This window comes from Nicotiana sylvestris, chromosome 6, assembly GCF_000393655.2.
Source record: "Nicotiana sylvestris chromosome 6, ASM39365v2, whole genome shotgun sequence".
NCBI lineage: Eukaryota > Viridiplantae > Streptophyta > Magnoliopsida > Solanales > Solanaceae > Nicotiana > Nicotiana sylvestris.
Window position 1 is genome coordinate 22,550,857 of NC_091062.1, and position 144,179 is coordinate 22,695,035.

Sequence of the window (144,179 nt, forward strand, 5' to 3'; positions counted from 1 at the left end):
ACCTCCAACCCCGCTATCATGTTGCCAAGAGGGTCATTTGCATTAAGAGCCATTTGTACCTGATTGAACAACTCAAACAAAATTAGTAAACAAGAAGGAAACAGAAGCAAAACACAAAACTAAATAAACAGATAGTCAACACCATAAGCTCCCCGGCAACGGCGCCAAAAAGTGATCACGACCAACTCGACGCTACACTAAGGTAGGTAAAGCGGGTCGCAATGGCTTTTACCCGATATGAGGGTCAGGATCGAATTCCTCAGGGAGCTAGTAGTGGAGTTGGATTGTCTGTCTATCCTAGAGATGTGTTTGTACTCCTAATGTCACTTCAAACATTTTTGGGTTTTCAAATTATAACTATTTTTGTAAAACTATTGATTAACACTATATTATGCTACGAGAATATTTCTAAGTTGTATCGAATAGGAAGACGGGCACTAGGGTCGTGACACTACCTAGGTGGTTAATTGATGGGTAGATGTTACTAAGGTTCGATTAAAGTTATTGGGGCGTATGCTACAACCGTTGCACAATTTTACCCACTCTCACACCTCTCGGTAGAGAGAGTGATTTTGCCCAATTGACTCTCTCGAGACCAAATGGGTAGGCAAATTAGACCAAGCAACTTGGGTTCAAGTAGGGTAATTACTCTCTCGAGGTTTAACCCGTTAATTGGGACTATCATTTCTCATGAGTCCATCCCAATTCCTTGTTGGGTCAATTATTGGGGTCATAGGCTCTCTTTCTCAAGAAGAGTTAAACCCACAAAGCTTGAATCAGTGTTTGCAACCACCAATTCTAGATTAAAACATAAAATCAACCCAAATAGCAAACACCCATAGTCAATCTAATACTAGATGGAAAAACCCATAAATTACCCACACTAGGGTTGAGCCACAACCCTAGCTAATGGGTTTAGCTACTCATGGTAGATAAAGAAATTGAAGAAATAGATGAAGAACTAAGCATATTAATTAATTGCTAAAATTAAATTACAAGAATCTATCGTAAATGTAAAGCAAAAGTGCCAAAAATGGCTACAAAATACGTTCTCACGAGCGCAGCTCTCCTTTGATGTATCTGATAACCTAAAAAATGGTATAATGTTCTATTTATACTAGGCTAAAAAAATTGGACAAAAATACCCCTGCGGGGTCAGTGTGGGCTGCATTAAATAGACCGCGGCCGCACTAGGTTCACTTCTGCTCCTCTGAACTTGGACTCTGCGGACCGCGTAGAACGGACCGCGGCCGCGAAGGGAGCTGGCGCGGTCAGCGCAACCACGACCGTGGACCGGATGGTACTGGCTTTGCAAACTTCATCTCTCTGAATCTCATGACCGTGGACCGCACAAAAGAGTAGTGCGGCCACGGACCGCGAGATGTGTACCGCAGTCGCGCTTCTTCTAGCCTGATTCACCAACTCTCTGAACCACCTAGTACGGCCGCATTCCACTTTGCGCGATCTGCTCTAGGCCTTCTCTTCTTATATTTCTTGGTCTTTGATAATTGAGCAGGTTTCACTCCTTTTTGAGCCGATCTTTGATATTTCGTCACTTTGTCGATCAAACCTTCGATCAAGCACAACTTGTGAGCCTTTTAGGACTATTTTGTAACAATAAATGATCAAAGCATAGGCAAGTAGGAGCATAAAACATGTTAAAATCCTAACTTATCACGGCCTATATTTTTTCAAACATCCTATTCGGTCAATATCAGTCATTATTTCTTTACCCGACAACTCTTTCATCCTTTTTGGGTAAATGGGGTAGTTTTTGATAACAAATTTTTTCCTCATATATTTTAAAATGCATATATACTTTCAAAATAGTGCATGAGCATCAAACAGTATTTTTCCATAATTTTCTGTAATCTTAAAAGGATTTTAATTAATTTATTCCAGCATTTTTATTATCCAAATTATTACTAATTGCATCACAAATAATTTTATAATAATTTATTATTGATTTTTATCATTTATATTCATATTAAGATTTAATCATTTTATGCATAATTATATTTGTATCTTTAGGCTATAATTGCAATAACTTTGCAATAATTGCCCATATATATGCATAATTACATTATTTACATGGAAAATGGATTTTTATATTTTTATAATATTAAATAATTATTTTAAATCATTTTTATGTACAACTGACATTTTATCATTTTTAAATTATTTTATAAAATTATTTTATTAAATTATTTTATTAAATTAAATGGGTATTTAAAACATAGCCCTTTTTAAATTAATTTTTCGGACCTCCCAGCCCAATACTAGCCAGCCCAATTACCTAACCCAATTTCCCTACCCATCTAATTACCCGCCCCAGCATAGACAAGATTAACGGTCCAGTATCCACCTTCCTTTTTTAATATATCAAAACCGCCCAAACCCTATCTCATTTCTCCCAACCCGCCACCTCTGGATCCCTTCTCTCGTCTCCTCTCTCTCTCAACCCCCCTAACCCTAGCCCGTCGTCACCGATATCCCCTTGATTTATGGGGTTTGCCTTCGATTTTATGCCTTATCTGGCCTCACCTCTCTACTGGTTATACGATTTCTATGTTGCTTGATGTGAATCTCAAGAGACTCGAACCAAATCTTGTTCAAAGTCTCTCATTTCTCGATTAATTCGTCTATGTTCACTCTAATACCTGTGAGTACGAGTATCTTCGTATTTTTTGGGTTTTCAAATCTCTGGTTCAAACCAGATTTGATTCGCTTCTGTCTATTTTTATGAACCTAGCTATTTTCTGGTTGAATCTGTTTAGATCTGAAACGATTTTGTGTTCATTTGGTATTTCTCCCTTAAGATTTCCGGTTCTTACTATTATTATTATTAACCGATTTCATTTACCCTAAAAGCTAGGGTTTTGATTTCTGATGGATTTCTACAAAGAGGTTTTAGCGTTTAAATGTTTTCATCTCTGATTTTTTTTATTTACTTTTCGACTGATTTTTATTTGATTTAATCAAGCTCCATATACATGTCTTTGTATTTCTTAGGGTTTCGATTATTTGACTATTTATTCTACTATCTTTTGCCAGTTTACGTTTAATTCTGTCAATTAAGTGTTAACTGATTTGCTTACCCAAATTAGGGTTTGAATTTAGCACCTGCATTTTCTTATTAAGAATTTACCTGTTTTTATCTTATTTATATGATTAGTTATCCGTGCTACTGGCCTGATTTTGTGTTCTGACTCCTAATTGATTTTGGAATTTGTTCTTACCTTATTTAACCTTATTCTTAATTACTGATTGATGTTGTGTGAGATTTTCCTTAAATTAAGTGATACTTACTCGATTTTGTCTTGTTAATTGATTCATGGTTACCTTAATTGATTGTTAACTGTTTTTCATACCTTATTTATATGTGATTGGTTCTATTGTATGCTATAAAAGCCCTTCCCTTGTCCTGATCTCACACACACATACACAGACATACTGAGACACTCACACACTTTACAACTTAAAACAATCAAACTCTCTGCTCTCAAAAACATGAGCTTTCTCTTTCGATTGTTTTGATTTCTGCACTATTTGGCCAGCTGAAAGCCAAGGCCAGATTCTCTGGATTCTAACTGCTATTGCATTCCTGTTTGCTTTCTTCTCAACTGGTATGCCTTAACTCTTATTATTCTATTTTGTTTTGTATGCTTAATTCGATTAATCTACCTAAATTTTTAGCATGCTTCTGCCTTCTATATGACTATCTAGTTTGTATGATCCTTATTCTGACTATTGTTAGATACTGTAAGCATGTAATGTGTGGCTAATTTTGTATGTTAGTTCAAATGTCTTTACTTTTGTGATTACTTTAAATGCTGGTATGAGTATCTAGTCTAAACAAATCTCAACTTAGTTGAATTATATGCTAAACATGAGTTTTGTTTGTTCTCTGGTGCAGTTCAATTACTATTCTGTATGTGCTGATTTCTGAACGCGTTCCCCCTTTACCCTCTATATACTGGTTTTCAAACTTCTACTTTTAGTTATTTAGGTTCCTACCACCCCAGTATGAGCACTGCATAGGGTCCATGAGACTCCTTTGAACTATGACACATTGGGGTTGGTTTTCTATTCTTTTACGAATTCTGTGTTGAATGTGTGGTTCTAGTGTGAGCATTGCCCGGACACCATGAGGCTCTTTGAGAACTTTGACGCATTGGAAGCCTGGTTTAAGGTGTTGTGAATGGATCACTACTATTATTTCAGATCTGTTGTGTTTGAAGGCCTGGTTCCTAGGTTCATATTGGACCTGCTAAGGCTCTATATAGTGTAATAGCTACTGTTATGTAATTTATTCATTCTGGGCTGTAATAATCTCTGTAATAAATAGATCTAGGGTTTATTAGTAAAAGCTGGGGGGATTTTTCATATCTTTGTTTGAAACTCAGGTAGAAATCTTACCTATAGGTTTATTGGTGATTATGTGAATGTTACTACTTATTTAGAGATCATCCCTATAGGACTTTCTGATTGCTTTGTTCTGTATTTCACTCGTATGCTAGAAGTCATGTTTATAAGCCCCTTGCATTAGAAATCATGTACATAGGATCCATGCAAAAATTTTAACTTACACGCATTAGTGACCATGTCCATAGGATTCTATCTATTTGAATAATAACCTTTCCTGGCAATGTGCTTAATATTCTGCCCACACGTGACTAATCAGTTTGTAAACTTAGAAATCCTGCATATAGAGGTTTAAAGTAATTAGAAAGCATGCCTATAAGATCTAAAAGGGATAAAACCTGTCTTTATGAGTTAAAATCAGTAATTCGCTTAGAAATCATGTTATAGGTCTTTAATCAACCTTTAGATATCATGCCTATAGGATTATATTTTGGTTATCAGTAGGCAAACCTGTAGGTTTATTAAGAATCCTGGGCCAAAAACTGTGATCTCATGCTGCTTGAAACACGTCCAGATTTAGAACTTAATCAAATCAGTAGGCAAGCCCGTAAGTTCCAATGCTCGTTTTAATAACCTGCTTTCTTATATTCTTTTCTGCTCATCTAGATATCCTGCATGTAGGATCCTAAATCAATAAATTTGTATGTTTAATTGCGTTCTTTTTGTGTCTATTTGCGGAGGTTAACATGAGCCCTTATTTGTGCCCTATATGATTTTAGCCTGTCGCCTAGCTTTTTCCCATTTTAAGCAACATAGGTAAGTTTAGAACTATCCAAAATATAGGTCCTAAATACCTCCAAGACCATAAGTAAGGGGCGGGTAGTGCACGCATAAGGTACGCATTAGAAGCTACTAGAACGCTTAGGCAACAACTGAAAGATAGTAATTGGGTAGTAAAGAAAATGCTGACCCGTGCGCTAATACTTATGTGTGACTCTCCAACTTGGGGAAAGTTGCCAAGTGTTTCACGGAAATGATCCTATAGGGTAAAAAACCTAGGACCTCTTTGATTTATGTTTTAAAGTAATATCTACTTGTCTAATTTGTTTTATTTTCCCATAAGAATAATTCACTTAATTTAACTTCGGCTGGGACCCACCATTGTGGACCTCGAGGGGTGCCCTAACACACCTTAATCTGTTTGGTGGCGACTCTTCAAATCCCTTACCACATCCCAAAAGGAAAGGAGTTGTCCCGAAAATATCAAAACTCGATTTCACGAGAAAAAGGGGGTGCGACACAGGATCAATGTCAGTCTCGGATTCATAATCGTCAACCATGACACCCTTCCCACTCTCATTGGCCGAAGAGGTGGCATGGTTCGGCCGCGATGTTGAAGGGCCGCCCGAAACAGCAACAACTGCCTCGGAACTCTGTCTCTCCGCCATATCAACCCCTTGAACGCTCACAACGGGCGTCATCTCAATGGCTGGATTGGCACCACCTCTGACTTCGGTCACCGCCGGGGCAAGGACACCCCTCAAAGAAGTTTCGGCCAGGGAAACCTCTTCCAACACTACCCTCCGTCTCTTCGATGGGGCCTCCCCACTACTAGTGTGGAAAGATTCACCCGTGGAACAGACTGTGGGAGTCGGAATCTCTGGCTGAGTAACCTCCGAGCGCACAGCTTCGGCCGTAGGTGCTGTCCGTACAGTAGTTCTTGGTGTTGGTCGTGCAGCAGCCCTAGGCACAGGACGAGTAGAGGGCGCCGATTGACAGAATGTAAGCGGAAGAGCCCTCGTCCTCCTCACTCCTCCCCAACCTATCAATAGGAGGGATTAGATCGTACAATGACAAAGTTTAAAAAAAACTATAAAGCAGGGAACAAATTAAAACTACAACAAGCCACCTTATCAGTAAGAGGCTTGCACCCAAACTTCTCATGGAAGGGCACCCACTCATGAATTCCCACCGTGTGGGGAAGAATTGGGCTCACCCAATTTCGGATATCGGCAACTAGCGGGAGAGGTAATCTCTTAGCTGCAAAAGCAAAAAAATTACTCACTGATGTCTCCTAGAGGAAGGCGATCGACGACCGTCTTAATAAAAATTACAAAGTAAACAAAGGAAAACTCACGAGCGGATTTCCACGTGTCTGGAAACCCTGCCGAGTTCTCCACAAGGTGATTTGTCCGCACATAGAAGTAGCTTTCCCAAAATTGTCGATTGACCTTATCGTCCATCTTCACCACCAAACACTTGGTTCCTCGATGGCACATATGGATTATTGTACCCCGAAGAAAATGAGGGGCAAATATGTGGAGCATGTGCCCTAAGGAAATTCTTCGGCCAGCCAGCTCTGTGTACTTGATGAGCATTAGAAAGAGCTTGTACGCATATGGAGACAGTTGAGCTGGGAACAATTCATAGAAGTGGAAGAATTCCACCACCAAAGAAGGAAGGGAAAGCGTGTACCCGATAACAAAGGGGTACGTGTAAAACGCGTATTACCCCGGGCGGTGCAAATGCACAATATCCTTCCCCGCCGGCACCATTTCGATATGAGCAGGGATTCCCCACTTATCTTTGAGCGTCGTGATCACCAATTTATCCATAGTGGAAGGAACGGGTTCCAGCTCACTCCTTGATGGGTTGTAAAAATTAGTCCTCGCCTTCCCTAGACGAGGAACTATCTCATCCACAGTTGGAAATCCCTCATCTTCCACCACCTCCACTCCCTCTTCAAATAGGGATACGTCACTTTCTGGCACCGGAACACCAACAACTCTATCGGATTGGAAAGAAGTACTAGCCATTTGTCTTTCTTGATCGAAATGAACAAGAACTACGAAGGAAAAGGGATAATGGTCATGTCGAATTCTATCGAAAGCAGAAGTATGAAAGACAAGAGGAGGAGGAAGTTTGCAAAGTTCTTTCTCAAATAAATTGAAAAGCACAACAATCAAATAAGGGATTCCCTCTATTTATAGGGACATAAATGTCTAGAGCGGGAAACCCAAGAGCCGCCAATCAAAAAAACTAAAAGGGCACGAGAAACGATACGCTGCCTGGGAAACGTGTGCCATAATGACGCATAATAGGTATTCATGGTACCCTGAATCGATGTGACGATCCAACTCTGAAATAACATAATGGTCCAATGAAATCCTTGAAGCGTTACATCGCCACCTCGCCATAAGGACCTCGTTCCTCTCACAATGTTCAGATTTCTCCTAACTTTTGAATCAACAGAATCCGCCCATCGAGCTCGTCAAAAGGTGACCCCAACGGACGGAGGGACTAACTGTATGAGTCAAAATCTAACCACAAGATGATTATCATTAAAAGGAATAGTAAGGGTCAACTAAGCCATAGTCATGCCCACGAGGCGTAATAACAACGAGTATCTCGACCACTGCCGAGATCGAGCCATCAGAAAGCTTACACAACAGAACATATGTCATAATAGCTGGGCGAGTAAGGAAGTGTACAGTCATGAGAGGGTACGCTGGTTAAAGACAGTTGGATAAAGAGGAAAACTGGTAATATATATGTGAGGGAAGAAAGAAATAAGGGGGAGTCCGATGAGAGATTTCACAATTCTCAGATTTTGGTTCTCAACAGGAGGAGACCTCCAACAACAAACCAAAAGCCAGATATTTGTTACAACCCTTTGTAATCATAATTTTGAATCAATAAAGATAGATTTCATAGTTATCAACAACTTTTCCTCTTTTTCTTCTTTGCTCTTACAAGTACGGAACGATACCTCGAAGATGTAAGCTTATCATTTACACATTTGATGTCTGTTAATCATCCTAAGGAATGTTATATAAGCTCACTCTCTTTCACTACTAGAAATCCGGTAAAAAGCGACCACAAAAAGCGACCAAAGTTGGTCGCTTATAGGCCTAAAAGCAACCAAAAAGCGACCAAACATGCCTGGTCACAATATTGCTGGTCCCTTTATTTTAGGGACCAAAGTTGGTCGCTAATTAATATTCTGATTTTGACTTTAGTGACCAACTTTGGTCGCTATATTAATTTAATAATATAAATTTGGCGACCAAAGTTGGTCTCTACATATGAAATACGTTGTTTTTAATTTATCATTAATCATTAGAAAGCGACCAACTTTGGTCTCTAATCCAAATATTATATTTTAAAATCTGGACAATAGAGACCAAAGTTGGTCGCTAAATTCAAGAATTTAATTTTTTTTAAAGATAAGCGACCAACATTGGTCGCTATATTTCCAGAAATTATATTTTTTTTAATAGAAATCTGGGCAGGTAGCGACCAAGGTTGGTCGCTATTGCCCAGAAAATTATTTTTTTATAGTGAAATGCAACCAAATAGAGACCAAAGTTGGTCGCTTTTCTTGGTATATTTTTGGCCGAAATTGCCTGTTTTGGCAGCTACACCACCTGCCAGCTTACCAAACATCCTAAACAGGCATTTTATGCCAGCAACAACAACAACAACAATTAAAAGCAACAATCAATAGAACTAACACATTAAGCTAACAAAACTAAGTTAACGCTTATTACAAGCCCATTCGAACTAAAAAGAACTAACACAATAGAACTAAATTTTTTTGTCTAGTTCAAAGTATATAAAGTACTCAAGGAGTGTTCTTTCAGCATCCTCGTCCGAAAGTTGGATTGCCTCGCCCGATTCATTAGGTGGTTGACTGCGTATGAATTCCCCCACGTCAGCTGCATGTGAAGCGAACCTATATGAAAAATTATATATATTGAATTAGTATTTCAAAATTTATATAAAAGTAAATCAAAATACTTAATGAAAAGTAAAAAACTTACATGTATATAGTCGAGGCTCGACCCTCCTTTCTGAATCAGTCTCTTTCTTCTTCTTTACAATACGAGTTTCATTGAATAGCTCATCTTGCTTCATTGGCATCATAAAGCTGTCTGGTGGCTTTGGTGATTATCCTCGTGGTACTATTACTCGGGATGAACTTGGATACAGAGAATAACTTGGATACAGTACCTGACAGGGTGTGTCTTTGATCAATTGTTGATCTCTATAGCTACAATGATAATGAGAAGGCAACGACATGTGTTTCAAAATAGTGATGGTATAGGTAGGATTTAACATTTCCTAAGTAGATAAACGAGGTTATAGAGGAATTCTCTACTTCACTTTCCAAGAGGAAAAGAAGTTTGATTGATAGTGACAACGTTGATGAAGACGGAATGTTTTCCGTTGGTTATGGAAGTTTCCATAAAGCGGGGATCATAAGACTCTATGATGACAAAGATTATAGGAAGTTTTGTTCTAAACTTTCTTCCAAGTCTGATCCATACAAGCTTAATATGATATTGGTGATATTTCTTCGGATTCAGACAATGATTTAACCGACAAAAGTATGGAAATGCTCTTAAAAAGAATTGAAGGTAAAATATTTTTCTTGGTAGAGAAGGATGCTGACAAGATTTTACCTTTAATTCTTTTTAAGAGCATTTCTATACTTTTGTCGGTCAAATAATTGTCTGAATCCGAAGAAATATCACCAATATCACATTAAGCTTGTACAGATCAGACTCGAAAGAAAATTTAGAACAAAACTTCCTATAATCTCTGTCATCATAGAGTCTTATGATCCCCATTCTATGGGAACTGTCATGACCAACGGAACACATTCCGTCTTCATCAACCTTGTCACTCTCAATTAAACTTCTTTTCCTCATGGAAAATGAAGTACAGAATTACTCTATAAGCTCTTCTTTTATCTACTTAGAAAATACTAAATTCCTACCTACACCATCACTATTTGAAACACATGTCATTGCCTTCTCATCATCATTGTCGCTAATGAGAAGAACAATTAAAGACACACTTTGCCAGATACTGTGTCTTAGTTATTCTGGGCGAAAGTTCTATTGCATGTCTAATAACGTCATCAACCTCTTCTAATAATCCTCCGGCAATCTAAAATTCCAAAACATAAACTAAAAGTTCAATTCATATCCTAAACCTTCAATTCATATCCACAAAAGTTCAAGTCATATCCTAAAGGTTCAACTCATATCGTAAAAAGTTCAAGTCATATCGTAAAATTTCAATTTATATCGTACAAGTTCAATTCACAAGAACAAAACCTAAAAACTAAAAGTTCATCAATTCTTATCCTACGAGTTTAAACATAAACTAAAAGTTCAATTTATATCCTAAAGGTTCAATTCATATCCACAAAAGTTCAAGTCATATCCTAAAAGTTTCAATTCATATCCTAAAAAGTTCAAGTCATACATAAAAGCTTCAATTTATATCCTACAAGTTCAATTCACAAGAACAAAACCTAAAAACTAAAAGTTATATTCATATCTTACGAGTTTAAACATAAACTAAAACTTCAAGTCATATCCTAAAGGTTCAATACATATCCTAAAGGTTCAATTTATTTCCTAAAAGTTCAACTCATATCCTAAAAGTTTCAATTCATATCCTAAAAAGTTCAAGTCATACATAAAAGCTTCAATTTATATCCTACAAGTTCAATTCACAAGAACAAAACCTAAAAACTAAAAGTTATATTCATATCTTACGAGTTTAAACATAAACTAAAACTTCAAGTCATATCCTAAAGGTTCAATACATATCCTAAAGGTTCAATTTATTTCCTAAAAGTTCAACTCATATCCTAAAAGTTTCAACTCATATCGTAAAAAGTTCAAGTCATACATAAAAGCTTCAATTTATATCGTACAAGTTCAATTCACAAGAACAAAACCTAAAAACTAAAAGTTCATCAATTCTTATCCTACGAGTTTAAACATAAACTAAAAGTTCAATTTATATCCTAAAGGTTCAATTCATATCCACAAAAGTTCAAGTCATATCCTAAAATTTCTATTTATATCCTAAAAATTCAACTCATATCCTAAAAGTTTCAATTCATATCCTAAAAATTCAATTCACAAGAACAAAACCTAAAAACTAAAAGTTATATTCATATCCTACGAGTTTAAACATAAACTAAAAGTTCAAGTCATATCCTAAAGGTTCAATACATATGCTAAAGGTTCAATTTATTTCCTAAAAGTTCAACTCATATCCTAAAAGTTTCAATTCATATCCTAAAAAGTTCAAGTCATACATAAAAGCTTCAATTTATATCCTACAAGTTCAATTCACAAGAACAAAACCTAAAAACTAAAAGTTATATTCATATCTTAAGAGCTTAAACATAAACTAAAACTTCAAGTCATATCCTAAAGGTTCAATTTATTTCCTAAAAGTTCAACTAATATCCTAAAAGTTTCAATTCATATCCTAAAAAGTTCAAGTCATACATAAAAGCTTCAATTTATATCGTACAAGTTCAATTCACAAGAACAAAACCTAAAAACTAAAAGTTCATCAATTCTTATCCTACGAGTTTAAACATAAACTAAAAGTTCAATTTATATCCTAAAGGTTCAATTCATATCCACAAAAGTTCAAGTCATATCCTAAAATTTCTATTTATATCCTAAAAATTCAACTCATATCCTAAAAGTTTCAATTTATATCCTACAAGTTCAATTCACAAGAACAAAACCTAAAAACTAAAAGTTATATTCATATCCTACGAGTTTAAACATAAACTAAAAGTTCATGTCATATCCTAAAGGTTCAATACATATGCTAAAGGTTCAATTTATTTCTTAAAAGTTCAACTCATATCCTAAAAGTTTCAATTCATATCCTAAAAAGTTCAAGTCATACATAAAAGCTTCAATTTATATCCTACAAGTTCAATTCACAAGAACAAAACCTAAAAACTAAAAGTTATATTCATATCTTACGAGTTTAAACATAAACTAAAACTTCAAGTCATATCCTAAAGGTTCAATACATATCCTAAAGGTTCAATTTATTTCCTAAAAGTTCAACTCATATCCTAAAAGTTTCAACTCATATCGTAAAAAGTTCAAGTCATACATAAAAACTTCAATTTATATCGTACAAGTTCAATTCACAAGAACAAAACCTAAAAACTAAAAGTTCATCAATTCTTATCCTACGAGTTTAAACATAAACTAAAAGTTCAATTTATATCCTAAAGGTTCAATTCATATCCACAAAAGTTCAAGTCATATCCTAAAATTTCTATTTATATCCTAAAAATTCAACTCATATCCTAAAAGTTTCAATTCATATCCTAAAAATTCAACTCATATCCTAAAAGTTTCAATTTATATCCTAGATTTCTATAAACCCTAGATTTTTATAAAATGTTAAATAATGATAAATACAACCTAAACCCTAGGTTTCTATAAAATACAATGTTAAATAATCAATTGAAACACTAGTCATTTGAAACTAATTCATAGCTAATAAACAAAACATTATAAGCTTACACAAAAGATATAAATTGTAATTATAACCTAGAATTTTTAGGAGGTGGAGAAGGAGAGAGACGCAGCAGCGGCAGAGGCGACGGCGACGGGGCGGCGACAGTTGGGCGGTGGTCGTTGGTGGCGTGGGTGGGGCCTCTGGTGATGGGAGTTAGAAAGGGGGGGGGGTTGACTGTGAGAGAGAAAAGAGAGATTTTGGGAAATTTTTAGAAAGAATGGGAGGGGATCCCGATTTTGACACTCTGGAATTAAAAATAGCGACCACAGTTGGTCGCTATTTTGTTAGGTAAATCAGTTTTGAATTTTTAGAAATAGCGACCAAAGTTGGTCGCTATTTCTAAAAAAATTATATTACTCTTAATTCAATTTAAAATTATATATATATGTAGTATAAATTTATGATTTTTATTCAATTTAAGTTATATATATATATATATAATACAATTTAAAATTATGTACATATGTAGTATAAATTTAGGATTTTAATTCAATTTAAGCTATATATATATATATATATATATATATATATATATATATATATATATATATATAAGCTATATTGGATATAATACTACCTAATACACTTATACTTAGTGCATAGTATAACGTAAGTATATATATATATATATAAGCTATATTCGATACAGTATTACCTAATACACTTATACTTAGTGCATAGTATAGAGTAAGTGTATATATAAGCTATATTCTATACAGTATGACCTAATATAGTTATACTCAGTGCATAGTATAGCGTAAGTATATATATATTATATATATAAGCTATATTCGATACAGTATTACCTAATACACTTATACGCAGTGCATAGTATAGCGTAAGTATATATATATTATATATATAAGCTATATTCGATACAGTATTACCTAATACACTTATACCTTAGTGCATAGTATAGCGTAAGTATATATATTATATATATATATAAGCTATATTCGATACAGTATTACCTAATACACTTATACTTAGTGCATAGTATAGCGTAAGTATATATATATATATATATATATATATATAAGCTATATTCGATACAGTATTACCTAATACACTTATACCTAGTGCATAGTATAGCGTAAGTATATATATATTATATATGTAAGCTATATTCGATATAATATTACCTAACAGACTTATACTCAGTGCATAAACTTTGGTCGCTTTTTCCCACAGACCAATTTTGGTCGCTAAATTTTGGTCGTTTTTTTCCGGATTTCTAGTAGTGTTTCGATTCTCATATTCGATATGCTTAGATCTGGAGTTAATTATGTTTGACCAAGATTTACCCTCTATTTCTTCATTAATTAGTTTAACGAAAAGGTTTAACACTTTTTTGATCAAACAGTGGCCAAAAAGCTAACGATTATCAGATGATGCTAGATAAATCCACCGTAAAGGGAGGGTATTATACTCAGCTTCATTCCACATTGTTTGCCAATATTTCTTATTAATTTGTTTTAAAAAATGATATATTTTTATATATTTTTTTAATGAGAAGCTTTTATTACTATATATAAATATTGTGATATATTTAAGACCATAAGTTTTAAAATTATTATAATTACACAGCTGTTACAGTATGAAGGGAAGCCTTGGAGCAATGATAAATTAAAAGTTGATTCTGTTTGAGCCGTGAAAGCAGTCACTAATACTTGCATTAGAGTAGACTGTCTACGTCATACTTATCTTGAGGCGTGGCCTTTCCCAAACGTGGCTATCGAACCACTTTTTTTTTTTTTTTGTAAATTCAATCTGGTCATGAATCGATCTTCTTTTTATCTGTTAAATATGGCAATTGATTAACAGAATTGAGACAGCCCGTATATGTAAGAAATGTGTCTGTACCCATGTTGGGGCCCTCAACTTAATTACATTTATCATTGACCGTTGACGGACATATGTTCGACATGCCAATTAAGTTTCTTCTTTCATTTACATTATTATTGACAGCCTAGTTGAATACTCCCTCCGTCTCATATCGTGGTTATTAAAAGTAGTTATTTTAAATTATTTATTATTTTAAAAGTTCAAGATAAAAATTAATTATATTTTTCCGTTTTCACCTTTAATAATCAATTGCGTTCACATTTAGTAAAAATATGGATAATGTTATTGATAGGGATGACACATAAATTAAAAAAATATTTAATAAGAGTAAAGTAGTCAAAAACTATTCTTTCATAAGGGGCGTGCACTAGAGAATCACGACACATATTATGAGACGGATGAAGTATTAATCTGTTCCAATTTATATGAAATTACTTTCTTTCTAGTTTATTCTAAAAAGATCTGTTATTCAGAAATAATTTAGTTTCAAATTTTTTATTTTATCCTTAATTAATGACTTTGGCCATAACGCTACAAATGTCATGAGATATTCCAAAAGCTATATAATCGCACAAACATCAAAGGATATTTAAGATTACAAATACGAAATACTTTTTTTTTAACCTCCATGTCTAATCAAACACATTCAAAAGGAATAGAATATTTCCTTCGAAAGTGCCACAACTTCTTCTATTGAATCTCCAATAATAAAAATGGTACTTTAAGCATATTCAATTAATGTCGCTATAGGGCAAAAAGTCTCGATATTGAGTAATGAAAGTTATTGACATATGCCGTGATAACATCGTAGGAGGTACTTTTCAAGGCAAAATTTCAAATTTATGTACGTAGTATTGTAGAAAACATTGATTACAATATAGAAGCAATGGAAGTGAAATGTGAACAGCTAAGCATGACAATTACTAAACATAATGACAAAGACAAATACAGTGGTACTATATGAATTTGAAGCGACAGGACAGAGGAGTTTGCAAGTTCAATGTTTTATATGTTCATTAAATACTCAAATCACACAAAAAATCTATTCATGATCCACGAGGACGAATATGACCACCAAGAATTCAAAGCTTCAAAACTCTATAATGGTTGTCAATGGAGATTTTTAACATATGTCATTTTCTGTAATAATTTAAAATTTATTTATATACTCCTTAAATTAGGGGTGCTTATCGGACGAATATTTACGCTTAACGGTTCGGCTTATCGGTTATCGGTTTATAAAGGTAGTAATCCGTTAGCCAACCAATAAGATATTGAGCGAATTGGTATATGATTATCGAATCGGACAGTTTATCGGCTAAAGCAAATAGACAATAAAAAAATAATAGAGAACTGGAGATAAGAAAAAAATTTAGGTCTAGATTTAGTTATATAATATTTTCCAATATATGTGAGATACAATATCTAGTACAAGGGAGAATAAATAAGTATGTGGTATAGATTAAACAAATTGACAACTTAATTGAAAGAATTTTTTTTTTTACGAGGAAAACAAGTTAGCTATCTAATGCACAGACAAATGTCATTTTTACCTCATAGAAAAGTCCATGTGACATGCAACTCATGTCTCACCAAATTCATGTTAGAACTTTGAAGAGCTGGCTACTGAGGGGATGATTGCTGCGAGTGTTGAATTGAGAAATTAGGGATTTAAGGTTTCTAAGTAGTACTTATATATATATGGGTAAAAGTGTAAATATAAAAAAATTTAACGGGTTAACGGTTTATCCGAAAATTGAGTAATCCACCCCCAAATCGTTAAGCTGTTAATTACAAAATTTTAATCCGTTCACCAACTATTACCCTGATAACCCAATACCAATAAGTCAATAAACCATTTTTGTGGTTCAGTTAATGGTTACGGTTCGATTTTTAATAATCCTACCTTAAATTTTGAGATTTAGGAAATAATTTCATTGTAGCTATTGAGTGGGATATTAAGTTTGTGGAAGAATATTTAATAGCTATATAATATAGTATACTATATAAATGATTAGTGAGCTTAATTTATAAATTACACATGCTAGTGAGGGGAATTTGCATATATACTTAATTTTTGTGCCATTTTATAACTTATACTCGCTTTACAAAAAAAACTACAAGCGTATCCACTTTTTGCGTAACTTTAGACATATGAGCCTGAAGTAGCAAAGACAATAACGCAAACTTCAGTTCATAATGCAGTGACAAACTTCAGTTCAATAAAACTAAAGCATGTTTTGGCTGAAGTTTTTGTTTTATAATTTCTGAAGCATTCTAGGAGCTGAAGTTTGTTTTGTAATTGCTGAACTTTAGCATTCTATGAGCTGAAGTTTGTTTTGTATTTGCTGAACTATAGCATTCTAGGAGCTGAAGTTTGTTTTGTAATTGCTGAACTTTAGCATTCTATGAGCTGAAGTTTGTTTTGTATTTGCTGAACTATAGCATTCTAGGAGCTGAAGTTTGTTTTGTATGTGCTAAACTTCAGCATTGTAGGAGCTGAAGTTTTTGTTTATATTTGTTGAACTTCAGTATTATAGGAGCTGAAGTTCGTTTTGTATTTGCTAAACTTCAGCATTCTAGGAGCTGAAGTTTTTGTTTATATTTGCTGAACTTCAGCATTCATAGGAGCTCTTACAAAATTAAATTGCAGCAACGAAGGAGAAGAAGACAAAAAATCTTAGGATTATTGTCATTAGACTCCCTTATGGATTGTGGGTTGACATAATCTTGAAGGAATATAAGAAATGTTATCAGAAGTCTAACATACATAAATTATGAGATATCTGGCTTAGTTTTAGGATTGAGTTCTATTGTGGAAGCCGTGCAAAATATTGAAACTTCTATTACAGCACCTCTGTCGAAGAAGGAGAAGAAGAAAATGGAGGAGAAGGAGGAGTAGAAAGAGGCCTGAAGTTGTTTAGAAACTGATTACAAATTAAATTTTTTTTAGAAAGTGGGTATAGGTTATATGGGGGCAACCAAATAGGACGCCCCGTGTAATTTTTACTGCTAGTGACTAGTGACCATGGTAGTAATTATGGATAATAATTGAGATAAAAGAACTGGGCCTGAAGCCCACATCCTATGTACTACACGTTTCAAGACTTAGAAAGGTAAATAGGGGAATATTACTTCCTCGGTTCATTAGGAGATAACAATATATAGTGGAGAAGAACAAGGAAACTATGGCGGCATTGTGGAGAATAGCAGGGATTGACTAATCTTTATTTTGGATACTTTTCAGTGGAATTGTGGAATAAAAGAACTATATAATCAAGTATTTTTATAAAATTTAGCACAAAGGTACACATGATATTGAACTTTGCAGAGAGAAGTTGTATATGTACCCATATAATGATATGCCAATGATTACAATAATTTTCCAATCTTACTTTTTAATGTCTCCACTAAAACGTAGGAATAGCCATTTTCCTTGATTGATCAGCATTAATTTGATGATAGTGTTGGAAGAGGAATTGTGCTATCCACGGTTAAGTAGTGCCAAAAAATAAAGTAGCATTTTCCTGGAGCCAAATCATTTAACTAGGAATATTATTGATTGGCTGAGCATATTTTATTTCAAGTAAGTGAAATATAGTAGATTTGTGTAGTTTTCCTTTTCAGCGTTTTATGTCCCCATTTGATTTAATAGATTAATAGCCGTCTTTAGGAGGAAGTAAATAACCGACTAATATTGAACTTGATGTAGCGACAAAAAGGGACTAATTTGGAGGCAAAGTTATTAGCTGGTTATCCCTGATATTTTATTCTTTTTGGAGATAATATATCGAATGTATTTAATAGCGAATTGGATAGTAATATTGAGAAAAGTCAGGTAAAATTTTGAAAGTTAGGGAGATTGAGATTCGACCCCGACTAGCATAATTGATATTGTTAATTAATATTTTGCGTAGATTGAGGTTATTTGGTTGGTGTTCTAGATGTTGCAAAGTTGGATAACTTCCTGTTAGTGAGGTAAGTAAGACTTTTAAGCTTTGATACTTGCTTCTCCAAAATCCGTTTTGAAAATGTATTTCGTCTGCCTGGTCCATATGTTGGGACAAGCGTGCACACGACAGAATCGGTTATCTTTGACTAGCTGTGAATATGTTATTTTATGAAAAAGACTAAAATTATTTTACAAGTTGTTTGATAGTGTGATACAGCTGTGAGCCATGATGTTGGGTTTGATAGTTTGATATGGTTGTGAACCATGATGTTGGAGCATTGTGTATGCTTTTGTACATCACCAGAGCATTGTGTATGCTTAGTGATATATTTGGAGCGTTGTGTATGCTTAAGTGAGCATTGTGCATGCTCCGTTATATATTTGAGGTGTTGTAGTGCCGTCGTGGACTTGTCGGAGTGTTGGTTAGTTTTCTTCACTACCGTTTATGACAAGTCCGTAGTGTTAATGGTATTGAGATATAATTTTTTTCCTATTAAATATTGGTTTAAAATTTATTGAGTACTATATTGTGAAATAATTATGTGCATATTATTTTTGTGCTCATTGTGTGATTGTATTTTCTAACACTTGTTCCAATAGTATTTAAAGTGGCCCGTAGAGGATCTTGCTGGGTTATATTTACGTATAACTCACTATTTACTTGTGTGTCCATGCAGAAACTATTGGTGAAGACAGAGTTGGTACCTGATGAGTTATAACGACCTGACCAATCGTTTTGAGAATTAGCGTCACGTTTGGTGGCTTAAGATCTCGAGCAGCTTCGTATTATGTATTATGACTTGCGTGTGTGGTCGAGTTCGAATTTCGAATAATTCGAGATTGATTTGGAAGAAGGATTCTTGATTTAGAAGTTTAAGTGGTAAGAGTTGATCGGAGCTTGACTTTTATGTAGATGACTCCATAATGGTGTCTTGATGATTCTAGTTGCTTCGTATAGTGATTTTAGACTCAGACGTATGTGCGGATTTGGATTTGGAGGTCCATAGGTTAATTTGATGCATTTTGGCGAAAATTGAAAAGTTGAAGGTTTGGAAGATTGAAAGGCTTGACCGGGAGTTGACTTTGTAGATATCGGGCTCGAATTGTGATTCTAAGAGTTGGAATAGCTCCGTTATGTCATATGAGACTTGGGGACCCCGAGTGTGTTTCGGATGGGCCACAGACCTTTTTCTCATGTTCTGAAATGCTGGTTCTGTTATCTGGTTTTTCTTCATCGCATTCGCGTCAATGGCATCGTATTCGCGTAGTGTAATTTGGAGGCAAGTAATGCTTTTCCTTGTGTTTGTCAAACACCTTGCATGGCTTGCTTTGTTGTTTCGATGGGCTATTCAATGTCTTTGATATTACTTGTTGACTTGGGTTATAGTAGTACACAGGCACAAGCATACACCATAACATGCCACTTATACTAGCTCATGAGTATGAAACTTGACATTTATTGATCATGCCCATGTGTTCTTGTATTATCTGTTTCCACGTTAATATTGAGCTTGTGACTATGCTAGGCGGATTACGATTGGGAGCCTGTGATCATACCGGGCAGATTGTGATTGGGAGCCTGTAACTATGCCGGGCGAAATTGTGAGCCTGTGATCATACTGGCCGTCTTGTGATTCTGAGCCTGTGACCATGCCAGGCGGATTGAAATTTTGGCAAGTGAGTTGTCTGTACAGTTGTGATACGAGATGTGGGCATGAGGTACCGTGAGTATATGATGGTGGGTTGAGACTCGTGACTTGTGACTATGAGATGAAGTACCACTGACTGAATTTGTTGTGAAACATGTGTTCAAACGATTTAGTTAATTGATTGTCCTTGTGTTTTCTTATTTGGGTTTAATGAAACTTCGCGGTGTTCTTATTGCTTTACTGTTTATATCAATTGTTGGTTCTTGTTGCCATTTACAGAGTTTCGCTTTCCGTTATTATTTTTATACTCCTATACTGCACAGGTTATTTTGTCTAGTGAGAGACTTGACTTGTACCTCATCACTACTCCACCGAGGTTAGTCTTGATACTTACTGGGTATCGACCATGGTGTACTCATACTACACTTCTGTACATTTTTGTGCAGATCCAGGTACTACGGAGTCTGTTGATTATTAGATAGCGGATCAAATATTGTTGCGGAGACTTCAAGGTATACCTGCCGTCGTGTTTGCAGGCCTCGGAGTCACCTTTGGAAGTTATTTTTGTATAGTTTATTTCTAATCCGAAACAGCTGTACTTAGAGATTTTCTAGTGAACTCATCAGAGCTTATGACTTGTACTACCGGTTTTGGGATTATTGGCTTGTATAGAAGTTTCTGTTTCATATTTAATAATTGTTGCTTGAATTTTGTCATTTATTTCAGTAAGCATTAGGCTTACCCAGTCTTAAAGACTAGGTGCCATCACGACATACTACGGAGGGAAACTGGGGTCGTGACATGAGTTCGCTAGAGTTGATCCAGTTATTTAGGCGAGCCACTGCATTGTTAGTGGAGGCTACTAAAACAGTCTTTATCATTTATTCATATGATATTTTTTGTAATCCTCTTAGATGCTCCATGATATTAGTGTGAGATTTAGGCTAGAGTATTGTTCCTTCATTTTGGTTACTATGATTTATAAATATTTATGGAACAATTTAGATCAGTAATCATTTGCATGAAATTATCGAAATATTAGAACTTGCATTTATTTCAGTTGAGTTTTAAAAAAATGCTAAGTGTATAATATAAGTTGGTTTACCTAGCGGGTAATGTTAGTTAGGTGCCAGTCATGCCTAGGGTTATTTTGAGATGCGACAAAGTTCTTACCAGAGCTTATGCTTTAAGTCCCGGTCATGGAGCAGTGTTTGGTAGATTCTTGTTCATGGGTATGTAAACGTCCATACTTATGACCTTGAGGCTACTGAACATTTAGGATGTTTTCCCTTCTTTCATTCCTTATTCGTGTGTTAAGTTGCATCGAGTATAAACTTGGGATGTTTTTTTTCGCTGATGGCTAGGACATGCATATCCTCCTTCTAAGAATGACACAATTAACTTAAAACTTTTGAATAAAATATATGAGATTGAGAGTGGCATTAAGTACATTGGTCGTTGTGTGCATTGGTTCTATTTGAGAATCGACTAGTTATAAATTTTGAGATAACATAAGTTACAATGGAACACCTGCAAAAAATTTAAGTAGATAGTTAGTCAAATGTTTGAACGTCAAGATTCTATGTGAATGGTAAAGTGATCTAGGATATGATTTTTGCCTAAAAATGAATTATTCACCATTTGAGTTTGTGGATATAATCCTCCATTATGAGTTTGGGAAGGAGTGAAAAAGATTAGCTGTAACATAAGAGGTGTAATAAATTAGCCACGTCTAGGTTGTCGGACTTGATTGTGAAATATATTTGAGGAAAGTGCTTATATAGTCCTCAACCTAATGCCTCTTTAAGAGATTTGTTTGTATTAATGGTATCCTAAGAGTGATGTTATATGCATGACTGTGGCGTAAGAATGAATAATTCAAATGCATTAAGTATAATTTTGTTACTGGCACTGCGTATGCAAAACCTGTTAATGGTGAGAGTCCGTGCATGAATGATAACTTGTAAGAGAAATAAGACATTAGTATATGTGATGTTTTATACTTCAGTACACACAAAAAGGAGTGATTTGTATGGTGTCCAATTTTTACGTGCACTAGATTATCGAAGGACCTAGTACTTCTATGTGTTTCTTACACTACCATTACAGAATAAATAATGCATAAAGTAAAGAACACAAAGATTTTCATGTGGAAAACACTCTACTCAAAATGTGAAAAAACTACGACCTAATAACTAGTAGGATTTTTCCCAAACACTTCACTACAACTCTGAGCCAACAACAAAGCTTATAAACTCTTGCAAACCTAAGGATTAACTCTAACCCTTGTAGCAACCAGACAGAGGCTATTGTGATTAATTCAAATTAACTCTAACTTGAAAGATACAATTCGAGTTTACAACCTCTTGCAAACCTAAGGATTAACTCTAACCCTTGTAGCAACGCGCCACAGACTGTTGCGACTAATTCAATTTAACTCTAACTTGAATGATACAACTCAGGTACCTAGTACAATTTTCTTCTAAGAAAGCTGAAAGGTAAAACTCAAAACACCTACTATACTTTGAACTTGAAATAAAGAAAGACACATAAAACTCTTTATGGAACTGGTTTTTCAATCTGGTTCGTGTAGCTTCAGGGTCACTCTCTTGAATCTCATAGGAATTGCTCAAAAAATACCTTGCTATTTTTCTCTCAATTCGTATTTTCACTTATGTATGTGTGTATCACTTGTAAAAGACAACCAAACTGATATTTATAGAGTTAATAAAATAAGGATTAACTAGAGTTCTAATGCTTTACTCTTCCTTGGTGTAAGAGTTCTAGTTAACTTCAAACTCTAAATCTTTCCTTATCTAAGATAGAATTCTCTTCAAGTAAGGAGTCCTGCTCCTTATCAACTATGCAACCTTTTCGTTCAGGGAATATCAAATATAACCACTTATGTTTATCCCCTTCACGTGCATACCTTGTGCTTGAATCTGCCCGTGCTATATGTATACTGTCCATGGACCTGGTTCATTGATAAGTATGGATTTTAATAACTTGTTAGTACCTTTTTACTTTTGTTTTAGTCCGAAAGTATTGATTTATACTCCCAAAACTAACGAAACTTACAAATTGCAGGAATGTTGGAGATTAGCTAAAATGAAGAAATCCAACTCAAAAATGAATGTTTCAGGTCACAAGGCAAGAAGGGGTGCAACAGACCAAAAGTACGATGTGCAGAAGTATTTCTGCAACCGTAGAATTCTCCTTACGGCCGCAGATCTGTTGCTGAAGCTCAGAGATCGAATGAAGAGAAGTGCGGACCGCACATAATTTATGCATCCGCATAACATGGTCGGCACTAAAAAGAATTCAAAAAGTTCAGAGAATGTGCAAAATGACCAAGACTGAAGCCTTTCCTGAAGTGCGGACCACACATGAATTATGCGGTCGCAAACGCTGAATTACATCCACATACCAAATTGTGTGGTTGTAGAACCCATTCCCCTGCAAACTCAAGCAATATGCGGATCACATATGGAATTGTGCAGATACAGAATCTCCCAATGGGCATTTTTGTCAGCTAATTTTGGGCCACTACAAATAGACAAGAATCACATTTTTAAGTCGAGTTTTGAAGTTTTATTAGGTGTAGCTGTTGTAGTTTACTATTTTAGAAAATATTTGATCCTTCTAGGACAAAAATATCATAGTTTATTATTTTAATTTTCTGTTATGGGTTTAATTAGTTTTTCTTCTTTATTTTCTACTGAGTAGCTAAATATTTACCAGGGTTGTTACCCAACCATAATGTATAAACATTACGGGTATATTGATACCTAATTTTTCCATAAAATATTTTTTTTCAAATGCATTTATGCCTTCAAATCTATGCATTAGCATCAATTGATATTTTCCATAATTTTTACATTTTAGGGATTTTTAATTAATTTATCCCAATATTTTATTTATATAAATAAGTACAAATTGCATCACGAAGAACTTTATAACAATTTCATGGCTTAATATTGCTATTTACATTTCACATTTTACATTTCTGGGTTACAATTGCAATAACTTTGAAATTATAGCCCATGCATGCATTATTACATTATTTACTGGAAAATAGCTCATTATATTTTTAAAATACTGAGTAATTATTTTAAAGCATTTCTATGCGTTGAATTTATTTTTTGTAAGTTATTAATTATTTTTAAAATTAGTTTTATCAATTAAACGAGTATTTAACAAATGACTCTTTTTATTTCGGACCTAGCCTAATTAAATGGCCCAATTTCAATCCTAAATCCCTAACCCACTAAGACCAGGCCCAAATCTAATTAAAACCCAGCCCCAAACCTTTCAATCCTGTCCGTTGATCACAGAGATCAATGACCATCGTTCACTCTTACCATTTTTAACATGAATGGACCCCTAACCTAATTCATTCTTACCAAACAACTACCCTAGAATCTCTAATGCTCTACGTCTCTTTGAGACCAAATCCTAACCCTAGCCGCCGCCAACCAAAACCAGCCCTAATCCCTTCGATCGCTAATGCTCGTTTTTGCAATCTCATGGAAAGGTCTCGAAGAAATCTAGTCCAGATCTTGTCCAAGACTCTCTGAGAGTTTGCCTGTGGTCTCTGAGTGCTTTTCTATAGATGTTCTACGGTGCGAATCTCTGGTTCAAGTCCAGATTCTCTTTACCCTTTCCTTTTTCTTCGAAACCCTAACGTTTAAACTTGAATCTGTCCAGATCTTAGTAGATCTGGAACGATTATAAGTTCATCATTACCTTTTTCTTCAAGACTTTCTTATTTCTCTACTGTTAACCAATTTTTAGCACTGTGTTACAAAAGGGGTTTTTGGATCTATGCATATTTGAAGTGTTTCAAGTTTCCATGGCTATTTTCTTTAAGGGTCCTCTGATTTTTCCACTGCTAATAAACTCCAGGAATTTTTCAAATTAGGGTTTTGGCTTCGCAAAAGGTTTTCTGAGATCCCTATGTTTTGTTTAATTTCTCGCATGATTATGTTTCTAGTTTAATTGTTTGACTATGCCTTGTTTGATTTCAAACACTTGTCCGTTATTGTTTGAATGATTGAATGGTTAGCCTAATTATCTAAGGTTTCATTTGTTTACTAAACTAATTTACTGATCTCGGGTTGTTTTCCTTAATCCTGACTTCTTAAATGACATCTCCTCTCTATCTATGGGTTGATTGGCCCTTTGATTGGTCTCTGATTACTCGTGTTACCTTATTTGTGAAACGGATTACTTGATTTAAGGGTTCTAACCCTAATTGACTGTTAAACCTACTTCTTGTTTATTTGAAATTCAATCGGAGTTATTTATGGTATAATTCCTGCTTTCTTGTCTATTGTTTTATTTCTGTTGAATCCATGACCTTTCTGTATTTCAATTAGCATGACTACTTTTGCCTTCCTATTTATGGGATTCAACTAGTATGGCTACTTATGTGATTGAATATTTGTGTTTCTTCTTGTATTCTTCAGCATGATTGCCTCTGTATACAGACTTGTGTATCACTGTATCTAGCCTAACATGTTTACTGTAGTGTTTATGTTTGTGTGTTCTTAATAGCATGCTCAAGTATGATTGTGATTTAAACGTTAAATCAGTATTTCTGCCTGCCCTATTTCTTTATTAACCAACATGACTGCCTTTACCCATCTTTTCATGTACTCCTATTTCAAGTACCTTGTATTCCCAAACCCTGCTCCCTTTTATGTAACTGTTTGTACCTCTAGAACTGATTGACAAAGTGAAATAGAAATTGGGCAAATGTGATGCTTTATATCTATGTTGTTGTTTGCTGAACCTTCCTTTCCCTCCAATGGTTTTCAACATATTTCTCACTCTTAATATGTTTCTCCAAACTATTGCTGCTCCTAAAGTATTTTCACTCCTAAGAAATTACTTATATACTATTTTTTTTAAAACTATGTCAAGCACTCTCACTTCTACTCCTAGATTACTTAAGTTCTGCCCCTCCAGTGTGTGTACTGCCTAGGAATCCATGAGATTCCTCCGAACTCTGGTACACTAGGGCTGGCCATTACACACTGCACATCACTACTCTTCTATTTAAAAGGATCTTGGTGTGACCATTGCCTGAGGTCCCTGAGGCCCTTTGGAAACTTTGACACACCAGGATACCTTTATTGGACATCGTGAGATTATGGCATCTGGGACTATTTGAAGGCCTGATATTTCCAGGATCCACTTTGGGCCTATTTCAGGCTCCCTATAGTATAGCTTTATTCATTATGTAAATTCATTTATGGCATGTAATAATAATCCTTGTAAATAGATATTGGAGAAATTAGTAAAAGGGAAGGAGATTCTTATATGATTTTTGTGAGGGAAATCGTGTAGAAATTACACCCTTAGGATCACTATGCTTACTTGCATTAGAAATCATGCCGTAGGTTTATTATATTTACTTGCTTTAGAAACCATATTTTTAGGATTGTTTGGCATACTAGAAAACATGTTATAGACTCATCACGTCATTTGTTACAAAATTCTGCTTCTACATAATCATGATCACCTAGAAATTCTGTTATTAGACTACTACTATAATCATGCTTAACAAAACGTCGATTCATCATATGCATTAGAGATCCTGCTCTTGGACTGTTATAGTATTCGCTTTAAAACTATGTCTACATCGTATAAATCAATAACTATCCTATTTAAAAAAGCAATCTCAACACCTAGATATCACGTCCTAGGATTTAATGTATGTAAATCAGCTCTATAATGTTCATCACCTAGACCAACATGCTTATAGGACTAAATAAGTTCCAAAACTATTTTGTTTTAAATTGATCCGGATTACATTTAGATAGTATGTTTATAAGGTATCTCCGCCTAGGCTTATAGGTAATTAAAATCTTATAAAAACTGGAAACTATGTTGTGCTTATTTGTGAATTGCCTAGATTCAACAGATCCTAAAATCAGTAGGCAAACTGATTAGGTCTTTAATACTTTTGCATTAACTCAAATTTGCATACTCTCTCTACTTGTCATGCTCGCCTAGATATCCTGTTCTAGGGCCTTTCTTAACTGTCTGAAATCTGTTGTTTGAGACATGCGCTTACTTGCTCTATTTATGGAGGTAAAATGTGAGCCTTTTAATTGCTCTATCTTTGGTCCAGTCCTATATGTTTTGTTGTCTCCTAGAATTTTCTCTTTTTAATTATTGTAGAAGAGTCTAGATCCACCTTAACTAGAAGTCCTAAATACCTACGGGACTACATAAGTAAAGGGACATGTAGTGCTCGCATATGATACTACTTAAGGTTGCTAGAACGCTTTAGACTATGACCAAGGGGAGGAAAATCGGGTAGTAAAAGGATATGATGACCTGTGCGCCAATGCCACGTGTAACCCCTCTAGTTGAGGAAGACTTACTGGGTATTGTACAGATGTGATCCTATAGGCTGACAAACCTAGGACCTCCCTCATCTTATTTACATATGCGTGCTTAGACTGCTTATCTGTGTGTTTAGACTATCTATTTGTTAAACGAATAATTCACATAAATCAAGTTCGACAGGGACCCACCGTTGTGGACCACGAAGGGTGCCTAACACCTTTCCCTCGAGGTTATTTTGAGCCCTTACCCTAACCTCTGGTAATGCAAACCGGTTTTCATGAGTTATTTGTTCTAGGGGCCCTAATGCACCTTAAATATGTTAGGTGGCTACGCTTCAAATCCAAATACCCAATTCCCAAAAGGAAATGAGTTTTTTCCCCATGAATGTTGAAACCAAGACTCCGCGAGGAAAAAAGGGGCGCAACAGCATGACGACTCTGCTGGGGATATTTTAGGTTGTTGCCATAACAAACTTATTTTTGTGAATTAGTCTTAAGCATGCTTTATTCTGATAATACATGTGCACCCTTTCCCTTTCCCCTTTTACTTGGATTTAATTGCTTATTTCTCAAGCATTTATGATTATTTCCTGAAATTGACTTATCTCCTTATTTTCTTTTGTAACTGTCTTTTAATTATTTAAATACTGCATTTATCATTTTTAAACGCGAAAATACTTGACAACATTCTATTTATTGTGACATAAATCATGCTCAACATCATATTCAACTCGTGCGTAATTAATTCTATAGCAACGCTTGAGAGTGTTTGCGCTCTTCCTATATATCACCCTTTTAAATTCGAAAAGGTGTATTTGTAGTAAAACTAGTCGATCAATGGTGCGTTCGACGGTTCCGTGCCTTTCCCCCTCAAGTTATCCGCTTGAGGGTCCTAGTCTAGACATCTATAGCAACCTTACTCTAATTAATTGTACGTGCTTCATGGTCAAACCTAGCCGGGCTAATATGTGTCTACATAATAACCCTTTAAGACTAGCCTCACCCAAAAGTCCCTCGGGTTTTCCACAATCCCAATGATGCAATCATGACTGTGTGCATTAGTTTGGAGAAATAAGTGCCAATATACTAATCATTGTTGTATAAATAGACGAATCTGGAGGGGAAAAAGGCCTAACCACCTTTTGTTTTACAGAAAATGTGGCACGAAGTCCCCAGATTCGGCATGGTCGGAAGCATACCTTCACTGTTGCTAGATTGGTCGAGGGACCTTCCCTCAAGTGACCGAAATTATGTTAAACGAGTCTTAGTAAATTTTCCTTCTCTATTGGATCTTCAGCCAAACAAAATATTGATTGAGGCTGCCACCATGTTTTGGGACAAGGAAAGGGCTGTGTTCTGCTTTGAGGACACAGAAATGACCCCTTTTCTGGAAGAAATAGGGGGATTTGCTAGCTTGCCTTGGGATAGCCCTGGTTTATTAGCGCCTGAAAATCTCACCACTAGAGGATTCCTTAAGATGATGGGGCTGAAGCAAAATGATGACTTGGAGTGCCTGAAAAACTCCTACATACTTTTTGACTTCCTCTATAAACGATATTGTCACAGTAGCGCTTACCATATTTTTGATGATGAGTTCTCAATCACCTTTTGGGATGGGTTCATCGTAGGGTCTTCGTGCTCATTGTGTGTTTCTTGGGTATGCTAGTATTCCCGGTCCAAGGGGATAGAATTCATACCAGGCTGGCCATGGTGGCCAAAATTTTAATGGACGGGATCAAGGGACAAACATATAACATTGTCCCTATAATTATTACAGATATGTACCGAGCCTTGGAGCGCTATCAGAAGGGGCACAAATTCTTCGAAGGTTGCAATTTGCTACTGCATGTTTAGTTGTTAGAGCATCTCCAAAAGGGTCAATATCGTCAGGAGTTTCCACGAAGGCCGTGGAATGATCACATAGCCTTCTATCATCCCAAAAGAATGACTTATATTGTGGACATGTTTGCTCAACCTAAGGATGCTATAGGATTGGTGCAGTTTTTCAACAAGTTAACTGAGGACCAGGTTTAGTGGATGTTCTAGAGGTTCCCCACCGACGAGTTCATCATCAGATCTAGGGATGTTCCACACTTGGTGTTGATTGGGTTAAGGGGAATATACCCTTATGCTCCCTTTAGGGTTATGAGACAGGTAGGAAGGAGACAGGTCATACTACGAGTCGCTAAAATGAGTCACTTCATAGCTGATTTTTAGGGTGACGCCATCCCATATAAGAATGAAGCGCAACATATGTGAACTTTGAAGATTATCGTGGAAAAGGATACCATCGAGCCGGACTGATATCATATGGGTCACTCATACTTTTACCCCTCATGGTTGGATGATAACATAGCAGGGATCTTCGAGCCAAGGGTTGGTCTAGGAAACAGAGTCATAGATGAAGTTGTAGAAGCAGAGGTGAAGTATAACAAGCTATGCAAAAGAATTTGTGAGTATGAATTTGAGCATATGGAGCAGCATAAAGCCGACATGGAAATGATCAATTAGTGGAAATAGAGCTCTGTTAAATCTAGCGAAAGGCTGGAATATCTGGAGTACAGTTTGATGGAATTGGAAGGAAAAATGAGAAAGAGAGTCACTAATTGTCAGAATGCTGAAGGAAATGAAGGAGGACATTTGGCAAGGGCATTCTTACTGCTGAACCTACGAGAACTGGGGGAATTGATCGACAATAGTATCCAGGCTGGAGAGGGTCCTTCTAGGACCAAGTAGATTAGGTTTACTTGCTTTTCTTTTAAATTTAATAAGGCCAAGTGCCATTAGTTATATTATCTTATTTAGTGTCGTTTGGGGTCATCTATTTATAACATTAATAAAATGAGGCAATTATTGACACTGATTTTTCCAAATCTATTTGTCGCTAGGCCTACCTTGGACATGACGAGACTCCCAAATTAGGACACAAATTTACATTCCCGCAATATGTGTTTAAATACTACAAATGTTTCAGAACCCTTACTGACTTGTTTACTTTTTGTTTTTCTTTATTCCTTATTATTCTCATCCCCTAAGGTTGGTTCAGATATACTGGCATCATTAGCATATCACACTAGACCTAGAGGCCTCCACCTCCTCCTCCTCCAAGTAATACAAAGAGCCGAGGGAAAGCTAAAATGGATGACTTAAGTGGTATTCGAAAGAAAAATGCGGAGAATGCGGAAAGTTCATACGGTCGGAGTACTCCGACACCAAATGATTTGGTTTTACAGTTGGAACAAAAGATACTAGAGTTACAGGGAGAACTTGAGCAGGTCTGCAACTTAGAAAACCTATCCCTCACACTGAACGTCCTCGATATCAACCAACAAAATACCAAAAACCCAGCACCTCCCCAATATACACCAAACCAACATCTACAAAACCCTCCCGTAACACATCAATATGCAACTCCACCTCAAAATCCCAATCTCTTACCGATACCAACTCCACCACAAACAACATCATCAACCAATCCAGTACCCACCAACTTCTACTTATCACACTCCCCAGAACATACCACAACCTATTTATGATCCTCAAAACTCAACCAATGACCACCACTACACCCAAGTCCATAGCACTCACCAAAATAACCCTATATATGTGGAAACCGTACCTTACTCTACTCAACCAATGTCCTATACACCAGAATCCACTGAGAAGGACCTGCTCATCAAGAACATTGCTGAGGAATTCATGAAATTGACAAGTTGAGTTCAGGGTGTTGAAGTAGGCAAAGGGATAAAAGGTTTGAATTATGAAGACCTATGCATACAACCGGATGTAGAACTGCCAGAGGGTTACAAACCTCCCAAGTTCGAGGTGTTTGACGGTACAGGTGATCCCAGGGTTCATCTAAGGACCTATTATGCCAAACTTGTTGGGGTCAGAAAGGATGAAAAGATCCGAATGAAGCTTTTCATGAGGAGTCTTACGGGAGATGCTTTGTCCTGGTACATTAGCCAAGATCCGAAGAAATGGTCCAACTAGGTGAGTATGGCATCTGATTCCATAGACCAATTCGGGTTTAACACAAAAAATGCACCAGATGTTTTCTACATTCAGAACCTTAAGAAGAAGCCCACCGAGACATTTTGCGAGTATGCTACTCGTTGGATGTTAGAAGCAGCCAAAGTCAGGCCAGCTTTGGACGAGGAACAGATGAATAAATTTTTCGTCAGAGCACAGGATCCAAAAAACTATAAAAGGTTGATGGTTATTGAAAACCATAAGTTCTCTAATATCATCAAACTTGGTGAAAGGATAGAAGAAGGCATCAAGAGCGCGATGGTAACAAACTTTGAGGCACTACATGCCACGAATAAAGTATTACAATCAGGCGGCGTATCAAAGAAGAAAGACATCGGGGCAGTAATGGTGGCTTAAGGCCCAAAAATATCTCCACTCACATACCAAACATCTCCACTCACATACCAAACACCTCCACACATATACAAAACACCTCAACCCACATACCAACCCTCATCTCCCATATATTCCCAACCAGCCACTGCCTATCACACCTATAATTCCCAACAATCTTATTTTTAGTCACTTCCGACTCACCAATACTACCAAAGAACCCGACCTAACTTTGATTGCAAACCACCCAGACAATACACCACTATTGTTGAACCTATCGGCCAGCTGTCCGAAAGGCTGAAAGACACTGGTTATGTCACTCATATTCCCGATGTGGCAGTGGAGAATTCATCTCAATAGGTCAACCCAAACAAAACCTGTGCATACCATTCCGGTATGAAGGGGCACACCATTAACTAGTGCCAAACATTGAAAGATAAAATCCAAACATTGATTGACAACAAGGTCATACAGGCAAAATAAGATGCACCCAACGTCCGCAACAATCCTCTCCTAGATCATAGGGGTAGTGGGATACATGTGATAGAGATGGATGAAGAATGGGATCCTGAGGGGTCAATCGGGCTTATTCGAGAGGGCGAGGACTTTAAACCTGCAGTCACACTCACTCCTATTGTAGTATAGACGCAGTCGCTAGTTGTGGTTGAGGCAGCAACATCGATTTCATTTGAGGTAGAGGTAGTTCCACCAGCAGCTACACATGTTCCATTTGAGGTAGAAGTGGCCACACCTTTCATAGTGACAATATCAACCACTCCTCATTTCGATTCCTAAGCCATACCCTGGGATTATGTTGCCGAAGCTAGGCGAAAAGGAAAGCCAAAGATGGAAGAATCTGATGCTGCACAAGGATTGACCAGAACTGGAAGGGTCTATACACCTGAACACTTGGGAGGATCGAGTAAGGAGGCCACTACCAAGCATCCTGTCATTGAAACAGGGCCAGGTGATCTTTGGAGGAAAGTACAGGCGAGAGAATACTCCGTCATTGATCATTTGAACAAAACCCTCGCTCAAATATCCATCCTATCACTATTGTAGAATTCATAGGCGCATAAGAATGCTTTGATGAAGGTTTTAAATGAAGCTTACGTACCGAACAACATCACCTGCGGAGAAATGGCCAACATGGTAGGGCAGGTGTTGGAAATTCATAAGATAACCTTCCACGATGATGAATTATCGTCCGAAGGGTTGAACCATAACTGAGCAATGCATATCACAATACAATTTGAAGAAAAATTCATTGCCAAAGTCTTGATCAATGGAGGTTCAAACCTCAACATTTGTCCGTTAGATACTCTGAAAAGATTGGGCAAACATTTCCATGAAATATGGGCAGGAAGTATGAACGAGAAAGCCTTTGATGTGTCTCAAAGGGCTACGATTGGGCAAATTAGCCTTTTCCTGCAGATAGGGCCAACTTGGTTCAACGTTGAATTCCAAGTACTTGACATATCAGCTACATACAATCTTCTGTTGGGTCGACCTTGGATACATACCATTGGGGCTGTAGCTTCCACACTACACCAGGCCGTGAAGTTCGAATACAACCATCAGGAGGTGATCATTCACGGAGATGGAAGTAATCCTATCTACACCAGTCAAACCATCCTAGTTATCAAAACCAGAAGAAGGCTAGGATGGGAATTTTATCACCACATCGAACATGTCAATGCCATTGAGAAAGACAAATGGTGGAGTAACAAAATAGAAAAACATACTGGCATGGTCTGGGTATGAACCCGGTAAAGGGCTTGGGAAAAATCTCCACGGCATTACCAAGCCAATACAGCTGAAACATCATGGTACTACCTTCGGAATCGGATACTAGTATACATAGCAAGAGTATGATGATTGGTTGCCTCCATGCGTGGACCTTACTATCCTCTCAAGCAACCAGTGCCACATCTGGGTCAAACGTTTCACTAAGCTGATACAATATGGGAAATAGAAGAGGAAGAAGTGTTAGCTGGGCTGAGTAATTTGTTCCTAGAGGACGAGGATATAGATTGCAGTGCAATAATTGAGGAGGATGAGGAAGAAGGCCTCATCATTCAGATTGTAGAAAAGGGATCCGTTCTTAGGAATTGGACCACCACACCATCCCGGGCCCACCGACTCCCTAGGTAGCTTGGCATTTAGCATAATTTACTTCTATATACATGTTAGGCATTTCAGATGTTTCAGTAATTTTATTTTATAGACGCATTTTGTTTCAAAATAATTGCTCGATTCATTGAGCCATATTTATTTTGGATATTTTCGAATTTAATCAATGTATCACTATTTATTATTCATTATTATCTTTCACATTTTCTTTCTACAACATTATTATTACCTTTCCGAATGAATCAGTGACTATGACATGTAATGAGATAATGCAACATAAGGATAGTGACTCAGAAGAAGAGGATGAAATATCTGAGAAAGTTGTTAAAGAGGTTGAGAACTTTAAGAATAAACCTAAGTCCGACCTGGATGAAACCGAAGCAGTAAATTTGGGAGATGTTGAAACCGTCAAGGAGACTCGCATAAGCATTCACTTATCACCGACAGAGAAGGAGAAGTACATTTGTTTCTTGAAGGAGTATGAAGATATTTTTGCATGGTCATATGATTACATGATCGGTTTGAGCACATCCATAGTAGCTCACAAGTTGCCTACCAATCCAATGTGTCCACCAGTGAAGCAAAAACTTAGAAAATTCAAACTAGACATGAGCCTGAAAATAAAGGAAGAAGTTACTAAGCAGATCAAAGCCAAAGTCCTCAGGGTAGTTGAGTACCCAACCTGACTAGCCAACATTGTACCGGTTCCGAAGAAAGATGGGAAATTCAGAGTATGTGTTGACTATCGAGACTTAAACAAAGCAAGTCCCAAAGACGACTTCCCACTGACAAATATACACATCCTGGTCGACAATTGCGCCAAGCATGATCTCCAATCCTTTGTAGATTGCTTCGCGGGTTATCAACAGATTTGGATGGATGAATAAGACGTAGAGAAAACAATTTTTATTACATCATGGGAGGGTGGACTGCTACAAGATGATGCCATTTGGTCTAAAGAATGCTGGGGACACTAACATGAGAGCCATGACAACTATCTTCCATGATATGATACATAAAGAAATAGAGGTGTATGTTGACGACGTCATTAATCTAAGAGGGTCATAGATCACATAGCAGATTTTAGAAAGTTCTTTGACAGGCTAAGGAGGTACAACCTAAAACTGAACCCCGGAAAGTGTGCATTGTTAGCCATCGGAAATCGAGTTGGACCCATCCAAAGTTAAGGCTATTCAAGAGATACCACCAATAAAAATCAAGATGGACGTGATGAGCTTCCTGGGAGGTCTCAACTATATCAGTCACTTCATAGCAAAGTCCTCAATCATATGTGAACCCATCTTCAAGATGTTAAGGAATGATTCTGAAACAAGTTGGAGCGAAGATTGTCAGAAGGCTTTCGATAAAATTAAGGAGTACATGTCCATACCGCCAGTCCTGGTCCCGCCGGAACCTATGCGACCTTTACTACTCTATCTATCTGTATTAGATGGAGCTTTTAGATGTGTTTTAGGACAACATGACGAGATAGGGAGAAAGGAGCAATCCATATACTACTTGAGTAAGAAGTTCACACCTTACGAAGCATGATATTCTCTATTGGAACACACTTGCTGTGCTTTGACTTGGACGGCTAAGAAATTGAGGCATTACTTCTGTGCCTATACCAAATGCATCATATCCAGGATGGACCTTCTAAAGTACATCTTTAAGAAGCCCATGCCGACAGGAAATTAGCCAAGTGTCAAATACTGTTACGTGAGTTTGACATCGTCTATGTAACTCAGAAGACGGTCAAAGGATAAGCATTGGCAGACCATCTTGCTGAAAATCCTGTGGGAGGAGAATACTGTTGATACCCAATTTTTTCATATGTATTTTTATACTCAAAATACTTTCAAAATAGCATATGTATGCATATATAAGCACGCCCAAAGGCTTTGGTATTTTCCCAAATTTTTAAAGATTTTTAAAAACAAATTTATGGCCTATTTTGCACTATAAAAACCAATAATTATTCCCAAAACTTGTCATTTTGGCAAATAATTTATTTTATTCTTTCATGTACACAAAATATAATTTACATGATTTTTTCATAATTTTACAAGTCCATTTGTTATTTTTAAACTAAAATTGCATAAAATTGCAATTTTAGCCTATTTCTATATTTAATAACATTTGTAATCACAAAATCATTTCTAATATTTTTAAATTAGTACTTATGCATTGCTTATTAACTCAGTATTTTTAATTTGATTTTTAAACATCATTTACTATTTTATAAAATTCAAAATGAGGAAAATTGGCTATTTAAATTGTAGCCCTTGTTATTTCAATTTTAGCCCTAATTCCAACCCCCAATTACACTACCCAATTTTCTAAATAACCCGACCCAAACCCTATTAATCTACCCGCCCAGATCCCCATTTTTAAATCAGGACCGTTGATTATTTTAATCAACGGTCCACGTCTCCCTTCCCTTAATTAAACCAAAGACACCCCTAACCCTAATCATTCTAACCAAACCAGCCGCCCCTGTAACCCTTTCGTTCCCAAATGCTCTCAACCACCCTTGAAACCCTAGTCCTTCTCCGACCATTTTCCGACCTTGTTTCACCGGAAACCATGGCCCCCCAGACTTCGTGCAAACTATACTCACCCCCACTCCCTTCTATGCCCCTTTTGTTCAAAGATCGAAGTCCGATTTTGAAGACCACCGACTCAGAAGTCCTCCAGCTTGAGTTCTACGGCCATGTCCGGTCTCTCTTCGGCAAGTCTTAGCGTTGTGAGTCTGTTTTCGACTCAAAATCAGTCCGTTCCAGGCTTTCTCGTTCTCTAGGGTTTTCTCGGAAACCCTAAGTCTCCAAGGTTTTCTTCTTTGTTTCTCTTTAAGATCTACTTCAGATCTACGTTATTTTCTAAGATTTCAAAGTGTTTTCCACATTTTTTACCGATTTAGTTTTCGAACTGTTCCTCTTCTTGAAACTTAGGGTTTCTCCGATTTTGTGTTTTATTTTGCTCTATTGTGATCTCTTTTACTTTTGCTATAATTCCTAAGTATTTTCTACTATGGTTCCTATGTGTTTTCTCTACCATGTTGTTTCTAGGGTTTCTGAGTAACTCCTTCACTGTGTCCTTTGCTTGCCTTATGCTTTTCGTGAATGTTTGTGTTCTTTCTGAGTTTATTTTCACCTATGCTTTCTTCTTTACACTCGAGATGTGATGAAAACCCTAGATTTTGGGGGTTTTCTGAGTTTTGTGTGTGATTGTTTGCTTCATGTTTAATTTCATAACCCTAATTGTTAAACTCGCCTCATGCTTCTGATTCTTGCTAAGCATTGCAAGAACTTCTAATTTCATTTCATGCCTATGTTTTTCTGCTCGCTGATTACATGACTATTTTGCTAATGTCAGCCTCGCATGTTTGAATTTGTGCATCTCTTTATAGTCAGACTTCCCCTTTTGAAATAACCCTAATTTTGGGGGGTTGATTTCCTATGAGCCTATTTCGATTCTCCCTTTGACTGATTTGGACCCACTTTCTGACTAAATTCAATACCAATTCGAATCCCTGTTTCCTTAATTTACTATGTGATTGGTGATTCTTCTTGCCTTATTTGCTTAAAATCGTGTATCTTTCAAAACTCTATATGTATTTACTCTTTATTTTGCAACTTATTCTTGATTTTCTTTCCATAAATGGAACTCTGTTTATTTACCTTAAGTCCGACTCCTTAATTAAAGGGAGTCCTTCCCCTAATTGATTGTGATTTGATACTAAGGTTATTTTCCTGCCTTATTTACTACTTACTTTCAAACTATAAAAAACCCCACCCCTTTTATTTCTAACACGAACAATCTCAGTTCAACACACACACACTAAGCTCTCTCTTCTCTTTTCTGCTACTTGTGCTGCTGCTTGTGCTTAGCCGGCTGAAAGCCAAGGCTAAAGTATAGAATTCTATTTGCTTGTTTTGCTGTTTGACACTTGCAACTGGTAGGCCTCCACCATTTAAATATTGTTCTCTAAAACTATGTGTTCACTTCTCCTCTCTACGTGATCCCCCTCAACTACATGTTTTCTGGTACTAAATGACCATACACTAGTTTGTTATACCTTTCTGCATGCTGCTGCTGTTATGTTTTCTTATCTCTCCTTGATGTTTGCTTTCATCTGATTCCCTTTCCCTTTAACCCCTTTGTGTGTGAGTATCGTTTAAGACTAGGGTGGCACTCTATTGCCACCCCTAGTTTAGAACCAGGTTGCTCTAAACCTATACTCAAATCAATCCCTTTCCCTTAACCCCTATTATGTGTTGAGCTTGACTCAGGTCTGGTGGTGTCCTAATCACCATACAGGCCTAAGTATGACTTTCTCAAGTCTGCTCTTATTTGTTCAAGCCATGTAAAGGGTCAGGGGTGTGCCAGTCCCATCCATGGCAAGGTATGACCACCCTTTGCTTTGGTCTCCTCTAATCCCCTCACTTTTACACTTATTCTTAGTTTTTTAAGTCCTACCCCCCCTATGGTAAGCCATGCTTAGGGACCCTAGAGTTCTCTCTGAACTTGGATGCCTAAAGGCTGGTAATTCCACACATTGCACTATTCTACTCAATCTTTAGGGTGTAAGCATTGCCTGGGTTTCCTGAAGGCCCTTGAAACTTTGAAACACTCTAAGAGAAGGCCTTGGAATCTGGAGCCCGGATTTGGTAAAATACATGTGTTGGACATTAAGGTTGCTTTGGGCTTCCTCGGGTCCGTTTTAGTTTTGATGTATTTTTTTTAGTCTTTCCCTTCCACTTTTTGTAATAACTTTGTAAAAAGACTTGGGGAATATTAGTAAAAGGGTGTGGGAGGGGTTTATGCTGTTTGCATCAGTCAATGGGTAGAAATCATGCCATAGGACTTCAATATTGCATACCATTCAGAAATCATGCCTATAGGATTTTGGTATTGCAAGCATGATAGAAATCATGTCTATAGGAACTGCATATGCGTTAGGCAAACTGTAGGATAATTACGTTCATCTTTTATCAATGCTTTAACAACCGCCTTTGAAAATCGAAACATAGATGTCATGCCTATAGGATTAATTTCAACTCGCCTGATCCGTTTAAGTAACAACAGTCTGTCAATTGGTTCTTAACGTTTTTAAGTAATGTTTTCAACAAATCTTTTGGTAAACCATGTGTGCTTTCAAACTCTACAAATCTGCATTCTTTTCCATGAACAGTCTTTTAAAATAGTTCTGCCTAAGCATTTTAATCAGTCTCTGAAACTGCCTTTAAAACAATACTACAACCAACTCTTTTCTCAAAATACTCCTGCCTTCGAAACTCTTGCATAACTCTTCTGCATTTTCACTCAAACAGTCTGATGCTTTCAAAAATCTATTTATGAACTTACTACAATCTATACTTTCCTTTAAAGCTCTTCTGCGTCTGACTACCTTTTCTGAAATCAGTATTTTCTAAATCATTCGCCTAAAATACTTTGATTTCTAACAAACCGAACCCGAGGGGCTCAAAGTAGACTTATTATCGAACTCTATGTGTTAAACTAATTTGTCCACTGTCAGTTTTAATCTTAAGACCAAATCAATAATTGCAAGTCATGCTAAACTAATTGCTGTATGGCTTAAGGGGTTTTATGTGCAGCCTTTGTATGTTTGTTTTACCCCCCTTATGTGCTATTTGTTTTTGATTGACGCCTTAGCATTTTTACCTTTAAACTCCATATATGCCCTCACCCCCCTTTCTCCCCTTTTAGGATTAGAAGTCCAAATACTCCGGGACGGGTACTAGCATGCAATAAGCAAAACGAGACTAATTGCGTTTAGTACCTTGACATGTGGGAAGGGTAGAATATGGAGATGATGACGGTGTGCTAATATCTCGTGCGAGAATGATTGCTGGGTATTGTACCAAATTGATTCATATTATATTTAAACCTAGGACCCCTTTTCTCCTTCTTTAGTTATCAATGTTTTCCTAAATTAATGTTTTCTTCAACTAAGCTTTCTCCTTTAAAAATCACTTGTGTCTTTCTTCTTTCAAAAATTTTCAACTTGTTATGTGCAAACTTTGCTTGTTTATTCCTACTCTTCTTAAAGTCATAATTAAGCACGGTCGGGAACCACACTAGTGGATCTTGAGGGGTGCCTAACACCTTCCCCTCGAGATAATCTCAAGCCCTTACCCGAACTCTGGTTTATCTTTCAAAAATCTTATCTTCTTTAAAAGTGTCCTAATGCACTATAATCATTAGCTGGCGACTCTTCAAATTCCATAACCCGATTCCTCGAAAGGGAATAAGAGTTGTTTTGTCCATAATGTCGTAAACCCGATTTCACCTTCTTTTAGGAGGGAAAAAGGGGGGCGTCGACAGCATGGCGACTCTGCTGGGGAGATGCTTTAAGGCTTTTACCATTACGTTCTTTTTATGACTTTATTGCTTCCTTTGTTACCTTTATTTCCTGCTTTTAATCATTTCTCCATGAATACTAACTTGACTCTTCGTGTTTTCTTTTCCTTTAATTGCTTTCCTCTTTACTGCTTTACCATTATCTCAATTCCGTTTTCATTTCCGAGCATTTATTGTAATCTTTACTTTATGAACGTGAAAATACATGTAATTTGTTTCATTATTGTAATTGCATCTCTCAACATCATATCCCACTCATGTCAAAACAAATTCGATAGCAACGCTTATAATGAGTGGTTGCGCCCTTCCGATATCATAACCCCTAAATGTGGCAAAGGCATATTTGCGGTAAAACCAGTCGATCAATGGTGTAGTCGACGGTTCCGCGCCTTTCCCTCTTGAGTTGTCCGCTCAAGGGTACCTTGTCTAGCACTTCAAAGTAGAAACCTTACTCTATTAAAGTGTTCATGCATCATGGTCAAGCCTAGCCGAGTCAGTTATGTTGTCCGCATTATGACTCATTAAGACAGCCTAAACCAAAGTCCATCGGGTTTCCTAAAACCCAAACGGACACCTTCACGCTATGTGCATTTATTTGGAGAACTAAACGCCTTATGCTAATTATTGGTATTAAATAGTCGAGTCCGGTGGGGGTGAGGTCTTAACCCTTTGTTTTGCAGGAAATGAATGACAAAGTTCCCGACTTCGGTATGGTAAACATACCCTCAATCTTGCTGACCTGGTGGAGGAACCTCCCATCAAGTAACCAAATCAACGAATGGAAAGAGAGAGTCACCAAGTCTAGTGAGAAGCTAGAATAACTGGAGTACAACTTGCTGGAATTGGAAGGGAACGTGAGGAAAAGAGTCACCGACTGTCAAAACATTGAGGGAAGCGAAGGAGAACGCCTGGCAAAGGCATTTTTACTGGAAAATCTGTGCGAGCTGGAGGATCTGATCAACGAGAACATTCAACCTGAGGAAGGTCCTTCGGGGACCAAGTAGTTAGGATTTTTACTCTTCTGTTTCATAATGTAATAAGGCCGCTGGCCATTAGTGACATCTTTTATTATTCAGTTGTTTTTGACTTGTCTTATTTTTATCAATAAAATGAGGCATTTAGCATTATAAGTTCTCCAAATTTAATTTGTCGCTAGGCTTACCTCGGGCACAACGAGGCACCCAAATTAGGAAACGATTTATATTCCAGCACAATGTCTTTAAATATTGCAATATTATTTATCAGAATCCGCGCTAACTTTTTACCTTTTTGTTTTTTTTTTATTTATTTTTTGTTTTTTTATTTTTATTCCCCTCCCCAAAGGTTAGTTCGTGCATTCTGGCACCATCAGCATACTCAACAAGATCCAAGGGTCCTCCACCTCCTCCTCCTCCAAGTCCTACCAGAAATAGGAACAAAGGCAAAATGGGAGATACAAGTGCTAGAAAGGAAATCGAGGAAACCTCTCAGAATGCTTCAATCACTAAGGAAACTGCTGCTCATCTTGAGCAAACTTTGCTGAGATTTCGAGAAGAATTGGAACAAGTTCGAAACCTGGCAAGTCTGTCAATCACTCTTGCCACTGTTGATACCAACAACCAGAACCATACTACACCACCAGCACAACCCACTCATGCCCAAGCCTGCAACACCTGCAACAACACTCCACTACACGTTCCTGAAACACAAAATACCACAAAAAACCATAACACTCCAATCTTTGTGGACACCATGCCACATTACAGTCAGCCAATCGCCAGTGCAATCGAGACAGATGACAAGAGCTCCCTCATTCAGAATTTGGCCGCTGAGATCAAGAAGTTGACTAGCCGGGTCCAAGATTTCGAAGGTAACAAAAGTGTTAAAGGGTTAAATTACGAAGATCTTTGTGTTCAGCCAGATATTGAGCTCCCGGAAGGCTACAAACCTCCCAAGTTTGAACTATTCGACGGTACAGGTGATCCAAGGGTCCACCTCAGAATGTATTGTGATAAGCTGGTAGGAGTCGGAAGGGACGAGAAGATTCGCATGAAGCTGTTCATGAGGAGTTTGAAGGGTGATGCTTTATCATGGTATATTAGCCAGGATGCAAAGAAATGGACTAGTTGGGTGAACATGGCGTCTGACTTTATGGATCGGTTTAGGTTCAACACTGAGAACGCACCAGATGTGTTCTATATCCAGAATCTCAAGAAGAAGCCCACAGAGACCTTTCGCGAGTATGATACTCGTTGGAGGTCAGAAGCTACTAAGGTCAGACCGGCCTTGGAGGAAGAACAAATGAACAGGTTCTTCGTCCGTGCTCAGGATCCTCAATACTACGAGAGGCTGATGCTAATAGAGGGCCAAAAGTTCTCCGACATCATCAAGTTGGGAGAAATAATCTAAGAAGGCATCAAAAATGGTATGGTCACTAACCTCGAGGCATTGCAAGCTACCAACAAGGCTTTACAGTCTGGTGGCTCATCAAAGAAAAAGGATGTGAATTCTGTGATGGCTGCGCAAAGGAACAACTCCCCTATGAAGTATAAAACCTATCCCTCAGCTCCACTCACAAATCAACCTACCCTAAATTACCAAGCACCATCACCCACCTACCAAATTGCATCGCCTGCTCCACCACCTACGTATGAACCCGCTTCACACAGATATTCCCAACCCGCACCTATATACCAAGCATATAACTCCCAACCTTCTCACTACCCATCACCTCCTACCCGTCAAAACTTCCCTCGACCTAGACCAAACTTCGACCGCAAACCTCCCAGACAATATACCGCCATAGCCGAGCCAATTGACCAATTATATCAAAAACTCAAGGCAGCTGGTTACGTTACCCCTATCCTAGCCATAACTCCAGAAAATCCTTCCCAGTGGATCAACCCAAACAAGACTTGCGCATACCATTCCGGGATGAAGGGCCATACCATCGACGAGTGTCGCTCGTTGAAAGACAAGATTCAGAACCTGATTGACAACAAGATCATTATAGCAAAGGAGCCTGCTCCTAATGTCCGCAACAACCCTCTGGCTGACCACGAGGGTAGAGGCATCCACATGATCGAGATCTAAGATGATTGGGACCCCAAGGGGTCAATCGGGTTGATAGCTGAAGGAGACGAGCCTAAGAAGCCAATAGTTACTCTCAATCCCATTGTTGTCCAGATTCAGCCCTCTGAGGGCGATGTGGTAAATGTGTCCATACCACTCGAGTTTGAAGCACCACCTTCAAAGGCGCCGAAACCAATTGAGGTTGAGTTCAGAGTTCCACGGGTGCCTACTCCGTTTGAAGTTACTGTGTTACCTCCTAAGGCACCAATTCCAGTCTCCATGACAAATGTAACCCCGTTCAAGACAAATGCTATACCTTGGGATTACACCGCTGAGGTTAGAAGGAAGGGAAAGACATATACTGGGGAAGCGATTTTCGCACAGGGCATGACCAGGACAGGCAGGGTATACACCCCGGAACACTTGGCTGAGTCCAGCAAGCAGGCCTCCGGGCGGGCTGTTGAAACTGGACCCGATGACCTTTGGAGGAAGGTACAGGCCAAAGAGTACTCGGTCGTCGAGCAATTGAACAAAACGCCAGCACAGATTTCTATTCTGGCTCTTCTACAAAGCTCAGAGGCACATAAAAATGCCTTAATAAAAGTACTGAGTGAAGCTTATGTTCCCAGCAACATAACAGGAGGTGAAATAGCAAACATGGTGGGGCAGGTACTGGAAAGACATAAGATCACCTTCCACGAAGATGAATTACCGCCAGAAGGGCCTGGTCATAACAAAGTGTTGCACATCACTGCGCAATGCGAGGATCACTTTGTCACCAGGATTCTAGTCGACGGGGGATCCAGCCTTAACATTTGTCCGTTGGTAACTCTCAGGACATTGGGCAAGGGATTGCACAAGATCAAAGACGGGGCTATCAGTGTCAAAGCTTTTGATGGATCTCATAGGACCACTATTAGAGAAATTAGCCTATTCCTGTAGATGGGACCCACCTGGTTCGATGTCGAGTTCCAAGTCATTGACGTACCAACGTCCTACAATTTGTTGCTAGGACGACCCTGGATCTACGCCGCTGGGGCGGTGGCATCAACTTTGAATCAGGCTATAAAATTTGAATGGAATCATCAGAAGTAATCATTCATGGCAACGGTAGCAACCCTATATATAGTCACCAGGCTATCCCGATGATCGGAGGTAGAAGGAAAATCGGCGGAGAAACATACCTTCACATCGAGCGAGTCAACGCCATAGACAAAGACAAGTGGTGGGATAACAAAATTGAGAGCATCCTGAATTGGAGCGGGTATGAACCCAGAAAAGGACTTGGCAAGAACCTGCAGGGTATCACCAAATCTATTAAGCTGAAGAAGCACGGTACCACTTTTGGCCTAGGGTATGAGTACACTTGGGAGGAGTTCAACCACTGGTCACCCCCATGGCGCGGACCATACCATCCGCTGGAGGACCCTATACCTCAGTTGGAGCAGATTTTTCAGCCAGCCGATACTTCGTACGGATCAGAGGAAGACGAGGCACTAGCAGCAATAAAGAACCTGTTTCTGGAAGATGATATGGATTGTTGTGTTATCTTCGAGGAGGAAGTGGAGGAAGGTCCTTCCATTCAAGCTATGAACTAAGGAGAGCACCTCGCCAATTGGTCAATCAGGACCACCAGTGCTTGGAGAGCCTCGGGGTAGCAAGGCTAAACGACGCATATGCATCACACTTTACTTTAGTTGATTTTACTTCTCCGCATTGTCTTTACTTTTGAAAAGAGCTTCGATGTTTTAAACGATTATGAAAAAGCATTTTCCAAGTTTATCTTTATGTTTTCCTCTCATTTATTTTCTCTACCACTTACTTTATTTTACACAACATTACTATTACATATCTTGATGATGAACCAACGACTGTGACTTGCAATGAGACAGTGCGACAAACGAATATAGACTCAGAAGAGGATGAGATACCAGAAGAGGTTGTCAGGGAGGTCAAGAATTTCGAGAACAGGCCCAAGTCTAACTTAGACGAAACTGAGGTCATCAATTTGGGGAATGCAGAAAATGTCAAGGAAACACGTATCAGCGTACACTTGTCACCATCAGAAAAGGAAGAATACACAGAGTTTTTGAAAGAATATGAGGATATATTCGCTTGGTTGTATGATGATATGACCGTTCTCAGCACATCCATCGTGGCTCACAAGCTGCCGACGGATCCGGCATGCCTACCAGTCAAACAGAAACTCAGAAAGTTCAAGCCAGACATGAGTTTGAAAATCAAAGAAGAGGTCACCAAGCAAGTCAAAGCCAGGGTTCTCAGAGTAGTGGAGTATCCAACATGGTTAGCCAACGTTGTGCCGGTACCGTAGAAGGATGGGAAGGTTAGAGTCTGTATCGATTGCCGGGATCTCAACCGGGCCAGTCCCAAGGACAATTTCGCTTTACCAAATATACACATACTGATTGATAACTGTGCCAAACATGAGCTCCAGTCATTCGTCGATTGTTTTGCTGGATACCACTAGATATGGATGGATGAAGAAGATGCGGAGAGAACGGCATTCATCACGCCGTGGGGAATGTACTGTTACAGAATAATGCCATTCGGTTTACAGAATGCTGGTGCTACCTACATGAGAGCCATGACCACAATCTTTCATGATATGATACATAAAGAGATCGAGGTGTATGTGGACGACGTCATCATTAAATCTAGGAAAGCTGCAGATCACATGGGAGATTTGAGAAAATTCTTCAACAGACTGAGGAGATACAACTTAAAACTGAATCCCGCCAAGTGTGCCTTCGGGGTCCCAGCCGGAAAGTTATTGAGTTTCATTGTGAGTTGCCGGAGAATAGAATTGGACCCGTCAAAGGTCAAAGCCATTCAAGAGTTGCCACCGCCAAAGAATAAGAAAAATGTAATGAGTTTTCTGGGAAGGCTCAACTATATCAGCCGATTCACAGCTCAGTCCACTATCATTTGTGAACCCATCTTCAAGATGCTAAAGAAGGATTCCACCACTAAATGGACTGATGATTGTCAAAAGGCCTTCGACAGAATCAAGGAATACTTGTCGACACTGCCAGTCTTGGTTCCACCCGAGCCAGGGAGACCCTATTGCTTTATCTTGCAGTGTTGGATGGGGCATTTGGTTATGTTTTGGGACAACATGACAAGATGGGAAGAAAGGAGCAAGCCATCTATTAGCTCAGCAAGAAGTTTACCCCGTACGAGGCTCGGTATTCCTTATTAGAGCGCACTTGTTGCACCCTAACCTGGGTGGCTCAGAAATTGAGACACTATTTCTGTGCTTACACCACTTATCTCATATCCAGGATGGATCCATTGAAGTATATCTTTCAGAAGCCCATGCCTACCGGTAAGCTCGCCAAGTGGCAGATACTGTTAAGTGAATTTGACATCGTTTATGTTACCCAGAAGATAGTCAAAGGACAAGCCTTGGCGGATCACCTCACCGAGAATCCTGTAGGAGGAGAATACGAACCTCTAAAGACGTATTTTCCTGATGAGGAGATAGCCTTCATAGGAGAAGACATTGCAGAATCCTATGACGGCTTGAGGATAATTTTTTGACGGAGCCGCAAATTTCAAAGGAGTTGGCATAGGAGCAGTGTTGGTATCAAAAACCGGTCAGCATTACCTGGTATCCGCCAAGCTCAGGTTCCCGTACACCAACAACATGGTCGAATATGAAGCCTGCATTCTAGGGATTAAACTGGCCATTGATATGAACGTTTAGGAGTTACTAGTAATCGGAGACTCGAACCTACTCATACGTCAGGTTCGAGAAGACTGGGCAACCAAGAATCCCAAGATACTCCCTTATCTGCATCATATACAGGAATTGAGAAAGAGGTTTAGAAAGACGGAATTCCAGCATATTCCCAGGGTATAGAATGAGTTCGCCGATGCACTGGCCCCTTTGTCATCTATGATTCAGCATCCAAATACAAACTTTATTGACCCCATCCAGGTCAAGATTCACGACTAACCAGCTTATTGTGCTCACGTCAAAGAAGAAGCCGACGGGAAACCTTGGTTCCACGATATCAGAAAATACCTGACAACAGGAGAGTACCCAAAACTTGCCAATGCTACTCAGAAACGGACACTTCGGAGATTATCCAACAACTTCTTTCACAGTGGGGGAATCCTGTATAGGAGGACTCCCGATATGCGATTATTAAGATGTGTCGAGGCAAGAGAAGCAACTAAACTATTGGAGGAAGTGCACGCAGGGACCTGTGGACCACATATGAATGGTTTCGTCTTGGCAAAGAAGATACTCCGAGCAGGATATTTTTGGATGACTATGGAAGCAGACTGCATCCAGTACGTCCGAAGATGCCACCGTTGTCAAATACATGCAGATATGATAAAGGTACCTCCAAACGAGCTTACTACAACAAGTTCACCATGGCCGTTCGCCGCTTGGGGAATGGATGTCATTGGACCAATTGAACCAGCCGCGTCAAATGGGCACAGGTTCATCATAGTGGCAATTGATTACTTTACTTAATAGGTTGAAGCAGCATCATACAAGGCAGTCACCAAGAAAGTAGTAGCAGATTTCGTCCGAGATCGTATGGTTTGTTGGTTTGGGGTTCCGGAATCAATCATCACCGACAACGGTTCTAATCTTAACAGCAACCTGATGAAGGCAATGTGCGAAACATTCAAGATTAAACACAAGAACTCTACGGCTTACAGACCTCAAATGAATGGAGCTGTAGAAGCAGCCAATAAGAACATCAAGAAGATACTAAGGAAGATTATCGAAAAGCACAAACAGTGGCATGAGAAGTTGTCATTCGCCTTACTGGGTTATCGTACCACGGTCCGCACATCAACTGGGGCCACTCCCTATATGCTGGTTTATGGTACAGAGGCGGTCATCCCCGCCGAGGTAGAAATTCCTTCCTTAAGGGTCATACAAGAGGTAGAATTAGATGATGCAGAATGGGTCAAGAGTCGCTACGAGTAGTTAGCCCTCATAGATGAAAAAAGAATGAACGCTATTTGTCACGGTCAATTATATCAGAACAGAATGTCCAGAGCCTTCAACAAGATAGTCAAGCCAAGGAAGTTTACACCAGGACAACTGGTGTTGAAGAAGATATTTCCATATCAAGATGAAGCCAAAAGGAAATTCTCTCCTAATTGGCAGGGTCCGTATATGGTGCATCGGGTTCTAACCGGAGGAGCCCTTATTCTCGCGGAAATGGACGGAGAAGTCTGGCCAAAGCCTATCAACGCAGACGTAGTGAAGCGATACTACATTTGATCATATGCTTTTCTTTCATAATGTATATTGAACTACGCCTGACCTGATTCTCGTTTAAGAGGGGATACGTAGGCATCCCTATGGGTTCGGTCACATTTTAATAAAAATTCCATCTTTCCCCTCGCTATTGGAACTGGTGTAGAATTTTGAGGAGGACCCTCAAAATTCCGAAGTCAGTCGTCAGTTTTCTCATCAGCACCAACCCAGTAAACTGGGGCAGAATTTTGAGGAGGGCCCTCAAAATTCTGGGATTGTTCCGCGTTCAGTCATCCAACACAGCCGTCAGTAGCACCAGCCCAGTAAACTGGGGCAGAATTTTGAAGAGGACCCTCAAAATTCCGGAGCAAGCAAGGTTGCCATGTCTTAAACCACGTTGCAGTTGTTGGTTCATCCCGAAATAATCAAGGAATTCTTTTTACCTATATATACATGCACTTGCCTTATATTCACTAGGTCATGCCCAAATATCATTTGGATCGCATCGTTTAGCAACGCTACCCTAATGATACGCAACAACAAGAGTCGGAGGATTCGAACTAACCTCCCCCTATAAAACTCACAATTTTTCTTTGGATGTAGGAATTCAGGCAACAAATCAAAGTATATTTGCTCTTCAGAATCAAAAACCCTCTAGAGGGTCACTATCCGCACTCGACACTCCCCAGCAGTCTTAATAGCGCAAACCGCCCACCAGAATTCAGGCCGCAAAAGCAAAATGCACCCACTCTTTAGAGTCGAAACTCTCAAAGCAATCACTCATTTCGCAAAAGTCTACTATCTGCACCCAACATTTCCCAGCAGTCATGATAGCGCAATCATCTATCAGCTAAGAGAACTTACTACTATTCGTTTCTTTACATTTTTGAATTGCATAAGGCTACTTGCTGCCTTTCGAGACTAAGCTCTGTCTCCATTTGCATTTCTGCATAAGGCTACTCTCTCCCTTCCGATGTTAAGCTCTACCTCCATATTACATAAGGCTACTTGCTGCCTTTCGAGACTAAGCTCTGTCTCCATCTGCATTTTGCATAAGGCTACTCTCTGCATTCCGAGGTTAAGCTCTACCTCTATATTGCATAAGGCTATCTATCTGCCTTTAAGCTCTGTCTCCATTTGCATTTCTACATAAGGCTACTCTCTGCCTTCCGAGGTTAAGGTCTACCTCCATATTGCATAAGGCTATCTATCTGCCTTCCGAGACTAAGCTCTGTCTCCATCTGCATTTTGCATAAGGCTACTCTCTACCTTTCGAGGTTAAGCTCTACCTCCATATTGCATAAGGCTAGCTATCTGCCTTCCGAGACTAAGCTCTGTCTCCATCCACATTTTGCATAAGGCTACTCTCTGCCTTCCGAGGTTAAGCTCTACCTCCATATTGCATAAGGCTATCTATCTGCCTTTCGAGACTAAGCTCTGTATCCATCCTGCATGGCTGAAATATCGCCACTTTATTTAAATTCTCGCTTCGGCTGAAATATCGCCACTTGCATTCAAATTCACGCCTTGGCTGAAAAATCACCACTCTTTGCATTCATTCGGCTGAAAGATTGCCACCTTCTCATGGGCTGAAAGATCGCCAACTTATTCAAAGGCGTCATAGTTCGGAGGCACCATCTGCATAGCCCGAGAACATCATTTTATGGCCTGCGAATCTTTATTTTATGCGCTTCATGGCCCAGGACATCATAGACTGAGGACGTAATCCTAACCGTCCAAAGACATCATTCATAGTCCAATGGGAACTTGCATCACGTTTAAATTATGCAAATATATACGCACATCACGCACTTGCAGGTACTCCGGCTGGCTCACGGCTGTCTCAGCAATCCCGCTCCAGTTCTTCGCAGCCTGTCCGATTCCAAGCACCCTCTCAAACCTGACCGTCGCGACCGTTCGTTTAAATTTCCATCGTCATATTCCGCCAATGGTTCCTGAACTACATATGGCCTGATTCCTGTAAAACCAGGGATATGTAGGCAGCTCAGAAACCAGAGAACGGTCAAAATTCTTTTACAATCGCCGTTTCCGGTCAAAATTGGCCATCTTGTCTTTACCCGACAACTCTTTCATCCTCCTCGGGTAAAGAGGGGCAGCTGTTGATACCCAATTTTTCCCTATGTATTTTTATACTCAAAATACTTTCAAAATAGCATATGTATATATAAGCACGCCCAAAGGCTTTGGAAAATTTTTAAAGATTTTTAAAAACCAATTTATGGCATATTTTGCACTATAAAAACCAATAATTATTCCCAAAACTTGTCATTTTGGCGAATAATTTATTTTATTCTCGCATTTACACAAAATATAATTTACATGATTTTTGCATAATTTTACAAGTCCATTTGGTATTTTTAAACTAAAATTGCATAAAATTGCAATTTTAGCCTATTTCTATATTTAATAGCATTTGTAATCACAAAATCATTTCTAATATTTTTAAATTAGTACTTATGCATTGCTTATTAACTTAGTATTTTTAATTCGATTTTTAAACATCATTTACTATTTTATAAAATTCAAAATGGGGAAAATTGGCTATTTAAATTGTACCCCTTGTTATTTCAATTTTAGCCCTAATTCCAACCCCCAATTACACTACCCAATTTCCTAAATAACCCGACCCAAACCCTATTAATCTACCCGCCCGGATCCCCATTTTTAAATCAGGACCGTTGATTGGTTTAATCAACGGTCCACGTCTCACTTCCCTTAATTAAACCAAAGACACCCCTAACCCTAATCATTCTAATCAAACCAGCCGCCCCTGAAACCCTTTCGTTCCCAAATGCTCTCAACCACCCCTGAAACCCTAGTCCTTCTCCGACCATTTTCCGACCTTGTTTCACTAGAAACCATGGCCCCCAGGCTTCGTGCAACCTATACTCACCCCCACTCCCTTCTATGCCCCTTTTGTTCAAAGATCAAAGTCCGATTTTGAAGACCACCAACTCAGAGGTCCTCTAGCTTGAGTTCTATGGCCATGTCCGGTCTCTCTCCGGCAAGTCTTAGCGTTGTGAGTCTGTTTTCGACTCAAAATCAGTCCGTTCCAGGCTTTCTCGTTCTCTAGGGTTTTCTCGGAAACCCTAAGTCTCCAAGGTTTTCTTCTTTGTTTCTCTTTAAGATCTACTCCATATCTACGTTACTAAGATTTTAAAGTGTTCTCCACATTTTTTACCGATTTTGTTTTCAAACTGTTCCTCTTCTTGAAACTTAGGGTTTCTCCGATTTTGTGTTTTATTTTGCTCTATTGTGATCTCTTTTACTTTTGCTATAATTCCTAAGTATTTTCTACTATGGTTCCTATGTGTTTTCTTTACCATGTTGTTTCTAGGGTTTCTAAGTAACTCCTTCACTGTGTCCTTTGCTTGCCTTATGCTTTTCGTGAATGTTTGTGTTCTTTCTGAGTTTATCTTCACCTATGCTTTCTTCTTTACACTCAAGATGTGATGAAAACCCTAGATTTTGGGGGTTTTCCGAGTTTTGTGTGTGATTGTCTGCTGCCTATTTAATTTCATAACCCTAACTGTTTAAACTCGCCTCATTCTTCTGATTCTTGCTAAGCATTGCAAGAACTTCTAATTTCATTTCATGCCTATGTTTTTCTGCTCGCTGATTACATGACTATTTTGCTAATGTCATCCTCAAATGTTTGAATTTGTGGATCTCTTTATAGTCAGACTTCCCCTTTTGAAATAACCCTAATTTTGGGGGGTTGATTTCCTATGAGCCTATTTTGATTCTCCCTTTGACTGCTTTGGACCCACTTTCTGACTAAATTCAATACCAATTCGAATCCCTGTTTCCTTAATTTACTATGTGATTGGTGATTCTTCTTGACTTATTTGCTTAAAATCGTGTATCTTTCAAAACTCTATATGTATTTACCCTTTATTTTGCAACTTATTCTTGATTTTCTTTCCATAAATGGAACTCTATTTATTTACCTTAAGTCCGACTTGATTAAAGAGAGTCCTTCCCCTAATTGATCGTGATTTGATACTAAGGTTATTTTCCTGCCTTATTTACTTCTTACTTTCAAACTATAAAAAACCCCACCCCTTTTATTTCAAACACGAACAATCTCAGTTCAACACACACACACTAAGCTCTCTCTTCTCTTTTCTGCTGCTTGTGCTTAGCCGGCTGAAAGCCAAGGCTAAAGTATAGAACTCTATTTGCTTGTTCTGCTATTTGACACTTGCAACTGGTAGGCCTCCACCATTTAAATATTGTTCTCTAAAACTATGTGTTCACTTCTCCTCTCTACGTGATCCCCCTCAACTACATGTTTTCTGGTACTAAATGACCATACACTAGTCTGTTATACCTTTCTGCATGCTGCTGCTGTTATGTTTTCTTATCTCTCCTTGATGTTTGCTTTCATCTGATTCCCTTTCCCTTTAACCCCTTTGTGTGTGAGTATTGTTTCAGACTAGGGTGACACCCTATTGCCACCCCTAGTTTAGAACCAGGTTGCTCTAAACCTATACTCAAATCAATCCCTTTCCCTTAACCCCTATTATGTGTTGTGCTTGACTCAGGTCTGGTGGTGTCCTAATCACCATACAGGCCTAAGTCTGACTTTCTCAAGTCTGCTCTTATTTGTTCAAGCCATGTAAAGGGTCAGGGGTGTGCCAGTCCCATCCATGACTAGGTATGACCACCCTTTGCTTTGGTCTCCTCTAATCCCCTCACTTTTACACTTATTCTTAGTTTTTAAGTCCTACCCCCTATGGTAAGCCATGCTTAGAGACCCTAGAGTTCCCTCTGAACTTGGATGCCTAAGGGCTGGTAATTCCACACATTGCACTATTCTACTCAATCTTTAGGGTGTAAGCATTGCCTGGGTTTCCTGAAGGCCGGAACTTTGAAACACTCTAAGAGAAGGCCTTGGAATCTGGAGCCCGGATTTGGTAAAATACATGCGGTGGACATTAAGGTTGCTTTGGGCTTCCTCGGGTCCGTTTTAGTTTTGATGTATTTTTTTTAGTCTTTCCCTTCCACTTTTTGTAATAACTTTGTAAAAAGACTTGGGGAATATTAGTAAAAGGGTGTGGGAGGGGTTTATGCTGTTTGCATCAGTCAATGGGTAGAAATCATGCCATAGGACTTCAATATTGCATACCATTCAGAAATCATGCCTATAGGATTTTGGTATTGCAAGCATGATAGAAATCATGTCTATAGGAACTGCATATGCGTTAGGCAAACTGTATGATAATTACGTTCATCTTTTATCAATGCTTTAATAACCCCCTTTGAAAATCGAAACATAGATGTCATGCCTATAGGATTAATTTCAACTCGCCTGATCTGTTTAAGTAACAGCAGTCTGTCAATTGATTCTTAACGTTTTTAAGTAATGTTTTCAACAAATCTTTTGGTAAACCATGTGTGCTTTCAAACTCTACAAATCTGCATTCTTTTCCATGAATAGTCTTTTAAAATAGTTCTGCCTAAGCATTTTAATCAGTCTCTGAAACTGCCTTTAAAACAATCCTACAACCAACTCTTTTCTCAAAATACTCCTGCCTTCGAAACTCTTGCATAACTCTTCTGCATTTTCACTCAAACAGTCTGATGCTTTGAAAAATCTATTTATGAACTTACTACAATCTATACTTTCCTTTAAAGCTCTTCTGCGTCTGACTACCTTTTCTGAAATCAGTATATTCTAAATCATTCGCCTAAAATACTTTGATTTCTAACAAACCGGACCCGAAGGGCTCAAAGTAGACTTATTATCCAACTCTATGCGTTAAACTAATCTGTCCACTATCAGTTTTAATCTTAAAACCAAATCAGTAATTGCAAGTCATGCTAAACTAATTGCTGTATGGCTTAAGGGGTTTTATGTGCAGCCTTTGTATGTTTGTTTTACCCCCCTTATGTGCTATTTGTTTTTTATTGGCGCCTTAGCATTTTTACCTTTAAACTCCATATATTCCCTCACCCCCTTTCTCCCCTTTTAGGATTAGAAGTCCAAATACCCCGGGACTAATAGGTCGGGACGGGTACTAGCATGCAATAAGCAAAACGAGACTAATCGCATTTAATACCTTGACGGGGTGGGAAGGGTAGAATATGGAGATGATGACGGTGAGCTAATATCTCATGCGAGAATGATTGCTGGGTATTGCACCAAACTGATTCATATTATATTTAAACCTAGGACCCCTTTTCTCCTTCTTTAGTTATCAATGTTTTCTTAAAGTAGTGTTTTCTTCAACTAAGCTTTCTCCTTTAAAAATCACTTGTGTCTTTCTTCTTTCAAAATTTTTCAACTTGTTATGTGCAAACTTTGCTTGTTTATTCCTACTCTTCTTAAAGTCATAATTAAGCATGGTCGGGAACCACACAAGTGGATCTTGAGGGGTGCCTAACACCTTCCCCTCGAGATAATCTCAAGCCCTTACCCGAACTCTGGTTTATCTTTCAAAAATCTTATCTTCTTTAAAAGTGTCCTAACGCACTATAATCATTAGGTGGCGACTCTTCAAATTCCATAACCCGATTCCTCGAAAGAGAATAAGAGTTGTTTTGTCCATAATGTCGTAAACCCGATTTTTCCTTCTTTTACGAGGGAAAAAGGGGGGCGTCGACAAATACGAACCCTGGAAAACGCATTTTCCTGATGAAGAAGTGTCATTAGTAGGAGAGGATATTACTGAAGCATGCGACAGTTGGAGGATGTTCTTTGATGGAGCTACAAATTTCAAAGGAGTGGGCATTGGAGCAGTTTTGGTATCTGAAGCAGGTCAACACTATCCTGTATCTGCGAAGCTTAGGTTTCTATGCACCAACAACATGGCAGAGTATGAGGCTTGCATCATAGGGCTCAATCTGGCCATCGATATGAATATACAGGAGTTACTAGTGATTGGAGATTTGAATTTCTGGTATATCATGTTTGAGGAGAATGGGCTACGAAGAACACCAAAATACTTCCATACTTACATCATGTACAAGAATTGATGAAAAGATTAACAAAGGTAGAATTTAAACATGTACCCAGAATTCAAAATGAGTTTGCAGACGCATTGACCACTTTGTCATCAATAATATAACATCCAGACAAGAATGTCATTGATCCCGTCCTGGTGAGGATCCATAATCAACCGTCTTACTTTGCTCATGTTGAAGAAGAAATAGATGGAAAAGAATATTTGACAAAAGGAGAATATCTAGAGCAGACAAACCAAACTCAGAAATGCACACTGCATAGGCTATCCAATCACTTCTTCCAAAGCAGAGGGACCCTATATATAAGAACTCCTGATCTAGGGTTGTTAAGGTGTGTTGACGCAAAGGAGACTTCCAGACTGCTCAAAGAAATACATGTTGGAACTTGTGGACCACATATGTAGCCAAAAAAATACTCAGAGCTAGATATTTTTGGATGACCATGGAGACAGATTGCATCCGATATGTACAGAAATGCCACCGATGTCAGGTACATGCAGACATGATAAGGGTTATAACCCAATGAGCTCAACGCAACAAGTTCACCTTGGCCTATTGCTTCCTAGGGAATGGATGTCATCGGTCCGATCGAGCCTACTACTTTAAACGGGCACAGGTTCATTTTAGTGGCCATCGACTACTTCACAAAATAGGTAGAGCGGCATCCTACAAAGTTTTAACCAAGAAAGTCGTCGCAGATTTTGTTAAGGATCGTATTATTTGTCGATTCGGAGTTCCCGAGTCCATTATCATTGATAATGCCACCAATCTCAACAGTGACCTGATTAAAGCTATCTACGAAACCATCAAAATAAAGCACAAAAAATCTATAACATACAGATCTCAGATGAACGGAGCCGCAGAAGCCGCAAATAAGAACATCAAGATAATACTAAGGAAGATGGTAGAAAACCACAAACAATGGCACGAGTAGTTACCCTTTACCATATTGGGGTACCGCACTACAGTCTGCACGTCAACTGGAGCAACTCCCTATTTACTGGTTTATGGTACCGAAGCTGTCATCCCAACCGAGGTAGAAATTCCTTCTTTAAGAATCATACAGGAAGCCGAACTCAACGATGCAGAATGGATAAAGAGCCGCTATAAGAAATTGGCCCTTATAGATGGAAAGAGAATGAACGCAGTATGTCACGGTCAGCTTTATCAGAACAGAATGTCCAGAGCTTTCAACAAAAAGGTCAGACCGAGATAATTTGCACTGGGGTAGCTGGTGCAGAAGCAGATCCTCCCACATCAAGATGAAGCCAAAGGGAAATTCTATCCCAACTGGCAAGGTCTCTACATAGTTTACCGGGTGCTAACAGGAGGAGCACTCATACTTGCAAAAATGGAAGGAGAAGTCTTTCACACCTTCTTGTTCACTACACCCCGTAAGGGGTATATATATATAAGGGAGTTTTTCCAATTAAAGGACAATCGAAACGGTATTGTTTATTTATTAAAATATCAGAGTCTCCACTTGGGAGATTTATGGTGTTCCAAGTCACCGGTTCAAATCCCGAGTCGAGAAAAAGATTGATTTTGTATTACAGTCTGCGAACCAGAAATCCGAGTAAGGAATTCTGTTAACCCAGGAGAAGGTGTTAGGCATTCCCGAGTTCCGTGGTTCTAGCACAGTCGCTTCGATCATACTTGGCTTATTAAAATTGTTTAATTACTGACTTTAAATCCTATGTGCATTTACCCTTTTACCGCCTTTTAATTAAGAAAATTATCCCGCGAATGTGTCCACAATTAATAATGTTTTATTATTGTTAAGAACTTTTGGCCGATGTTGCACGAACGCATACTCCGGTTTTGTTTTTAGAAATCGCAATCATATCACGTGAACGTGTCCATAACCACGATAGTATATTGGACGCGCCTAAAGAAAACTACAAATATTTGTCATTTTTGTATCTAAATCATAAGAAATTAGTGAGGGCCATGCGTTTTAAGATTTTATTTGACACGGCGCACCTCGTTCCCGATTTTTAGGGATTCATCAATTAAGGGACAACTCTGAGGGAACTCTAATTATTTCGAAACTAAAAGTTTGATCTTACTTATTACTAATAAAATTGTGTTAAAGGCCATATAATCCAAAGGCGAATTACCCTAACGGACGACCACTGGATAGACCCGTCTGAATACTTCAAGGTTTGGGCTTGGGGTTAGACGAGTCCAACCTTACCAAATAGGGACACCTAGGAGCATACCAACTAACTCTACATGCCTGAACACCATAACTGGGCCAGATGATAGCCCAATTTTCAGAACCAATGCTTTGTGTAGGGTCCATTAGATACCAATCGACCATAACTATATGAAATTATGAAGTGAAGCTAACACTTAATTCTGATACCTGATTACTAACTCAATTTTTAATTTTCTACATTGAATAACAGAGTGTAAAACCAATTAGTTAGTTATCTCAAAGAAATAAAATCAACACACAGTTTCCAGGCGACCATATTCAGCATGAAATGAACATTAGTTCTCAACAGATTCACACGGACCACACTAATTCAAATTTTTTGCTAAATCTAATACTTATACTGACTTCCCATCTTTACTCATGAGGACAACACCCAAACCAACAATTTAAGATCTAATTATACATAAATTCCAGAAATCACACTAATCTTTCAATACAGTTCTCAAACATTCTGCACTCAGTTAAAAGCAAAATGCAAAATACAGGGTATGCCTGTTAGTCATAGCTATAAACTTTACTTGTTAGAGGAACGAGCTGTTAGCAAAAACACATATACTCTGGATCAACTGATCCAGCTATGAATCCTTCATTTAAACCTATATACACGTTTAATTATTCATCCACAAGACTCATAGACATTGAAACAGTAAGAGAAACAGGAGGAACTTTGATCAAATACAGCTTGTGCTCAACCAGATTTACACTCGAAACACATATTCAACATTCACTCATTGTTCATGGGCTAGGGAGATACCTGGAAAGCAAAATAAGAGTAAAATTGGGATCAGCACAACAGAATCGTATTCAGCAGATGAACAACAACACTAGCTAGAATACAACCCCAAATTAAGTAATTTGAAAACCCAAGAATCGATAATACTCAATAGAACAGTGACTTTAACAAAGCTTGACCCAAAAATTCTGAGAAATTAACCTCAAACCAGGTCAAATCTATGTGAATCAGAAAATTGCTTCAGAAATCCAAAGAGATCTTCAAAAAAAAAACTTAGTGAAACCAACAGTTCTTCTGTTTTCTGAAATTTTTAAACCCCCTCTAAAAATATGACTTGAATAGCAAGTCATCACCCGTTTATAGGCAGGGCATTAGGGTAGTTTTTAGATATCAATCGTTGCACATTTGCCCCTTTTGAATTTTTATTATAGCTCAGATACCCTTATTAAAAAAACTGAAATTCAGAACCACCCCCTTCCCCAACTTCCTAGAAGCTTCCTAGTTAGTTAGAACAAGATTCCTTACCCCAATTTCCTAAATTACCCTTCAAGTTCCTTGTTTTTTTACCCTATCCTATCAGCCCAAAATGGGTCCGATTGGACCCCAAAGGCTCCACACAAGTTATTTCTGGCAAATTCTGGGTTGAACCCTCTCTTTGGGCCAAGGTCCAACCTTGCCAATCATGAGATTCCCAAACAAAATGTGAACAGAGAAAACCCCAATGGCCCAAAAGTTAAAACAAACGAAATTTAAAACAACACTGATTAACCAATTAATTAACAATCCAACCAAAACTATTATCAGGAAAAATAACATGAAACCAAGAGGATAACAAAGGACAGTTGGCTAAAGTTTGGGAAGGAAAACTGGACTCCGACACTGATTTCACTCAGAACATGCTAGAGAAGGGAGAAAACGAAAAGGCGGGGCAAAAATAACAAACAAAACGAAGAAAGAAAGAGAAAACTTACCGATTTAGACTTGAAGACATCGAACAATTCTGATTTAACCTCAAAATAGTGCAACTCGCCTGTTCTTTGATAACAACACACTCTGAGATGAAACAGACTTGGATACTCAGAGAAACGCGGAGGACTGAACTTGCATGCATGGCCTCCAATTTGGCTTCTGAACTCGAACCCTATTTTTGAAATTCGAAGGGCTCAATCCATGTTTGGGGAAAACTGACTACGGGATAGGGTAGAGGAGATAAAGGAGGTAATGGGGTGTAAATTTGGTGGTGGTTGGTGGCAGCGCCGCCACCGGAGAAAACAAGGGCGGTGGCTAGGGTTTCGGAGTTTTGAGGGATTCCGGTGGGATTCGAGGGAAAAGGAGTGTGGATTCGGAATGAGGAGAAGGAGAGGGATCTAGGGTGTAAATCCGGTGGTCATCGGAGACCTACCGCCGCCGTAGGGTGATTTCCGTTGGCGGTGCACGGTGGGGTTGAGTTGGGGTCTTTGGGAGTGTTGGAGATGACGAGGGGGGGGTCTGAGTGGTTCATACATTTATATACCATCAAGACCCACGGTTCCCAACCGTTGGATCTAAAGAAGATCGACGGCTGGGATTCAAGCTCATCGAAATGGGGTCGTTTGGTTTAGTGTGGAGATGGACCAGGTTGGACCTGGCTTTTGGGACGGGTTTGGGCCAATTTTAACGGGTAATGGGTGTTTAACACTTGGGCCTGGGGAAAATTCAATTGTAGCAGCCCAAAATCGGATTTTCTTTTATTTCTTTTCTTTTTCTTTTCAATTTCAAATTCTTTTCTTTTCAAATTAAAATAAAACCTAAGTTATTTTTTTTAACTAAATTAACCTACCTAATTAGATTAATCACTCATCATGGTATTTACAATAATTAATTAAATCCTAAATTTAAAGAAAAACTATACAATTTAAAATTAAAGAGTTAAAATGCGAAATGAACTATTTTTGTGATTTTCATATTTTATAAAACAAACTAATTTACTAATTAATCTAAAAAAATATAAAATTAAATCCTAAATGCAGTGTGTGATATTTTTGTATTTTCATGAATTAAATAAAATAAACGTGCACAGACAAATACAAATAATTAACAGAAAATGGCACAAAAATCAACAAAATTGCAAACACTGAAAGAAATTATTTTGTTTTGAATTTATTGAAATAATTCATATAGGGCAAAAATTACGTGCTCACAGCTGCCCCTCTTTGCCCGGAAACACGAAGAGTTTTCGTCTAAAGATAAAGTGAGCAGATACGAGCGATTTTTGCCCGTTTGAGTACTCCGTGGGAAGCATTTTTGAAAGATTTGACTACACCCTGCTTCCGAGGTTACCTACATATCCTTGGCTAAAAAGGAATCAGGTCAGTGTAGTTTGAGAATGTCTGGTAGATGGGAATACCATGAAGCTGTGATTTTCACTGTTGCTGCTGCTGCTTACTGAACCCCTTATTACACCATGTCAAAAATAAAAGAAGCTAGACTAGACTATGATTTATACTTTACAAAATCCTATCTAGATCTTCAAACTTGATCTTGTGTTTCTCGTTGCCTTGTTGTCTTGTATTCTCTTTGTAAAATTCCTTCGTTGCCGCCTTGAATTATAAACTGAGATGCTTCCCTTTCTCCAAGTGGATGCCTGACTGCTGAACTTGATATGTATTCCCATGCTATCCAGGCGGGCTCCTGACTTCAGCAAAATAGACAAAAACAAAGAAAATATTTGCCCCAGTTTGGGTATATGGGCCAACGTGTAAGTGTAAAACGAACCACATTGCCGAATATCAATGAGAATTTTGAAAATCAAAACCTGAATTGTACTCCCTTGTTCTCCAGGCGGGTTCCTGACTGCTAAACTTGAAAATATTCCCTGCTTTCCAGGCGGGCTCCTGACTTTAACTTGAGATGTGCTCCCTGCTCTCCAGGCGGGCTCCTGACTTCAACTTGAAATGTATTCCCTGATCTCCAGACGGGCTCTTGACTTCAACTTGAAATGTATTCCCTGCTCTCCAGGCGAACTCCTGACTTCAAAATAGACAAAACAAAGAAAATATTTCTGCCCCAATTTCGCATGTTACCAAATATCACTAAGAACTTGAAACTGAAACTTGAACTATACTCCCTTGTTCTCTAGGTGGGTGCCTGATTGATGAACTTGAAATATATTCCCTTGTTCTCCAGCCGGGTGCCTGATTGCTGAACTTGAAAGGTATTCCCTTGTTCTCCAGGTGGGCGCCTGATTGCTAACTTGAAATGTATTCCCATGCTCTCCAGGCGGGCTCCTGACTTCAACAAAATAGACAAAACAAAGAAAATTTTCTGCCCCGGTTTGGTGGCTGGGCATAGATGTAAGTGTAAAATGGATCACATTACCAAATATTAATAACAACTTGAAAGCTAAAACTTGAATTGTAATCCTTTGTTCTCCAGGCGGGCTCCTGATTGCTGACTTGAAAGTATTCCCTATTTTCCAGGCAGACTCCTGATAGCTGACTTGAAAGTATTCCCTGCTTTCCAGGCGGGCTCCTGATTGCTGACTTGAAAGTATTCCCTGCTTTCCAGGCGGGCTCCTGATTGTTGACTTGAAAGTATTCCCTGCTCTCCAGGCGGGCTCCTGACTTCAAGATAGACAACACAAAAAATTTGAAAGCCCTTTGTTCTCCAGGTGGGCTCCTGATTTCAACTTGAAATGTACTCCCTGCTCTCCAGGCGGGCTCCTGATTTCAACAAAATACACAAAAACAAAGAAACGTTTCTGCCCCAGTTTGGTAACTAGGCACATATGTGAGTGTTAAACTGAATTATATTACCAAATATTACTAAGAATTTGAAAGCTAGGTCCCATTATTCAGGGGGTCCTGACAACTCTTAACTAAACGATAATTTTTAAAATCTAAGTTATGTCTTCTACATGTGTGATTTCTACTAAATCTTGTTATCTAAGAGGGTCTTAAACTACTCCCCATTATCCAGGAGGGTCCTGAAAATCAAAGTCAAGTTTTATCTTAAGAGTGACAACTTTCATGACTGAATTATACTACCCTACAAAAGAACTTACGCTAGATGTTATTATCTAATCGAAATCTTAAAGCTATGTCCCATTATTCAGGAGGGTCCTGGAAACTCCTAATTGAATCCTATCTCGAGCATGCGAACTTCTAAGATAACTTATATTCTTTTGGGATACATTTATGCTAGATTATGCTATTTCTAAACTTTAAACTAAGTCTCATTTTCTAGGAGGGTCCTCAAAGTTTATGGTCAAACATGTTTTGATGCTTGCTCTTCCCCCTATGGAGAGTTTCTCCGAAACAAATGAATTTTCTGCCCCTGTTTCAATCAAAAAAAATTTTGTCAGTTAAAAGTGGTGGTTAGCTGATGGCATTCTTGCTGAAGATCTTTCTACTGCATTGTTTTGTTCTGAATGGCTTTCCCGAACTGGCCCTAAACCGCTTTGACTTTCTGTCTGACTTTCAAATCCCATGACCTTTGACGAACCGAGTGTTCTATACCCATATTTTTGTTTCACACCTCCGACCCCTTTATCTGAACCTTTGCATCTCCCATGACATTACCAAATCATTCCACCTTACATCATGCTGTCTTTAGTATGCTCTGACCACGTTGTGATTTGTAATTTTGGAAGTTGGTAGTGAGCTTTGAAACTCTTTTCCACTTACTTGGGACAAGACTGACATTAAAACATCTTAGACAAATAAACCCATAAGAAAATGAAATGCAATGACTTTGCAGGTTAAGGATAAGAAGAATCCAAAACCAGATGACTACTATAAGAGAAAAAGAAAAGAAACTTATCTGAGTGGAACAACTGGTACCATTGATCATGACATGCATTTCGGATTCATCGGCTCAATCTGTCCAACCAATCAACTTTCAGTTGTCGTACTTTGTCGCCTCAGAATTTCCATGACCTGATTACTTTATCCAAACCTGGACCTTGTTCATCCTGCGGTGCCATGAAACAGTTTTCCACCAACAAACCTTTCACACTTGTTGACTTTTCAACTCACTTTCGCCTCAAGGTGCCCGTGAGGGTTTTCACCAATAAGACTCTCTCATTTTAATTTCTCTCAACTCCTGTCACCTTACGATGCCTGTGAAGGTTTTCACCAATGACTCTCTCATTTTGTTTCTCTCAACTCCTGTCGCCTTACGGTGCCTGTGAATGTTTTCACCAATAACACTATCTCATTTTTATTTTTCATGCTTGAACCAGAGAATTGTCCCTGACATGAATTACCTTTACATGCTCGACTTGACATTTCTCAAAGACTGATCAGAAGGTCTTTCTTTGGACCGTAATGTGGGCTTTTTGACAGGGTTGGAAAGAAAAGGTATAAAAGGCTCAAAACAATTCAAATGGGTTAGAATTAAAACTTTCAGAATCAGGTTTCTCACAAAAACCACAACTTCTGCCCCAGTTTCTTGCTTGGGGACTTTTGGATTTTTGTTTGATGAGACCGAATCGTGAGGCTGCCTATGTATCCTTAAAAGTAATTAGGTCGAACGTATTTCATGTCATAGAAATAACTTTGTTGTTGTGATTTTTCCTTTTTTCTTTCTCTTTTTTTTCTCTCTTTTGATTTTCTCTCTTTTTTTCCTTTACTGTTTTTCTCCTTCTTTTCTCTTTCTTTTTCTTCATTCTTTTCTTTCTCTTTCCTTTTCTTTTTTCCCTTTTTTCTCTTTTCTTATCTTTCACGCTTGTGTTTTTTATATTGTTATTGATTCCGAAAGATGGGTATGAAAGAAAATAAATAAGGCTCAAAAGAGGTGACGAGGGATAAAGTGTTTAGATAGCAGAACAAAACGCCTTCGTCATTTCAATCTTCAAAATATGCCAAATACAAACAAGTACAATCAAACAAAGAAATCATACATAGTATCTCTTGACTGCATTGGAATTGATAGCCATTTCCACACATTTCCCTTCTACATCTGTCAAATATAACGCGCCATTGGACAACACTCTAGTTACAACAAATGGCCCCTACCAGTTTGGGGCGAACTTTCCTTTTGTTTCAGCCTGATGAGGTAGGATACATCTCAACACTAATTGACCCACTTCGAACTTCCGTGGACATACCTTCTTGTTATATATTCTCGCCATTCTCTGTTGGTACAATTGGCCGTGACATACTGCTGCCAACCTTTTTCATCAATCAGACTTAATTGCTCCAAACGGGTTTTGACCCATTCATTATCATCGATTTCCACCTCAGCGACGATCCTAAGGGATGGGATTTCAATTTCTGTGGGTATTACTGCCTCCATGCCATACACCAACAAATAAGGAGTGGCCCTGACTGAAGTTCGGACAGTAGTGCGGTAACCTAGCAATGCAAACGACAACCTTTCATGCCACTGTCTAGAACCTTCCACCATTTTTCGAAGTATCTTCTTTATATTCTTGTTGGCTGCCTCGACTGCTCCATTCGCCTTAGGGCGGTACGGGGTGGAATTGCGGTATATAATCTTAAACTGCTGACATGTCTCCATCATCAGGTGACTGTTAAGATTAGCGCCATTATCCATGATGATTACCTTCGGAATCCCAAACCGACAGATGATATTTGAATGCACAAAATTGACCACTGCTTTCTTGGACACGGATTTAAAAGTTTTTGCTTCAACCCACTAAATAAAATAATCAATGGCTACCAAAATAAATCTGTGTCCGTTTGATGTTGCTGGCTCGATGGGCCCAATGATATCCATGCCCCAAGCAACAAAGGGCCATGGTGCCGACATTGTGTGCAATTCAGATGGTGGGGAATGAATCAAATCTCCGTGCACCTGGCACTGATGACACTTGCGCACAAAACTAATGCAATCTCGCTCCATAGTGAGCCAGTAATAACCTGCTCGGAGAATCTTCTTTGCCAGAATGTACTTACTCATATGCGGTCCACAAACTCCGGAGTGTACCTCAATCATGATAGCTGTGGCCTGTCTGGCATCTATGCATCTTAGCAATCCAAGATCTGGAGTTCTTTTGTATAACACCCTTCCACTGAAGAAGAATCCACTTCCCAATCATCGAATTGTTCTTTTCTGATCACCTGTGGCCTGTACCGGATGTAACCCCATCCTGATGTATTCTTTGATATCATGGAACCATGGCTCCCCATCAAGTTCTTCTTCCACCATATTACAGTAAGCATGCTGATCACGGACCTGAATATGCAAAGGGTCCACATAAGCCTTATCTGGATGATGTAACATTAACGCTAGAGTAGCCAAAGTATCGGCAACTTCATTATGGATCCTTGGGATATGCCTGAATTCTATTGACTGAAACCGCTGGCAAAGATCATGCAAACATTGTCTGTATGGTATGAGTTTCAAATCCCGTGTTTCCCATTCTCCCAGAATTTGGTGCACCAGGAGGTCCGAGTGACCCAAGACTAAGACTTCCTGGACACCCATATCCACAGCTAACCTCAAACCCAGAATGCATGCCTCGTACTCAGCCATGTTGTTAGTATAGTAAAAACGAAGCTGAGCCATAACAGGGTAGTGCAGCCCTATTTCAGAAATAAGTACCGCTCCTATCCACATGCCCTTCATGTTTGCAGCCCCATAAAAGAAAAGTTTCCATCCCGGCTTCTCAACTTGTTCCAACTCATCAACGTGCATCACCTCTTCATCGGGGAAATAAGTTTTCAAAGGTTCATAATATTTATCAACCGGATTCCCGGCCAAATGGTCCGCCAAGGCCTGTGCTTTCATTGCAGTTCGAGTCACATAGACAATGTCAAACTCTATGAGCAGGATCTGCCACTTTGCAAGCCTCCCTGTGGGCATAGGCTTATGAAAGATATACTTTAATGAATCCAAGCGAGATATGAGGTAAGTATTATAAGATGACAAATAATGTTTCAGCTTCTGTGCCACCCAAGTTAGGGCGCAACATGTCCTCTCAAGATGGGTATACTTAACCTCATAAGATGTGAATTTCTTTTTGAGGTAATAGATGGCCTGCTCCTTCCTGCTAGTGATATCATGTTGACCCAATACACAACCGAATGAATTGTCCAAAACCATCAAATATAGAATCAAAGGTTGCCCTGGTTCTGGCGGAACCAACACGGGTGGACTTGATAAGTACCCCTTTATCTTATCAAAGGCTTCCTAACATTAATTTGTCCACTTGACCACAACATCTTTCTTTAACAGTTTGAAGTTTGGCTCACAGGTTGTCGTGAGCTGAGCAATAAACCGGCTGATGTAATTCAATCTTCCCAACAGACTCATCACCTTGGTCTTATTCTTTGGAGGTGGCAATTCCTGGATGGCCTTGATTTTCGATGGGTCCAGTTCAATACCTCGGCGGCTGACTACGAACCCCAACAACTTTTCGGACGGCACCCCAAAAGCATACTTTGCCGGGTTGAGCTTAAGATTGTACCTGCAAAGCCTTTGGAAGAACTTCCTCAAATCCCTGACATGGTAAGACTGCATGACCCGATAGCAGTACGTTCCCCACGGCGTGATGTATGCCATATTTTCTGCATCTTCCTCGTCTATTAAGATCTGATGATAACCCACGTAACAATCCACAAAAGAACCAATCTCATGTCTGGCACAATTATCAATCAAGATATGGATGTTCGACAATGGAAAATTGTCCTTTGGACTCGCCTTGTTGAGATCCCAATAGTCAACATACACCCTAGTCTTGCCATCCTTCTTCGGCATAGGCACAACATTGGCTAACCAGGTGGGATACCGGGTGACCCAAATGACTTTGGCATCGAACTGCTTGGTGACCTCTTCTTTGATCTTTACACTCATATCCGTTTTGAACTTTCTCAGCTTCTGTTTGACAAGAGGGAATGCCGGGTCAGTGGGCAACTTGTGAACCACTAAATTAGTACTTAGACCCGGCCTGTCGTCATAGGACCATGCAAAAACATTTTTGTATTCGAACAGTGCTTTAATTATCTCCTCTCTTAGTTGAGGTTCTAGATGGACACTTATTTTAGTTTCACGGACATTATCTTGGTCCCCTAGATTAACTGCTTCTGTATCGTTCAAATTAGGTTTGGGCTTTTCTTCAAAATGATTTAGTTCCTTACTAATTTCTTCATAGGCCTCATCATCATCAAATTCCAACTCGTCATCACACTCAATTTCTTGTATTATTATTTCCGGGTTAGACTGGCTTTTAAAACTGGGCCGAAGATTCCTCATGCATGTCATGTCATTAATATCAGCATAAAAAGAACTGTACAAAAGAAGAAAACAAAATAAAATTAGAAGAAATAAAGGAAAAGGAACAATTGCATTTCATTGAATTTAAAGATAACAGGGTTTTAACACATCCAACTGGACGGAACATAATATCTGAATTACAGACCCTAGAATAATCTAGACAACTACAAAAAATCAAAACCCACTACCAAGACTCCCTCCGGGTAGGAAGAGGAGTAGCTTCCCAGTTGTTGACTTTTGCACGTGGTCCCACGAATTGCACATCTGCCTTGCTTGACCCTTCCCCAGCCTCAACCATGTTAATCTCGGTGAATAACCTTTCGAACCCCTTTTCCAAGTCTCCATCAGCACCAATCAATGATTCAGGAACCTTTGACAACAATTGCTTTTTGATACCCGGCCTGACGAATGATCTGGACAGACGCGGGATTGGCGTTGGCAAGGCCCATGCTTTCTGCTTCATTGTCCTGGCTCTTCTCATATCCACAACTGTTGGCTTGAACCCTATTCCAAAAGTATCCAGATTCCTTGGAAGAGAAATTGGCTGCACAATACCTTGCAGAGATGTACCCAAACCCTTGCCCGATACGAAACAATTTTTCAACATTTCAACAACTACCATGACTGATGCCGCAACCATTTTTGGAGTTGGAACGCACTTTCCTTCTAGAATTTTCTCTACTGATATTGTGTCGAAAACCTGATAAACCCATGGTCCCTTGTCATCGTCAACCTCTATGAACGGAACAATGGCATCATTGGGCACAGACAAATTATCTTCACCGTGTACAAAAATTTCCTATCGATCCCATTCAAACTTGACCATTTGATGCAGAGTAGATGAGACTGCTTTGGCGGCATGGATGCAGGGTCGTCCTAACAACAGATTGTACGAAACAACCACACCGAGCACCTGGAATTCCATAGTAAATTCAACTGGCCCTATTGTGAGCTCAAGCACTATGTCCCTGACTGAATCTTTCCCTCCATCGTCGAATCCCCGAACGAAAATACTGTTCTTGTGAATTCTTTCATCCTCCACTTTCAGCTTGTTCAATGTGGAGAGAGGACAAATGTTCGCGCTAGACCCATTGTCAACCAGTACCCGAGCAACCACGGAATCTTCGCATTTCACCGTCAGATAGACGACTCTAATGTTCTCGGTACCCTCCACAGGCAACTCATCATCAGAAAAAAGTGACTTTATTTACCTCAAATATCTTGTTAGCTATCTTTTCAAAGTGGTTTACTGAGATTTTGTCAGGAACGTGGGCTTCGTTCAAGATCTTAATCAAAGCATGATGGTGTTCATCTTAATGGATCAATAATGACAAGAGCGAGATCTAAGCTGGTGTCATCCTTAACTGCTCCACAATGTAATAGTCTTACACTTTCATCTTTCTTAGAAATTATTCTGCTTCTTCCTCAGTCAGCGCTTTCTTCACCAACACTGGATTATCTTTTGAGGTCTTAGCTATTCTCAACTCTTTGGGGGCAAAGCATCTCCCTGACCGAGTCAAACCATGGGTCTCACACACTTCTTCTTTAACCTCTTTCCCTTTGTAAGTCACGGTCACTCGTTCATAATTCCATGGGACTGCCTTACTTTTGACTATCGGTAATTGAGTTACCGGTTTGATAATGACAGGATCTGAGGGGGCGCCCTTCACAACTACCACAGACTTGTTCGTCACTCCTGGCACAACCACTTTTTCTCTTTCATGTTTTCTTGCAACGTCACTTAAGGATCTCTTCTTGACCTCCACAGATGGTTCATTATTTTTCCAGTTCAACTTGATCATAGACTTCTCACTTGTTGACTTGTCAAATGGCCTGGCTTCACTAGCCCGAATCATCATGACGGTTTGCGAAGGATTCTTAGGCTCCCCTCCCTTATGCACTATATCAATCATATTTGTTTCATGATGGGCTGGAAAGGGATTTTGATTGATATTGGATGCCTCTGGAGCTTGGACGTCAATCCGATTGGTGTCAATGAGTTCTTGAATGACTGTTTTCAATTTCCAGCATTTCTCTGTGTCATGTCCCGGGGCCCCTGAACAATACTCACAACTCACCGAGCGGTCAAGATTTTTGGGAGGGGGATTCGACAATTTAGCCTCGATCGGATTCAACATACCTAAATGTCTCAGTCTGTGGAATAGAGTAGCATATGATTATCCTAATGGAGTGAAAGTCTTTTACTTCTGCAACCTCTCATTCTTAATGGCTTGGTTGGGTCGAAAACCTGTTCCAGGAGGATTTCTGTAGGTTTTTAGGGGTGGATAGTTATTTTGTGGCGCTTGGTATGGATTTTGTGGAGCTGCCGCATGCCATTGTGCGTGAGCGAGAGGTTGGGTATAGGTTTGTGCGTGATGGACATAAAAATGGGGATCTGGCGGTGGGTAATAGTGTTGTGGTGGGCTATATGGAGTGTAGGGGTAAGTTTGGGGATAATGTCATTGCTGGATGTAGTAACGGGGAAGGTTCCTGGATCCAACCCAAGCTCCTGACTCAATTGTCGCAACATCCTCCTTCTTCTTCTTCCTGAGCACACCCCCAGTACCATTTTGAATGGCCTTAGTGGTCTCTTTGATCGCTGAATAACTCATGATCTTGTTGGACTTAGTCCCTCTTCAACCATGCCTCCCACTTTTATGACTTCATTAAAGGACTTACCTACTGCTGACACCAAGTGACCGAAATAAGTGGGTTCTAAAGCCTACAAGAAATAATCAACCATCTCGCTTTCTTTCATTTGAGGGTCAACCCTCGCTACTTGCTTTCTCTAATGGAATCCATATTCCCTGAAGCTCTCACCGGTCTTCTTCTCAATCTTTGTCAACGACAGACGGTCTGGGATAATTTCGAGGTTGTACTGAAAATGGCAGGCAAAGACTTGGGCTAAATCATCCCATGTGTACCACCTGTTGTGATCTTGTCTGGTATACCATTCTAAGGTCGATCCACTTAAACTTTTGCTAAAATATGCCATCAGCAATTCATCTCTTCCACCTGCTCCTCTCATTTTGCTACAAAATCCTCTTAAGTGTGCTACTAGATCACTATGCCCGTCGTACAGATCAAACTTGGGCATCTTGAACCCGGCTTGTAACTGAACATTTGGGAACAGACATAAATATTTATAGGCCACACTTACTTGACCTTCCAACCCCCTCATATCTCAGAATGATTGTTCTAAGCTTTTGACCTTTCTGATCATCTCTTCATGCTCGGGATTTTTGGGTGGCTTCTCGGTCTCTGCCGGGAGATCAAGATTGGGGTGTAAGGATATGGTTCTGGGATTTTGAAGGTGGGTTCAGAGGGATAGTACTGGTTGTTGTGAGTTTGGAACAGGGGTTCACTGGAAGATCAGTGTAATGTAGCAGGTGGAGGTACCACAAAAACAGGCGTAATTGGTGGGGGAGGGTATGAGACTTGTTTGGGTGGTGGAGCTTGACAAGTATGGGAAGTGGCGCCAGAGCATTGTTGGTAGAGGGGAAAGGCTGGATATGAGTTCATAGTGGGAGGCTCCGGAGATTGGGCTGATGGTGCGATATAAGCAGTGTTGGCGGGATAAACTGGTGGTGGATGCCCCTTGGCCCAGGCTTGGTACATTTCAGCCATCTGTTGCTTTAGCTTATACATTCATTCCCTCATTTCATTAACATCCAATTCATCCACTTCTTTCGATGGGTCGACAATACTTGTTTCCGATTGCTGGTTGGTCATATTCAGCCTGTCTTTCGATCGGGTGTTGTATGAGTGGGTTGCCAGAATGCCAATCAACTAACCACCTGCCTGGACTCAATGCATCAACACCCACATTGTTAGCGATTAGGTTTTAACAGATTGGTAACCGCACATTGGGTATGAATGCACCTAAACAGTTAACCGTCTCTATTATGTATTTGATCGGTTGCATGCGTCATCCCGACCTTTTTATTGCAAACTTCCCTTTTTTTTTCTTTTTTGTTTCCTTCCTTTCACTCTTTCCTCTGTTCTCTCTTTGTTTTTATTCTCTCTTGATTTCTTATTTTCTCTTTTTTCTTTCTTGTTTTTCTGCTCTTTTCTTTTCTTTACTCTCTTGTTTTTCCTCTTATTTTCTTTCTCTATTTTTTTATTTGGTTATAGTTGAATCCTATGGAGAGTGCCTACGTATCATGACCCCGCATGAATCAGACCAAGCATAGTTCTTGGAGATAAAAATAATAAAACATTTTTGGAATTTTCAAATTTTCATAATAAGAGTTGGAAATAATCTTAAACAGAAGCTAACAGACTCTGATGAAAGACGAAATACAGACTCAAAAAAACAAACAGCCCACATACTCTGATAAAAGAAATACAGACTCCAAAACAACTGGCAGACTTTAACGGAAAGAAAATACAGACTCAAGAAATTACAAATACATCAGTGCCTCGATTGCCCCCGTGACCAGCGGGGCATCATTCGGCCTCACCGCGGGCCGACTCGCTAAATCCCCTTGGACGTGGTAGAGATCTTCCATTACCCGGCGAATGAAAATCATCACAGTAGCGAAGAACATAGATCTAGTCATATCCTCACAGCTACTGCACTTCATCTCGATGTAGTTAGCGACCCATTTGCCTCTCTCTCTTATGATGCCCTTCTCTTGCAACAAACGCCCAATTTGTTTGGTTCTGGCTTCCAAAGTTCGCTCGGCTACCTGGTTCTGCTCTTGGAGTTATTGCAAGTTTGTTTCTAGCCGTGCCATTAAGGCATAACAATGTTCTCTTTCAGCCTTAAAAATTTTGGCTTGTTTAGCCATTTCACCCTCGAGGTTGCCAATTGCCTTTTCCCAACCTATGACCCCTTTTTCATATCTTTCTTTCATTTGTTGAACAAAAGCTGCATGCTTTTCGATGCTTTTAGACAACCTTGCCTGTGCTTTTGTTAGTTCAGACTCAGCTTTCTGCAGGTCATCTTCATAGTCACGTACCTTTTGAGTAAGTTTATAAATGAGCCTTTCATTTTTCCTGCTTCGGCCTGGGTTCTCGGCTTCGATCTTCAACTGTCGAACCTGAGCTTTGAGGGCTTTATTTTCTCGCACCAATCTTCTCCTCTGACCTTCAGCCTCTTGTGCCTGCAAATCATTGTTGAAGGTGACATTTTTCAACTCTTCTCTTAGATCATGTATGATAGCCTTATATTCCTTTTCCTTCTCCCCCCAGGCTAACCTCTCCTGAATTTTATCATCAAAGGCTTGAACATGAGGCCTTTTGGTGGGCCTCTCGGGCTCTGGTTCGTTGTTTACATAAGACATTTTCTCAAACCAAGCAACATAATTTGGATCTACTTCCTCCTTGGCGATGTCTAGTTCCTGGGTGCCATTTTTTAGATACCGGCAGCTATTCCAATCCTGCTGAACTACGGCCTCGGGCAATGCAACATCTAGATGTAACTCTATGACCTGGGTGCTTAGATCTTCATCTTCAGGCACAATCTGATACCTTCCTAATTACCTCAAGACCCTCTGCGGTGCATATGGCTGAATACTCCTTACACCCATTAACCTCAGGTAGCCTTTGGTAGCAGTCATATAGATGGCTTCTGTCCTCGGTAGCCATCCTATTGTCCACTCGACCTGACCTGCGTTAAGAACTTTCAAGTGAGAGACCCATGCTTCAAACCCTTCTGGTGCGTTGTAATCTTTTACCCTCTCCTCGTAACTAGTGATGAAGTTATTCGGACTCGAACCATAACTCATGAATCTGGGATGATGGCGAAGGTGCTCAGTCAACCACATTTGCAGAAAAATGCTGCAACCTTCAAAAGATTGAGCCCTTACTTTGCATAAAGTTATTGCTCGATAAATATCCCCCAACACCAATAGGGAAAGTGTATGATCTTCCTTGGTTGTGAGGATTTGTGCAATTTTAGCCATACGAATATCCACCGTCCCTTTCTCATTTGGAAAAACCATGATCCCCAAGAATGCCACTGTATATGCGAACCGACGATGAATTTGCCAAAGGCCCTTGTCTTGTTTGTTGCTCAGACCATTTTCATGCGTTTCAAAACCAGCAGAGTGCCCAAACCTAAAATATAAGAAATGGAAAGCACAACACCTGTTGCTCACACGTTCTTTAGTTGTCTGTTTACTAATATTCAGGAGGTCAAAGAACTTGTGCACCGATGGAGCCTTTGGAAATATAAGTCGTTGCTTCCTCTAATCCCGTCCGAATTCAATGTACCCAGCTATTTCCTCCAAAGTAGGGGTGATCTCAAAATCCGAGAAACGAAAGACATTGTGGACAGGATCCCAGAAAGTTACCAAAGCTTTGATCAGATCTTCCCGTGGTTTGACTTTGATCAGATCTTCCCGTGCTTTGATCTCAAAAATATTTATAAGAGCACCCAACTGCTTTTTCGCACATTTTTGACCATCTTCGTCTAGATCATTCCACCACATACGCAAGTGTAGCTGAGCCTGTTCCCTGACCACTTCTGGCGGTTCCTGGATGGTATTCATTTGTTCCTGTGGAAGATTAAGGTTAGGGTTGACTCGAGTGGACACTTTTGTAAACAGTTTTGAAGAAGAAAAGAAAAATAAAGGGAAAAGAAAAGAAGAAAAGAACCATAATTTCTTCCCCTATATGCCAACTTTAGCCAAGTGACTGTTTTTGCAAATGCAGCCCCTTCCCAATTTCACGCGAATTTTAAGACCGGGGGGAATTATTTTATGACCCTTCACAAACTTGTCCATTCTTTTACGAAAATAGCCTTTCGACAACTGAAGAATACTCTGAGGCTATCTCGGCAAGAACGGTTTAAGACATCGCCGAAGCTGGATCGACTTATTTTGACAAAAAATAAAGATTGCATTCACTAGACCACCGACTCTCTTTTCTTGTTTTTCTTTCTCTTTTTTTTTCAAAACTAAGGCCGAACCTTATGTAGGTTGCCTACGTATCCCACATCCGGTGAGAATCAGACCTGTATAGTTCGGTCAGTTTTGACGCACTTGAAAGAACATAGTGTTTGACTCTTTTGAAATAACTCTTTTTGAAAAATTTTGGGCAGAGTTTCAGGATGTTTTTCAAATACCGGGATTTTTAGAACCGGGCCCTATTTCCTTCCCTATATCACTCCGGTGAGAATCATGATGGTCTGTTATTTCTGGCATACCTATCCTAGACGGACCCAACCCCTGTGTTGAGTCCCCTAAGTCAAATGCACATGATGCAAACAAACGTTCCTACTATGGATCCATCATGAGCCTGTGTTTTTCAAGGTTTAAATCCTGGGGTTTTGGTCTAGACTTGGGGTACCCGAGCGGACAACTGGGGCTGAGGAGGGAGCGACGTACTGGGAGCACTAAAGTTTACCTGGCCTTGTCGCTTGCCCAACCTCATTCTATTTGGTATAATTTCTTTAGAAAAAGCGGGCTACGCGAACGTATGCACCATTTCCAGAAGCCTCAGATGGGTGGCGTAAGAAGACAGTTATATACAATTCAAATAATATTAAGGCGGTAAACAGATAGCATTTAGCACAAAAGATTCACAGAATACAGTAATATTAACAATAAAGCCAAACAAAATCATATTAACAAGCTCGAATTCTTGAACCCTGAACCAGAGATTCTGGGTTCGATCCCCAGCAGAGTTGCCAGAGCTGTCACACCTCCTTCTTTACTACACCTCGTAAGGGGTATATATATATATATAAGGGAGTTTTTCCAATTAAAGGACAATCAAAAGGGGATTTTTTATTTATTAAAAAATTAGAGTTGCCACTTGGGAGATTTATGGTGTCCCAAGTCACCGCTTCAAATCCCGAGTCGAGGAAAAGATTGACTCTGTATTACAGTCTGCGAACCAGAAATCTGAGTAAGGAATTCTGTTAACCCTGGAGAAGGTGTTAGGCATTCCCGAGTTCCGTGGTTCTAGCATAGTTGCTTCAATCATACATGGCTTATTAAAAATGTTTAATTACTTACTTTAGATCCTATGTGCATTTACCCTTCTGCCGCTTTTTAATTAAGAAAATTATCTTGAAACGTGTCACGCGTATGTGTACTCATTTGTTTGGCGCGTCAAAAAAATCATGTCACGCGAACGTGTCCACAATTAATAAAGCTTTATTATTATTAAGAACTTTTGGCCGAAGTTGCGCGAACGCATACTCCGGTTTTGTTTTTAGAAATCGCAATCATGTCACGCGAACGTGTCCACAACCATGATAGTATATTGGACGTGCCTAAAGCAAACTACGAACATTCATCATTTTGGTATCTAAATCATAAGAAATTAGTGAGGGCCATGCGTTTTAAGATTTTATTGACACGGCGCACCTCGTTCCCGATTTTTAGGGATTCAACAATTAAGGGACAACTCTGAGGGAACTCTAATTTTTTTGAAACTAAGAGTTTGATAATACTTATTACTAATAAAATTGTGTTAAAGGCCAAATAATTCAAAGGCGAATTACCCTAATGGACGACCACTGGATAGACCCATCTCAAATACTTCATGGTTTGGGCTTGGGGTCAGACGAGTCCAACCTTACAAAATAGGGGCGCCCAGGAGCATACCAACTAACTCTACATGCCTGAACACCATAACTAGGCCAGATGTTAGCCCAATTTTCAGAACCAATTCTTTGTGTAGGGTCCATTAGATACCAATCAACCATAACTATATGAAATTATGAAGTGAAGCTAACACTTAATTCCGATACCTGATTACTAACTCAATTTTCAATTTCCTACATTGAATAACAAAGTGTAACACCAATTAGTTAGTTATCTCAAAGAAATAAAATCAGCACACAGTTTCCAGGCGACCATATTCAGCATGAAATAAACATTGGTTCTCAACAGATTCACACGGATCACACTAATTCAATTTTTTTGCTAAATCTAATACTTGTACTGATTTCCCATCTTTACTCATGTGGACAGCACCCAAACCAACAGTTTAAGATCTAATTATACATAAATTCCAGAAATCACACTAATCTTTCAATACAGTTCTCAGGCATTCTACACTCAATTAAAAGCAAAATGCAAAATACAGGGTATGCCTGTTAGTCATAGCTATAAAGTTTACTTGTCAGAGGAACGAGCTGTTTACAAAAACACGTATACTGTGGATCAACTGATCCAGCTATGAATCCTTTATTTAAACCTATATACACGTTTAATTATTCATCCACAAGACTCATAGACATTGAAACAGTAAGAGAAACAAGAGGAACTTTGATCAAATACAGCTTGTGCTCAACCAGATTTACACTCGAAACACATATTCAACATTCACTCATTGTTCCTAGGCTAGGGAGATACCTAGAAAGCAAAATAAGAGTAAAATTGGGATCAACACAATAGAATCGTATTCAGCAGATGAACAACAACACCAGCTAGAATACAACCCCAAATTAAGGAATTTGAAAGCCCCAGAATCGATAATACTCAATAGAACAGTGACTTTAACACAGCTTGACCCAAAAATTCCGAGAAATTAACCTCAAACCAGGTCAAATCTATGTGAATCAAAAAATTGCTTCAGAAATCCAAAGAGATCTTCAAAAAAAAAACTTAGTGAAACCAGTAGTTCTTCTGTTTTCTGAAATTTTTAAACCCCCTCTAAAAATTTACTTGAATAGCAAGTCATCACCCCTTTATAGGCAAGGCATTAGGGCAGTTTCTAGAAATCAATCTTTGCACATTTGCCCCTTTTGAATTTTTATTATAGCTGAGATACCCTTATTAAAAAAACAGAAATTCAGAACCACCCTCTTTGTCAGCTTCCTAGAAGCTTCCTAGTTAGTTAGAACAAGATTCCTTACCCAAATTTCCTAAATTACCCTTAAAGTTCCTTGTTTTTTACCCTATCCTATCAGCCCAAAATGGATCCGGTTGGACCCCAAAGGCTCCCCACAAGTTATTTCTGGCAAAACCTGGGCTGAACCCTCTCTTTGGGCCTAGGTCGAACTTTGCTAATCATGAGATTCCCAAAAAAATGTGAACAGAGAAAACCCCAATGGCCCAAAAGTTAAAACAAACGAAATTTAAAACAACACTGATTAACCAATTAATTAACAATCCAACCTAAACTATTATCAGGAAAAATAACATGAAACCAAGAGGATAACTAAGCACATTTGGCTAAAGTTTGGGAAGGAAAACTAGACTCCGACACTAATTTCACTCAGAACATGCTAGAGAAGGGAGAAAACGAAAAGGAGGGGCAAAAATAACAAACAAAACGAAGAAAGAAAGAGAAAACTTACCGATTTAGACTTGAAGACATCGAACAATTCTGAATTAACCTCAATATAGTGCAACTCGCCTATTCTTTGATAAGAACACACGAATAACACCACTCTGAGATGAAATAGACTTGGACACTCAGAGAAATGCGGAGGACTAAACTTGCATGCATGGCCTCCAATTTGGCTTCTTAACTCGAACCCTATTTTTGAAATTCGAAGGGCTCAATCCATGTTTGGGGAAAACTGACTACGGGATAGGGTAGAGGAGATGAAGGAGGTAATGGGGTGTAAATTTGGTGGTGGTTGGTGGCAGCGCCGCCACCGGAGAAAATAAGGGCGGCGGCTAGGGTTTCAGAGTTTTGAGGGATTCCGGTGGGATTCGAGGGAAAAGGAGTGTGGATTCGGAATGAGGAGAAGGAGAGGGATCTAGGGTGTAAATCTGGTGGCCATCTGAAACCTACCGCCGCCGTAGGGCGATTTCCGACGGCGGTGAACGACGGGGTTGAGTTGAGGTCTTTGGGAGTGTTGGAGACGACGAGGGGGGGGGGGTCTGAGTGGTTCGGACATTTATATACCATCAAGACCCATGGTTCCCAGCCGTAGGATCTAAAGAAGATCGACGACTGGGATTCAAGCTCATCGAAACGGGGTCGTTTGGTTTAGTGTGGAGATGGACCAGGTTGGACCCGGGTTTTGGGACGGGTTTGGTCCAATTTTAACAGGTAATGGGTGTTTAACACTTGGGCCTGGGGAAAATTCAATTGTAGCAGCCCAAAATCGGATTTTCTTTTATTTCTTTTCTTTTTCTTTTCAATTTAAAATTTTTTTCTTTTCAAACTAAAATAAAACCTAAGTTAATTTTTTTAACTAAATTAACCTACATAATTAGATTAATCACTCATCATGGTATTTATAATAATTAAATAAATCCTAAATTTAAAGAAAAACTATACAATTCAAAATTAAAGAGTTAAAATGCAAAATGAACTATTTTTGTGATTTTCATATTTTATAAAACAAATTGATTTACTAATTAAACTAAAAAAATATAAAATTAAATCCTAATTGCAGTGTGTGATATTTTTGTAATTTCATGAATTAAATAAAATAAACGTGCATAGACAAATACAAATAATTAACAAAAAATGCCACAAAATCCAACAAAATTGCAAACACTGAAAGAAATTATTTTATTTTGAATTTGTTAGAATAATTCATATAGGGAAAAAATCACGTGCTCACAAAGTCTGGCAAAAACCAATCAATGCAGATGCAGTCAAGATATACTATGTTTAAACTATTTACATTTTCTTCATTCGATGTAATTGAACTACGCTTGACCTGATTCCCGTTTAAGAGGGAATACGCAGGCAGCCCTGTGGGTTTGGTAATATCTTAATAAAATTTTCATTTTCCCCCAAAACTAGAAACTGGGGTAGAATTTTGAGGAGGACCCTCAAAATTCCAGAGCAAGTTCAGCCAACGCCAGCATATACTAGATGGTCAGAAATTGGTTAAGAAACTGGGGCAGAATTTTGAGAAGAATTCTCAAAATTCCGAAGAAGGTTCAACAATATTCGTCACTCGCAAACGACCGAAGGATCATTTACCAAACTGGGGTAGAATTTTGAGGAGGACCCTCAAAATTCTAATACGAGAAAATCTGCAATGTCTCTGAAATGTGTTTCAGTCACTAGTTCATCTAAAATTGCTTGATATTTCACTATGTTTTCTAATTTTATCAGTAAGTTCATATTTTTGAAAACTCTCTTTCCATGATAGCCAGGTTTTACCCATGGAAACTCAAATAAGGCCTCCAGAATTGAGTGGAGCAAAGCCAGCATACGAGGGCATGGACCAACCTCCCCTTAAAAAACTTACAATTTTTCTTTGAACGCAGGTACATCTGACGTAATAGTAGCATTCGCAAATATATACATGCTGCAAAATTACTATCAATCGGGCCACCAAACACCGAATATATCTCCAGCTAAGAAATACTCTACTCCTATTTGCCAACTGTTTACTGCATAAGGCTAAGCATTGCCTTTCATCTGCATGAGACTAAGCCCTGTCTCGCATCTTGCATGAGACTAAGCTATGTCTCCATCTGCATGAGGCTAATCCCTGCCTCAACATCTGCATGAGGCTAATCCCTGCCTCCATATCTGCATAAGGCTAAGCTCTGCCGTCCATCTGCATGGGACTAAGCCCTGCCCCGAATCTTGCTTGAGGCTAATCCCTGCCTAAATTTTGCATAAGGCTAAGCACTGCTTTCTACTTGCATGACGCTGAGCCCTACCTCCATATCTATATAAGGCTAAGCTCTGCCTTCCATTTGCATGGGACTAAGCCCTCTCCCGAATCTTGCATGAGGCTAAGCCTTACCTCCATTTTGCATGAGGCTATGCACTGCCTTCTCCTTACATGAGGCTAAGACGTGCCTCCATATTTGCATAAGGATAAGCACTGCCTTTCATTTGCATGGGACTAAACACTGTCCCAAATCCTACATGAGTTTAACCCCTACCTCCATATTTGAATAAGGCTAAGCATTGCCTTCCATTTGCATGGGAGTAAGCCCTATCCTGAATCTTGCATGAGGCTAAGCCCTTCCTCTGTATGCATAAGGCTAAGCACTGCCTTCATTTGCATGTGACTAAGCCCTGTCCCAAATCTTACATGACTCTAAGCCCTGCCTCTCTTTTGCATAAGGCTAAGCACTGCCTTCCATTTGCATGGGACTAAGCTCTATCCCGAATCCTGCATGAGGCTAAGCCCTGCCTCCATTTTGCATAAGGCTAAGCACTGCCTTCTCTTTGCATGAGACTCTACCCTGTCTCCATCTGCAGGAGGCTAAGCCGTGCCTTCATATCGGCATAAGGCTAAGCACTGCCTTTTTATGTAACTAAACATTATCCCTCCTTGCATAAATATTGTTATATTCCAGCACTATCTATTTTCTCCTCTTCCGGCTAAGCTCTGCCCTCCACCTCACAAGATTAAGCCTTGTCTTGTTGGTTTCAGCATCATATTATTGCATCTCATGGGCTAAACATCACCAACTTATCCAAATGCGTCATTTATGAAAGCATCATGGCCTGAGGATCTCTCAAATTTGCATATCATTATTCAAAGGCATCATGGCTCAGAGGCACCATCCTCATGGCCCGAGAACATCATTTCATGGCCTGCGATTTTCCTATCTCACAATTCATGGCCCAGGACATCATAGTCTAAGGACATCATCCGCACCGTCCAAAGAGAATCTTTCATGGTCCAAAGGAAATTTCCATCACGTTTGATTTCTTATAGTAATCTATGTACTTTCATGCATCGTATTTTGAGTTTGCTGGTGATCCTGGAGGTAACCATTCTTATAACAGGAGCAGCCTTCGCTCCGGTTCCGCTCGTACCATTTTCCACTTTGCCATTCATAACCAATTCTCATCAGTTACCCATCCTACTCCGTGATATCCTACTATCCGCCCTATAATACATCCGATACATTTCGAATTCGCAACCATAACTCTATTCGACCTCACCCTTCACATAAAGGACATTTTGATGAAACTAGCTACCATTCCTATGATAACTCCATCGGCTTCATTCTCCGATGGATCCACAACTACAAACGACCTTATTCCTGTAAAGCCATGGATATGTAGTCAGCTCAGAGACCAGGGCTTGGACTCAATTTTTTTCAAAATATCCCAATCGGTCAAAATTGGCCATCATTTCTTTACCCGATAACTCTTTCATCCTTCCCGGGTAAAGAGGGGAATCTGTTGATACCTAATTTTTTCCTATAATATTTTTTTTTTCAAATGCATGTATGCCTTCAAAACTATGCATTAGCATCAATTGATATTTTTCCATAATCTCCACATTTTAGGGATTTTTAATTAATTTATCACATTATTTTATTTATAAAAATAAGTACAAATTCCATCACAAATAACTTTATAACAATTTCACGGCTTAATATTGATATTTACATTTATATTAGGCTCAAATTACTATACAAATAGCCACATTTTACATTTATGGGTTACAATTGCAATAACTTTGCAATTATAGCCTGTGCATGCATTATTACATTATTTTACCGAAAAATCGCTCATTATATTTTTAAAATATTGAGAAATTATTTTATAGCATTTCTACGCATGAAATTTATTTTTTGTAAGCTGTTAATTATTTTTAAAATTATTTTTATCAATTAAACGGGTATTTAACAAATGTCACTTTTTTATTTCGGACCTAGCCTAATTAAATGGCCCAATTTCAATCCCAATTCCCTAACTCACTAAGACCAGGCCCAAATCAAATTAAAACCCAGACCAAACCTTTCAATCATGTCCGTTGATCATAGAGATCAACGACCACCGTTCACTCTTACCATTTTTAACCTGAATGACCCCCTGACCTAATTCATTCTTACCAAACAGCCACCCTAGAATCCCTAATGCTCTACGTCTCTCTGAGACCTAATCCTAACTCGGGACTCCACCACCCAAAATCAGCCATAATCCCTTTGATTTCTGTTCGATCCATGGATTTCCATGGCTGTATGAGACTTATACTTGTCTCCTACGTCTCATAGTTGCTCGTTCTTGCGATCTCATGGAAAGGTCTTGAAGAAATCTAGTCCATATCTTGTCCAAGACTCCCTAAGAGTCTGCCTATGGCATGTGAGTGCTTTTCAATCACTGTTCTACGGTGCTTATCTCTGGTTCAAAGCCAGATTCTCTTTACCATTTCCTTTTTCTTCGAAACCCTAATGTTTAGACTTGAATTTGTCCAGATCTTTGTAGATCTGGAACAATTTTGAGTTCATCACTGATTGTTTCTTCAAGATCCTCTTATTTCTCTACTGTTAAGCGATTTTTAGTATTGTGTTACGAAAGATTTTTTTAGATCTCTGCATATTTGAAGTGTTTCAACTTTCCATGGATATTTTCTTTAATGGTCCTCTGATTTTCCCATTGTTAATCAACTCCAGAAAATTTTCAAATTAGGGTTTTGGTTTCGCAAAAGGTTTTCTGAGATACTTATGTTTTGTTTAATCTTTCTTGCATGATTATGTTTCTGGTTTAATTATCTGACTATGCCTTGTTTGATTTCAAAATCTTGTCCATTATTGTTTGAATGATTAGCCTAGTTATCCAGAGTTTCATTTGTTTACTAACCTAATTTACTGATATCTGATTGCTTTACTTAGTCCTGAGTTCTTAATTGACATCTCCTATCTATCTATAGGTTGATTGATCCTTTGTTTGGTCTCTTATTACCTGTGTTGCCTTATTTGTGAAGCTGATTACTTGATTTAAGGGTTCTAACCCTAATTGACTGTTAAACCTACTTCTTCCCTTATTTGAGATTCAATTAGAGTTATTTATGGGATAATTCCCTAATTGTCTGTTCCCTATCAAGCTTGATTGATTACTTGATTACCTCCTTACCTTATTTTACAATATTTACCTACATTGTCGTATTTACTTATACTATTTGACTCCTATATATACACTCTTGTTCTACCTCCAAACACAAATGGACCATAGTCCAGAAATACACACACACACACACACAAACTTTCTCTCATCTCTCTTTATACTACTTGAATCTTTGTGTTTCTTACTGTATTCTTCAGCATGATTGCCTCTGTATCCAGACTTGTGTATCACTGTGTCTAGCCCAATATGTTTACTGCAGTGTTTATGTTTTGTGTGTTCTTAATAGCATGCTTAAGTATGATTGTGATTTAAACCTTAAATCAATATTCCTGTCTGCCCTATATCTCTATTAACCAACATGAATGCCTTCACCCTTCTTTTCATTATTCCTGTTTCAAGTACCTTGTATTCCCAACCCCGACTGCCTTTTGTGTAACTGTTTATACGTCTAGAACTGATTGGCAAGTGAAATGGAAATTGGGTAAATGTGATGCTTTATGACTATGTTGTTTTTTGCTGAACCTTCCTTTCCCTCCGAAGGTTTTCAACATGTTTCTCACTCTTAATATATTTCTCCAAACTATTACTACTCCTTAAGTATTTTCACTCCTAAGAATTTACTTCTATAACCTTTTTTAGAAAAAAATCAACTATATCAAGCACTCTCACTTCTACTCCTAGATTACTTAAGTTCTGCCCCTCCACTGTGTGTACTACCTAGGAAGCCATCAGATTCCTCTGAACTTTGGCACACTAGGGCTGGCCCTTCCATACTGTAAATAATTGCTCTTCTATTCAAAAGGAACTTGGTGTGAGCATTGCCCGGGGTCCCTAAGTCCCTTTGTGAACTTTGACACACCAGCATACCCTTATTGGACATCATGAGATTATGGCATCTGGGAATGTTTGAAGTCCTGGTATCTCCAGGATCAACTTTAGGCCTATTTCAGGCTCCCTATTGTGCAACTTTATTCATTATGTAAATTCATTTATGGTTTGTATTAATAATCTTTGTAAACAGATATTGAAAAAATTAGTAAAAGGGAAGGGGATTCTTATATGATTTTTGTGAGGGAAATCAGGTAGAAATCGTGCCCTTAGGATCACTATGCTTACTTTCATTAGAAATCATGCCTTAGATTTATTATGTTTACTTGCTTTAGAAACCATGCTTTTAGGATTGTTTGGCATACTAGAAAATATTTTATAGGCTCATCACCTCATTTGTTACGAAATTTTGCTTCTACATGATCATGATAACCTAGAAATTCTATTATTAGATTACTACTATAATCCTGCTTAACAAAACATCTATTCATCATGTGCATTAGAGATCTTTCTGTAGGATTATTATTGCATTCGTTTTGAAACCATGTCTACATCGCATAAATGAGTAACTATCCTGTTTAAAAAAGTAGTCTCAACACCTAGATATCATGTTCTAGGATTTAATGTATATAAACCAGCTCTATAATGTTCAACACCTAGACCATCATGCCTATAAGACTTAATAAGTTCCAAAACTATTTGTTTTTAATTGATTCAGGTTACATTTCGACAGTATGTTTATAGGGTATCTCCGCCTAGGCAAGCTTGTAGGTAATTAAAATCTTATAAAAACTGGAAACTATGTTGTGCTTATTTATGAATAGTCCAGATTTAACAGATCCTAAAATTAGTAGGCAAACTAATTAGGTCTTTAACACTTTTGCCTTAACTCAATATTGCATGCTCTCTGCTTTTCATGCTCTCCTAGATATCCTATTCTAGGGCCTTTCTTAACTGTCTGAAATTTATTATTTGAGATGTGCACTTACTTGCTCTATTTATGGAGGTAAAATGTAAGCCTTTTAATTGCTCTATCTTTGGTACAGTCCTATATGTTTTATTTGTCGCCTAGAGTTTTGTCCTTTTAATTACTATAGGAGAGTCTAGATCTAAATTAACTAGAAGTCCTAAATACCTCGAGGATTACATAAGTCAAGGTTTCTAGAACGTTTTAAGCTATGACCAAGGGGAGGGAAATCGGATAGTAAAAGGATATGATGACCTGTGCGCCAATGCCACGCGTAACCCCTTTAGTTGAGGATACCGAGTATTGTACAGATGTGATCCTATAGGCTAACAAACCTAGGAACTCCCTCATCTTATTTACATATGCATGTTGAGACTACTTATCTGTATGCTTAGACTATCTATTTGTTAAACGACTAATTCACATAAATGAAGTTCGTTTGGGACCCACCATTGTGGATCGCGAGGGATGCCTAACACCTTCCCCTCGAGGTTATTTTGAGTCCTTACCCTAACCTATGGTAATGCAAACTAGTTTTCATGAGTTATTTGCTCTAGGTGGTGACTCTTCAAATTCAAATACCCCAAAAGGAAATGAGTTGTTCTCCCATGAATGTCGAAATCCGGACTCCGCGACGAAAAAGTGGGAGCGACAGGGTATTTAATTAATGCTTGTTTATGATTGTTTGTCTATTATTTAGCCTTGTTCGTGCTTTAGTCTTAGAATTATTGTTGCGAACATTGATTCATGTCTTTTTGACTTGGTCTTTACTTGAGAAAGAGGGACTTAGTCTAGGTAAACTAGGCTAGAAAGATATTGGGCTAGTTAAGAATTTGACTACCCTAATTAAAGGGTTTGAACTAGAGATAGGGAAAATCCGGCTTGAGCTCATACCAACTATCTAGCTTGATACCTATTTAGGCGTGAGAAAGCCAAATTGGGCAAAATTACTCTATGACCAAGAGATATTGAGTGACTAACTTAGAGTTGAGAGCTATATTACACCGCGATTAATAAAATAAGTGTTAACGTACTTAACCCATTATGCGAACACCTAGGCGAAGGTTACATGTAACGATTCGGTTAGTCATTTCAAGTGTTATAGTCCCGTTCCCCCATTTTCTATTTCTTTTGTATTCTACAGCTATATTTCTACTTACGGGGTTAGTTGGTTTGGGTCCGGAGTGGTTTCGAAGTTAATTGAGACACTTAGTCTCTTATGTGAAGATTTAAGTTGGAAAGGTTGACCGAATATTGACTTATGTGTAAACGACCTCGTATTTGAAGTTTGATGGTTCCTTTAGCTTCGATAGGTGATTTTAGACTTTGAAGCGCGTCCGAAATGTGATTTGAAGGTCCGAATTGGGCTTGAATTGGCAAAAGTTAGAATTTTTGCGATTTTGGCAAGCAGTGGAAATTTTGATATCGGGGTCGTATAGGTTTTTCAGAAGTTGGAGTAGGTTCGTGGTATCATTTTTGACATGTTTTGAAAATTTTAGGTCATTCGGACGTGGTTTGGTAGGTTTCAACATCGTTTGCCGAATTCGGAAGTTTAGAAGTTCTTAGGCTTGAATCCGAGAGTAATTTGTTGTTTTGATGTTGTTTTGACTGACTTGAAGATTTGACTAAGTTCGTATGATGTTATGGGACGCATTTGTATGTTTGGTTGAGGTCCTGAGGGCCTCAGGGTGATTCCGGGTGGTTAACGAAAGGTTTGGAGGTGAAAAAATGCAGCTGAAGCTGCTAGTTTTAGTGGTCCCGCACCTGTGATGGGGAGCTCGCAGGTGTGGTCCTGCAGGAGTGACTGAGGAGCCACAGATCCAGCCATGAAGGAGTTGTGCAGAGTCCGTAGGTGTGAGGTTGTTTCCGCACCCGCGATGATCACATACGGTATTTGGTGTCGTAGTGCTTTAAGTTATGTTTCTATAGAAGCGAAGCTTGGTCCGCATATGTGCAATTTGTACTGCAGGTACGATTTTGCTGGGAAGAAAGTATAAATAGAGGAATTCGGGAATTCTTCTCATTTTCACATTTAGAACACATGCTTTGGGGATTTTGAAGAGAGTTTTGAAGGGAATTCGAGGTTTATCACTGAGGTAAGTTTCTTGAGCCTAAATATCCTAAGCAATGGTATTTTGCCGTTGATTTCTCACTTAATTAATGAGGTTTTGAAGTGAAAATTGGGGGTTAGGGCTTGGGAATTTTGAGAGCGAATTGTGGGGTTTTGGAGGGGCAATTGAGGTCAGATGTTGATAAATTTGGTATGGTTGGACTTGTGAGTGAGAGGGCTTTTGGGTTTTGTGACTTTTGTCAGATTTCGAGACGTGGGCCCTAGGGTCGGGTTTGAGCTAATTTCGGGTTCTAAGTCTAATTTAGTAGTTTTTCTTGTGGAATTGATTTCTTTAGCATATATTAATGGTATTGTACTGCTGGTGGTTAGATTCAGGACGTTTTGAGGCCGATTCGAGAGGCAAAGGCATCACAAAGTAGGATTTAGCTCGGATTAAGGTAACTAACAATTATAAATCTGGTCCTGAGGGTATGAAACCCCGAATTTTGGGTTGTATGACTGTTTTGAAGGTGACGCACATGCTAGGTGATGGGCGTGTGGGCGTGCATCGAAGGGATTGTGACTTGGTCCGTCCCGTGAGATTGTAGAATCAGTTAGCGTATTATTTACTATGTGTTCCCTATGTTTTTATGAAAACTGACTGCACTTCATGTTAGAAACCATGTTTTGGCCTTGTGATATCATGGTTGAGACCCGTGAGGTCATGTACTTGCTGAATTAACTGCTATTTACTATTTTGTTCTCAATCATGATATTACTTGCGTATTTTACCTCTGTCCCCTCCTATTTATCATTGATATGTGTTATTATATTTGTTTAGGCTGAATTCTATGCTTTCTACGAGCCCGAGGGACTGGAGAGGTTGGTGACTGATATATGGCCTGAGTGCCAAGCTGTGTGCTATGTGAGTGTATATGGATCGGGTTGGGCACCGCAATGAGCCTCAGGGTTATATATGTAAATATTGATCGGGTTGTATGCCGCAATGAGCCTTCGAGCTAATTATCTATATTGGATCGGGTTGCATGCCGCAACGAGCCTTATGGCTATTCAGATATTGGATCGGGCTGCTAGCCGCAACGATATAGCACTGGGACTGAAGGAGCCCCTCTTGAGTCTGCACACACCCAGTGAGCGCATATACCTATTGAGTATGATTATTCAGGGATGAGAACCGAGTGATTAAGCTGTTGAGAGGAGATGAGTGAATGTGGTCCTAAGGGACTATACTTGCTTTCAATTTTTTTGTTGCACTTAGCTGTTATCTGTCCTTACTGTGCAAATTTATGTTAGACTTGATATCTGATTTACTTAGGCATGAACCGATTTGTCTTAATCTACTAAATGTGAAAGCATGACCGTTCCTTATTTAAAAGTTATTAAAATAAACTATAATTGCATAGCTCGTCAATGCTACTTAATTCCTTATTTATTTTTGTTACTTACTGAGTTGGAAGTACTCACGTTAGTCCCTGCACCTTTTGTGCAGATTCAGGTGATATCGGTCATAGAGGTCATTGAGTTCGTGCGCAGTTGGCTATAGGAGACATACGAGGTAGCTGGCGGCGTCTGCAACCCTTGTTTATCCCTTCATTGTTATCTTTTCTTTTTGTTTTGCCATTAGTGGACTATTGTAAACTCTGATTCTAGACCAGATTTAGATTCTCATGTCTTAATGACACCCCGATGTCGAGCTATCTTTTCCGCATTTTTATTTTGAGTTTAACTCTTTTCTGAAGTTTCTAGTATGAAAAGCTTTGTCTTATCTTTTAAATGAAATATTGAAGTGTTTTTGGAAGTGTGTCGGTTTGCCTACTACCACGATAAGCGCCATCATGACAGGTTCGAGTTTTTGGTCGTGACAAGTTGGTATTAGAGCCTAGGTTATATATGTTTTACGAGTCATGAGCAGGTTTAGTAGAGTTTTGCGGATCGGAACGAAGATGTCTGTACTTATCTTTGAGAGACGGCAAAACCCTTAGGAAACTGCGCATTCTTGAATTCTTATCGTGTGAACCTATTGATTCTAGTAACTAAACTTGTGTTATTCTATTCTATCAAGGATGGTGATGATACGCGCTACTGGTCAAGACGAACAACCACTAGTAACACCAGTTAGGGCCGCGAGAGCTCGAGGTTGTAGTAGAGGCCGTGGTAGGGGCAGGGTGTAGCCCGCGCAGCAGCTAGGGTAGCGCCTGCAGATCCACCAGTTGCCCCATTTCAGGATAAGGTCCCAATTGTGGATGACCAGCGAGACCAGCTTAGGCACCAGTTGTGCCCTTCGTGACACTAGGTCTTTAAGAGACCTTAGCTCAGATTCTGACTATGTGCACCAGTCTAACTCAGGCGGTCTCTATTTCTACTATAGGAGCCACTTCCTAGGCTGGGGCAGGTACTCAGACTCCTGCCTCCTATGTAGGTGGCACAGGGACTCTAGACACCGTGGGCACCACTAGCCCAGCCGGTTGCACCTGCTTAGGACTATGTGGTTCTAGTCATGTCTGATGACGAGTAGCATAGATTGGATAGGTTTGGGAGGCTTCGACCTCCGACTTTCAGTGGTGCAAAGGGCGAAGATGCCCAGGGTTTCTTGGAGAAGTGTCAGAGGATTATCTGTACAACAGGTATTTTGGAGACCAATGGGGTCTCGTTCACTACATTTCAGTTCACTAGAGCTGCCTTCACTTGGTGGGAGACTTATGAGAGGCGTAGGCAGGTTGGTGAAGCGCCCCTTACATGGAAGTAGTTCTCCGTTCTCTTCTTGGAGAAGTATGTGCCGCATTCCCATAGAGAGGAGCTGCATAGACAGTTTGTGTAGTTGCGTCAAGACGAGCGGTATCAGATGAGATTTTCTGAGCTAGCTCGTCATGTTGTTTGGTTGGTTCCCACAAACAGCGAGAGGATCTGGAGGTTTGTTTATGGCCTCAAATACTAGAGAGATGTTGTCTAGTGCTACTTTTGAGGAGGTTGTTGATATCACTCGGGAGATAGAGTCTGTTCGTTGGTAGGAGCAGGATGAGAGGGAGGCCAAGAGGCCTCGAGGATCAGGTTGTTTTGCTGGTGTTCCTTCTGGAGGTCAGTTCCACCACAGTATAGGTTGTCCTTTCAAGCATGCTTAGATGGCTTGCCTAGTCCACCGTGGTGCATTGTCTAGACATGGTTCTCACAGTTCACATTAGGTTCACTCATCCCTAGTGCCCTCCTATATCAGAGTTCGACTCATGTACCATCAGCTTAGGGTTCATCTATACCGGGTTCTTCTACTAGTTTTCCTAGTGCTTGGGTCTCCCTTCAGTCCCCACCACCAGCATCCGGGAGTTGCTACGAGTGTGTAGAGTTTAGGAATATTAGGAGGCAGTTTCTCCGCCTAGTGGGAGGTCTAGATCAGTAGTAGAGGGGTCAGCCTCCGACTTCAACACGAGTTACTTCACCACCCACCCACCCAGTTCGGGGTGGAGCTTAGTCAGATAAGGGTCACCCTAGAGGGTGAGGCCGATCAGGTGGTAGTTAGGCCTATTTCTATACACTCCCTGTCGGACCAGATGCCATTGCTTCAGACAGTGATCACAGGTATTATCTCCGTATGTCAATGAGATGCTTCTCTATTATTTGACCTTGTTCCACCTATTCATATATGTCATCATATTTTTCTCATTATCTGTACATGCCCCGTGAGTCTATAGTTTTATCTATTCGTGTATCTACACTAGTGGGAGATACTATTATTGTAGACCGTGTATACCGGTCGTGTGTATTGATTATTAGGGGATTAGAGACTAGAGTTGATCTATTGCTACTTAGTATGGTTGATTTTGATGTGATATTGGGCATGGATTGGTTGTCTCCATGTCATGTAATTCTGGACTATCATACTAAGACGGTGACATTGGCTATGCCGGGATTGCCATGTATTGAGTGGCGAGGCTTATTGGATTATGTCCCCAGTACAGTGATTTCGTTCTTGAAGGCCTAACGGATGATTGGGAAGGGTTATCTTTCTTATTTGGGCTTTGTGAGGGATGTTTGTACAAGGACTTCTACTATTGATTCAGTTCCAGTGGTGAGAGAATTTTTGGATGTATTTCCTGAAAACCTGTCGGGTATGCCGCCGAACAGGAATATTAACTTTGATATTGATTTGGTGCCAGGAACTCAGCCCATTTATCTTCCACCGTATCGTATGGCACTGGTGGAGTTGAAAGAATTGAAGGAGCATCTTCAGGAACTGCTTGATAAGGGGTTCATCCAGCCTAGTGTGTCACATTTGGGTGCACCAGTTCTATTGTGATGAAGAAGGACAACACTATGAGAATACTCATTGATTACAGGCAGTTAAACAAAGTCACAATCAAGAACAAGTATCCTTTGCTTTGTATTGATGAATTATTTGACCAGCTTCAGGGAGTGAGGGTGTTCTCCAAGATCGACTTGAGGTTAGGGTATCACCAGTTGAAGATTAGGGACTCAGACATTTGTAAGACAGCTTTCAGGACCTGATATGGTCATTATAAGTTTCTTGTAATGTCCTTTGGGCTGACCAACGCCCCAGCAGCGTTCATGCATTAATTGAATAGTGTGTTTCAGCCTTATCTCGACTCCTTCATTATTGTGTTCATTGATGATCTCCTATTATACTCTCGTAGCCAGGAGGAGCATGCTGAGCATTTGAGGGTTGTAGTGCAGCGATTGAGGGAGGAGAAGCTTTATGCAAAGTTCTCCAAGTGTGATTTTTGAATAAGTTCAATAGCGTTCTTAGGAGACATGGTGTCTAGTGAGGGTATTCAAGTTGATCCGAGGAAGATAGAGGCGGTTCAGAGTTGGCCCAGATCATCCTCAGCCACAAAGATTCGTAGCTTTCTTGGTTTGGCTAGTTATTACCATCGATTTGTTCAGGGTTTCTCATTTATTGCATCGCCCTTGACCAAATTGACCCAAAAGGGTGCTCCTTTCAGGTGGTCAGATGAGTGCGAGGTGAGCTTTCAGAAGCTCAAGACTGCTTTGACCACAACTCTAGTGTTAGTTCTGCCATTAGATTCAGGCTCTTATACAGTATATTGTGATGCTTATCGGGTTGGTATTGGGTGTGTTTTGATACAGGAGGGTAGAGTGATTGCTTATGCTTTGCACCAGTTGAAGCCCCATGAGAAGAATTACCATGTTCATGATTTGGAGTTGGCTGCCATTGTTCATGCATTGATGATTTGGAGTCATTATCTCTATGGTGTGTCTTGCGAGGTATTTACTAAACATAGTAGCCTCCAGCACTTGTTCAAGAAGAAGGATCTCAATTTGAGGCAGCGGAGATGGTTGGAGCTGCTAAAGGAATTTTATATTACCATTTCTTACCACCTGGTAAAGGCCAATGTGGTGGCCGATGCCTTGAGTAGGAAGGCAGTGAGTATGGATAGTCTTGCATTCCTTCCTGTTAGTGAGAGACCCCTTGCAGTTGATGTTCAGGCCATGGTCAATCGGTTTGTGAGATTGGATATCCGGAGCGTAATCGGGTCCTAGCTTGTGTGGTTTCTCGGTCTTCCTTATTTGATCGCATTAGAGAGCGCCAGTATGATGATCCTCATTTGCTTATCCTCAAGGACAGGGTTCAGCACAGTGATGCCAGAGATGTGACTATCGATGATTAGAGGGTATTGAGGATGCAGGGCTTGATATGTGTGCCTAATATGGATGGGCTACATGAGCTGATTCTTGAGGAGGCCCATAGATCGCGGTGTTCCATCCATCCAGGGGACACGAAGATATATCAGGATTTGCGATAAAACTATTGGTGGAGGAGAATAAAGAAAGATATAGTTGGGTTTCTAGCTCGGTGTCTCAACTGTCAGTAGGTGAAATATGAGCATAAGAGACCGGGTAGCTTGCCTCAGAAGATAGAGATTCCAGAGTGGAAGTGAGAGCGGATCACCATGGATTTCATAGTTGGACTCCCACAGACTTCAAGGAAGTTCGATACTATTTGGGTGATTGTGGATTGGCTGACCAAGTTCGCACATTTCATTATTGTGAGCACTACATATTCGTTAGAGCGGTTAGATGAGATTTACATCAGAGAAATTGATTGCCTTCATGGGGTGCCGGTTTCTATCATTTCAGATAGAGGCACACAGTTTACATCGTAGTTTTGGAGGTCCGTGCAGCGAGAGTTGGGCACTCAGGTTGAGTTGAGCATGATATTTCACCATCAGACAGAAGGACAGTCCGAGCGCACTATTCAGATATTAGAGGACATGCCACATGCTTATGTAATTGATTTTGGGGGTTCATGGGACCAGTTTCTACCACTCGCGGAATTTGCTTACAACAGTAGTTATCAGTCGAGTATTTAGATGGCTCTATATGAGGCTTTATCTAGGAGGCAGTGTAGATCTATAGTAGGTTGGTTCGAGCTGGGTGAGGCTAGGATTTTGGGCAGAGACTTAGTTAAGGATGCATTGGACAAGGTGAAATTAATTTAGGAGTGACTTCGCACAGCGCAGTCGAGACAAAAGTGTTATGCTGACAAAAAGTCCCGTGATATGTCTTACATAGTTGGGCCATTTGAGGAGCTTCAAAAGATTGGGGAGGTGGCCTATGAGCTTGCTTTTCCACCTAGCTTGTCGAGTGTGCATCTAGTATTTCAGGTTTCTATGCTCGAAAGTATATCGGCGATCCGTCTCATATTTTGGATTTCAAAACAGTTCAGTTGGATGGTGATTTGACTTATGATGTGAAGACGGTGGCTATTTTTGGGTGTCAGGTTCAGAAGTTGAGGTCAAAGGATATAGCTTCAGTGAAGGTGCAATGGAGAGGGAAGCCCGTAGAGGAGCCTACTTGGGAGACCTAGCCGGAGATGCAGAGCAGATGCCCACACCTATTTGAGGCTCCAAGTTTGTTTCTAGACCCATTCGAGGACGAACGTTCGTTTAAGAGGGGGGAGGATGTAACGACCCGGCCGGTCATTTCGAGAGTTATAGACTTGTTCACCTATTTTCTGCTTCTTTTATGTTCTATATCTGTATTTCTACTTACCGAATTAGTTGGTTTGGGTTCGGAGTGGTTTCAGAGTGAATTGAGACACTTAGTTTCTTATGTGATGGATTAAGTTAGATAGGTTAACTGGATATTGACTTATGTGTACACGACCTCAGATTTGAAGTTTGATGGTTCCATTAGCTCCAATAGGTGATTTTGGACTTAGGAACACATCCGAAATGTGATTTGGAGGTCCGTCGTAGAATTATTCTTGAATTGGCAAAAGTTGGAATATTGGCGAATTTGGCCGATAGTGAAAATTTTGATATCAGTGTCGGATTGGATTTTCGAAAGTTGGAGTAGGTTTGTGGTACCATTTCTGACTTGTGTGCAAACACTGAGGTCATTCAGACGTTGTTTGTTAGGTTTCGGCATCGTGTGCGAAATTCAAAAGTTTAGAAATTCTTAGGCTTGATTCCGGAGGTAATTTCGTGTTTTGTTGTTGTTTTGAGTGATTCAATGGTTCGACTAAGTTCTTATGATGTTATGTGACTTGTTGGTATGTTTGGTTGAGGTCTCGAGGTCCTCGGGGTGATTATGGGTAGTTAATGGAAGGTTTGGAGTTGAAAAAATACAGTTGAAGTTGTTGGTTCTGGTGTTCCCGCACCTGCAGTGGGGAGCCTGCAAGAGCAACTGAGGAGCCGCAGATGCGGCCAAGAAGGAGTTGGGCAGAGTCCGAAGGTGCGAGGTTGTTTCCGCACCCGCAATGATCGCAGATGCGGTCTTTGGTCGCAGAAGCTATCGCAATGCTTTAAGTGATTGTTTCGCAGAAGCAAAGTTTGCGCATATGTGCAATTTGTACCGCAACTGCGGTTTTGTTGGGCAGAAAGTATAAATAGAGGACTTCGGGAATTCTTCTCCTTTTCACATTTTGAACATGCACTTTGGAGATATTTAAGGGATATTTGAAGGGAATTATAGGTTTATCACTGAGGTAAGTTTCTTGAGCCTAACTATCCTTAGCAATGGTGTTTTCCAGTTGATTTCTCACTTAATTAGAGAGATTTTGAAGTGAATTGGGGGTTAGGACTTGGGAATTTGGAGAGTGAATTGTGGGGTTTTGGAGGAGAAATTGAGGTCGTATGCTGATAAATTTGGTATGGTTGGACTCACAAATGAAGAGGCTTTCGGGTTTTGTGACTTTTGTCGGATTTCGAGACGTGGGCTCGGGGTCTGGGTTTAAGCCAATTTCGGGTTTTGAGTCTAATTTAGTAGTTTTTCTGGTGGAATTTATTCCTTTAGCATATATTAATGATATTGTACTGCTTGTGGTTAGGTTCGAGACATTTCGAAGCCGATTCGAGAGGCAAAGGCATCGCAGAGTAAGATTTTGCTCGGATTGAGGTAAGTAATGGTTATAAATCTAGTCCTGAGGATATGAAGCCCTAGATGTTGTGTCATATGACTATTTTGGAAGTAATGCACATGCTAGGTGACATGCGTGTGGGCATGCACCAAATGGATTGTGACTTGGCACGTCCCGTGAGACTGTAGAATCAGTTAGCCTACTATTTACTATGTGTTCCCTCTATTTTTATGGAAATTGACTGCATTTCATGTTAGAAATCATGTTTAGGCCTTGTAATATCACTGTTGAGACCCATGAGGTCGTGTACTTGCTGAATTAACTCCTATTTGCTCCTTTGTTCTCAGTCATGATATTACTTGTGTATTTTACCTTCGTCCCCTCATATTTATCATTGATACTTGTTATGATCTCTGTTTGGGGTGAATTCTATGCTTTCTGAGAGCGCGAGGGACCAGAGAGGTTGGTAATTGAGATAGGGCCTGAGTGACGAGCTGTGAGCTTTGTGAGTGTATATGGATCGGGTTGACCGCCGTAACGAGCCTCAGGGCTATATACGTATATGTTGGATCGGGTTGTACGCCAGAACGAGCCTTCGGTCTAATTATCTATATTGGATCGGGTTGCATGCCATAACGAGCCTTATTGTTATTCATATATTTTATCGAGTTGCACGCCATAGTGGTACAGTACTGGGGCTGAAGGAGCCCTTCCAGAGTCTGCACACCCCTAGTGAGCGCAGGTACCTATTGAGTATGGTTACTGAGGGCTAAAAACGAAGTGATTAAGCTGTTGAGAGGAGCTGAGTGACTGTGGTCCAGATACACTATACTTGCTTTCAATTTTTTGTTGCACTTAGCTGTTATTTGTCCTTGCTGTGAAAATTTCTAGAAGACATGATATTTGATTTACTTGGCATGAACCGATTTGGCTTAATCTACTAAATTTGAAAGCATAATTGTTCTTTATTTGAAAGTTATTAAAATAAACTGTATTTGCATAGCTCGTCACTGCTTCTCAGTTCCTTATTTATTTTTGTTACTTACTGAGTTGGAAGTACTCACGTTACTCCCTGCACCTTGTGTGCAGATTCGGGTGAGACCGGTCACAGAGGTCATTAAGTTCGTGCGTAGTTGGCTTTTGGAGAAATACGAGGTAGCTGCCTGGGTTGGCAGCCCTTATCTCTCCCTCCATTGTTATCTTTTCTTTCTATTTTGCCATTAGTGGACTATTGTAAGCTCTGATTCTAGACTAGTTTTAGATGCTCATAACTTAGTCACACCCCAATTTCGGGCTATTTTTTCCACATTTTTATTTTGAGTTCAACTCTTTTATGAAGTTTCTAGTATAAAAAGCTTTGTCTTATCTTTTAATGAAATATTGAAGTGTTTATGGAAGTGTGTCGGCTTGCCTAGTACCACTATAGGTGCCATCACGACAGGATCGAGTTTTGGGCCATGACATTACATATCTAGGTTGTTTACCTATTTAAAAACAACCAAAAACAATTATTTAATTGCTAGTGTTATTTCTCTTATTGAGCATTGATAATTTAGTTTATAGAAGTTAATTGCAAACCAATTTGATTGGAAGTATATTTAAGTTGTTTCGTCTTCACGCATCAAGTATACACTCTAACACCCATTGTTAGCTCTCTGAGAAAATCGACCCCGATTCATAGTTGGGTACTATTCTTTCAACGACCTCTTCCACTCAATGTTGAGTGTGGATATCCATTTAGGCTTGAGGAAGCCGAATTGGGAGAAATCACTCTATGACCGAGAGGTATTGAGTGGGTAACTTAGAGTTGAGAGCTATAATACATCTTGTTCGATTTAGTTAACCCATTTGGCGAAGGTTACCTCCCTAGACTTTTTACCCATTTGAAAACAACCAAAACCAATTAGTCAATTCCTAGTTTTATTTCTCTTATTGAGCATTGGTAGTGTAGTTTATAGAAGTAAATTACAAACCACTTTAATTGGAAGTGTATTTAAGTTATTTTGTCTTCACGCATCAAGTATACATTCTAACACCCATTGTTAGCTCCCTGAGGAAATCGACCCCGACTCATAATTGGGTACTATTCTTCCAACGACCTCTTTCACTCATCGTTGAGTGTGTTGATACCCAATTTATCCATCATTTGTTTACAATATGCATATATATCTTCAGAATAGTGCACATGCATTATTATTAGATTTACAAACATTCACAAGTGTTTTTTTATAATTTTTCTATAATCTTAATGGCTTTAAATCAATTTATTTTTGCATTCCAATAATTATTTTTCTAGAATTGCACATTTTGCAATAATAGCCCATATATATGCATAATTACATTATATATACAGAAAATATTTTTTATATTTTTATAATATTAAGTAATTATTTTAAATTATTTTCATGCACAAATGACATTATTTATTAATTATTTTACTAATTTAATTGGGTATTTAAAATCTAGCCCCTAAAAATCCAATTTCGGACCTAGCCTAACCCAATTACCCCAGCCCAATACCCCATACCTGTCCAACCAAACCCAAACTCGTCCAAATTAACCCGCCCGACCATAATCTCTAATCCGAGCCATTGATCTCAGAAGATCAACGGCTTCCAACCACCCACACCCTTTTAACTATAATAAACCCCCTAACCCTAATTAATTTTACACCATCTGCCGTCATTTAATCCTCTCATTTCCTCACCCTTCACCCTCTCAAACTCTGACCCACCGTCACTATTTCCCTGTAATTTCTACCCAGAAATGGAATCATTTCTTGATTCCTTACCATATCTGGTCTTACCTCTTTACTAGCTACTCGTTTTGGTATTACTTAATGGGCTTGTCTCAAATGTCAAGCTAATCTCCAGAGATTTGAACATCTGATTTAAAATACCTTATATTGTGGTCGTTCCGTCTGTGTTCATCCTAACCTCTATGAGTACGAATATTTTCATATCTTTCAGTTGGAGTTTCGAATTTTGATTCAGACCAGATTTGATTCAATTTCTGTTTGGTTTATGTTATTGTACATCTATATTTATCTTGTTACTCATCAAATCTGTATATTTTTGGTTGAATCTTTTACTTACTCTAAAATTAGGGTTTAGATCTTTCCAGATCTGAAACGATTTTTATGCTAGTATTTTTCCTTTAATATTTCGGTATCTCTATCTCTGTGTTTTATAGTTTATCTACTATTATTGACCGATTTTATTTACCCTAAAATTAAGGTTTTTATTTTCAAAGACGAACCAAATCTTTGTTTCATCTCTCTATATCTATTACGGTTTCCTTTATTACTTTTGACTGATTTCACTTACCCTAACTATTTCCTTCTATATGTCTTTGTATTTCTGCCTTTTTTCCAAGGTTTCGATTATTTAAATATTTCTCTTAATGCTTTTGTCTATTTGTCCTTAACTCTGGCATTAATTATTGATTAATTTACTTACCCCAAATTAGGGTTTACAAATCTTTGCTAAGATTCCAACTTTTCCTTTTTTGTATGATACTGATATTTTCTTTATTTTGTTCGATTTGCATGTTCTCATTATTTCCTTACCCTATTTGATCTGGTACTTGACTGCTAATTGATTCTATATAATGCTTTCCCTAGCTTAAGTAGTACTGGCCTAATTATATGCTACTAATTGATTGAACTCCGACTTTGATTGATTTTAGAGTTATTCTGATTCCTTATTTGTCTAGGACTGATTCATTACCTTTTTTATCTATCTGGTTGAGTACTATATAAAACCCTTCCCCACTCCCTCTAAAGAAGACACAAACTATCATACTCTCACTAAAAACTTAAGCTCTCTCTTGCTCTCTTGATCTGATTTCTGTGCTAAGTGTCTCTTGATTTTGGCCGGCTGAAAGCCAAGGCAAAAAGTTTTCTGGAACCTCATTGTTGTTGTATACTTACTTTCTTTCTCACTTAACTGGTATGCCCTAACCTTTGCAATTTCATTCTCTATGCTCTGCTTGACTAGTCTGTTTCAATTCCCAGCATGACTCTGTCCCTTATGTGATTATGTGATTCCATTTAGTAGCACTGTTAACTTAGGACTAATTTATTTCGAATAATATAAATCCTCTGGTGATTTAGCCTAAGGTTTAACTTGTTTCATGTATTACTTGTCGATCCGCAACATGTTCTGAACTTTGCACATTATAAACATGTAATCAGTTAGCTTGTTGCTCAACTCATATGTTATGTTTGTTTAACTCAAATGTTTCTACCTAATTGTTTATGTGATTAAGCCATTATTATTTATAATAGTAGCATGAGTATTGGCATAATCAAATTTCTATCTATTTGAGCTATATTCTGAACATGAACCTGGTTTGCTTCCTGGTGGAGTTTTGCCTGCTACTCTGTGTTCTGAACTTTCGTTCTTTTGAAATTAAACTATTTTGAAATCTGCCTTTTATTCCTTTTATGTACTAATTTTCAAAACCCCTACTCTTAGTCCTTTAGGTTCTCAACCACTCTAGTGTGAGCACTGCCTAATGTCCTTGAGACTCCTTTGAACTCTGACACACTGGGGGGCTGGTTTTTCAATCTTTTATGAACTGTCTCTTGAATGTGTTTCTAGTGCGAGCATTGCCCTGGGTCCCCTGAGGCCCTTGGGAACTTTGACACATTAGAAACCTTGTCCTAATATGATATGAACCCCTATGATGTGGTTCAAAGTGGTTATGGTTGAAAGGCTTGGTTCTTAGGTTTATTTGGGCTTATGAAGCCTCCCTATTGTGTAACTATTACCATTATGTAATTCATTCAGCTATTCTAGTCTGTAATAATAGATTTAGGGCTATTTAGTAAAGTTGGGGGAGGGTTCTCCTTATATCTTTTGGTAAAACTAGGTAGAAACCTTGCATATAGGTTTTAATTATGCTGATTGAATTGTGTGAGTACTATACTATGCTTAGAAATCCTGTCTATAGGACTTTCATGATCATTTTAATTCTGTATTTTTACATTTGTATGCTAGAGATCATGCTTATATGACATTCGTTCAATTCTATATATTAGAAATTCTGTTAATAGGATCTATACATGTTTTCCAACGAATGTGCATTATTAAGCATGCCTATAGGATCTTGTTGTTTGAATTAACTGTCCGTTCTGGCAATTTGTTTCATTTCTACCAGTACACAGTTAATAGATATAATGCCTATACGATTTAAATCCATTCAGACCTAGAAATCATTCCTATAGGGTTTAAATCAATCTAGCAATAGATAACATGCCTATAGGACTAAAATCAATTTCAAATTTAGAAATCATGTGTCACGATCCACAGTGGAGGGCCATGACTAGCACCCGACCATACTTGCCGAGCACCAACGTACATTTTATCTTACCTTCATTATTATCTTTTAGGGCCGACGAGATCAATATAATTGGTAGACATGGATCATGGACAACTAACAACAAAAGATGATAACATAAACATACATAACATGGGGTGACCAGACAATAATGAAACTATATATAAGGTACGAGCTACCACGCTAACATGAAAGACTATACAACAAAAATCAACCGACAAAGCGTACCAAACTATACATGAGTCGACACCTATCTATGAGCCTCTAAAGGAACATAAGCGCTGAAACATTGCCGGAACAGGGCCCAGACATACCCATAATGTCAATAACAAAAATGCATGCCAAGACCACGACAAGTCCGAAGAAGGGATCTCGTCAATCACCGCTGAATTGGACTGCCTACTATGGTGGGAGAGTTATGCCTTGCTGTCTATCAGGACCTGCAGCATGACATGCAGCGTCCACAAATAAAAGGATGTCATTACAAATAAAGTACTGAGTATGTAATAATGGGAACCATAAGTACGAACAGTAATGTAAGCAGGGATAGAGAATATACAACCTGTAACGTCTGGGTGCCTCTGAGGGCTACTAACATGCAATGCATGATACATATGTATATATGCATAAAGTTTCAAAACATATGCCTCTGTGGGTATCATCATCATCAAATCATACCCAGCCATAATAGGCTCAGTAAAAACGTACCCGGCCATCACAAGGCTCGGTAGAATCGTACCCGGCCACATGGAGCTCGGTAAAACCCAACTGATCAGTGGTTGCACAATAGGTGTCGTACCCGGCTGACTATAGCGCGGCTCGGTAGAGTAAAATAGATACATATATAATATTGCATGCTCGACTCATGGAATCACGTTCTAAACTTTTCAGAGTGACGTAAAGTCGGTATCCTCTGTACACGTTATTAGGACTAACTCTTCACTATGAACCTTATAAGAATTAAGAAGTACCAACAACATTGATAATAAAAGAATAAGAGAAGCAACATCAACATTAATTGTTCCATAAGAGGGGAAATAATGTAAGTACTGCTAGCTTCTAAGAGTAGAGTATCTTTGGAAGCTCATTCATTACATTATGTATAATCGAAGTCGTGCAAAAGAAGGAAATGGATAGCCTCACATACCTTGTATATACTGCCCAATCTCAAGCTATGCAAATGTCAAGACTCCTTAGTCTACAATAGGAGAAATGACACTATCGTTAATGTTTAAGCATCGTAACTATTATGTACTGACCACAACCTATTTTATAATGAAACGGACAACACCTACCCTATTTATATGACTTCCACAAGTGAAAACAATTACCAAACAACCCAAACAACATCAATGTTAATCATATTGAACCTCCCAAAACAGTCCACCAACTGATAACGTTACTACCAAGCCTTTCAATATATATTCCACAAGTTCTAGCTTCAATGACTTAGCCGCAACTTGGATAATTTCAAATACATATAGAGTAAGAGGTTCTTACCTTTATGCAGAAATAACAACTCCAATTTGACCTTAATGTTCCATAAAATATCCCTCCAATGCTGCCACAACAACAAGAAAGTGAAACTAGCAATCAATTAGTGCTTTTCGGCAATAAAATCACTTTAGAAGGCTTGCAATCTCCTAGGATTGATATTAAGAAATTAAGGGAGTATTTAAAGAACATAAACCTTTTAAAACAACCTCCCACACGAGCTATAACAACACAAAAATGAGCAACAATAACAAGAAAAAGAAACTTACTAGCGCCATGGGATTCCCGACACTTGATTTGTGTTGTTTGCCCTTCGTTTGGGTCTTGAATCTTGAGTGAACCTTGAGAGGGGGTTCCTAAGGTTCTAAGGTATGAATATCTTGAAACATATGACTTACAATTGGTTGGAGGCATTGTATATATACCCAAATGTCTTAAACCGCCTAAGTGGGCCCGATAGAGAGGTGCTTGGCGTAGTCTCACAAAACTGCGAATATCTCTTTACTACTAGATCGTATCGATGAACGATTTAATGAGTTGGAAACTAGACTCATAGATCTTCAATTTTGTGGGTAGATTACCCCATAATTGTAAGTAAATTGGGAGAAAATCTTAGTAACATTTGACCTAATATTTAAGTAAAATTATGAACCTAAGTTGTGACAACTTTTGTCGACTTTTGTCTCATAACTCATTTGAATTCAAGACTTATAATACGGATATTATATGATTAAAATACCTTAAAACACTACCTTTTGAGTGTATTAAGCACCTGTAGGTTTATCCAAAAATACGGCTGACAACATCCTTGATTTGTTTAACTTCTAATACTTGTTAACCACCCTTATACACCTTTGTATCATTTAAGACCAATAGGATTAACTTCTTATCATCTTAAAGATAATCTCTTCATGGATTTATGTTGACTACCTTATGGCATGAGCTAACATACATGAATAAGGGTTGTAACACCCTCCCCCCTAGGAACATTCGTCCTCGAATATAAGGGTCTATGGGGAGTCCAAATCATTGTGGATTCCAACGGAAATTTCCGATTAATTTTCCCCTATAAAATGGTCACTAGCAAAACTTGCAAGTAGTTAAGCCCAACATATGGCCTCATAAGGCTTCACAAAGCATTATGGATATTTACATTATCTGCATATCACCATTTTGTATTAAGAAAGAGTATTCTCAAGTTATTGCTTACCTCATAGAGCCATTTCACCTTCCAATGTATCCTGTGTTCCACCAGCATCCTTGTTATCTTCATTCTGCAATAGGTACGGGTATTTAGACGTCATCTCCTCTTCTGCTTCGCATGTCATTTCTTCCATATTCTTGTTCCTCCACAATACTTTGACGGAAGCTACATCTTTTCTTCTCAGCTTGCGGACTTGTCGATCTATTATAGCCACTAGCACTTCTTCATATGATAGGTTATTTGTAACTTGTACATCTTTGATAGGGATGACTCGATAAGGGTGTCCAATACATTTCATCAACATAGATACATGGAATACCGGGTGGACAAATTCCAATTCGGATGGCAGTTCTAACTCATAAGCAACTTGTCTAATTCGTCGAAGAATTTTATACGGCCTGATATACCTTGGACTCAGTTTACCTTTCTTCCCAAAATGCATAACACTCTTCATTGGTGAGATCCTCAGGAAAACCCAATCACCAACCTCAAACTCCAGATCACGACGTCGGACATCGAAATAAGATTTTTTCCTACTTTGTGCCGTCCTCAATCGCTCCTGTATCACTTACACCTTATCAATAGCTTGGTGAATCAAATTTGTCCCATATAATTATGTTTCACCGACTTCGAACCATCCAACTGGTGATCCACATCTCCTCCCGTATAGTGCCTCATTTGGGGCCATTTTAATACTGGAATGGTAGCTATTATTGTAGGCGAATTATATGAGTGGAAGATGATCATCTCAATTCCTTTTAAAATCTAGAACACATGCTCGTACCATATCTTCCAGTGTCTGAATGATACGTTCATCCTGTCTGTCAGTCTGCGGATGAAATGCAGTACTGAGATTCACTTGTGTGCCTAAACCCTTTTGAAAAGACATTCAAAAGTTAGCAGTAAATTGAGCTCCTCAGTCTGATATAATAGATACCGGTATACCATGAAGCCTAACAATCTCCTTGATATACAACGTCGCATAATCTTCAGCCGTGTAAGTTGTCTTAACTAGAAGAAAATGGGCACATTTTGTAAGTCGATCAATTATCATCTAGATGGAGTCAAACTTTTGATAAGAGTGAGGTAATACAATTATGAAGTCCATATTAATCACCTCCCACTTCTAGGTCGGAATATCTATATTTTGAATCAATCCACCGGGTTTCTGATGTTCTATCTTTACTTGTTGACAATTGAGACACTGGACTACAATTTCAACAATAGACTTCTTCATGTTATCCCACCAATACCGCTCCTTCACATCATGATACATCTTTGTCGAGCCGGGATGGATGGAATATCGGGATTGATGAATCTCATTCATAATCTTCTCTCACAACCCTGCCATATTAGGCACATATAATCGGCCCTGGAATATCAGTGCCCCATCTCTTCCAATCTCAAAAGTCGTACTTTTACGTTGCTGAATGCTCTCTCTTAATCGTACCAAGATAGGATTTTCATATTGCCGTGCTTTTACCTCGGCTACCAAAGATGATTCTGATGTATTCTATACAGTAACACCTCCGTCATTAGAGTCTAACAATATGATTCTCATATTGGATAGCTGATGAAGCTCTTTAGTCAACCCCCATCAACCTATCTCAATATGTACTAAGCTTCCCATTGTATTATGGCTGAGAGCATCTGCCACAACATTGGCTATACCGGGATGATACAATATCTCGACATCATAGTCTTTCAGTAATTCAAGCCACCTACGCTGCCTCAAATTCAACTCTTTCTGCTTGAAGATGTATTGTAAACTCTTGTGAACTCTGTAGATGTCAACATGGACGCCGTATAAGTAGTGCCACCATAACTTCAAAGCACATATTACTGCAGCCAATTCCAAATCACGGGTTGGATAATTCTTTTCATGCTTCTTCAATTGTCTTTATTCATAAGCAATCACCTTCCCACGCTGCATCAATACGCACCCCAAACCTATACCTGAGGCATCACAATATACCACATAACCTTCTGTTCCTTCAGGGAGAGTGAGCACTGGTGCGCATGTCAATCAATTCTTCAGCTCCTGAAAACTACGTTCACAAGTGTTAGACCACTAGAACTTGGTAGATTTCTGTGTTAACTTAGTCAGTGGTGTTGATATAGAGGAAAACCCTTCTACAAACCATCTATAATATCCTGCTAGGCCCAGGAAGCTGCGGACTTCTGATAGTGTTATAAGTCTCGGCCAATTCCTTACTGCATCGATCTTCTGAGTGTCGATACTAATACCTTTGTCAGATATCACATGGCCAAGGAACGCTACTGCGTTCAGCCAAAATTCACTTTTGGAGAGCTTAGCATATAACTTACGATCCTGAAGCATCTGTAATACTATCCGCAAGTGGCCCGCATGTTCCGCCTCCAAATGAGAATACACTAGAATGTCATCAATGAATACAATCACTAACACATCAAGATAGGGCCTAAATATAGTATTTATGAGATCCATAAATGTTGTTGGGGCATTTGTTAGCCCGAACGACATCACCAAGAACTCAAAGTGCCCAAATCTTGTCCGGAAGGCCGTCTTTGGAATATCCTTCTCCTTAACCCTCACCTGATGATACCCTGAACGTAAATCAATCTTGGAGAAATACTTGGCACCCTGGAGTTGGTCAAATAGGTCGTCAATTCTTAGAAGTGGATACTTGTTCTTTATAGTAAACTTATTCAACTGTCGATAGTCGATACACATCCGTAACGACCCGTCTTTCTTCCACACGAATAGGACTAGTGCACCCCAAGGTGAAGTGCTAGGCCTAATGAAGCCATTATCCAGCAAGTCTTTCAACTGCACCTTCAACTCTCGCAACTCTGCCGGGGCCATTCTGTATGGATGGATAGAGATCGGTTGAGTGTCAGGCAATACATCAATGCTAAACTCAATCTCCCTTTCAGGAGGAAGGCCTGGGAGTTAATCTGGGAAAACATCTGGATATTCGTTGACCATGGGGATTGATATAGAGTAGGTGGCTTCGCCTCCGCATCCCTAGCGCGAACGAGATGATAAATGTAACCTTTTGAGATCATTTTCCTTGCCTTAAGATAGGAAATAAACCTACATTTTGGTGTAGCAATGTTCCCCTTCCATTCAATGACGGGTTCACCAGGAAATTGAAACCTAACCATCTTCGTATGACAGTCAACATTTGCATAGCATGAGGCTAACCAGTCTATTCCCATTATCATATCAAAATCAACCATTTCTAACTCAAATAAATTTGCCGAGGTTTGACGAGTATAAATCATCACAGTGCAACCTCTATATACCCCTCTAGCAATCACAAAATCTCCTATCAGAGTAGATACCACAGGGGGTTTACTTATCAATTCAGGTTCAATGCCAAACATTTTAGCCACAAAAGGTGTAACATATGATAATGTAGATCCCAGATCAATCAGCACGTATACATCATAAGAAAACATAGACAATATACCTGTAACAACATCTGGAGATGACTCGAGATCTTGTCGACCTACTTGAGCATAGTTTAGATTCTGAGCACCACTCGAACTCGGCACTGCACCTCAACCTCTACCACGACCTGTCGACTGCTGAAAACCTCGTGCTGGAGGTCGAACTGATGAGGAAAAACTAGATATAGATCCAGTCGGCTGAACCATACCATCGCCTCCTATATTAGGACAATCCCGCATCATATGGCCAGGCTGTCTGCAAGAATAACATGCATCAAAACTTCGACGACATAGTCCAAAGTGGGCCTTGCCGCACTGATCACAACATGGTGTTGGGGGTCTCGTCTGACTAGTATCTATGTGATGTTGCGAGCCTGATGCCTGCGAACTCTGACCCGGACCAGAATAGGTAATCGATCATATCGAGGACTCTAAAACTGTGGAGGAGTACTAGCTACAGGTGGCGCCGAACTCCTCGATGACTAGGGCCTAACATTGCCTCTGAAGTCATCAGAATACCCTACAAATCTCCCCCTCTTATGCTGGCCCCTATCTTGCTCCCTATCAGCCACTTGTTGGCGCTTACGATCCTCTAGGATCTGGGCATAAGCCTGAATACGGGAAATATCCATGCCCTCCACCAAGGAGGCTGTCATACACTCATTTATCAGATGTTCTCCCAACCCATTCACTAACAGATGCACCCTATCACTCATCTCGACCACCATATGGGGAGCATACCTTGCCAAAGAATCAAATTGCATACTATACTCTAGCACACTCATATTACCTTGTCGAAGGTTCAAGAACTTATCAGCTCTAGCTCTTCGTATCTCAACTAGCAAGTAGTGACGAAGAAAGGCCTCAGAAAATTCCTTCCACACAGCTGGCGGAGCATTCGGACCCCTGGATCTTTCCCAACTATCATACTAGAAAATTGCTAAATGCCATAACCGATAAGAACCCAACTCTACTGCCTCCGTATCACTTGCATGTATAACCCACTGTGTATGATGAACACGGTCAATAAAAGTCTACGGGTACTCCTTGGGGTCTGATCTAGTAAACACTGGAGGATCTAAATTAATAAAATCACAAACTCTCGTACTAACTAGTTTATCAGCAGCACCTGTATTCTACCTCTGAGCCTGAGCAGCTACCAAGCTAGTCAACAACTGCAAAGCACTCCGCATATCCTGGTTTGTAGTGCCAGACGGAGGAACTGGAGGTGCTGGGTGCCTCCGACTATCCCTTGGAGGAGACGGAGTAGATTAGGTATGAGAGGGCATCTCACTCTGAAAATAGAAAATAGAAGAAAGTTGGCTGGAGAAACTTATCACCACATCGATCATGTCAACGCAATCGAAAAAGATAAATGGTGGAGCAGCAAAATAGAAAGCATACTGGCATGGTCAGGGTATGAACCCGGCAAAGGGCTTAGGAAGAAACTCCAGGGCATTACCAAACCAATATAGCTGAAACGTCATGGTACAACTTTTGGGCTCGGATATCAGTATACATGGAAACAATATGATGATTGGTCGCCCCTATGGCGTGTCCCCTATTACCCTCTTGAGCAGCCAATGCTGCATCTGAGTCAGACTTTTCATTAGGCTGATACAATATGGGGATCTATATAAGAGGAAGCTTCGGTTGGGCTAAGGAACCTGTTTATAGAAGATAAAGATATGGATTGCAATGTGATAGTTAAGGAGGAAGAAGGCCTTACTATTTAGATGATGGAGAGGCGATCATTTCTCAGGAACTGGACCACCACACCATCAAGGGCCAGACGAGTCTCGGGGAAGCATGGCTATGAATGTTATTTGAAAAAAAACAAGTCTTTTTGAGCATTTAGTTTTTAAATATCTTCCTATCAGTATTTTGTTTTGGAAAACATTGTTTTGAAGTCATTCAGACGATATTTTGTTTAACATTTCAGCATTTATCAAATAATTTAATGTTTTATCATCGTTATATTTCATATCTTTCTTCTATAGCATTACTATTTCTTACCTTGATGAATCAACAACTGTGACATGTAATGAGACAACATAACACAAGGATAGTGACTCGGAAGAAGAGGATGAAATACCTGAGGAAGTTATCAGAGAAGTTGAGAATTTTGAGAACAAACCTAAGTCCAATCTTGACGAAACCAAGGCAATCAATTTGGGAGATTCTGAAACCAGTAAAGAAACTCGCATAAGCATTCACCTATCACCGTCAGAATAGAAAAAATATACGCGTTTCCTTAAAGAATATGAGGATATTTTTTCATGGTCATATTATGACATGATTAGCCTGAGCACATCCATAGTGGCTCAAAAGTTACCTACCAATCCAATGTGTCCGTCGGTGAAGCATAAACTCAGAAAGTTCAAACCAGACATGAGCCTAAAAATCAAGGAAAAAGTCACTAAGTAGATCAAAGTCAAAGTCCTCAGGGTAGTTGACTACCCAACCTGGTTAGACAAGATCATACCGGTTCTGAAGAAATATGGGAAAGTCAGGGTGTGTGTTGACTACCGGGATTCAAACATAGTGAGTCCTAAGGACGATATTCCACTGCCAAATATACATATTCTGATCGACAATTACGCCAAGCATGAACTCCAATCCTTTGTAGATTGCTTTGTAGGTTATCATCAAATTTGGATGGACGAAGAAGACGCAGAGAAAATAGACTTCATTACACCGTGGGGAGTGTACTACTACAAAATGATGTCATTCAGTCTAAAGAATGTTGGGGCCACCTATATGAGAGTCATGACGACCATCTTCCATGATATAATGCATAAGGAAATAGAGGTATATGTTGATGATGCCATCATCAAATCCAAGAGGTCCACAGATCACATAACAGACTTGAGGAAGTTCTTTGATAGGCTACGGAGGTACAATTTAAAGCTGAACCCCGCAAAATGTGCATTCGGGATTCCTGTAGGAAAATTATTGTGATTCATCGTGAGCCGCCAAGGAATCAAGTTGGACCTATCATAAGTTAAAGTTATCCAAGAGTTACCACCACCAAAAAGTAAGAAGGACGTGATGAGCTTCCTGGGATGCCTCAATTACATCAGCCGTTTCATAGCACAATCCAAAGTAATATGTGAACCCATCGTCAAAATGTTGAGGAACGACACTGAGACCAGTTGGACTGAAGATTGTCAGAGGGATTTTGACAGAATTAAGGAATACATGTCCACGCCATAAGTCCTAGTCCTACCAGAACATGGGAGACCTTTTCTACTCTATTTGTCCATACTAGATGGGCTTTTAGCTGTGTTTTGGGACAACATGACAAGACAGGAAGAAAGGAGCAAGCCATATATTATTTAAGTAAGAATTTCACACCTTATGAATCACGGTACTCTCTACTAGACCGCATTTGCTATGCTTTGACATGGACAACTCAAAAATTGAGGCATTACTTTTGTGCCTATACCACATACCTCATATCGAGGATGGTTCCTCTGAAGTACATCTTTTATAAGCCTATGCCCACCGGGAAGTTAGCCAAATGGAAAATATTGCTGAGTGAGTTCGATATCATCTACGTATCTTAGAAAGTAGTTAAAGTACACGCGTTGGCAGGCCATCTTCCTGAAAATCCTATAGGAGCAGAGTACGAACCACTAAAAAATGTATTTTCCTGACGAAGAAGTGTCATTCGTAGCAGAGGACATTCCTGAAGCCTACGACGGTTGGAGAATGTTTTTTGACGGAGCTACAAACTTCTAAGGAGTGGGTATTGGATCCGTTTTGGTGTCAGAGACAGGTCAACATTATCTAGTATCCGCAAATCTTAGGTTTTTATGCACCAACAATATGGCAGAAGATGAGGCTTGCATCATGGGACTTAACTTGGTCATCGACATGAATATAAAAGAGTTGCTAGTAATTGGTGATTCGGATCTTCTGGTACATTAGGTTCAAAGAGAAAGGGGTACGAAAAATACCAAGATACTACAATACTTGTATTGAGTGCAAGAACTGATGAAGAGGTTCATGAAGATAGAATTCAAACATGCTCCCAGAATTCAGAATGAATTTGCAGATGTACCGGCCACCTTGTCATCAATAATACAACATCCAGACAAGAATTTCATCGATTTCATTCCAATGAGGATCCATAATCAGCTGGCATACTATGCTCATGTAGAAGAAGAAACAGACGGAAAACACTGGTCGCACGACATCAAAGAGTACCTGGCAAAGGGAGAATAACTGGAGTATGGAAACTATGCTCATAAACGCACACTTCAGAGGTTGTCCAATCACTTCTTCCAAAGTGGAGGAGCCCTGTATAGAAGAACTCTTTATCTGGGACTGTTAAGGTGTGTTGACGCAAAAAAGGCTTCTAAATTGCTCGAGGAGATACATGCTGGAACCTGCGGCCCACATATGAACGGCTTTATATTGGCCAAGAAGATACTCAGGGCCAGATATTTTTGGATGACTATAGAGACAGACTTAATACGGTATGTTTAGAAATGCTGCCAGTGCTAGATACATGCACACATGTTCCCACTGCCGCCAAACGAGCTTAATGCAACAAGCTCATCTTGCCTTGGGGAATGGATATTATTGGACCGACCGAGCATACTACATCAAACGAGCACAAGTTCATCTTAATGGCCATCAACTACTTTACTAAATGGGTTGAGGCTGCATCTTACAAAGCTGTTACCAAGAAAGTCGTCGTAGATTTTGTTAGATATTGTTTGTTAGTTTGGGGTTCCTGAATCTATTAGGGTACCGTACCACAGTCTGCATATCAACCATGGAAACTCCCTATCTATTGGTTTATGGTACCGAAGTAGTCATTCCCACCAAGGTAGAAATTCCTTCTTTAGGGATCATATAAGAAGCCGAACTCAGTGATGCATAATGGATAAGGAGCCGCTATGAGAAATTATCCCTCATAGATGGGAAAAGGATGAATACAGTGTGACATGGTCTGGTTTATAAGAAGAGAATGTCTTGAGCTTTCAACAAAAGGGTCAAATCAAGACAATTCGAACCGGGGCAGTTGGTGCTGAAGCGAATCTTCCCACATCAAGATGAAGCCAAAGTAAAGTTTTCACCCAATTGGGAAGGCCCCTACATGGTTCACAGGGTACTAACAGGAGGAGCACTCATACTTGTAGAGATGGACGGAGAAGTCTGGCCAAAACCTATCAATTCTGACGCAGTCAAGAGATACTATGTTTGGATTGTTTATATTCCTTCACCTGATGTAACTGAACTATGCTTGACCTGATTCCCGTTTAAGAGGGGATACATAGACAGCCATGTGGATTCGATCACATCTTAATAAAATATTCATTTTTCCGAGAACCAGAAATTGGGGCAGAATTTTGAAGAGGACACTCAAAATTCCGGAGCAAGTCCAGCCGACATCATCATATGTAAGACAATCCGAAAATCGGTTAAGTAACTAGGGTAGAATTTGGAGAAGGATTCTCAAATTTCTAGAGCAGATCCAACAAACTTCGTTACATGCAAAACAATTGAAGGATGACTTACTAAACTGGTGCAGAATTTTGAGGATGACCCTCAAAATTCTAACGCAAAGAAGCCGCAATGTCTCTAAAAGTGTCATAGTCATTAGTTCACCTAATTTACTTGATATTATATAACACTATGTTTTCTAAAATAACTCTATTTCATCAAATAAGTGCATATATTTCAAAAACTTTATTTCTGTGGTAGCCAGGTGTTACCCAGGATAAATCGAACAGGACCTCCAGAGCAAAGCCAAGCAAAACAAGCAAACAAAGGCACGAACCAACCTCCACTACAAAACTCACGATTTTTTTTGATTGTAGAGATAAGGAATAACCACAAGTACGTGCTCCCTAAAATCATTACCTTCATAACAACCGAACCGCCAAGCACAAATATATCTCCAACTCAGAAATATTCTGCTCCTATTTACTATTTGTCCACTACATGAGATTAAGCCATATCTCAATTCTTGCTTGAGGCTAAGCTCTACCTCCCTATTTGCATAAGGATAAGCATTGTCTTCTCTCTGCATGAGACTAAGCCCTGTCTCAAACCTTGCTTGAGGCTAAGCCCTGCCTCCCTATTTTCATAAAGCTAAGCATTGCCTTCTATCTACACGAGACTAAGCCCTGTCTCAAACCTTGCATGAGGCTATGCCCTACCTCCCTATCTGCATAAGGCTAAGCATTGCCTTTTCTTTTCATGAGACTAATGTCGCGGGCTTAACTCCAGTAAGCTACGTGCGGACAACTAGACAGCCTTTATGCTACGGCTAGCTTCAGTCCTAACCCAAATTAAGCACAAATTCATGCTCAAGGAATGGCAAATGCGCGATACACAAGGCTGGAAAGATCATAAAGTAAAAGACACACAAGAGTTTGGAGTCCAAGACCAATTTTCTGATATATTTGATATACAAAAGGAAGTACAAGCTAAGTATATGAGATCTGCCTTCTAACAAGGCCTAATCATGCATATTTATATACAAAAAAATCCACTGATGGGTATGGTTGGCAGTGGACCCGTCCAGCTATGTGGCACAGCTTTGTGCTGGCACATGTGACTTCCATCATTGTGCTGGCAGACTTTCTGCCAGTGGTCCCGTCCAACTGTTGTCCACTAATTCCTGCTGGCCCAGATTGACTCCCATGATTGTGCTGACAGATTATGGTCTTACCCAGCTGTGCAACACTTGTCTTTGTTGGTAGAGCGTGGCTGCCATGATTGTCCTAGCGAGCCGTGGGACCGTGTCCTCCATGTGAAAAGATTCCCTGGCCTTTGAAAGCCAGGTTTGACTTGGTTTGTGGCCCCTTAGATGGAAAAATCAGTCATGAATTAGGCGGGTCGGCACATACTCCCCCACTTGAAATGGTGATGCCCTCATCGCCGCAAAGTTTCAAGGAATTGGGAATTTGATCTTCGAACTGCCTTTGCTCCATAACGCCCTTGTCTCCAAAGGGTTCCTTTGACCGACTGACATGCCCCTCCCTATTGCTTACTTGAATCCTCCGACTTCGGAGGTGCCATGTGTTTCAGATTCATGGCTAGAGATAACGCTCCCGATGTACCTTATGCTTATTAAGGACTCGCTGCTTGCCTTCACACAAGGTCTTGTCAACCATGTTCTTCTTGGTCTCTATCGTGGAATCCAAATTGTGGCGTCTTCCTTCTCGAAGACCTTCACAATTTGCATTACAGACAGTTGACTAACGACTTACGACACCCAAATTGTTGGTACCACACATGGACCTCTTGGGTCATAAATGTAAATCTGGTCAAGATAAGGGCAAATGAACGCTTTAACTTCGTCCTAATAATCTAGCCCCAGTACCAGATCGAACACATCCATGGGAGCGACAACGAAGTTCATGCTCCCTAACCAAGCTCCCAAGTTGAGTTGTACATTGCGAGCAATTATTGTTGTTGGGTTTGGAATTTACTGTCTTTAACACGGCACTGTCAGGACTGAACGTTAGGCCAAGTGACTTAGCCTTTGATTTAGTCACAAAATTATGTGTCGCACCGGTGTCCACCATAATGCAAACATGATGTCCGTTTAGCGTTGCATCCACGAACAGGGATCCTTTCTTCTTCGTCTGAGGGCCCTTCATATCGCCACGTTGTCTAACATACGACCCATTTTGTCAAGGTCATGCTTTCTTTGGGCAACCTTCTTCAAAGCAGGCTCATTTACCATAACTGCGCCCAATATTAAGTTGGCAAGATGAGCTAGATCCGGCGGTTGTTCAACTGCCTCCTCGTCTAGGATTTCAGCTTCGACTCTATCATCTGTTTGCCTCTGCTCGGCCGCAATCAAGGCTCCAAGTTTCTGAAAAGTAGGGAAATCCTTGAAGCTATGACTAGGGTCCTTGTAGAGGTAGCAAGCATTGCGCGAATTAACTGCCTTCTTCTTTTGAGTGTACCGGTCGCGCCAATTATGCTCGTTGTTGCCTTCTTTGGACTCACGGTCTGGTGTAGCAATTTGTTTGCGTTTGTCCCGATAACCTTGGTCTCGATCAGGTTTGAAGTGGTTGTCCCTTGGTTTTGGGGCTTCTATACTGATATCATTCAAGGCTTCAGCCACCGCAATCGCTTCATCGCCGTCTTGAACTTGACGCCACTACAATTCTTGTTTGGCCCAATTTTGAAAGCCATCTATGAAATAGAATAGCAAGTCATAAATAGAAGAATGAGTTTGGTGAACTCCTTCACGTACTCCTAAATAGAAGTTGTCTGCTTGAGCTTTCTCAACTTGCGACGAGCCTCATTGACAACGTTTTGTGGGTAAAACTGGCGCTTCGGCTCAAACTTGAACTACTCACAGCTTTTGATGGAGCAAATACCCTTCTCCATATCTTCTTTCTTCCATCTCCACCATAACATGGCGGTGTCTGTAAGATACATCGTTGTTGCACGGACCTTGGCAGCCTCATCAACGATGTTAAGGTGCTGAAAGTAGTCTTCCATCTTCCACAGGAAGTTCTCTACATCTTTAGCACTTTGTTCACCCCTAAAATCCTTCGGTTGTGGGCCCTCGATTTTGGTTTCACACAGTAACTTGTCATATGCCTCCAACAAGCTTCACTACCTTCAGTTGTTACTTTAGGGCTTCAACTTCCCCATGCAATGCTAATACAGCCTCGGTCAGCTTAAGCTCAATGTTGGTCAGTTCTTCCTTATGCTCATCGGTCAAACGATCTAAAGTCTCCTTGACGTCTCCCAGTTCTTCTAGAGCAGTAGACTTAAGCGAGCAGAAGTTGCCCTCAGCAACTTCAAGGCATTGGTTTAAAGCACTTAAACCAGCCTCAAATAGGCTTGCTCGTACTTCTAGAGGAAGTGCAGCCAAACCTCCATCTGTACCATCGCTAACTTGTTGTGGGGGTGGTACCTCACTTGTTGATACTATGGTGGGATCTCGTGTCTTGCTCGTCCCTCTCCTTTTTGGTGTTCCGCCTAGATTTAGTTTCTGGGTTGGTGACTCGTCTCGTCCGCGAATGTTTCCTAGATCAACATTATCTTTATCTGTTGCCATTCTGTAAACCTCGCTCTAATACCAATTTGTCATGAGCTTAACTCCAGTAAGCTACGTGCAGACAACTAGATAGCCTTTTTGCTACTGCTAGCTTCAGTCCTAACCCAAATTAAGCATTAATTCATGCTCAAGGGATGGCAAATGTGTAATAAACAAGGCTGGAAAGATAATAAAGTAAAAGACACACAAGAGTTTGGAGCTCTAAGCATTGCCTTCTCTCTGCATGAGACTAAGAGTTGTGTCAAACCTTGCTTGAGGCTAAGCCCTGCCTCCCTATCTGCATAGGGCGCATTGCCTTCTCTCTACATGATATTATGCTCTGTCTACCTTTCTTGCATGAGGCTAAGCCATGCCTCCCTACCTGCATAAGGCTAAGCATTGCCTTTTCTTTGCATGAGACTAAGCCCTGTCTCAATTCTTGCATGAGGCTAACCTCTGCCTCCCCAATTTGCATAAGGCTAAGCATTGCCTTCTCATGAGACTAAGCATTGTCTCCCTTTGCATAAATGTTGCTCTATCCTAAACCTTGCGTTATCCTATTCTCTCGGGGCTAAGCTCTGTCCCCAAACTCTGCACAAGACTAAGATTTGCCTTGTTATTACCTTTGGTATCATGTCTCTGCACTTCATGGGCTTATGTATATCCAACTTGTCTATAGGCGTCATAGTCCAAAGGCATCATCTTCATAGCCTGGAGACACCATGTCATGGCCTGAGGATCTCTCAATACTGCACATCATTATTCGAAGGCGTCATGGTTCATAGGCACCATTCTCGTGGCCCAAGAACATCATTTCATGGCCTACAAATGCCTTATCTCATGATTCATGGACCAGGATGTCATGGTCTAAGGACATTATCCTCACCATCCAAAGACAATCTTCATGGTCCAAAGGGAATTTGTATCATGTTTATTTTCTTGCAATAATCTATATTCAAACAGGAGCAACCTTCGCTCCGGTTTTCGCTCATACAATTTAAACCTTGCCATTATTTCAAACATAACCAACTCCCATCAATTACTCGCCTTTACTCTATGATTGTTCAGGTACCTACACTGTGATACATCCGTTACGCTTCAGATTCAGAATCATAACTCTGCATAAACCCATCCGATATTGTCCTACCCAAAAGAACATATGACCATTTTTATAACAATTCCATCGGTTTCATTCACTGTTGGGTCCCGATCTACACACGTCCTGATTCCTATAAAACCAAGGATATGTAGGCAGCTCAGAGACTAGGGTGCGACCCATATTTTTCAAAACACCCCATTCGGTCAAAATCGGTCATCATTTCTTTACCTGACAACTCTTTCATCCTTTTCGAGTAAAGAGGGGAAGCTGTTGATACCCATTTTTTCTCTCATATATTTTAAATTTGAGTATATATCTTCAAAATAGTGCACATGCATTTTTATTAGATTTACAAACATGTACAAGTGTTTTTATAATTTATCTATAATTGTAAAGGATTTAAATCAATTTATTTCTGCATTTTTATCGAATTATTATCCCTCATATTATTTTTATGATAATTTAATCATCTAAATTCGTCACTTATGCCCATATAGTGCTTAAATATTTTAATTGTATTTTTATAATTATATTTGCATTTTTAAGGCTAGAATTGCACATTTTGCAATAATAGCCCATATATATGCATAATTACATTATCTATACAGAAAATGACTTTTTATATTTTTATAATGTTAAGTAATTATTTTAAATCATTTTTTTGGCAATCCACTAGGTAAGCGTCTAAGGCTAGTTTTTATATATAAATCAAAAGAAAAATACAATACATACGAAAAGTACAAGTAAGGGAGACAATAGCACTTGTATTGTTACCTATATGTCTCGGCTATATAATCAGTCATTTGCGCCTCACATTGCCTTATGATGGTAGCCTTATGTAGAGGGTCATGGTGTAGCTGCCGGTAACGTCTCACGAGGGCATATAATCTAATAGCCATTTGGATACTTTCCAAAGGCATAGCGCTAAGGCAACATAAACTGGGCTAAACCTTACCTTACTAGTCCTAGTGAGGCATACAAAAGCCTCGCTTACTAACAAGCATGTAAAAAATAAGAACTTGAAAGGACCAAATATTGAATGATCATCACAGAGTTTATAACATACTCTGTGATGATATTACAAATGAGTATACTAATAAAATGGTAGAATATGATGTAGTAGGAATTCGATTCTTGTCCCTTGTTGCCCAAATTTGTCATTTCTTCAATTTGTTGTTCTTGATCATGTTCATCAAATTTCTTTAAAATGTCTTCAAAATTCATGACCTTTTTTTTTGAACGATTGGACCTTGTAGATTTAGTGAGTGCTGCCTGTTTTTGTTTGGTAACTCTCATTGGGAGTCGCCTAACGTTTACTTCCTCATTCACATTTGGAGTTGATATTAGTGCTTGTGGCGTTCGTGCAATTTGCTGCTGCTGTCCAGTAACTATTGGTGTTGCTGCATATTGTCCACACGCAAGAGTATCCGCTGGTCTGTTTTCAAAGGTCTGTTGCTGCCCCCAGATTGCACCATTCTTTGCTTGTTCCAATATGTTCCTGCCCAGTGTTTGGTGGTGTTGCTGCGTTGTGAATGCATGTAACACCTGGAAGCTTTCTAGGAATGATATATGTATCCTCCACCTTGCTCTTTAGTTTCTCATTCGACGAACTTTTAGTTTTTGGCATCAGCAAGTATCCTTGATAACCCTTTCCACTCGAGTGCTGGTATTGTTGGAACTGAGTGATTGCTTGTCTTTTAGCTCGCTACGTTGGACATTTGAAGGTGATGCTGCATGCCTTGGATTCCTTCTATGTGCATTTGATGTCCAGTTGTAGCTGTTGAAGTGGTTGTAATCTGCTGTTGCTGTCCATGCTGTGAAATCATTTCTGCACCTCATTGAACTCTTGCAAGAAGTTGTTGCTGTCAAGCCTTATTAGGCGCTGATGCACGACCATGTAACTTATTAGTGCTGGAAACACCCTGCTGCTGTCCAGTTGTTGAATGCTTTGAAGCATGTCCTAGAAGTTGTTGTTGTTTAGCCTTAATAGGCGTTACTCCAGTGGTCATTGTTGCTTCAATGTGTTCCTCCGCAGCGAACACAGTTTGAATGGGCTGCTGCCCAGTTTTACAAATTACTGCCTTTTGCGTCAAGAGAGCTGCTGGATAATTCCTTTGAATAAATGTTGGAGCATTTATGTTTAGCAGGCTTTTTCGACTGGAAATAGAAATGTCTTCCTCGTCTCCCTCTTGAGCTTCATGGTCATTTGATTGCCTAGCATCTTCATCCCCCCAATCTTCCTCTGCATGTACCACAACTTTGGCAGTCCATGTGTTAGATTTGCTGACCATTTCTCTCAATGTTGATTGAGAAACTTCATTGGTATTTCCTGTTGATAGCAGCAGCTGCCCAGGTTCTCCTCCGTATTCGGCAAACGACTCTATTGACTGTGAGGGTACCTCAAACACAGAGTTATTCAAAGTGACTACTGGTTGTTTAACCATAGTGGTATTCAAAACCATTGCGGCTTGGGCATCTTTAATAATTTTTTCCACCTGACGGCTGGAAAAATGCAGCATTGGAGTGTTGGAGCTGAGTGCTTGGTTGTCCGTTTGGTCGTTGCATTGGACAATTTGTCTACTGGTAGAACATGTAAGCATTTGCTGCTGAATCATAGCACCTTTTATTGTTGAAGAATTGATTCCAAACTCCTCTTCTTCTGCATTTGTATGGAAAGGATTTGGGGTGATAAGCTGTCGACCTCCTGGTGTACTTAACTGTTGTTGCTTAGTCTTCATATATGGAGATGAACTTTGCCTGCTAGGAGATCTCACAGCCTCTTTCCAATTACCCCCAGTTGTTTTTTTTGTAACTCCAACAGCCTTAACAACAGTAGATGCACTAGACTGAACACTTTTTTGCATCTCATCTCGCTTTACAGCAGTCCTCACAGCTGCTGCATTATCGTTAGCATCAGTTGGAAGTTTGGTATTTTTAACAATAGCAGTAACTGCATAAGATGAACCTGAATGTCCATTAAATGCTGCTGCAACTGGAACATCAACAACACCAGTACTTCTTGCTGTAAGTTGGACCTCCAAACTTGCATTAACAACCTGCGAATAACCAATACCATCCATAGGCTGCCCAACTTGAATTGGTATAGCAGCAGTTGTAGTTAGAGTATTAATCCTTTGCCCAGCTCCGTGTGTATCAACCACCATATACAATTGTCCATCCGATAGTGCTGCTGTATCTTCAGCAATACCAGCATCAATGCTCCTGATCATTTCACAATTTGAACCATCTGCATTAATAGGTCGACAGCCTCCTGCAACTGTCACCATAGGATCAAAAGCTGCTCGATCGACAGTAGGAGTCAATGCAACAGTAGTTTTCCAAACACCAGTATTGGATTGCAAAACTCCAGCTGAATTTTCCAATTTCTCAAACCTAGATGTTGTAGCATTTTCCCTTTCCAAATCCTCAACACTTACATGTTCATGCCCCTCGCCATTCGCAGTAGCAACTTCATAACCTCATTCATTCAATACCCTATTTCCTGCTTCTATAACCACAGCTTGAGACATCCTAGCTAAGGCACGATCTACAGGAACAATATTACCATTCTTTGAAATCTCAGAATTGTTGTAAATTTGTGCACCATCAGGAATATTAGCATCAGTTAAAATTGCTTTTGGTCCAGCTGTTGTTGCTGCCTCGATCTCCCCTTGTAAACTTAATACCTGCTGTTGACCACTATTTTTGGTATCATCTGGACCAGCTCATGCACAAATGATATTTTTTTTATTTATTAATTAATTTTACAAATTATTTTATTAATTTAATTGGGTATTTAAAACCTAACCCCTAAAAACCCAATATCTGACCTAGCCTAACCCTATTACCCCATGCCAATACATTAACCAGCCCAATACCCCATACCCGTCTAACCCAGACCCAAACCCGTCCAAATTAACCCGCCCGGCCATAATCTCTAATCCTAGCCGTTGATCTCAGAAGATCAACGGCTCCCAATCACCCACACCCTTTTAATTATACTAAACCCCCTAACATTAATTCAGTTTACACCATCCGTCGTCCACTAATCCTCTCATCTCCTCACCCCTCACCCTCTCAACCCCTAACCCGCCGTCACCATTTCCCTATGATTCCTACCTAGAAATGGAATCATTTCTTGATTCCTTACCATATCTGGTCTTACCTCTTTACCGACTACTCATTTTGGTATTACTTGCCGGGCTTGCCTCAAATGGCAAGCTAATCTCGAGATATTAGAACTAGATCTGGTTCAAAATCTCTTAAATTGTGGTCGTTTCCGTCTGTGTTCATCCTAACCTCTGTGAGTACGAATATTTTTGTATCTTTTAGTTGGGATTGCAGATTTTGATTCGGAACAGATTTGATTCAATTTTTGTTTGATTTATGTTATTCTCCATCTATATTTACCTTGTTACTCATCGAATCTGTCTATTTTTGGTTGAATCTTTTACTTACCCTAAAATTAGGGTTTAGATCTTTTCAGATCTGAAACGATTTTTATGCTAGTATTTTTCCTTTAATGCTTCAGTATCTCTATCTCTGTGTTTTATAGTTTCTCTACTATTTTTGACCGATTTTATTTACCCTAAAATTAGGTTTTTAATTTTCAAAGACGAACAAAATCTGTTATTTCATATCTATGTATCTATTACGGTTTCCTTTATTACTTCTGACTGATTTCACTTACCCTAATTATTTCCAACTATATATCGTTGTATTTCGCATATTTTTCAGGGTTTCGATTGTTTAATTATTTCTCTTGATATTTTTGTCTATTTGTCCTTAACTCTGGCATTAATTGTTGATTAATTTTACTTACCACAAATTAGGATTTAGACATCTTTGCTTAGATTCCAACTTTTCCTTTCTTGTATGATACTGATATTTTCTTATTTTGTTCGATTTGCCTGTTCTCATTATTTCCTTACCTTAATTTATCTAGTACTTGACTACTGATTGATTCTGTATAATGCTTTCCTTAATTTAAGTAGTACTGGCATAATTATATGCTGCTAATTGATTGAACTCCAACTTTGATTGATTTTAGAGTTATTCTTATTCCTTATTCGTGTAAGACTGATTCATTACCTTGTTTATCTACCTAGTTGAGTACTATTTAAACCCCGTCCCCACTCCCTCTAAAGAAGACTCGCACTCTCCTACTCTCACTTAAAACTTAAGCTCTCTCTTGCTCTCTTAATCTGATTTATGTGCTAAGTATCTCTTGATTTTGGCAGGATGAAAGACAAGGCCAAAATTATTCTGGAACCTCATTGTTGTGGTATACTTACTTGCTTTCTCACTTAATTGGTATGCCCTACCATTTGCAATATTATTCTCTATGCTCTGCTTGACTAGTCTGTTTCAATTCCTAGCATGACTTTGTCACTTATGTGATTATGTGATCCATTTAGTAACACTGTTAACTTAGGACTAATTTTTTTCGAAAAATATGAATCCTCCTATGATTTAGCCTAAGGTTTAACTTGTTTCATGTATTACTTGTCAATCCTCTACCTGTTATGAACTTTGCGCACTATAAACATGTAATCAGTTAGCCTGTTGCCCAACTCATATGTCATGTTTGTTTAACTCAATTGTTTCTAGATAATTGTTTCTATGATTAAGCCATAACTATTTTGAATACTAGCATGACTATTAGCTTAATTAGATTTCAACCTATTTGAATTATATGTTGAACATGAACCTTGTTTGCTTCCTGGTGCAGTTTTGCCTGCAACTCTGTGTTCTGAACTTTCCTTCTTCTGAAATTGAACTATTTTATAACCTTCCCTTTATTACTTTTATGTACTTATTTTCAAAACCCCTGCTCTTAGTCCCTTAGGTTCTCAACCACTCCAGTGAGCACTGCCTAGGGTCCTTGAGACTCCTTTAAACTCTGACAAACTGGGGGCTGGTTTTTCAATCTTTTATGAATTGTCTCCTGAATGTGGTTCTGATGTGAGCATTGTCCGGGGTCCCCTGAGGCCCTTGGGAATTTTGACATATTCGAAACCTGGTCCTAATATGCTATGAACCCATATGTTGTGCTTTAAAGTGGCTATGGACAGAAGGCTTGGTTCCTAGGTTTATTTGGGCCTATGAAGGCTCCCTATAGTGTAACTATTACCATTATGTAATTCATTCGGCTATTTTAGTCTGTAATAACTATGTAATAACAGATTTGAGGATATTTAGTAATGTTGGGGGATTTCTCCTTATATCTTTTGCTAAAATTAGCTAGAAACCTTGCCTATGGGACTTAATTATGTTGAATGAATTGTGTGAGTACTAGATTGTGCTTAGAAATCCTTCCTATAGGACTTTCATGATAATTTTGATTCTGTATTTTTATATTTGTATGCTACAGATCCTGGTTATAGGGCATTCGTTCAATTCTGCACAGTATAAATTTTGTTCATATGATCTATAGTTATTTTCCAACGAGTGTGCATTAGCAAGCATGCCTATAGGATCTTGTTGTTTGAATTAACTGTCCTTCCTGGCAATTAATTTCATTTCTACCCATACACAGTTAATAGATATCATGCTTATAGGATTTAAATCCATTCAAACCTAGAAATCATGCCTATAGTGTTTAATTCAATCCAACAATAGATATCATGCCTATATGACTAAAATCAATTTCAAATTTAGAAACCATGCCTATAGGGTTTAAATCACTCCATGAATAGATAGCATGCCTATAGAAAATAAAATCTGTCTTTACGAGTTAATATCAGTGCTACACCCAGAAACTATGTCTATAGGTCTGTAATTAATAAGCTCGTAAAAATCATGCCTATAGGATTCTGTTGATCGATTCTGAATTCAATCGCTATTGTCAATCACTTAGGCCACGTATCTGTAGGACTTAACAATGATTCTAGATCTAAATTGTGACATATTACTGCATAAAGTGCCCAGATTCATGTTGAATAAAATCAGTAGGCAAACAAATAGGTCTTAATGCAGCCTTAATAAAACTGCCTTCATACTCTATTTTTCTCACGTAGATATCCTGCCTATAGGATTCCAAAGTTAACGAAGTTTGCTGATTCAATTGCTTGCTTTTGTTGCCTATGTGTGGAGGTTAATATGAGTCCATACTTGTTCTTTATCTGAAAGTCCTTTTTGTTTTGTTTGTCACCTAGATTTCACATTTTTAAGTAATATAGGTTGGTCTAGAACTATCCCAAATAGAGGTCCTAATACCTCCAGGGCCATAGGTAAGGGACGGGTAGTGCACGCATAAGGAACGAGCTAGAAACTGCTAGAACGCTTAAGTAACAACTTAAAGATACAAATTGGATGGTAAGGAGATGACAGTCTGTGCGCTAATGCTATGAGTAACACCCCGACTTAAAGGAGTTACAAAGTATTGCATGGAATGATCCTATAGGCTAAAAAACATAGGACCCCCCTCCCCCATACTCCTGTTTAAAATAAATTGAATATTGTATTTGTCCAAATTGTTTCCTTCCCCTTTTAAGACTAATTCGCTTAAGTTAAGTTCATTCAGGACCCATTGTTCTGGACCTCTAGGGGTACTTAACACTTTCCCCTCAAGGTAATTTAGAGCCCTTACCCGATCTTTAGTGATGCAAACTGGTTACATGAGTTATCTGCTCTAGGTACCCTAACACACATTAATCTGTTAGGTGGGGAATCTTTCGATTCCAATTCCCTGCCCTCTTAAAAGAACTTGTCCTAGAAATGTAGAAACCCGATTTCGCGAGAAAAGGGGGCACGACAAAGTGTAAATTGGGAGTGAATCTGTTTTGGCGCCATTTCCTGGGAGTTAAAACGATGTTAGCTATATATTTAAGTGTTTTTTGGAATATCTTCTCTCCCTTCCGTGTTAATGATTTGTTTAGGAAATTGTAGGTACAAACATGGCGAATAATGAGCTCAGAAATCTGACTTTGGGGGAATTGGCCGGTGAGGAGGAACCAGTATAGGAGGTACGTCAAGAGCAACAAGCCAATTGGAGAGGCCGGGTACCACATAATAACGTACCCGTTCCACCCCTAACTCCTCCATGAGCGGCTCCACACCGGATATTGACCAACTAAGGTTTTGTAAGTGCAATAATCCCTCAAAATGCTTATAAACATTTGAAGGGCTTTGTGGATACATATTGGGGGAGCAAGAAAAGTAATGTTTTCGAGGATGCATTGAGGCTAAGTCTTTTTTCTTCTCTCTATGGGGAAAAGCTTTAGATTAGATAGAATGATTGCCGAACCATTCAATTCACACTTGGGATGAGGTGGGGGAAGAGTTCATTGCTAAGTTTTTCTCTCCCGGGCATATGGCTACACTTTGGGATACGACCTTAGCATTCAAGCAAGAGCTGAATAAGTCACTGCACAAAATATGGGAGCGATATAAAACAAGGGTTAAGGAATTCCCCAACAACGATATGACCAAAAATATGATTCAACAAACCTTTTATCGAGGGATTAACACAAACAACCAATGTATAGTGAATCAACTAGCCGGTGGGAACTTTATGACTATGCCTTATGCAGAGGCGCGTGTGAAATCTTAGATGAGATGGCAGAAATGACATTGGCTGGGTAACCTAGGCCAATGTTCCACAAGGTGATCCGAATATGGTCCACCTTCACAAAGAATTGCAAGACCATGGGCAAGCCATTGCCGAATTGACAACTACCATGACTCAACTAGCAAAGGCCTAAAAAAATCAAGTGTGAGCTTCTAAGAAAGTTCATGCTATGAAGGGAGTGAATATTTTTGTAAACAAGAAGAGGATAAAGGGTTCACAAGTGCATACTCGAGTGGAGAACTATGTACAAGATGATAGTTGTTTTGATCAAGATGATTCTTACAATAAGCAAGAGGAAGAAGTGCAATATGCGAATAATTTTCAAGGTCAAATAAATAACTTCCAAGGCCCAACCCAACAATAATGGCAAACCACAACAATCATGGCAATTGGAATTCTAACAATCAAGGGAATTGGCATAACAACAACAATCAAGGAAATTGGAGGGGAAACAACCAAGGAAATTGTTGAGGCAACAATCAAGGTGGTTGGGGTAAAAATTAATACAATCGGGGGTCGGGTTTTCAAAGGCACCCAATGTATCAACAGCTGAGCAACCCACCTTCTTGTCCTTTCCATGGTTCAAAATTTTCAAACAATGAGATGGGACGTATTGAGAATATGTTCAAGCAAATGATGAAAAAGAATACCGATACGGATGCCCAACTTGCCTCACACAACACATCAATCCGCAACTTACAAGTTCAAATAGGGAAAATCTCTCAATCCCTAAATTCTAATCCAAAGGGTGCACTACCAAGTAACACAGTGGTAGCAATACGAGGTATGCTATGGCAGTTATCACAAGAAGTAGAAGAGAGGGTAATGCACCCACCTCAAGTGCAAGGCGACTGGTGATACCCAATTTTACCCTCATATTTTTTCAAATTGTATATATACTTTCAAAATATTATTTTCCATCATTACTTAGTCTACAAGAGTCATTTAAGCATTTTCTACAATTTTTCATAATTTTCAGAACTTTAAAATTAATTTTCTTGCATTTGAATTACTTGAATGTTTATTAATTATCCCTTAAATCATTTTGTGATGACCTAATCATCAAAACTATTATATGATCCACATATATGTTTCATAATATTTTTACTCCATTTATGATTATATTTGTATTTTAGGCCATTTGCATAATTTTGTAATAATAGCCTATAATATATTTTATATTTTTATTATATTAAGTTATTATTTTCTTTCATTTTTATCGCACGAATAACTTTTATTATCTAATAAATATTTTATAAATTATTTTTATTAAATTATTTTATTTATTTTAATATATACCCCAATTTTAGGCTAATTTTCGGACCAAATTTTGGTCCAAATCCATAGCCCAACCTTTCATCCCAAACCAAATAACACCTTTAAAATCTGGGCACGACCTATTTGAAACAACCCATCCCGCCTTCTTTAAAATCCTGATCATTGATCTTAAGAGATAAACGTCCCACGATTAACCACTCACTTTTAATTACCCAACTCCAAACCCTAATCCTCACTCTCCTGAGACATCCGCCTCTATTTCTATGTTCCTCTCTTCTTCTTCACAAACCCTAGCTGCCACACCCTCTAATTCTCTCCGATACCGAACCTGATATGGAATCCTCCTATGATTTGCCTTCCTATATGCTTCATCTTTGTGTTACTTATAAGATTATGGTATCGCTTAGTACGTGCCTATTTTTGGCAACTACCAGGCCTGGAATCATGTGAAAATCGTCTTCAATCTTCAATATCTAGACTATATTCCGTATGTATACATTCATGGCAAGGTTATATGAGGCCGATTCCCCAGGATCTTTGGTCAATTCTTTGAATTTCTGTCGAACTAGGGTTCAAAATTTATACTTTTTCCTTTTACCAGTTCCTTTACTAATTGCATGTGGTATTTATTCCCTTCTTCATTTCTGATTAATTTTTTTCCTTGTTCATTTGTTCAATTTCTACTACTATATAAATCCCTCCTCAATTCCTTTCTAGGAATACCTATGTTTTCACTGCTATTACATTCAACATACTTTCCTCACTCGTTCATCCTCCTTGAAACCCTTGGATCTTTGGCTAGCTGAAAGTCAAGGCCATAATATTATCAATCTCCTTCGGTGCAAGCACTACTCAAAGCCCTTACGAGAATCTTGTAAACTCTGAAACATCGGAGATTTAGGGTTCTTGCTACCATTATTCTAAAATCCTTATTCTTTTGCTTGTCTAATTTTGCTACTGGTTAGTGCCATTAACTCTTGCAATGTTCAATATTTTTCCTTCTGTATATCTTTGTGTGTCCTAGATATTTAGGACGTTTAAAATTATGTGAGCATAATTTAGTTCCTTTGTTAGTTGTGAATCCTTAATACTGCACTGCTATGATACTCCCTGTCATTCTATATTCTTTGATAGTTGAATGCATTTTAGTACATGTGATAGATTCCAGTTTGTTCTTAGTTTGTGTTAGACTATTATGTGTTCTTCACTATATCCTGCACTTCTATGTTAGTTTTCCTCTGGAATCAGTTCCATACATCTATGTTTTTCTTAGCATCTAAATATGTTTGAGGCTCTGGTATAATGGTCATAACGTTTTTGTAAGAAACTCCAATTGACAAATGGTTTAACTCTTTGAAAACTAGACACCAAGATGTACAATTTTTATGTTTCGGTCATCTCCCAATTCCTTATAGATTTCGAGATATAAGTTGTCAAATTCAGCCCCGTGCAATACAAATTTCATCTTCATCTTCACGGACAGCCTGCAGTGTACTAGCCATAATGTTTTGTACACAAATCCAAATGATAAAAGACTTTCCTTTCTGAAAACTAAACAACAAAGGGCTACAACTTTCATATTTGGATCATCTCCAAATTCCTTATAGATTGCGAGATATGAGCCTCTTAAGTCAGGCCTGTGCAATAGAGATTTTCTTCTTCGTGAACGCGAGGAACAAAATCCCAGAAGCCAAATCTGTCTTTGCAAACGTGAAGAACAACACTAGACATCAAAAAATCAACATCCAAAGTAGTCCAAAATGATCTGAAACACACCCGAGGCCCTCGGGACCCCATCAAATCAGACCAACCTGTCCCAAAATATGACACAAACTTGCTCGAGGCCTCAAATCACATCAAACAACATCGAAATCATGAATCTCATCCTAATTCAAGTTCAAGGAACTTTAAAACATCAAACTTCTACATTTGATGCTGAAACCTATCAAATCACGTCCGTTTGATCTCAAATTTTTCACACAAGTCATATTCGACATTACGAACCTACTCCAACTTCCGGAATCGGAATCCGAATCCATTATCAAAAAGTTCACTTCCGGTCAAACTTCTCAAAAACTTTTAAATTTCTAACTTTCGCCAAATGATCCAAAAATGACCTACGGACCTCCGAATGCACTCCCAATACCAGGATCACCATATGCAGTTATTCCCAGACTCGGAATCCCAAATGGATATCGATAACATTGAAATGCACTTCAACCTAAATTTACGAAATTCTTCAAAATGCCAACTTCGACAATAGGGGTCGAAACGCTCCCAGGTCATCCAAAACCCGATCCGAACATACGCCCAAGTCCAAAATCATCATACGAGCTTGTTGTTGCCTTAAAATTCCTAGTCTGATATCGTTTACTAAAAAATTCAACCTTAGTCAATTCTTCCAACTTAAAGCTTCCGAAATGAGAATTTTCTTTGCAAATCGACTTTGAACTTCCGAAATTCAATTTTGATCATGTGTACAAGTCATGATACCTAAAGTAAAGCTGCTAAAGGCCTCGAACTACCGAACGATGCTCTATAGCTCAAAATGACCGGTTGGGTCGTTACAGGGGTTTCACGAGATATCTTGAGGTAAGTCACTATTGATAATTTTTTATTCAATAATACTAATTACCCATTGATTTTTCTACCTAGCTTATATGTTTTTATGGTGGCATTTTGTGAGTCTTAGGCTAGGGATCGGAGAGTAAGAACTGGGAATCTAAGTGGTATTTTGGTGTCGGATTTGAGTAATTTTGGTATGGTTGGACTCTTGATTGAATGAGTGTTCGGATTTTAAAACTTTTGTTGGATTTCGAGGCATGGGCCCAGGGTTGACTTTTTGACATTTGTTAAAGAAATTAGCTTTTCCTTATGGAATTGATTCTTATAGATTGAGTTGATTGTATCGAGTTGTTTGTGGCTAGATTCGAGGCGTTCGGAGGCCGATTCGAAAGGCAAGGGCTTATTAGAGTAGAGATTTGCACGGCTTGAGCTATGTAACACTTCTAAACTTGGTTCTGAGGTTATGAATCCCTAAGTTACGTGTTATATGGTTGGTGTTGAAGTGTTGCACATGCTAGGTGACGAGTGTGTGGGCGTGCACCGTAGAAACTGTGGCTCAATCGATTCTGTGGAATTGTGTAGTCAAATAATCTTGTCATTAATCATATATTCTCCATGTGTTATAGGAGTTGAGTTGTAATTCATGTTAGAAATCATGCTTAGGCTATATGATGGTACTGTTGGGACACATAGAGGTCGTGTTGCTATTGAATTAGTTGCTTTAATTGCAATTATGTACTCAATCACATCTATCTTTTACATATCATATCTCATTATCTGCTTCTATTTATTCATACTTCATATCATCATTGTTTGGGCTAATTTTTATGACATTTGTGTGTCTAAGAGATTGGAGAGATTGATGGCTGAGTCAGGTCGAGGGCCTGATTGTGAGGATATTTATGGGGTTGGGTTGTCAGTCGCATCAAAATTTATTAATTCATGTCGTGATTGATGTATTATAGCGCTTTGGTAGGATTAGCCGCTCTAGATTCTGACTCACCAGTAGTGAGCATAGGTACCTACTGAGTACGAGTGCCACGCGGTTGGAGGGAATGAGTGACTGTGAGGTTTGAGTGAATGAGAGAACTGAGTGAATTGACACCAGAGAGTATGTGTATGATTTTATCACTATATTGCATTACAGTTGGCATGCATAATTAACATGTAGATATAGAGATGTATCCTTCCTCATTCCAGTCACACTTGGCATATTATATATGTTTTGAGCTTAACTGTTGGACTTGAAAGCATGTCTATATTTTTGTACTGTTAAATTCTATATTTGGACTGTACGTGTTGAGCTCGTCACTTCTTTCAGACCAAGGTTAGTCTTGTTACATATTGAGCACATTCAGTTGATTGTACTCATACTACACTCTGCACTTCGTGTGCAGATCCAGGTTTTCCGGGAAAGGTAGTTGCAGATTTTTGAGCTTTATCAGTTCGGAGATTCTCGAGGTAGCTGCTTTGGTGTCCGTAGACCTTGATTCTCCTCCTTTATCTTGTAGTTTTATTTATACTGTTCTACCTTTCCAGACAGTGTATTTAGTGTGAGCACGTGATTTTTGCCTCACATGAATTACTCTAACAAAATCAAAACAAAAATTGTTTGTTTTATTGTTTGCACTTTTGTGAATTTTCGTGGTATTTTCTGTCATTACTTCCATGGGTTCGTGCATGTTTATATGTTTAAATAAATGAAAAAAATAGATTGCATTCGCATTTAGGATTTAATTTTAGTTGAGTAGTAAATTAATTATTTTTACAAAAATAAAAGAATAAAAAAATAACGTATTTTGGATTTTTAAATTGTTTAATGTCAAACTGTGTGATTATTTTATTTTATTATGTAATTACTTGTGATAAATATTATTTAAAGTGGATTAGTATTTTAAGTCAATTTTGGTTTTATAATTTGAGTTAGGATTTTTGGTTTTTAATTTTGAAAATAATTTAGGAAGAAAAAGAATTAATAAAAGAGAAGAAAATCAAATTGGACCAAACTCAATTTAACCACCAAAGCCCAAATCAAATACACCCAAGCCCGTCCCAACCGGTTCGGCCCTATACTGAACCAAACGACGTCGTTTGGACTCGCCTCAATCCGAGCCGTTAAAGAATTATTCATCCAACGGTCTAGAACACACCCTATCGCCCGTATCCGACCCCGACACATTTTTCAGAGACCGATCCGGTCTCAAAGGAGTCTAAAACGGTGTCGTTCCATTTAGTCAGATGATCCAGGTTGTTGATCTCATTTGATCGAACGGTCTGGATCTAATTCTACCCCCAGTATATATGTGTCCAACCAAACCCGCCCCCTTCATAACCCCTCAACCCTTTCGTCTCTAACCAAACCCTAGAGACGCCGCCGCCATACCCTCACCGCCTTAGAGTGGCGGCACTGGCTCCGTTCACCCTCATCTTTACACAATAGAACCACCCCGAACCCCTCTTACCAAATCCATCATTAGTTTCCTTCGAATCTAACCAAGACTCGTCTAATTTTAAATACAAGTTTTAACCCTAAAAATTCAAAATCAACTTCCATTGAACCTGATGACATGCATCGAGTCAAGCCTCTAGTTTTCTATGATTAGAAGGTTGATTCACTACAAAACCGATGTTACTCATTTGTTCTTGACAAAGAACAAATGAGTAACATCAGTTTCGGGTGAATCGGGGTTTCAAGGGTAATTTCAAGTTTAGCCGGTGAGTTCCCTTTATTATTTTCTGTTGTTCTTTAAATTCATTTCACCTCTGCCTCTTCTCCTTCTCTTCTACATGTGTTTTTGATTGGTCAATTTTTTTGAGTGAAGTTACGACTAGCTTCGAACCAAATTTCTTTGCTTTAGGTTAGTTTATTTATCCATATTTATTTCTGTTAATTTCAATTTTCCTTTTAAATTTATTTGGTCTTGTTTGTTGTGATTTTTGATTGTAGGTTTGTTCTACAGATTCTGTGAATAGTTGTTTAAGTTCATGAATTTGCCTTTGAATCGATAGGTTGTCAATTTTCAATTTAGGTTTATATTATTCAAATAGGCAGCATATTAGTATCCTCGTGATGTTTTGATTCCTTGTTAAGATGATTATGTTAAATGTGTCAAAGGTCGAATCTCAAATAGGCTCTTCAATGTTCGTTTCTTGCTAATGTCAGTTCAGATTGTTCATATGAAGGGTTATTTTTGACTCTGTTTTAATGCTAAACCTATTTAGGTTTCAAAAACTGATGCCCTTTGGTTTTGTTGCCTAGCAGTTCTGTAAATATTTATAACTTTCAGAGATCCATATTAAATAATTATAAACTTAAAGGGTTAGTCTGAGAATTATTCAATAAAAGGAGATTGTTTACCTAACATAGGAAGTAGTGGTAGGGTAGAAATTGCATTAATGAATTAATTAAAAGCACTAGGTTAGTGGAATGAATTAAAAAACAGAAAAGGGTATTGATAGTGGAAACTACACTTGTTTAAGGACCCTTTTAAGAGTAGGAAATCAAAAAGAACATGGGTGTGTGATTAAAAGGCTAAGGGATACACATGGTAAGGGAATATACAAGCTGGAAAGAGAAAAGCTTTGAATAAAAAAGGAGTCGGTCCTAGTCTTTAAATAGACACACACGGATAGAGTACAGATGAACAGGGAGATATAGACATTGAATGGATATATATAGAGGTATAGGGACTGAGTTAAAAAAAAGGTGCTCGGAAATACAAAGAAATAACTCTAAAGAGAATGAAAATTGGAAATTACTGTTTGATTGATTTCTGTTTTCTGGTTTTCAATCTTAAATTGCCTGAAACCATCTTTGATGTATTGAGGGTTGAAATGGCTTGAATTGTTTTTTCTTGTTGAATCCGGGTTGAACTTTGCAATAGAGTTACTGTTTCATTGAGTATTATAGTGGATTTCTGAATTTTCTCCTACACTTGAACTTATTTCTGGCTAGCTGATAGTGGAAATGATTTAAGATCAAGTTGGGTTAAGGTCTTCTGGTTCATTTGTTTGGATTGAAACTATTTCTCTAGGTTGGTATTTCACTTTTCTGGGCTGGAAACTGGTCAAAAAGAAATGTTGTTGATTGCCTGCTACTATCGCTGTTGATTCTTCCTTTTCTTATTTCATTGATCTCCAGGTACCTACTTCTGAACCTTTATCATGATGTTTGGCTTGAAATTAAAAAAAAAAATGAAAACTGGAGTCTGATAACTTCAACGTGCTCGGATTGGTTTAGTTTCATTTTATGTAAACCTCATGGTTTTGACATTATTAATGTACTGTAGATTCATTGCAAAGAGTTGTCATTAGCTTGTTTTGGCATAAAGATACTTTTTCTTGTTGTCATAGCTACTTTGGACTGTTGGAAAGAAACTCGATGGAAACCCATCAAGCAGACCCTTACATATTAGCTTAGAGTGCGTTATACTTGATTTCTTGTTGCTTTTCTAGGTAGCTACTAATTTCAGGTCATTAATAATAGAATTTAAGGTGAGGAAATGGGGCGCAGGAAAACATATGTCAATATATGTAAGCTGAATGCCAAGATTGTGCTAGTGGGCAGGTTAATAATTTGATTGTGCATAGGGAATTGTAAATACAGCCTGAACAATTCAATTGACTTAATGAAAATATTTGTTGTTTAAAAAACCAATGATGCATCGACTTTAATGCCAAAGATCCGTAGTTTCATTTGTGATCTGATTCCATGATGGCCATTTGGGGCTTAATCCTCATAGTTGGATCGATTTGGGATCACAAGGATTCGATTAGGGTCAAATATTAATGCCCCTCCCCCTTTGTTAGACTTGGACTCAATTTGGGCCTAAATTTATTCACTGGCTGGCCCAATTCGTGTCCTTATGTAATCAGGTTAGTTTGAACTTTAACATTTAGGTAATTACAATTCTAATAGCCCTTTTAATTAATTTGGCGCTTCTTTAGCATAGGAGGTGTGCCGTAATAAACAATTACGTGATAGTTTACAGTTCTTTCGAGATGATTTCGAAACTTGGTTAGAATAATCTAGGTGCACTATGCCCAATAAAATCTAAAAACCCACGGCTCTCGCAAACTTAAAGGTGCGTAGTTGTTTTAGGCGCGTTAATTATATAATAATCATGGCTACTAAAATTCGGGAGTACATTTCATGTGGTCCGGTTCTAATTTCCAACAATGTTAAATAAAATGTGTCATGGACCGCAGGTGCATTTATGTAGTATGATTTACGATGTGCTTTAAATAACTTTGAATTTTTTCCAGAAATATTAAAAGCAGCTAAAATATTAGTAATATTTTTTGCTTTTTTTTTTTTGCTTTTGCTTTTTGCTTTTTTTGCTTTTTTTGATTTTTGCTTTTGCTTTTTGCTTTTTGCTTTTAGTACTAATTATGGGTCTGTATGATCTATTTTCACGTTAGGGCCATTTTGAAAGATCACTAAATGAAAAAAAGTATTAGAATAAGATTTTAATTTAATCCCAACAATTCATCTCATATATTTTGTTTTAGTAGCCTCTTTGTTAATTAATTTCACATTGAGACTTTAGTACAAAAGCATCTGCACTATGTTGATCCATACTTGTTCATTATATTGTAGTAATTCATATGTGGGGATGTATATTTATATGATCTCAAAAAAAAAAAAGGAAAATAGTCATAATTAATTACTTACCTAATTGATACCACTACTACTGCTGCTTGTAATTCAAAATAAGAAAAAGAAGATTAACGCAATAGATGGTTGATTAGTCATGAATATCGTTGGTTGATTTGTCCACGTGGTTATCTAATTTAGGAATAATAATAATTCAAGAACATCGTAGTTTGCTTTAGGCTCGATTTAGACTAGTATTGTGATTATGTATACGTTCCCGTAACATAATTGCGATTTTAATTCCAAAAAGTAACTCGAGGGATGCGTTCGCGCAACTTCAACCAAACCTTTCTTAATATAAATAAACCAAGCGTTATTAATTGTGGACACGTTTGCGTGACATGATTTTTTGACGCGCCAAAAGAAAAGAGTATACGTACGCGTAACTCAATTCTTTAATTACAAACAAATCAAGTGATTAAAAGCGGTAAAAGGTAAATGCACATAGGTTTTAAAATAAGTAATTAGGCAATTTTATCCAAGTATAAATCACTAAGCGACCGTGCTAGAACCACGGAACTCGGGAATGCCTAACACCTTCTCTCGGGTTAACAGAATTCCTTACCCGAATTTCTGTGTTCGTAGACCATTAAATAAGAGTCAACTTCCTCGATTCGGGATTTTAACCGGTGACTTGGGACACCATAAATTATCCCAGGTGGCGACTCTGAAATAATTAAATAATCCCATTTCGAATAATGTCACTTTAATTGAAAAAACTCCCTTATATACCTTCGAGTTTAGGAAAAGGGAGGTGTGACAGCTCTGGCGACTCTGCTGGGGACCCGAACCCAGAATCTTTGATTCAGGGTTGAGAATTCGAGCTTAGAATAATTGTTATATTGGCTTTATTTATAATCTGATTTTATTTACATGATTGGGCCTAATGTGCTAAGTGTTGCTTTTTACTACTTTCATATTGGTGAATTATATATAAACTGTTACGAAACCCTTCCTCTTTCTCAGTCTTCTGAATTTATGGTGCACACGTGCGCGTGGCCCACCTTTCTGTTAGAAGTCATACCAAATAGAACGAAGTCGGGACAAGTAACTAGGCCGGGTAGACTTTCGTGCTCCCGGTACGTTGCCCCCACTTCGGCTCGAGCTGTCCGCTTAGGTAAGCCAGGTTTAGAACAATATACCCCAGGTATTACACTTATAATAACTCAGCTTCATGTCAGGTCCCTAGTAGGAACGTTTGATTGTATCATATGCATTTGACTTAGGAGACTCAACACAGAGGTTGGGTCTGTCTAGGACAGGTGTACCCGAAACGAAAAGACCATCCTGATGCATCTTATTTGCTACTTGTGCATTCATTTGTTTCGGATTTGCATGTTGACCGGCTTATAGGGGAAAAGTTAGAAAATCAATGTGAGAACCGAGAGAAAAATTGTCTGTTTTTTTTTAAACCAATTTCCAAAATATATTGAAATTCTGCCAAATTGTTTTTTTTTAAATAATAATAAAAAAAAATATAGTGATGATTTTTGCGTCAAAATAAGTCTTGATTTTTGTAAAATTAAAATCATTCACATGTACAAAATGAGCGTTGTCCAGAACCCACCATTCACAGATGCAAATGAGTTTCTATTTCAGCTTCAGATGTGGTGGTATGAATTAGGAGGAGATGGTCATGAATGGGTCGCTAAGTATTTGGGAGCTCTCACAGATATTATGAAAGTTAAACCACGTGATGATTTGATTGCAGCACTAGTGACTTTTTGGGACCATGTTCACAATGTCTTTCGCTTCTCTAATTTTGAGATTACTCCCACTTTAGAAGAAATAGCTGGATATTCCGGTTTTGACAGATATTTGAGAAACCAGAATCTTATATTCCCAAAGGCTCCTTCTGTAGACAGATTCTTCGGTCTTTTAAATATCAGTAATCAAATCAGAAAAAACAACGTTGTCAAAGGGTGTTGTTTATTCAACTTCCTATATTCAAGGTTCGAAAAGCCGGATGGGTTTGAAATTCATGAAAAAGGCCTTACTAACAAACAAAATAAGGACACCTGGCAGATTCACCGTCATTTCGCTTTCATGGTGGCCTTTCTAGGAATCATGGTCTTTCCAAACAAAGAGTAGATGATTGATATTCGCATAGCCAGAGTCGTACAAGTCCTCACCACCAAAGAGCATCACACTCTTGCCCCGATCATTCTCTCAGACATTTATCGGGCATTGACTTTGTGTAAGTCCGGGGCAAATTCTTCGAAGGGTGCAATATTTTGTTGCAAATGTGGTTGACTGAACATCTCCGATATCACCCAAAGTTCATGCAGTATGGTCCAAGCAAGGACAATTTCATTGAAAGTTATGAAGAAAGAATAAAAGATTATAAATCTCCAGAAGGGGTGGAAGCCTGGGTATCCCATTTAAGATCTTTAATGGCAAATCAAATTGAGTGGACTTTGGGATGGATACCGGTAAAAGAGGTGATACACATGTCAACCTTAAAGAGTTATTTGTTGTTGTTGGGTTTAAGAATGGTCCAGCCATACGTGCCACAGAGAGTTCTAAGACAGCTAGGGAGATACCAAGTGGTGCCTGATGATGAAGATTTGAGGGTGCAAGTGATTGAGCTGTACCACGAAGCCACACTCCCTGAGGCTTTAATACAGCGGCTTTGGAATGGTTGTCGATACTTGAAAGATGATACCCAAGTTCCAGATCCGGCGAAAGGTGAGATAGATCTAGGTTATGCTAGGTGGTTTGAGAAAAGATATCGTGTGGATGATGTACCAGAACCCTATCCCAGAAGTCCCATAAAAAGGCCGCATGTTCAAGCCTTTGATGATAAAATCCAAGAACGGTTGGCTTGGGGTGAAAAATAAAAGGGGTACAAAGCAACTATTCATGCCTCAGAAAAAAGCTTGAGGAACTTCAATTTTGAGAAGACTTACAAGCACAAGAAGCAGAAGGTGAAAAGAAGATTCTGATTGGCAAGAATAAAACTCTCCATGCTCAGCTTCAACAGATGAAGCAAGCCTCCAAAGCGCCAGTAAGAAGTTGGAAAGGTTAGAGAGTCACTGCCAATCTGATGGAAAAAATGTAAGACTATGACTCCATCTTAACAAAGACTGAAAAAGCGTTAGACAAAGCTAAGGAAAAAATCATATAGTTAAATAAGGAGGCCAGATCTAGTAAGGAACGCCGAGTGATGAGATTTGAAGAGGAAACGACTTAATTCAAGAGAGAGAAGGACCATTGGATACATTCAGAAGCTCAACTCCATGCACAGTTGGAAGAAATGAGAAAGTACAATAGAGAACATCAGCATATTAATAGGGAGATAGCACAGGCAAGACTCGATCAGGCCAGACTTCGGGCTCAATTGGAGTCAGCTTTAGATCGTGAGGGCCAAATAAGAGATATAACTATCACCCGTCAGCAGCAGTTACAAAACCAAGACCAAAATCTCCAGGACTTCAGAGCACAAATCCATGAGTTGGCTGTTTACACCTCTCAAAGTTTTGTAAACTGCCAATGGATGGATTATGAGAGGTTTTTAGAGCATGCACCTACTTTTGCCCGTCATCTTGCAACGGAGTTAGAGGGGATGTACCGTACACTAGGGGGTCAGCCGTGTCAAGCCCCACCATGAGCAGATGTTCCAGTGATTGAAAGCAAAAGATTGTGGAGTGAAGTATAGTCATGGTTGTTGGAACTTTTCATATAATAGTCATGTTTTAGTTTGAGTCCATGTTGAGTCTTTTAAAACCATTTTCTCAAAGTGTTGTCCAAATGTAATGTCATTGTACTGTTTTGTTTGTTAAAATAAATAAAATAATAATTGTTTCCGCTAGAACTACGCATGGTCTGATTCATGTGGGAACATGATACGTAGGCAATCTCTATAGGATTCAAACACCACTAAAAAGAAAAGGGGGAAATGAAAAATAAATAAAGGAGGATAGAATAAAGGAAGCTTAAAAGAAGGGGCGCAATTATGAGAGGCCGAAATGACGCACGAAACCGAAGCAAATGCATGATAGAAAATGGTTAATTGCCTAGGTGCATTGCATCCCAACATGTAATTGCATATGTGTTAAACTCTAAAAACTAACAAGTTTGTTGTTTTCCAGAGAATTCAAACAGTTAGTTTATTTAGAGGATACTGGCACATTATCATTACCAAACCAGATCAAAGGGACCAATACCAGAAATGATGTCTATCTCGGATGTCGACACTAGTGTTGAGGTAGAGGAGTTGGATGTCAATAAAATGAAAGAGGAAATGCTCAAAATTAAGCAACAGATGACCGAAATGTACCAAGCCTGGTCCAAAAGGCAATCACCTCTGTCTTACCCAGCCAACCCGGCTTTTACCCCACCATTAGCTCAGTCTTAGGATCATACCGCCACTGATCCAGGTTTTCCCATTTATCAACACTACCATGGCACTACTTCTCATATGCCACAAGATCCACCACCAAAATCAATTCCATACCCTCCTCCGCCAATCACCCCTGTCTTTGTGGCATCTCCACCAGCTGCACTCCATAGATCCCCGAGTGAACCTGTGTTCCAAGCTTAAGACAACTAGTATTATCCCCGGAGCCGACCTTCAAAGCTCCCGAAACCTACCCCTATGATCCATGTTCTGATCTCCCGAGAGAAGCTGAGAGACCAGCCAAAAATCCCGAACATGAGGAGATGTTCAGAAAAATGAAAAGCATAGAACAATCCTTCAGGGATATGAGAGGGCTAGGAGGTCAGGTAAGCGTGGCTTACAAAGACCTGTGTTTATTCCCAGATGTACAACTATAGGTAGGGTTCAAATTGCCCAAATTCGACTTGTACAATGGACACGGTGATCCGGTGGCTCATCTGAGAGGTTTTTGCAGTAAGATGGGGGGAGTCGGAGGAAAGGATGAATTGCTAATGGCCTACTTCAGTCAGAGTTTGAGCAGATCAGTATTGGAGTGGTACACCCGCCAAGATCACGGAAGATGGTACACATGGGATGATTTGGCACAAGCATTCGCTTGTCACTTTCAGTATAATCTTGAGATCATTCCAAACCGACTATCTTTGACTAAACTAGAGAAGAAGCATAGTGAAAGCTTTAGAGAATATGGTTTCTGGTGGAGGGAGCAAGCAGCAAGGGTAGATCCCCAATGAAAGAGAGTGAGATGGTTGATTACTTTTTACAGGCTTTGGAGCCAACTTATTTTGGTCATTTGGTGTCCGCAATTGGCAAGTATTTTAATGAGGTTGTAAAAATGGGAGGCATGGTCGAGGAGGGGCTTAAGTCCAACAAAGTCATGAGTTATTCAGCGATCAATGCAACCACTCAGGCCATTCAAAGCGGCACTGGGGGTGTACTTGGGAAAAACAAGAAAGAAGATGTCACGACTGTTGAGTCCTGAGCCTGGTTCGAATCTAAAGGCCCATCACCCTACTATAGCCAACCACGACCCTACCACAAAAATTACCCCACACTCCATATAGCCCTCCACAACATTATTACCCACCGCCAGATCCCCATTTTTCCGTCCATCATGCACAAACCTATACCCAAACTCCGGCACACGCACAATGGCGTGCGCCGGCTCCACAAAATCCATACCCACCTCCACAAAACACGTATCCACCCCCAAGAGCCTACAGAAATCCTCCGGGATGAGTTTCCGACCAAACCAAGCCTTCAAGAATGAGAGGTTATAGAAACAAAAGACTTTCACTCCACTGGGGGAATTATATACCAGTCTTTTCCACAGGTTGAGGCAGTTGGGCATGCTGAATCTAATTGAGCCTAAAATGCTAAATCCCCCTCCTAGAAATCTTGACCACTCGGTGAGTTGTGAGTATTGTTCAGGGGCCTCTGGGCATGATACAGAGAAGTGTTGGAAACTAAAAACAGTTGTGCAAGAGGTTATTGATACTCATCAGATCGAGGTTCAGGCCCGAGAAGCACCTAATATCAATCAGAATCCACTGCCAGCTCACCATGAGACACATATGATTGAGTTGATGCACAAAGAGGGGGAGCCCAGGAAGCCCTCACAGACGGTAATGATGATCTGTTCCAGCAAAACTAGCTCGAAGGAAAAGGTAACTAGTGGGAAATCAGTGGTCCGATTGAAAAGGGTAGACGATAAGCCCGATGTGGTAGCCAAGAGAGGGTCGTCAAACATTGTTGTAGTGAAACCAGCGAAAGCAAAAGTGGTAGTACCAGGGCACGCAAGTAAACTTGTTGTGGTTGTGAAGGGTGCTCGCACAGAGCCTGTTATTATAAAACCAGTAACTCAGCTTCCAGTGATCAACAGCAAGGTTGTTCCTTGGAATTATGAATGGGTGACGGTGATTTACAAAGGGAAAGAAGTCAAAGAAGAAGTTTGCGAAGCGCAAGGTTTGAGGAAAATGAAAGTGCTAAAGATGATCCAACGTCAGTGAAGAAAGCTGTAACTAAAGAAGAGGCAGAGGAATTTTTGAGGAAAATGAAAGTGCATGACTATTTTGTTGTAGAGCAGTTGAGGAAAACGCCCGCTCAGATCTCATTACTCTTGTTGCTAATCCATTCAGATGAGCACCATCAGTCGCTGATGAAAATCTTGAATGAGGCCTATGTCCCCGACAAAATCTAGGTAAACCATCTGGAAAAAATAGCCAACAAGATTTTTGAAGTAAACAGAGTCACTTTTTCCGATGTTGAATTACCTGTATAGGGTACTGAGCATAAAAAAGCCCTTTACCTTACAGTGAAATGCGAAGATTCCGTCGTTACCCGGGTATTGGTTGACAATGGTTCAAGTGCGAACATTTGTCCTCTCTCCTCTCTAAGCAAGCTGAAAGTAGAAGATGAAAAGATCCATAAGAACATTATCTGTATGCGGGGATTTGATGGCGGAGGCAAAGACTCGGTCGGGGACATAATGTTGGAGCTAACTATAGGTCCAGTAGAATTTATAATGGAATTCCAAGTGCTGGATATAGCTGTTTCCTACAACTTGCTATTAGGGCGACCGTGGATTCACGCCGCTAAAGCAGTATCATCAACACCACACAGATGGTCAAGTTTGAATGGGACATACAGGAAATAGTTGTGCACGGCGAATATAATTTGTGCACTCACAGCAACACCATTGTGCCATTCATTGAAGTGGAAGATGACAAGGGACCATGGGTCTACCAAGTTTATGACACAATGTCAGTCGAGAAAGGTCCAGAAGGGAAGTGTATCACAAATCCGAAGGTAAATGCCACATCAGTCATGGCAGCATATGAAATGTTGAAGAATGGTTTTGTACCAGGGAAGGGTTTGGGGTCAGATCTGCACGGCATCATACAACCCGTGTCTCTTCCTGAAAACTTGGGAACATTTGGTTTGGGATTCAAGCCCACAGTCGCGGACATAAAAAGAGCCAGGAAATTGAAACAGAGGGCATGGGTCCTTCCAAAGCCGGTCCCACATCTTTCCAAATCATTTGTCAAGTCCGGTACGAAGAGTCTCCTAGTGATAGCAATTCCCAGTCCTATGATTGATCCGGACATAGAGTTAATTGAAATATTTGAGAAGTTGTTCGACAGTGTGAACATGGTGGAAATTGGAGAAGGTTCTAGCAACGCGGAAGTGCAATTTGTCAGGCCAACAACAAATCTTAATAATTGGAAGGCTACTCCTCTCCCTACTCAGAAGGAGTCTTGGTAGTTTGCTTTGATTTTCCTTTAAGTTTGTACGGATTATTCCAGGGTTGTAATCCAGATTTCATTTTTCCAGTCTGTTTGAGTGTGCAAGCCTTGTTATATTTCATCATTCAATAAAATACAATTTTCCTTTCTTCATCATTCCTGATGGTTTTCCTTTTTTGTTTTCTTTTCTATACAGTTCTTTTTATGTTGGCTCTAATGACATGGCATGCATAAGGAATCCTCAAGCCAGTCTTAAAAATTAATCTGATTCCGAAATATTAGTTCAAGAAGTAGATTACGATTATGAATCAGAATACGATGATGAGGATGAAGCCTTCGAAGAGATTAGTAAGGAGTTAATTCACTTCAAAGAAAAACCCAAACCCAATCTTAATGACACAGAAGCCGTCAATTTAGGGGACACCGACAATGTTCGAGAGACTAAAATAAGTGTCCACCTCGAGCCAAAAATCCGGGAGGAGTTAATCAAAATACTCATCGAGTACAAAGATGTTTTTGCGTGATTATATGATGACATGCCGGGTTTAAGCACTGATTTAGTGGTCCACAGATTGCCCACTGATCCAGCATTCCCTCCCGTCAAGCAAAAGTTGAGGAAATTCAAAACTAATATAAGTGTGAAGATTAAAGAAGAAGTTACCAAGCAATTGGATGCAAAGGTTATTCGGGTCACTCGATATCCTGTTTGGTTGGCTAATGTCGTGCCTGTACCGAAGAAGAATGGCAAGATCAGAGTATGCATCGATTACCGCAATCTCAACAAAGCAAGTCCGAAGGATAACTTCCCACTACCCAATATTCACATTTTGATCGATAATTGTGCCAAGCATGAGATTGGATCTTTTGTAGATTGCTACGCCGGGTATCATCAGATTCTAATGGATGAAGAAGATGCAGAAAAGACTGCATTCATCATGCCATGGAGAACTTATTGCTACCGGGTAATGCCATTTGGTTTGAAGAATGCTGGCAACTTATATGAGGCCAATGACTACTGTGTTTCATGATATGATACACAAGGAGATTGAGGTATATGTAGATGATGTGATCATAAAATCAAAGCATCAGGTCG